This window comes from Cnephaeus nilssonii (genome assembly GCF_951640355.1).
Source record: "Cnephaeus nilssonii genome assembly, chromosome: 20".
In the NCBI taxonomy this organism is placed as follows: Eukaryota; Metazoa; Chordata; class Mammalia; order Chiroptera; family Vespertilionidae; genus Cnephaeus; species Cnephaeus nilssonii.
In genome coordinates this window covers 33,608,908-33,712,373 of record NC_137091.1, presented here as the reverse complement: position 1 = coordinate 33,712,373, position 103,466 = coordinate 33,608,908, and the positions used below count along the sequence as shown (strand labels likewise).

The 103,466-nt window shown below is 44.5% G+C and overlaps 2 protein-coding genes and 1 pseudogene across 4 annotated transcripts; 1 reads left to right on the top strand and 2 right to left on the bottom strand.

The window, feature by feature from the left end:
• Positions 1-8,339: 8,339 nt before the first annotated feature.
• On the bottom strand, positions 8,340-45,452 carry WDR88 (WD repeat domain 88; the record flags this gene model as incomplete). Its single annotated transcript, XM_079759766.1, has 11 exons — positions 8,340-8,519; positions 10,547-10,639; positions 18,718-18,786; positions 20,773-20,855; positions 22,584-22,771; positions 26,235-26,364; positions 27,873-28,011; positions 29,990-30,053; positions 30,686-30,774; positions 31,905-32,015; positions 45,108-45,452. The coding sequence occupies 11 exons, from the start codon at positions 45,450-45,452 to the stop codon at positions 8,340-8,342; spliced, it is 1,491 nt and encodes a 496-aa protein (XP_079615892.1).
• Positions 45,453-46,473: 1,021 nt separating this feature from the next.
• On the bottom strand, positions 46,474-96,775 carry GPATCH1 (G-patch domain containing 1). 2 transcript variants are annotated; one of them, XM_079799577.1, is made up of 20 exons: positions 96,665-96,775; positions 87,291-87,425; positions 82,657-82,742; positions 80,246-80,406; positions 79,595-79,692; positions 78,620-78,678; positions 77,574-77,816; positions 76,425-76,572; positions 72,181-72,260; positions 68,760-68,964; positions 66,306-66,602; positions 65,166-65,344; positions 62,976-63,103; positions 60,675-60,811; positions 60,186-60,349; positions 54,026-54,230; positions 52,388-52,495; positions 49,277-49,374; positions 48,022-48,167; positions 46,474-46,699 (listed from the first exon to the last, which is right to left on the bottom strand). In XM_079799577.1, the coding sequence occupies exons 1-20, from the start codon at positions 96,735-96,737 to the stop codon at positions 46,669-46,671; spliced, it is 2,781 nt and encodes a 926-aa protein (XP_079655703.1). In that variant the 5' UTR covers positions 96,738-96,775; the 3' UTR covers positions 46,474-46,668. The 2 variants fall into 2 exon arrangements, 1 of the variants encoding a protein (XP_079655703.1); XR_013815165.1 differs by lacking the exons at positions 46,474-46,699; positions 48,022-48,167 and having other exon boundaries at positions 54,022-54,230; positions 96,665-96,751.
• Positions 64,589-64,991, top strand: LOC307116005 (phosphatidylinositol N-acetylglucosaminyltransferase subunit P-like; annotated as a pseudogene). The gene has a single exon. The product of its transcript is annotated as a phosphatidylinositol N-acetylglucosaminyltransferase subunit P-like (transcript).
• Positions 96,776-103,466: the final 6,691 nt, after the last annotated feature.

Genomic DNA, 103,466 nt, shown 5'->3' with positions numbered 1-103,466 from the left:
ATCTTCGTTGTAGGTTCTTGCTGTTCATTACTTTGACTATTTCTTGCCACTCCCGTCTGACCTGCATAGTTTCTGTTGAGAAATCAGCTGACAATCGTATGGGTGCTCCCTTGTAGGTAATTAACTGTTTTTCTCTTGCTGCTTTTAATATTCTCTCTTTGTCTTCTGCTCTTGGCATTTTAATTATGATGTGTCTTGGTGTGGTCCTCTTTGGATTCCTTTTGTTTGGGGTTCTGTGCGCTTCCTGGACTTGTAAGTCTATTTCTTTCACCAGGTGGGGGAAGTTTTCTGTCATTATTTCTTCAAATAGGTTTTCAGTATCTTGCTCTCTCTCTTCTTCTGGCACCCCCATAATTCGGATGTTGGTATGCTTGAAGTTGTCCCAGAGGATCCTTACACTATCTTCAAATTTATGGATTCTTTTTTTTTTTTTTTTTTTTTTTTGCTTTTCCGGTTGAGTGTTTTTTGCTTTGTATTTGTATTTCAAATCTTTGACTTGATTCTTGCGGTCCTCTAGTCTGCTGTTGGATCTCTGTATAATATTTTTTATTTTAGTCAGTGTATGTTTAATTTCTAGTTGGTCCTTTTTCATATCCTTGAGGGTCTCACTAAATTTATCGGCCTTTTCTAGAAAATTCTTGATAAACCTTATAACCGTGGTTTTGAACTCTATATCCAGTCATTTGCTTTCCTCCATTTCTTTCATTTGTGATCTGTTTCTTTGTCTCCACATTTTCGCTGCTTCCCTGAGTTGATAGAGTGGCTTTGTGTGGTAGGTGTCCTATATTGCCCAGTGGCTCAGCCTCCCCAGTTACCTGAGGTGGACATTCTTGGTGCACCCCTTTGTGGGCTGTGTGCACAGTCTTGTTGAAGTTAAGTCTTGATTGTTGTTGGTATCACTGGGAGGAATTGACCTCCAGGCCAATTGGCTGTGAGGATCAGCTGTGTCTACACTGGGAGAATGTTTGTGCTGCAGACACCCTTATGAGACAAGAGTTACAAAAGCCTCTGTGCTCAGCTTGAATGGGGCGGAGCCTCAGGGCGGAGCAGACAGCCTTTGCTGCCCTATGAGTCTCAATGTGCTTTCCTCTTTCCTTCTAGTTGTAGAATTTCCACTCAGCCAGCTTTCCTGTGGTTCTGGATGGTGTTTGTTTTGTCTTTTAATTGTAGTTTTGAAGTTGTTGTGCAAGGCAGCAGTTTAGGTGTTTACCTATGCTGCCATCTTGGTTTCTCTCTACAGCCACTTTATCTGTCAAAATCCTTTGGCCTCTTTGTCAAGGACTGGTCCCTGAATTCACATGTTCTGTTCCATTATGTTGCATGTTTTAGTGATTGAAGTAGTTTTAAAGAATTATATTATTTTAAAAATTGTTACAAAAATTATAGATTAAAAGATGCAATAATAGCCTGGCTGGTGTGGCTAAGCGGTAGAGCATCAGTCCAGGAACCAAGAGGTCACCAGTTCAACTCCTGGTCAGGGCACATGCCCAGGTTCAATCCCCAGTGGGAGGCGTGCAGGAGGCAGCCAATCAATGATGATGTTTCTATCTCTCTATCCTTCTCTCTCTCTCTCTCGCTTTCTCTCTCTCTCTTTCTCTAAAATCAATAAAAACATATTTCTTTAAAATATGCAATAATAAATTATACATGACATATTTCTGTGGCTGGATACAAAATCCAGCATTATATCAATATTATTGGGATAAATTGCACATGCTTATATAGCTAATAGAATACTACATGCTAATTACAAATTTGTTCATTTTAGAACTATAATAATAATAATTGCAGATTCCTTCATTTGTCTACCTCCAATCTCATTTTGAAATGCTGAGATCTAGAATAATTCTTAGCTCAATACTGATTTTTAAAAAATATTTTATTGTTCTTTAGAGAGAGAGGAAGGAAGAGGAAGAAAGAGAAACATTGATGTGAGAGGGAAACATCAATCAGCTGCCTCCTGCACGCCCCCACCCTGGGGATCGAGCCCACTACCTGGGCATGTGCCCTGACCAGGTATCAAACCCAAAACCTTTTGGTGCCCAGGACGATGCCCAACCAACTGAGCAATACCAGCCAGGGAAATACTGGTATTTTATAAATTTAGAAAATGTGGTCTAGGAATATTTGTTTGGTGAAATGGATTTATAATTTTTCTAGGGAGGGTGAGGCTGAATCCTGGGTCTGGGCGAGGCCGTGCGCCCCTGGGTCCGGGTGAGGCTGAATCCTGGGTCTGGGCGAGGCCGTACGCCCCTGGATCAGGGTGAGCCCTGGGCCCCGGGTCCGGGCGAGCCCGCGGGCCCCTGGAGCCGGGTGAGCCCTGGGCCCCGGGTCCGGGCGAGGCCGCGGGCCCCTGGAGCCGGGTGAGCCCTGGGCCCCGGGTCCGGGCGAGGCCGCGGGCCCCTGGAGCCGGGTGAGCCCTGGGCCCCGGGTCCGGGCGAGGCCGCGGGCCCCTGGAGCCGGGTGAGCCCTGGGCCCCGGGTCCGGGCGAGGCCGCGGGCCCCTGGAGCCGGGTGAGCCCTGGGCCCCGGGTCCGGGCGAGGCCGCGGGCCCCTGGAGCCGGGTGAGCCCTGGGCCCCGGGTCCGGGCGAGGCCGCGGGCCCCTGGAGCCGGGTGAGCCTGGGCCCCGGGTCCAGGTGAGGCCGTGGGCCCCTGGATCCGGGTGAAGCAGTGCCCCTGGGTCCAGCCGAGACCAAACCAGAGGGAGTCGGACCTGCATTACCACCATTTGTCCACCATCCAGAGCTGAGGGGTCAGTGCCGACATGTACTCATAGGGAACCGGTGGTCATTGATATTGGGTCTCAAAAGAACTGTTGGTCCAGAAAGAAACTCACTACAGACTGATTCATTTGCCTGTCAGCATAACTATTATTGCTCATCGCACATTCAATTCTTATAAGTATATCTATAGTGACACATGATTTCGCTCATCTAGGGGAAATGATGAACAACATAGACTGATGAACAAGAACAGAACCAGAAACAAGGAGGCATCGATCGGACTATCGGGCCTCAGAGGGAGGATAGGGGAGGGTGGGGGGAGGGGGGAGAGATCAACCAAAGGTCTTGTGTGCATGCATATGAGCCTAACCAATGCTTAAGTTCAACAGAGGGTTGGGGCATCCAAGGGGAGGGGTGTGGGATGGGAATGGGGGGATGAGGACAAATATGTGACACCTTAATCAATAAAGAAATTTAAAAATAAAAAAAAAATAAAAAAAAATAATAATAATAATTTTTCTAGGGGCCCAGTGCACAAATTCGTGTACCTTGAAAGGAACTGTGGGCTGCGAGGCTGCAGTGGGCACAGGAACGGGTCTCGGCCCATCCTCCATGCCCCCGCCCAGCCGCTCCCACCACAGCCCCTGGTCCCCTGTCTGCCAATAGCCCCACTCCTGCTGCCTCCACTCCTACAAACTGACAGCACCAGCCCCGCTCGCACCCACTGACGGGCATGGAGCAATTGGGGCCAGCTCCAGCAGCGGGTGTGAGCAGAGGCTGCTGCCCTGATCGCCCCTCAGGAGCAGGGGGAGGGGCAATAGGGGCCGGCAGCCGCCACTCACACTCACTGATGGTGCCGGGCGCTGGCAGCAGGTATGAGCGGTGGCTCCAGCACCAACAGAGGGTGTGCATGGGGCTGGTACTGGCAGCAGGTGCAAGCGCCAGGCGGGACTGTGGTACACAGGAGCAAAAAATTTTCAGTAACCACCAGAGGCTCGCCCTGATAACAGCGACTGGCACCTGGCGCGCCCCCGCCCTCGTCCCCCCTCCCCGCTCACCTGCTCCACCACCCCACCACAGCTGACGCCCACCATGTTCCGTGTGCGCCCCCTGGTGGTCAGGGCACATCAGAGCAACCAGTTGTTCGGTTGTTACACTGTTCGCTCTATTTGCATATTAGCCTTCTATTATATGAGATTCCTGTACTGTAAGTATGGATATTGGAACAAAATTATATTATTATCATGCATGAAAAAGAAGTTGGGAAACACTGAAAGAGGGAAATCAGGGGTGCAGGTCTCACCATGAATCTGATTAGCCTGGCCATCTCCAGGGCTTGACTGTCACAGGTGTGGCTTTACTGAAAGTCATTGGCTTAGCGGTCCGACCCCACCTGCGAGGTCACCCTTAGCTGTTGTCCTCATAGGCCTGGCCCACCAACGTTTCACCAGCAGACACACCTCCAGAATCTCCTTACTGCAAGGTCCCCAAGCTTCTTTATGTAACTCAGTCCCAGCTACACACAAGTACACTAGGTAATCTGTCTCGTGTAGCAGAGCCAGCACAACTAGTGACTGACGTGGCACCATTTTATTTTCCAAGATAACTGATTTCAACAGCCTTCTAAGGAGCCAATCTCAGTTCAGAAGGAAGTAATAGGGTATCTCAGGGGCAAGGAGCCATGAGGAGCCCAAACAGGAAGCCTGGAAACCAGTCCGAACTAATTTCTACACCTGACCTTGGCTCCCCATCGTAATGTCCGACCAGCCTGATTTTCCCCCCTCCCCGCACCCAAGACCTTCTAACCTGTTTTTACAGCCTCCAGAGCATGTAGTAAATCATCCTACACCCGGTAGACACTCTACATTTGCTGAATTTAAGTTAAACTTGGATGAGTTTTTGTGTTAAAATATAATCTAATTTTTAAAATTAAAATATGGTGTGAAATGTTTTGTTTCTACATTCACCTATTAAATATTTATAACATTTTATAAATATCATTTGTGCAAACACATTCAACATTATCTTTTGATTTATAAGAATAACCACACAGCCCGGGCTGATTTGCCTCGGTGGCTCGCGGGTCTGATTCTGGTCAAGGGCGTGTACCTTGGCTGCAGACTCGATTCCTTGGCCAGGTCAGGGTGGACACAGGAGGCAGCAAGTCAATGTGTCTCTCTCACATCGATGTTTCTCTCTGTGTGTCTCTCCCCCTCCCTTTCAGGGGCGCAGACCCGTGAGGAATAAAAAAAAAAAAAATCAATGGAAAATATCCTCGGTGAGGATTAACAAAAATAAAATAAAATAAAAGCAACCACACAAATGAGCAGAATGAGGTATATCCATGACTGATTTCTGTCTCCTCCAACGGAGAGCCCAGCACAGCGGAGACCTCACTCCTTGCCCTTACCTGGCAGCACGGCGGAGCTCTTCCTGAGAGGCTGTCCAAGGAGCCTTCCCCAAGGCTGAGGTCATTCTCCAGAGGATCATCAAATGTGAGGCTTCCCAGGGAGCCGCTGACAGGGTGTGTACATCTCCGCTCAGTGGCTGAGCATCCACCTATGAACCAGGAGGTCATGGTTGGATTCCCTATCAGGGCACATGCCCAGGTTGAGGGCTCTGTCCACAGTGTGGCGCGTGCAGGAGGCATCTGATGGATGATTCTCTCTCATCGTTGATGTTTCTATCTCTCTCCTCTCCCTTTTTCTCTGAAATCAATAAAAACGTATTTTTTAAAAAAACACACACACACACAATTCCGTTTACAATAACATCAAACAGAAGAACATACTTAGGATTAAATTTTACCCAAAAATGTGCAAAATTTATGCTCTCAAAACTAAAAAAAGAAAAAAAGGTTTTGAATGAAATTAAACATCTCCCCTTGGCCACATAACAGGCACATGCTCAAAACTGACTGATATCCCTCAGGCTAGCAGTAAAGAGGTCAGAAAAATATCCGCCTCACAATGACTCAAGCCCTGTGACCAATAAACTCATCTCTGATGTTCCTATCAGAACTGCAAAGCCTCAAAGTATCCTTAAAAGTTTTTCTTTGCAACGTCAAACAAAAACAACCAAGCTACAGAGGGCAAGTAATTGACCTCAAAGCAAAACGTAAAAGACAGATGATAAACCTAGACCCATGGGAGCAAAAAGAGAGAAGAGCCGCTTCTGGGGCAGATGAATGAGCATTGGGGACACAGACTGATGCCAGAACTGCAATTTCTGCAGCTCGTTGAAACTGTCCTGTTGCCATTGACATGGATTTTGTTGTTTGACCAGAGAAATCCTGGGTTACTTTTTTTTTTATTATCCCAATCCGACCGTGGATTTTTACCCAGCCCGGGCTTTAGGGCGCAGCCTCACTCCTGGCCCCCTGGAAGAGCTGCCCCCAAACTCGGGGTACTGTTTGATCCGTTCCCTCCCTAGTTTTCATACTTTGAATACCCTGGTCACGATGGCCGGATTCAATCCTCCGGTGGACTCCAGGGGGTGGCTAGCGCCCCATCCCGCCGCATGCAGGACAGTCTGAAATGACTTCTCAGAATCACCCTCTCACCCCCGAAATGGGGAGGAGGAGGGTAGGGGTGCAGAGCAAAATTGGAAGTGGGCAAAAAGATACCGAGACGCTGAGTGCAGGCACCGCTGGGATTCGAACCCAGGATCTCCTGTTTACTAGACAGGCGCTTTAACCAACTAAGCCACGGCGCCGCCCGCACGGGTACCGCGAGAATCTATTCCCCATTACTAGATACTCCAGCGGTGCACGCATGCGCACGAGTTTTTTTGCCGGCGGCGGACGCATGCGCTGTGTATACAAATGCTGCTGAGCGGAGCGGAGACGCACCGCGATCCCCGAGTCCCGCGCGCAGTGGCTGGGACCCGCGCAGCGTTCCCTTCGCTGTCTCTGTAGTGTCCGCGTCCGGGTGTGGAGCCAAGCGGCTTCCCTCTTTGGGGGATGCTAGCGCAACACCCAGGCCTTCTGCCCTGGCGCCCGAACTCCACCAGGCTGTCCCGCGAGGCCGAGTCCCCTTCCGCTCAGAAGGTCCCCGCCCCGCTCTCGCGGCCGGACAGCAGGCCACCCCTGCGCTGGGTCTGGGCGCACACCCCGAGGTGGGCCCGCCGGGACCACGCACCGGACCCATCGCACTGTCGCCCTCCTCGGTGGCCCGCCTTAGCCGCCCTCTGACCATTGGTGTCGCTGGCCCTGTTATCCTGGCGGCTCGTCTGCACGCCTGTCGAGGCCAGACCCGTGGCTTCAATGGAGCCGCTTCTCTGGGGACCCGGAGCGAGGAATAGTCCGGGGACACAGGGATGGAGAACTTCAAGGGAGCCAGGCTACTGGCCCTGGAGCACCAACACCATTCATGGGTGCCACCCAGGCTTCTTACTTGCCCAGTCTGGGTCTCCGTACTGGGAGACATCAGCCACTTTGCCCCGGCCTTTGAGCAACAACAAAACCATAGGCTGCTAATCCATGCGCCCAGCAATTCAGGTGGGAAAGTCCTGTCCACAGAAATGTAAGTTTCTGCAAAAATACATGCAACAAGAGGGTTCACTCCGGTATTATTAGTAATAGCAAAGGAACGAGAAACAACCCACGTGCCCATCACTGAGGACAGTGTTGGTGTACGTCGTGCACCCATCCTCCGCAGCAGAAAGAATACATCTACGCATGTCTGTTTGTGTCAGAAAACGGAGACTACTAGCAATAGGACTTCTCTTCAAAGGAGAGCCGAATTGCTGAGAGACTGTGAATTTTGACATGTGTAAATAAATGGGTGACTGCTGACCAGCCACCAGGGTTGAGCAGCCACCGGGGTTGTGACTGAGGAGGGCATCACTAAGCACAGAGAATGACCATCAGGTTATGGTGCTCCTGAGCAGAATTATAGGATGCCAGACAATGGGCACTAAATAAGTTGAGTGCCGCAATTACGTTTTTTAATGGCCAAGGAGCATCCGAATGATATTTGACATGTGAGCCTACCTAATGGGAAAGGGAGCCCTTTAGTCATTACGTTGTGGATATTCTGTGGAAGCAGAAGGCATGCTGGGAATTGAAAAGCCTGGGTTGGAGAGTAAGAAGCATTCTGTGATAGAAATGCCCACCACCTGCCTGCCTAACTAGACTACCTCTGCTCTGGGCCATCTGGGAGCTTTAGACAGGGAGCCACCCACAGTCTCCTCCACAGAGCAGGCCCCACACATCTTCCTCTTCATTTCACAAGCCCTTCCTCAGGGGTTGCTAGTCCCAGCCCCCAAGGTCTGCCTTACAGGGCAACTCCAGAGCCCAGAATGGGAATCCAAATGTGTCTGGATGAGCACCAGGAACATAAAGCTCATAAACAGCAAGAATGCTCCTGAAATTCACATGCACACTCGTTTTCCAAAAGGACCTAGGTTTATTCTGCCTGAAAACTAAAAGTATCCGATCCTGTTCGATAGGGTGTGTGTAGCTGAGGTGGAACAGCGGTGGGAGCCCAGCGAGGGCATGGCTCCTGCCCCAGTGTGACAGGCCCCCCCCCCCCCCCCCCCCAGCCAGGGAAGGGCCCAGAGAAAGGTCCTTGCAGCCCTGGAACCTACATGAGCGCTGGCCCGTGCTCAGGTCACTCAAAGGGCCCAGTGGTTATCGCCCAAGCTGCACTCCCTTGTGGGTGAGTCCTTCTTTTCGGATGATGATGAGGCCTCTGCTGACAAACTTGCATCCATCCGGCAGAACACACATTTGGTGACTGTTCCAGAAAAGACGTCACTGTCGTAGGTGGAGAAAGGCTTTTCACATGCTTCACACTGACATGAAATGTTTAAAAAGAATAGGAAAGAGGTGCTAGTCAGAAGGGACCAAGGCGTGCAGTTAGAAGTCTCTCACCTAGACCAACCCCCTTGGGTTAGGTTAAGGAGAGAGCTGCCTCTCCTCTCGGGTTTCTATCTATGCAAGGGTGGAAATTGCAGGCTACTGAGGGAGATTGAGCATAGGCTTCTCCCTCTCTCCCCCCCCAAAAAGCTGTGCAAGTGTTGCCAGGGGTCCTGGGGGCAGGATGGCAAGCCATTTGGCAGTGGAGACGACAGGGCAGAGGGTTCTAACCCCATCCTCTGCTCTGTGCAAAGAACCATGGGTGCCAAGAGGATATCCTAATTCAGGGGTCCTCAAACTTTTTAAACGGGGGGCCAGTTCACTGTCCCTCAGACCGCTGGAGGGCCGGACTATAGTTTTAAAAAAAACTATGAACACATTCCTATGCACACTGCACATATCTTATTTTGAAGTAAAAAAAAAAAAAAACGGCAAAAACACCCGCATGTGGCCCGCGGGCCATAGTGTGAGGACGCCTGTAATTCCTTAACATCAATTAAGGAATTGCGAATAAGCACAATTTCTGAACAAAGCAGGAATTTTTGCTAGAGGATGAAGTTGCTGAGCATCCTCCTCCATCCCAGAGCCCGTTTCTGGCCAGAGCACACAGAGAACAGTCGATAGGGCAACCCGGCTCACTCACTACATCTGCTTCCCACAAACCCGTGAGCAACACCGTGGGGCAGGGGGGCTCTCGGGAGTTCCCATCACAACGCAGCCCCTTGAGACAAGCCTGCAAGGTGGCATGCCCCTGCCCTAGCACCCCAAGCTCCTGAGCTTTGCCACCCTGGCCTCTTTCAGGATATAAAGCCTGCAGGAGGACAGACCAAGCCCTGTATGGGGCAGGCCCTCTGAGAACTCTGGCCTCTGAGAAAACCCAGCCTTTTTTAAAAAATTAAATCTCCTTTATTCCACAGTATAATTTCTCATGGCCCAGCCCCAGAATGACAGGGCTCAGAGGAGGCGGCTCCTGCTGGCGAGTGGAGGACATGGGCCAGCACCGCTCTGTAGCTAGTCAGCTTCCAGGGCCTCGGGGCCAACATGGCCACAGTGGCTACGAGAACCTGCTGGCCACAGAAACGAGGTTCATGTGGGTCCCACCCCCCACGTCCCCACCCCGCAGTGCTGGTCCTAAATGAGTCATTCCAGAAGCGGTGGCTCCCAGCCAGACCTTCTGAAAGGTGCCAAGCCTCGGTGACTGTGGGATTGCAAGGGAAGGAAGACGCAGGAGGGCCCAGGCTAGACTCCTCAGCCCCTGAAGGTGGCAGCCAGGTGTCCGCTCCACGGTCCTAGTAGGGACAGGCCTGCACGCCCAGGGAGAACCTCGGTGGTCAGCCCTGGCTGCACCTGGCGAAGCAGAGGATGTGCCCGCCCTCCCATCGAGATCTTTCACTAAACAAACAGGCACCGGAGCCCTTGCCGTGGGCAGTGGGGCACCGAGAGCCTGACCAGAGGGTCTGCGGCCAGAGTGTAGGCGGCTCCGGCAGGATCCAGCTGTGTGCCCAGTGCTCCCTCAGGCTCATTGCCCAGTCGCCTCCCTCACTCCACTTCTCAAATACGTACCAGACGCGGCCTCAGAGTCTCCACACTGGCTGTTCCCTCTGTTGGGAAGTTCTTCCCCTGAACACTTGCACATCTCACTCGCTCGCCATCTTCAAGTCTTTGAACAAAGGTCACCTTCTCGAGGAGACCTATCCTGTCTACGCTTTGAGCAGCCTCCAGCACTCCCATTCCCCTTCCCTATGTTATTTTTCTCCCAATTACTCAGCGCCGTGGGACTCACTAAATACCTTCTCATTTCTTTGTTTTTCTCCCCTTTTACAATTTAAGCTCCTTCAGGGCAAGGATTGCAATCTGTTCATGGTTTCATCCCCAGTTACTGAAGGTTCGTTCAAAGAATAAATTGATTTGTAGTGGTAACTAATGAAAGCCTTCACTTGGCTTAATTTGATCCAATACCAACCTGTTTCACCTTTAAGCCCATGGCCTTTTTGCACTTGATTACCAAAGGAATTTGGTCAATTTCTTCAATATTCCATAGTCTCATGGTCCTATCCTAAAAAAAAGTTAAACAGCAAACCAGCGTCACAACAGGGGCTCTGTGGGCTGGGGGCGGGGCAGGGCGGGGAGTGGGGTGGGGGGGAGGCCCAGGCCGGTGCATCTCCTCAGGTTAAACGTGTGGAGAACCTTGACCTGCAGAGGAGCAGAGTTCGGGGACCGACTGTCGGTTTCTCCAGCACCGTTCCAGCTTTTTTTTTTTTTCCAAAAAAGACATTTTGCTCTGCAAGCCCCATGTCCCATTTTTCAGCCATGGGTGTGGAAGTTCATAATAGGAGCTGAAAGCAAAATATCTTAATGCCAAATGGATATGCATAGATGATTCACCTTCCACAGGTCAATACTGTTTTCCACAATTTGCAGTTCACAATAATAGATCATCCATCACTGTGATTCACTCCCCAGTGATGCGACTTAAATATTCAGCTTAACTGCATTGTAACTCTGAGTTTTAACAGTTTGCCTTTGATTCTACCTATGGATTAACTGTTGAGCTTTCAAGGTAGTGCTGGTAGAATTTTTAACACTGTGCCTATTGTGATCTGTTTTTGTAAGAATTAGGATAATGAGAATGAGAACAATTACAAGACCAATGCCAGCATGACCCATACGTCACCAGAGAAGGAAGCTACACAGTTGTGTTTAATGACAGTTAGACACGTAAAACTAGATTAGGGGCCCTGAACATCCTCCAGTATACCAAAAGGCTGTAGGTTTGACACCAAAAGGTTGCGAGTTTGATTCCTGATCAGGGCACATACCTAGGATGCAGGTTCAATCCCTGGTCAGGGCATATACAAGAAGCAACCGATCCAAATTTCTCTCTTCCCCCCCCCCCCCACCCCCTTTTCTCTCTATTTAATTAAAAACCAACTTTAAAAAATCAATTAGCCCTGGCTTTTTTTTTTTGCTCAATGGCTAGACCATTAGCCCAAAAACTGAAGAGTTGAGGGTTTGATTCCCGATCAAGGGCATGTACCTCAGTTGCAAGTTCAATCCCTGGCCCCAGTCTGGGCATGTACAGGAGGCAACCAATCTCTCTCTCTCCTTCTCTAACTCTCTCTATCTCCCTCTCTCTCTTCCTTCTCATCCCTCCCTCCCTCTTTCACTCTCTTAAAAAAAATCAATGGAAAAAATATCCTTGGGTGAGAATTAAAAGAAAAAAGAAAACTGTCTTTTAACAAAACACCTAGACTAGAGAGTAAATAACCAGAACAAAGCATACTGCACGGTATGCAGAAAATAACTGGGGGTTAGGTTTGGTGGAGAAGAAAATGTGAAAAGCACATATGGTAACTGAATGTGGGATGAGATAGACAAGTTCTAAATTATTCAAAAGTTTTTCATCTTCCACCAAAATACTAATGTGGGAAAAAAAGAAATATAAGGCATCCAATTAGAAAAGAAGTAAAATTATCTTATTTGAAGATTATATGACCTTGTATATAGTAAATCCTAAGGAATCTACTAAAAAGCTATTAGAACTAATAAACAAGCTTAGTAGGAGTGCAGGATATAAAATCAATACACAAAAATCAATTGTATTTTTATTCACTTGCAGTGAACAATCTTGCAATTGGACAATTCCATTTAGCATCAAAAGGAATAAAATGCTTAGGAATAAATTTAACAAAAGAAGTGCAAAACTCACAGACCAATATCTAAAAAATATTGTTAAAACTAAAGAAGACATAAATAAATTGAAAGACATCCCACATTCAATGAATCAGAAAACTTAATATTGGTAAGATGGCAATAGCCCCCAAAATGATCTCCAGATTCAACACAATCCCTATGAAAACCGCAGCTGACTCCTCTGCAGTTATTCACTAAATATGATCCTAAAATCCATATGGAAATTCAAGGGACCTAGAATAGCCAAAACAATCTAGAACAAGAAGAACTTTGGGGGACTCAAAACTTACTACAAAACTCCAGTTATCAAGACAGGGTAGCTCAGGCACAAGAAATAGAAACATAGGTCCATGGAATAGAATTGAGGGCCCAAAATAAACCCCCACATTTATTGTCAATTATTTTTGACCAGGGTTCCAAAACCTAAAACTAGAAAACTAGAAGACTTAGAAGTAAACATAGGAGTAAAATTTTGTAACACTGGATTAGGCAGTGGTTTCTTAGATTTGCACCAAAACACAAGCAACAAAATACAAAATAGGTAAGCTGGACTTCATCAAAATTTAAAACTTCTGTGCCTCTCTCTCTTTTTTTTTTTTTTTTTTTTTTTTTTGTTAATACTTTTGACTACATGATTACATTCTACAATTTCCACTATTCACTATTTTGTATAAAGCCAGTTACAGTAGGCACAATATTTCAAATGCAACAATATGTGTCAAACTACATAGGTCTGCAAAGTTTACACGCCATTATGAAGCTTTATCTTAAAAATACCTTCAGGAAAATAATTCAGATACGGCACCAAAAGCACAAGAAACAAAAGCAAAAATAAATAACTGGGTCTATATCAAACTAAAAAGCTTCTGCATAGCAGAAGAAATAGCCTACCCTGGCTGGTGTGCTCAGGGGGTGGAGCACTGGCCTGCGCGCCAAAGGGTCTCGGGTTCAAGTCCAGTAAAGGGCATGTACCTTAGTTCGCTCTCCACCCTCCCCGGTTGGGCTCCTGTGGACGGCAACCAATCAATGTGTCTCTGACCTCTCTCTCTCTCTCTCTCTCTCTCTCTCTCTCTCTCTCTTTCTCTTTCTCTTCCTCATTCTTTCTCTTTTTCTCTCTCTCCCTCCCTCCCCCACTTCCTCCCTCCTTTCCACTCTATCTGAAAAGCAATGGGAAAAAAAATCCTCATGTGAGGATTAACAAAACAGAACAAAAAAAGAAACAATAAAATGAAAAGGAGGCCTGTGGACTGGGAGAAAATAATTGCAAATCATATATCTGATAAGGGGTTAATATCCAAAATATATAAACAACTCATACAAGTCAATAACAGAAAAACAAAAATTCCAGTGAAAAAATGGGTAGAGGAACTGAATAGACATTTCTCCAAAGAAGACATACAAACGGCCAACAGGTACATGAAAAGGAAAGGGCTATCTCCAAAATGACAAGAGATAAGGTCTATGAGGATGTGGAGAAAAGGGAACCCTTGTGCACTATTGGTGAAAATGTAAATTGATACAGTCACCTTGGAAAACAATATGGAAGTTCCTCAAAAAATAAAAAATAGAACCACCATATTACCCAGCAATCCCTTTTCTGGGTATATTCCCAAAGGAAATGAAAACAAGATCCCAAAGAGATACCTGCACTTCCATGTTCATTACCGCATCATTCACAATAGGCATGATACGGAAACATATCTTGGCTATTGTGTTTGTCACCAGATGAATGGGTAAAGAAGAGGCATGTAGATACAATGGAATATTGTTCAGCCATGAGAAAGAAGAAAATTCTGCCATTTGCGACAACATAACAGACCTTGAGAGTATAATGCTAAGTGACATAAGTCAGACTGAGAAAGACAAATTCCTAGAAACAGAGAGTAGTGTTTACCAGGAGTTGGGGATAGAAGATATGTTGGGCCCTAGCCAACTTGGCTCCATGGATAGAGCGTTGGCCTGTGGACTGAAAAATCCCGGGTTCGATTCCTGATCAGTGCACATGCCTGGGTTATGGGCTCGACCCCCAGTGGGGGGCATGCAGGAGGCAGCCGATTCTCTCTCATCATTGATGTTTCTATTCTCTCTACTTCTCCATTCTTCTCTGAAATCAATAAAAATATATTAAAAACAAAAAAGAAGAAGAAATAGGAGATGTTGGTCAAAGGGTACTAACTTCCAGTTATAAATTGAATAATGCTGGGTATCTAATATACAGCTTGGTGATTATAGTTAATAATACTGTATTATATACTTGAAACTTGATAAGAGTATAGATCAGGCGTCCTCAAACTACGGCCTGCGGGCCACATGCAGGTGTTTTTGCCGTTTTGTTTTTTAACTTCAAAATAAGATATGTGCAGTGTGCATAGGAATTTGTTCATAGTTTTTTTTAAACTATAGTCCAGCCCTCCAACCATCTGAGGGACAGTGAACTGGCCACCTGTTTAAAAAGTTTGAGGACCCCTGGTATAGATCATAAATGTTCTCACCATAAAAAAGAAATGGTAATTATGTAACATGAAGGAGGTGTTAGTTAAGGCTATGGTGGTTATTATCTACCTAATAAAAGAGTAACATGCTAATTGACCGTACCTTCGTGGTGCCCACCAGCCAATCAGGAGTGATTATGCAAATTAACCCAACAAAGATGCCGGGTTAATTTGCATATGCAGGCGCTGAGCGGCCATGGCGATGACACAGTTGTTCCATACCACCTCAGCTGCTCCGGGCCTCTGGGCAGTGTGGGAAGGCGGAAAGGCGGCTCTGGGCCGGAGCGAAGGCAGTGCCAACAGCCAGGGGAAGGAAGGCCCATTCTTGCACAAATCTTCTTGCATCGGGCCTCTAGTTTAACAATATATAAGTGTATATAAATCAACAGATTGTACACCATAACCTTATACAATGTTATATATCAACTAGAGGCCCAGTGCATGAAAATTCATGCACTGGAGGAGGGGTCCCTCAGCCCGGCCTGCCCCCTCTCACAGTCTGGGAGCCCTCAGGGGCAGGAGGCAACCCGGCGATCAGGAGAAGGCAACGCCCCCATCATACCTCTGCTGTGGCCCTGGTTACCTGAGCCTCGGGCGGCCCTAGGCAGCTAGGTAGCCACCATCCAAGGCTTGCCTGCACCTCGGGCCAGCCCTGGGCGGCTGGGGGGCTAAGGGAACTAGGGGACTCTGGAAGCAGGTGGGCCTGGCCTTGCCACGCGCCTGCCACCCCAGCAGGGCTGAGGGGACTGGGCTCCACCATTTTGTGGCTGTGGGTGCTTCCATCTTTGAGGGTGGGGCAGTAATCAGCCTACTCCTTTCTTATTGGCTGTGGGCGTTGCCATCTTTGTAATGACGTGAGGGTCAATTAGCATATTCCCCTCTTTATTAGATAGGATTATATCTCAATAAAGCTAAAATAAATAAATATAAGTAATAGTTAATTAATCAATCCTATTCTATTTATACTAGAAGCCCGATGCATGAAGATTCATGCAGAATGGGCCTTCCTTCCCCTGGTTGCCGGCACTGCCTTTGCTCTGGCCTGGAGCCGCCTTTCCGCCTTCCCACACTGCCCAGAGGTCTGGAGCGCCTAGGGTGGTGTGGAACGCCCCCGGCCGCTCGGTGCCTGCATATGCAAATTAACCTGCCAGCTTTGTTGGGTTAATTTGCATACTCACTCCTGATTGGCTGGTGGGCGTCGCGAAGGTAAGGTCAATTAGCATGTTACTCTTTTATTTAGGTAGATTCTCTTTTTTATAAAGTCTTACATAAATGTATCTTAAGAATATACAGCCTGGCCGATATGGAAACAGGAGGTCACAGTTCCATTCCAGGTCAGGGCACATGCCTAGGTTGCAGGCTCGATCCCCAATAAGGGACATGCAGGAGGCAGCCAATTGATGATTCTCTCTCATCATTGATGTTTCTATCTCTTCTTCTCCCTTACTCTCTGAAATCAATAAAAATATATTTTTTAAAAATAAGAATATGCACTGAGCCCTGGCTGGTGTAGCTTAGTTTGTTGAGCATCATCCTGGTCAGGTCACATTTTGTCCCTGGATCATGTGTATAGGAGGCAACCAATCAATTTCTCTATCTATCTATCTATCTATCTATCTATCTATCTATCTATCTCCAATAAAGACTTTTTGAAAATCTAAATAAATTGTTGTATCAGAGGACAGAAAGGAACATTATAAAATGTTTTATATTTTTCTTAAACATATTTGTTTAATTAGTCCTACTATTAATTACTACTAATTATTGCTGTTAACTAGTCCTATTGTTGCTTTGTTTAAATATCAGCATTTATGTAACAGAAAAGTAAAACATAAAGAATAAAACATAATTTCAAATAAACACTCATTTTTCATATTTTGTTTTAATTTTTACTTTTTCCACTTTACTGAGTTATAACTGACAATCATTTTTCATGGTTTTCTTTGTTTCTTTCTTTGTCCTTTTAATCCTCAGCCAAGGATATTTTTCTTTTATAGCAATTTTTAAAATATGTTATTATTGATTTCAGAGAGAGGAAGGGAGAGGGAGAGAAAGATAGAAACATTAAGGATGAGAGAGAATCATTGATCGGCTGCCTCCTGCATGCCCTTCTGGGAATCGAACCCACAACCTGTGCCCTGACTGGGAATTAAACCATGGCCTCCTGGTTCCTGGGTCAACACTCAACCACTGAGCAACACCAGCCAGGCTCCATTATTTTTTTAAAAGAGAGTGAAAGGGAAGGAGGGGGGAGAGAGAAAAAAAGAAACTTCAATGTGAGAGAGACAACACATTGATTGGTTGCCCCCTGAATGACCCCTGACCAGGGCTCAGTTTGAACCTGCAACCCAGGTAGGTGCCCTTGACTGGAAATCAAACCAATCCCTCAACCCTTTGGTGTGTGGACTGACACTCTAACCACTGAGAAACACAGGCAAGGGCATTTTTCATGGTTTTATCCTATATAATAAAAGCTTAATATGCTAAGTGTTCTGTCGTCTGGTCGGCCATTCAACCAATCAAAGCATAATATGCTAATGATATGCTAAGGCTGCTCAACCACTCGCTATGATGTGCACTGACCACCAGGGGGCAGACGCTCTGACCAGCAGGTTAGCTTGCTGCTGGGGTCCAGCTGGTCCAGGACTGAGCAAGATGGGCCAGACATGCCCTGGAGCCCTCCCACGGTCCTTCCCCGGCTGGCCAACTTCCCGTATCCCTCCTTGGCCCTGATCGTGCACCAGTGGTGGGGTCTCTTGGCCTGGCCTGCACCCTCTGACAACCCGGGACCCCTCGGGGGATGTTGAAGAGCCAGTTTTGGCCTGGTCCTGCAGGCCAGGCCGGGGACCCCACCACCGGTGCACAAATTTGTGCACCAGGCCTCTAGTATTAAAATAATAACACATAGCCCTGGTGTGGCTGGTGTGGCTCAGTTGGTTGGCCGTCGGGACATGCACCAAAAGGTAGCTGGTTTGATTCCCAGTAGGACACATGCCTGGGTTGGGGGTGCAATCCCCGGTAGTGGGTGTGTTTTCTCACATCGATATATCTCTCTCTAAAATGAATTTATAAAAAATCTTTAAAAAATAAAATTATAAAATGAGCCCTAACCCGTTTGGCTCAGTGGATAGAGCATCGGCCTGTGGACTGAAGGGTCCCAGGTTCAATTCCGGTCAAGGGCATGTACCTTGGTTGCAGGCACATCCCCAATAGGGAGTGTGCAGGAGGCAGCTGATTAATGTTGTTCTCTCTCATCAATGTTTCTAACTCTCTCTCCCTCTCCCTTCCTCTCTGTAAAAAAATCAATAAAATATATATATTTTTAAAAATGACACATATGGTTTTTCTGTCAGGTGTGGCAGTATCCTGGGTTGGCTCCCAAATAAGTTAGTAATGGTAGGCAGAGTCTTGTCCACAGTCTCATGGACCTACAAACTCTCAGCTTAGAGAATGACATGTCTCTAATAACGGTGGGGGGCAAGGTGACTCCCCACTTCTCTGGTCCTCACACCTGGAGGACAGCCCTCAGGATATCCTGGGCTAGTCACTATGTGCCACTGAAATGGGAATCCCAGGCTGTAGTGAGGTAGGGAGGGAAGACCCACCTGGGACCTCAGGGTGATCTCTGCTCCTTGTCTACAGCTGATGCCTTCCCCTCCAAGGCCTCTTGTTGGCTTTACCACTCACCAGTCTGGCCAGGCCCTTGTTCCAATAAGACTCAGATGCCAGTGGTGCAGACACAGAAATACCTGGCAACTCCCCACATGAGGGGACAGAGGGCCCTCCTTTCCCTGTACACGCGGCTCCCTGGAGGGGGGCAGCCTGGCCAGGTGTGGCCCTCAAACTGAGCCTGCCCAACAGTTTTACTTGACAACAGCGCTTCTGTTAATCACCAATTCTCACAAATGCAATGGAGACGTGAAGTCACTCAAAGGTTGGCCACTTTTACCTTTGAAGCAGACAGGATCCATTTCTTGTTGTTGCTAATGGCAACATCCATCACCCAGTCATTATGGCCCTGAGGAAAACAGAATTTTAACAAGGATCCAGAGGAAAGGTTTTGTAGAACAACAAAAACAAACCAAACAAACAAACAAACAAAAGTGAAGAACCCAAATGTTGCTTACATGTAAGAGTAACTAATAGTAATTGTGCTTCCCTGGTTTCGCCAAGGACATTTAAGGTGGAATACAGAATGTAAAGGCTTGTGGTACACATGTGTGTCTTTTTTATTTTCTTTATTTTTAGAGGGAGAAGAAGGGAGAGAGATAGAGATAGACACATCGATGAGAGAGGATCATCATCGATTGGCTGCCTCCTTCACACCCCCTACTGGGGACTGAGCCCAAAACAGAGGCAAGTTCTCTGACCAGAAATGGAATCTATGACCTGTTGGTGCATGGGTTGACGCTCACCCGCTGAGCCACACAGGCTGGGCCTTTATGTGTTTTTGAAAAACAGGAGGACAGGAAAAGAATTATTGTATTCCCAGCTGGTGCCAGAGCACCTCTTGCAGGCTTTTGCTTTCTTTGTTCTAGGGCCGTGGTCGGCAAACGGCGGCTCGCGAGCCACATGCGGCTCTTTGGCCCCTTGAGTGTGGCTCTTCCACAAAATACCACGTGCGGCTGCGCACGTACAGTGCAATTGAAACTTCGTGGCCCATGCGCAGAAGTCGGTTTTCGGCCTGGGCGAGTCTATTTTGAAGTGGCATTAGAACACTCAAGGGGCCAAAGAGCCGCATGTGGCTTGCGAGCCGCCGTTTGCCAACCACTGTTCTAGAGAATACTACTCACAGGTCCAATTGGTGAGAGGGCTTTTGGCTTTAAGTGACTACAAACTTAAGCAAATGGGGGGTAGTTTTCCTCAGATACAAAGGAGCTCAGCGGAGATGGATACCATTGCTGGCCAGACATTTGATGACGTCAGGGCTCTGTGTTAGCATCCTTATCCCTCTTTGGCCTTTCTCTTATGCAAAGAGGTGGACAGTGAGGCAACATGGTTTGGTAGGAGGACAGGAAACCAGAGAGAAGGTTAAACTGATGTGCATAACAAAAGGGCAAGAATTTGAGGGTGGAAGGAGAGAGAGAGAGAGAGAGAGAGAGAGAGAGAGAGAGAAGAAGAAAAGTGAGTAGAACAAATGAACAGGAGGACAAAAGGACTTAATTTTAAGCACAGGGCAGTTGAACATTCAGTTTTAAGCCATTTATTTGCTGTGATGTAAACTCCTTTTGCCCCTCCAAATGCTCGGAGAAGAAAGCTCAGACGGACCAGCCTTGGGAGGCTGAATGTTGTGATGATCAAGGGGACATCGTCTACATTTGGTCACAGGGAACAGATAGACCAAGACTCATGGATGCAAGCATTCCCAGCCAAATGTGCCATGAAATCATAGGATCAGGGAGTGTGCAGACATTTTAGGGTGGAGCAGCAGCAGTGAAGGGGCCGGTCCTGGGACCACCTGACCTCTGGATTCTGGCCGTGTTGGATAATCCATGCCCTTATTATAGAGCTACTTGGAGTGGAGTCTTCTCCAACTTGCAGCCAAAAGCACCCAATTGACGCCCTCCGTTTTGGAGCCAACAGCTCTCTGTGCGCGCCTCACTGTGGCATTCAGCCTTCTGCACAGTAATTTCTCTTGTTCTTAAATGCTTTCCCATCTCTGAGTTTCTGCAGTTGCTTTTCCATCTGCCTGAAATCCCCTCCCTCAAGAGCCTCACTCATCCAGTCCTTCCTTGCCATCTGATTCTCAGCTCAAAGGCCACCTTCTCCATGAGGCCCTCCCTTCCCACCCACCACGGACTTGTCCCTGCCGTCCGTTTCTATCACATGGCCCGTTGTGGTCTCTCCGTTTCACTCACACTGTTGATGATCTGCTTGTCCTTCCCCACAGGGGTATCAGCTCCACAGGTGACATCTAGGCCTGCTTCCCCCCAGCACCCACCACCCCGCATGGAATGACTAAGGAACAAAGCTCAGAGGCTCTATCTGATGCTGGCATTGGTACCTTCAAGGAGAGCTTCTGGTAGCCTTCTCCTACATCCCAAATAGCCACAGTCTTGTCGAACCCTCCAGACACGAGAAAAGATGCTGCAACACAAAATGAGAGTCTCAGGGGGTCATCTTCCCCAGCCATCTGCTTCCTCCTGTGGGAGGTCCCGGCGGGCCTGAGGCTGCGTCAGTGAGGCGCCTCATGGCTCACTCTGACGACACTCTGACCCCTTCCTGACGGTTCAACCCCAGTTACAGCTGATTCTCATTACTAATGGTAGCTACATTCTGTCAAGTCATGGCAAACACTGAATTAGCAAATACTGCACCATTGCTCTTAAGGAAAATACAGGGTTAGGTTCCTGTGAGCCTCTGGTCACATTTCCTTAACCGGTCAATACATAACCTTGTTTTATGTCGGTTTCTGTTTAAAGACACCTTATTTGATATATGTTATTTATTCATTAGAACTGAATTCATGGCCATCAATTCTGTAACTCTTGCCTGAACAAAGCTTCTGTAACATGTGTTTTCCCCGTAAAGCGTATCAGAGCCTTGCCTCACTTAGGAACACTGGACAGCACTGCAACACTGTACTAGGGGTCCGGCTTCAACAGCAACTCACCAACTAAAAGCTCCAATTGTGAGACGTGGCACTAAATAGACCACAAAAAGTACACGTTATGATAAGAGAGATGAAACAATAAAGGCAGTGAGTCACTTTGCTCAGCTTCAGTGGGAATGCATTCACAGGCTAACTCAAGCTCCCGGCTGCAATTCACATATCCACGGGTGACCACAAAAGTGCCGTGAGTATTGACTTTAGGGTTACAAATTAATTTTAGCCTGCAATTGACAAAGATGGAATCTGCAAATAGCAGCGATTGACTGTGCATCCCTGAACCCAATAAAGCCAAGGACAGGCACTGGCAGGCACCTCAGAGTGGGGTCTGACTTACGCAGAGGCTGCTTCTGAATAGGAAAAGTTATTCAGAAAAACCCTTGCATTTCTCAAGTCATACTGTGATTGTGTGGGTACTGCCTGGGTGCTTCCCACACACACTCCATGAGGATGGAGGAGTTGAACCTTTGGCCCCTGGGTATCAGGAGCAGTCACTCCCACACTGGGGTTCACTGCCATGGCAGCTTATTGTCATTGCCCTTCATCTGGAAATAGCTTCCCAATTTCCCTCACCTATTACCAGTCCCTCTGCTTCAGAGTGCACTGACCTTAACCTCTAACTCTGGAGATAGACAAGTCACTCAGACCAGGCCAATCAGTACCTTTCATCCCCTGCTAAAGTGATTGGTTCAGAGATGGGCATGTGGCCCATGCTGAGCCAATGGGAGTCTTCCATGGGACTTGTGCTGGGACCATCAGAGGGAGCTTCTCTCTCCAGGAGTGCCAGCAGCCAGAACCGCTGTTGGCTTGAACCACCAGGGGCCACTTTGCCTATTTGGGGAAAATATCAATACAAGAAAGAAGCTGTTCTAAGTAGAAGAGTTGGCTCCCCGGCAACATAGTCTGAGTATCTGGACCCAGCCACTTCTCAAGTGAGACCTGGCCCTGGAACTTGCCCATTGCAGGAGTTAATTTCTTTTGCTAGTTACACCACATTGAACTGAGTTTCTGTCACTTACAAACTATGTCTATGAATCTCTCTCTTGCCTTTTTCTTGTTTGTTCTTGTGGAAAAGAAATCCACCCTCACTGCCAGCAGCACTGAAAGTCAGCTCTGTGCTGAGGAAAGTTCATGTGAATGAAACATGAGGGACTCTGCCCAGCATTCCCACGGGTGCAGAATCCTCCTAACTGTGGATTACTCACTGTCTCTGGCAAAGTGGCAGGAACTCACAGAACCTTCATGGCCATGCATCAGAGTCGCACAGGCTCCACGGTTCCGAAACTCCCCTGTATGGACGTTCCATATTTTTAAGGTTTTATCCCAAGAACTTGTACACAGGAAATGGCCGCTGAAGGTAAAACAGCAGCTTGAGATTGCATTGGTATGTGCCCTGGAACAGATGGAAGGGTGCACATGTTAGCACTTGGCTCCTACAAAATCTGATGACCCACCTACATGGGGGAGGGTGAAGGGAGAGGGCACTGGAGCTGATGCCCTGGGACCTATGGACTTCATTCCTGCCTACTGTGGTCCAGACAGTAATTGCTCTATGTCTCACTGTCCAAGGATTTCTCAATCATGGCAATTCTGACGTTTTGTACTGAATAACTCATTGTGATAGGGAACTGATTTGCACATGTGATATGTTGGGTGTCATCCCTGGGCTCCACCCACTCGATGCCAGTAGCCCTCACACCCAGTTGTGACAACCAACACTGTCTGCAGACACTGCCAAGTGTCCACTGGGGTGCAAACTGCCCCTGCAGAGAACGGCTGCACCATTCAGAGCTGCTTGAGGCTTGAGGAAAGAGAGCAGCTGGAACAGCTGTCCGGGTGGTTAATGGACTCACAGCCCTTCAGGCCTGGGCGCTGGATCGCATGCCTCTCCTGCTCAGTCTCCGGCTCCTCTCTCTCCAGGACATGGAGCTTGGCTAGTCTCCCCAGCCCCCCTGCCCCCTCCTCTTTACCTCAACTGCTCACTCTCTTTCTCCCTCTCTCTTTGTCTGTCTTCAGTGTTATTAAAGCATATTTTAATGTTGTACTTTTATTTACTATAGTTTTGGGTTATCCATTCTCAATTTTTAAATGTTTTCTTGTTTTGGAAAAAAAATCTATGAGCATTTTGCTACTTCTTTTTGTTGTTTGTCATCCTCAAAGTATTTTCCCTATGATTCTCATCTCCTGTTATAGACAGAGTTTTCAAGCAAATCTATGAACATAAATGAGCATCTCTTAGTTGCCCAGATCATAAAATCAATCCTTTTACCCGAGGAAAGGGTTGGACAAAACTGTTTTCTAGTGCTCAGGTCAGAGTTTTGGACTCTGTCTCAGTTCTTTGAAATGCACAAACTGAGCAAGATCAATGTGAGGGGTCGGGGGAGCGGGGGGGGGGGGGGGGAAGAAGGGGTAGGCGTCAACTTCCCAGGGGCGTCCAGGGTAAAACTTTCCAAATTCCTGTGCCTATTGGGCTGAGAACCATCTCAGCATCCAGACACTCTCATTGGGGTTTAAACCTGGAGATGGAAAATAAAGGCCTCCCCAGAATCTGGACACTGTCATTGGGGTTCAGACCAGGGCTATCTCTCTTTTCCAGGATAGGTTCTCATTTCAAACAAATTCCACTTCTCATAAAAGACCATTTTTCTTAGTACCAATGTTTGGGGGGAGTGCTTGTGTTGCACGTGCACGTCTGGACAAGATGGAGTCAATGAACTTCTCTCTGTTCCTCCCGCACAGTACAGATAACAGCCCTGGGCATTCACAGAGCAAACAGAAGACTATGAAGGGTGGAGAAAAGAAGGCCGACAAGCCAGGACTCTTGGGACCAAAGGAGGGCGTGCTGTGAGGGCATGCTGTGAGGCCCTCGGGTTTGCTTTTTGCTTCATATGTCCTGGACTGGGTACTGGAAAACCTTGTAACAACCACAACAAGGCAAGGGGGAACGAAAGAAAAGGCCTCCAAATGAACTCCTTCTCCCTAGCCAAAGGAAGAACCTAAGAAAACAGAACACCTTTGGACGATAGCCACCCTACTCCAGCCAAATATCCTGGGGGAAACTGCAGTCCCACCCCTATCTCTTTTAAGTAGCCATGCTTTGATGGGCCATGGCTGGGTGGCTCAGTTGGTTGTTGTCCCATGCACCAAAAGGTTGTGGGTTCAATTTCTGATCGGGGCACATACCTAGGTTTTGGGTTTGGTTGAGGCACATACAGAGACAACCAACTGATGTTTTTCTCTCACCTCTCTCTCTCTCTCTCTCTCTCTCTCTCCTTTCCCCTCTCTCTAAAAATCAATTAGCCTAGCCAGGTGGTTAGAACATCAGCCCACAGACTGAAGGGTCATGGGTTTGAATCCAGTCAAAGGTATGTACCTTGGTCGCAGGCTCGATTCCCGGCCTCAATTGGGGCATGTGCAGGAGGCAACCAATCAATGTGTCTCTCTCACATCAATGTTTCTCTCTCTCTGTTTCTTCCCCTCCCTTCCACTCTCTCTAAAAATCAATGGGGCGGGGGGGGGGGGCGATATCCTCAGATGAAGATAAACAAAAAATAAAAATCAATTAGAAAAAAATCCTCTGGTGAAGATTAAATTTTTTAAAAATGCTTTGATGGGTAATTACAATCATGCTTGAAACAAACAAAAAGATAGAAATCCTCAGCCAAAAAAAAAAAATAGAAGATATAAAGACTGATCAAATGGAAATTTCAGAACTGAAAAATACAGTAACCAAAATTAAAAACTCAATGGGGAGGACAGAGGAGAGCATGGTGACTATGAAGGCAGACAGTATAAATTAACCCATCAAAAAAAATGAGGGGGGAACAGAACCTCAGGAACTTGTGGGATTATAACAAAAATATCTAAGCATTTGTTTCACCAGGGTTCCAGAAGGAAAGGAGAAAGAGGGTAGGGCTGACAAAGTAATCAGAAAAATTACATCTAAAATGTTACCAAATTTGGCAAAACATATAATTCTATAGATTCAAAAATATATAATTCCAAATAGAATAAACTCAAAGAAATCTACACCCAGACACATCATAATTAAACTTCTGAAAAGTGAAGACAGAGAAAAAATCTTGAAAGCAGCAAGAGAGAAATGACACCTCACCTAAAAGGGGGAAACAATTTGAATGACAGTGGATTTCTCATCAGAAACCATGGAAGCCAGAGAAAGTGGCATGACAGTTTTTACATGCTGAAAGAAAAAGAACTTGTCAACCCAGATTTATATATCCAGCAAAAATAGTCTTTGGGAATGAAGAGGAAATCAAGACATTTTCAGATTAAAGAAAACTAAGAGAATTTATGGCCCTCCAACTTACCCTAAAAGAATGGCTAAAGGAAGTTTTTCTAAACAGAAAGAAAGCAGTAAAATTATGAAAGAAACTTGGAACATCAGAAAGGAAGACAGAACATAGCAAGCAAAATATGGGTAGATATAGTAGACTTTCCTTCTCCTCTTGAGTTTTCTAAATTATGTTTCTCAGTTGAAGCAAATGTGTGTGTGTGTGTGTGTGTGTGTGTGTGTGTGTGTGTGTGTGTGTGTAACAAAATATTTATGTTTACTACTTGAAAACGTTAAAACCAGTTAAGATTATGTTGGCTCACATTGAGACAAATGCACCCGAAGCCTGTCCCATCCCACAGGCCACAGTTGGTGGTTTCCCCGGCCTTCCCTTTCCCCCTCTGCAGCCTCTTCATAGCACCCGCGACCAAGTTGGAGATGCCCAGCATGGATGCTGGCTAACAAGCTGAAGGTATGCAGGCCAAATCCAGGAGGGCATGAAAGGGGACCCTCCTCCCCTCTCTTGCTGCAGGATGCTGCCTGGCTTCCTGGGGCCCCTCCTCACTTGTTGATGGTGAGCAGGGTGGCCTGGGACGTAATATCCCAGATCTTGATGCTCTTGTCCAATGAGACGGAAGCCACCTTCTGGCTATCAGGGTCGAAGCAGCAGCCTGTGACTGATCTTTTGTGATGATCTGTGGCACAGGGAAAGGTCGCATTATCCATGTTCCACATCCTGAGCTACTTGCTTCTCATGGCCCAGAGGCTCATATACTACTCCCCAACAGGGACAACGGTCCAGAAACACCATTCCAGTTCCCACACGTTCCCCAGTGCCTACCACGCGTGCCAGGCTTTGAACAGGAGCACAGCCGAGCTGCTCCCTGTCCCGGCAGAGCTCCCAGTCTGATGGGGTTTCACCCTTGAGTGGGCGATGCCCCACAGCATGCCAGGGGCCATGAGAGGAGGGAGAGGTACCTCACACACAGCTCCTGGCCAGCGGAAGTCTGGCCCAGCCTGGGACAGCCCTGAGAGGTCGAGGAAGGGCCCAGAAGTTATCAAGGGAAGCAGGACAGGAAGAGTGCTCCAGGCAGAAGGAACAGTAATCTTTAATTATGTGGCTCATACTATTACAGTTTCACCAAAAGCTTAGAGGTGGGACAGGGCATAGAGAAGCATGGTGAGCAGCTAGAAGCCGGAGAGTGAGGAGAGGTAGAGTAGGAAGTGATACATTAAGGGAAACATACAAGCTGTGGAGAACTGCACATATCATGGGTCCACACTGATAAAAACAGACATAAAGCACATATGGGAAATAACACTGCCTGTGTGCGCGCGCGCGCGCACACACACACACACACACACACACACACACACACACAGTTCAGGAAGGCCACCCAGCAACATATTGTTTAGAATAGGCATCTCTAGGGAGGAGACAGAATAGGTACAACAGTCTTTAACTTTTGGCTTTACACACCAAAATTTTATTACAAAGATTATGTATTTTTTAATTATTTATTTTGCTATAACTGCCAACTGACATGCAGTTATAAGGATAATGTGAAGAGATCCTGTATGCCCAGTTCTCCCCAATGGCCGCACCTTGCATAATGATATTATCACCACCCGGAAATTGACACAGAATAATTATTATTTTAATATTTAGAAAATAGAGCAAAACATTAAGAAGGCTAGCCCTGGCCGGTTTGGCTCAGTGGATAGAGCGTCGGCCTGCGGACTGAAGGGTCCCAGGTTCGATTCTGGTCAAGGGCATGTACCTTGGTTGCGGACACATCCCCAGTGGGGGGTGTGCAGGAGGCGGCTGATGGATGTTTCTCTCTGATCGATGTTTCTAACTATCTATCGCTCTCCCTTCCTCTCTGTAAAAAATCAATAAAATATTTTTTTTTAAAAAAAAAGAAGAAGGCTGAGCTTCCATTCAACAGGAGATTGGGCTTTAAATGTTCACATGATGTTGGAACAGAACATTGTTTCATTTATTACAAGCACAAACTGAACGGATGAGGGCTAGTCTTGGCATTAACAGCCAGTGTTTTTAGCCATCCGTGTCCCATCTTTAATTATGTGGTTCATACTATTACAGTTTCACCAAATAAAGCAACTGAAAGTCAGTCAGTCAAGTGACAAGCAGCTGTTACCATGGCCGGCAGAACAGAGCAGGGAACCCATGCAAACTCACCTTTGATGTGTGACACAGTCGTGGCGTTTCTTGCATCTGTTATACAGATTCCATGATCCACATCCAAGCCCGAGACCACATATTTACCGTCAGGAGAAAAGTTACAGGAGGTTATGAAGCCTTCATGTCTGATCTTCCACTGAAATACGGCAAGGATTAAAAGGTTGTTTTCTCTCTAGCCCAGCTGCTCAGTAGAGCTTTCTGTGGTGATAAAAATGTTCCATCTAGATGCTGTCCAATATCCTCGCCACTGGCCACATGTGGCATTGAGCACTCATAGTGGGCAAGTGCAAATACGAAACTGAATTTTTAAGTTCATTTGGTTTTAATTAGTAAGTGTAATTGATTAATTAATCTATGTCCAGGATTGATGAACAAGGGCAGGGAGAGCACCCAGCAGAACGGGCAGCGAGGTTCTAGTAATGGCCAACTTTATCCCTGTTCATTTTGGCACAGAAATGAAAGAAAGCATCCAAAATAGAAAACCTGCCTGGAGGCAAGAACGGGAAATTTACTACTACAAGAGAAGAAGTAAGCATCTGGTTAAATGCTTAAAGGTCAATGGTAGTCTCATTTTCACCTACAAAATTGGTTAAATTTTTTTAAATTATGATAACTGGTATGTGAGGGTGGGAGACAGTGGGCTCTCCTCCAGTGCCTAGGGTATGAATTGGCACAGATTTCTGGAGAACAATTTTAAAAGCACCAAGTTTCTATACCAAATTAGTAATAAAATCCAGCTCTACATCCAAAAAAACATTGCTGCTCATGTATAAAAATTATATGGAAACTTTCCTCGTTGTATCATTGTTTATGCCAGAGTGAAAGCAGCCGAGTGCCCTGTACCAGGGACTGGTGGAGCACAGCATGATCTATTTGTCCCATGGAATCCACACACCCATTAAAAAGCATGATGCTGATGTGTACTGAATGATACAATGTTGTTAACAGAAATACTTGTCTGTGTTCCTATGTAAACATATGTAAACATAGGAAAAGAGACAGAAAGATGTTATCTATAATCTCTGGAGATTTTAAGGTTTTTAATTTTGGGTGTTTTTTTAATCTTGACTTGTCATTCTAAAAAAAGTTTACAATGAATATACACTGATCTTTGCACTAAGAGAAAGATGTTTTTGGTGTTTTTTTTAATCCTCACCTGAGTATCTTTTTCCATTGCTTTTCAGAGAGAGTGAGAAGAAGGGGAGGAAGAAGAGGAGGAGGAGCAGCAGGAGGAGGAGGAAGAGCAGGAGGAGGAGGAGGAGGAGGAGGAGGAGGAGGAGGAGGAGGAGGAGAAGAAGAAGAAGAAGAAGAAGAAGAAGAAGAAGAAGAAGAAGAAGAAGAAGAAGAAAGAGAGAGAGAGAGAGAGAGAGAGAGAGAGAGAGAGAAACATTGATGTGAGAGAGACACAGGAATTGGTTGCCTTCCCTATGCGCTCTAACCAGGGCCAGAGATGGCTCATGCAACCCAGGTATGTGACCTTGACTGGGAATCAAGCCCAGGCCCCTTCGGTGTGAGGGCTGACATTCTAATCACTGAGCAACACCGGCCATGGTGAAAGGTTGTTTTTTCAAGGGGAGAAAAGAGGAGGAAGGGAGAGGAGACACGATGAGGAGCTGCTGGGAGAAGGGCACTGGGAATGGGACAGGAGACCCTGACGAGATGCCTGAGCAGGGCTGGGCTGCTGGGGACTGAGCAGGAGAGAGGGGGGTCTCAGGACAGTTTGGATGGATGGGTGGTGGCCCCTTCAAGATAGAGAACAGATTGGAAAAGGCCCAGAACCCTTATGCTTTGGCCAAGGGGCCTTTTCCTCTGGCCTCTGTGCTACTTCCTGCCTCATCAAATCCAGACACCTCACAGAGGAGGGTCTCTTTCCCTCAGCCTGAAATGCCATGACCCATCCCACTTGTATTGCTCCTTCAAGCAGAAGCCCTCCTCCCGCCTGCTCCAGCAAGCTCTCCTTCCCCGACGCCCACCCTCCACCATCTTGGGCCCCTGAGAAAATTCTCCTTTGCTGGAAGACTGGCTTCTCTTCCCACCCCCTGCCCCGCCCAAGGCTCCCTGAGGCCCAGCGAGACCCCGGGCACCGACATCTCCACTGGGCAGGGCCGGCTTACCAGCAGCTTGCCTGTTTCAAGGTCCCAGGTCCTCAGAGTTTTGTCGTAGGCCGCCGCAGTAATTCTGGAAATAACATGACGAGCAGAGGGTCTTTATGACAGAGACAGTTATGCATATGGATTCCTCATAGAAAATATTGATCATTTAGGACCAAGATTGCAAATACTAACACTGTAATCTCTCTAACGATGCCCCATGAGCCTCCCCCGCCCCCCGCCCCCCGGAGAGCGGTGGGTTCTCACTGAACACAGAGAGAACCTAACACAGAGCACACCCGCGCCACCCTCTTCCTTCCTTACTCCCTCAGCCGCCCACATCTGTTCTTTTGTGTTTAGGGCGTGAAAGGCATCATCTCTCCTGTTGATAACTGACCATCTTCTTCTAAGGCGATATCTACAACTCACAAGGATCAATTACTTCTGCTCACATGTCTAATTTTTAACAGAAAAAAAAACACGTTGATAGCTCATTCGTTCTAAAATGTTTTATTGTACATTTAGTAAAATAATAAAAAAATGTACCTTTGCCTCATTATATTTCATGTTCCAAGGCAATCGTTGTCCACTACATAAGATAAATTTCCACGAAAATTAAATTCCCATATTGTTTTTACTCAACTGTCCCTGGTGTGCTGTCCACTGGCCTGCCTCCTCACTCTCGCTGTTCCTGACCCGTGTGAAGGAAGCAAAGGTCACCTTCTGCTGTCAGCCGTGACACTGCACTCCAAAATAGGAGCCTTGGGCCCGTCGTCAAAATCCCGGATAATAGATCCCTCCATCGCATCCTCAAATCAACAGGAGAAGAGGGACAGAGAGCGAGAGGTCACTGAGGCACTGACTGACATTGTGGACTGAGTTCCACATGGGCCCCGAGCTTGTCTGTGACAGCAAAGTATGAGAACCACCTGCTCTATGACTCTCATCCAGCTCAAAAGGGTGAAAGGACATCATCCAGGGTCACACAGGTAGTGGGTCCCAAATGTGGGGCCTGAACCACGTGGGCAGTTCCCAAACCCTCCTGCCTAGTCTGCCCAGCCTTGGTACCCACCAATGACAGAAAAGATGCTCCTCCCAGCTATCCTCTACCCCGTTACCTGAACCAGAACCCAGGAACCCCACGCCCAGCCCAAGGCTCAGGAACCATCCTTGACTCATTCCACCCTGTCCCTCTCCTGCCCCTGAAGGTAGAGGAGAGGATAAGTCTCAGAGCTGACTGTCCTGCACCATGTGCCCAGCTCCAGCCACACGGTCATCTGTGAGCATTGCCACCCCAGCCCTGCTCCTGATTGAACAGCAAGGCCCCTAAACAGACCTGCCAGGCTCTGCTGGCTGTGCCCAGAAGGCTTCAGAAGAGTTCTTGGTGGCCACCTCTCTGCAACCTTGTCTGATCATGACACACACCCCTGTTCCTTGTTCCCCTGTTTCCTGCACCTTGGACACTGATCTCAGGTCTGCCTCTCCCACCCTCCCATCATAAACATGTCCCAAGCCTGGCCACTTTCCTGTCCTCTGTGACCAGCAAGGCCTGGCCATACCATCTCTGTGGATAGGACTCAGTTTTCCAAATAAGCAACCCAAAGAGATGACACAGCGCAGACCCCCCAGGTAGGCCCTAGACACACTGGGACTCTCCAACAAGAGGCGAGGAGCTCCCTGTCCAGTGGTCTCTATCCCTTGCTCCCACTGTTTCCAAACCAACAGTCTAACTGCTGCTACACTAACCTCATCTCTCTCCAGTGGCTTGATACTAATGTGAGCCCTCATTTTTGTTTCTCCTTTCTGCACTTTGCTCAAACAGGCCTCCCCAAATCCTCGTGATCCTTGAGAACCAGGACTTCAGTACTGGGAAACTCTCTACAAGAGGCAATGTAAGTAGACAGGATGTTTTGATTCCACCTATCATGGGACCACCTACCCACAGCTTCACGGTGCAGTCAAAGGAGCTGCTGAGGAGCTTTGTGTCATCCACACAGAAATGACAAGAACTCACAAGGTGCTGGTGTCCAGTCAGAATTTGAAATGGAATCTGGAAAAAAAAAAAAATAGACTGAATGATTTCAGGAGATTGCAGAATACAAGCTCAATATTTTAAAAATCAATCGTTCCGGGTGAGCCTGGCCCCGGGTCCGGGTGGGGCCGTGGGCCCCTGGATCCGGGTGAGCCTGGCCCCGGGTCCGGGTGAGGCCGTGGGTCCCTGGATCCGGGTGAGCCTGGCCCCGGGTCCGGGTGAGGCCGTGGGCCCCTGGATCCGGGTGAATCAGTGCCCCTGGGTCCGGCCGAGACCAAACCAGAGGGAGTCGGACCTGCATTACCACCATTTGTCCACCATCCAGAGCTGAGGGGTCAGTGCCGACATGTACTCATAGGGAACTGGTGGACATTGATATTGGGTCTCAAAAGAACTGTTAGTCCAGAAAGAAACTCACTACAGACTGATTCATTTGCCTGTCAGCATAACTATTATTGCTCGTCGCACATTCAATTCTTATAAGTATATCTCTAGTGACACATGATTTCGCTCATCTAGGGGAAATGATGAACAACATAGACTGATGAACAAGAACAGAACCAGAAACAAGGAGGCATCGATCGGACTATCGGGCCTCAGAGGGAGGATAGGGGAGGGTGGGGGGAGGGGGGAGAGATCAACCAAAGGTCTTGTGTGCATGCATATGAGCCTAACCAATGCTTAAGTTCAACAGAGGGTTGGGGCATCCAAGGGGAGGGGTGTGGGATGGGAATGGGGGGATGAGGACAAATATGTGACACCTTAATCAATAAAGAAATTTAAAAAAAAAAATAAATAAAAATAAATAAATAAATAAAAATCAATCGTATTTCTGTACATTTGCAGAGAACAACCTAGGAAATAATTAAGAAAAAATCCATTTATAAAAGCATCAAAATAGGAATAAATTTAACAAAAATATATGACTTATACTCTGAAAATTGCAAAACATTATTGAAAGAAATTTTTAAAAAGACTTAAATAAGTGGGAAAACATCCTATGTTCATGGATTAGCAGAATTACTATTGTTAAGATGAAAATGCCCTTAAAAACTATTTACAAATTCAACAATAACCCATCAAAATCCTAGCTGAAATTGACAAGCTGATCCTAAAATGTATATGGAAATTTAAAAGAAGCAGAATAGTCAAAACAATCTTGAAAAAGAACAAAGGTGTCCCTGGCTGGGTAGCTCAGTTATTTGGAGCATTGTCCTGATACGCCAAGGTTGCGGATTTGATTCCTGGTCAGAGCACATACAAGAGTCAACCAATGAGTGCATGAATAGCTAGAACAACAAATCAGTGTTTTCTCTCTCTCTCTCTCTCCCTCCCTCCCTCTCCCTTCCCCTCTCCCCCTCCTTCCCTTTCTCCCTCCCTCCTTCCCTCTTCCTCTAGAATCAATGAATGAAAGAAATTTGTTTTTTAATAAAAGGTGGAGGGCTCACAATTCCCAATTTTAAAACTTACTACATAAAAGTTACAAAAATTGAGACAGTGTAGGACTGGCATAAGATAAACACATAGATTGATAAAATAGAATTGAGAATCCAAAAATAACCCCTCATGTTTTTTGGTCAGTTGATTTTGATAAGGATGCCAAGATAATTACAGATGGAGAGAGAATAGTCTTTTCAACAAATGGTACTGGGACAAGGAAATATCCCACATGCAAAAAGAATGAAGTTGGACCTTTACCTGACACCATATACAAAATTAACTCAAAATGGATCAAAGACCTACATAGGAGAGCTAAAACTACAAGATTCTTAGAAGAAAATATAGGTGTAAATCTCTATGAACTTGGCTTAGGCAATGGTTTCCTAGACTAAAAGCACAAGCAGCAACAACAATGATAAAACTGGACATTACATTAATTTAAAAAAATTAAAAACTTTTGTGCTTCAAAACACAACATCAAGAAAGTAAAAAAATTAACGGAATGGAAGAAAAATTTTGAAAATCAGACATTAGATAAGGAACTTATTTTAGAATACATAAAGAACTCTTAACACTCAACAATAAAGTACCCACACCACCCAGGAGATGGTACAGTGTTAAGTGGTGCAGTGTTATTTGAAACTGGATTGGGTTAACTGTAAATATATATTGCAAACTCAAGGCAACCACTAATAATCCTATCTAATAAAAGAGAAACATGCAAATTGACCATACCTCTGCCATGCCCACCGGCCAATCAGGAGCGAGTATGCAAATTAACCCAACCAAGATGGCAGTTAATTTGCATATCCAGGCGCAGCGCAAAGACTGAAGACAGCGTAGAAGGAAGCCAAGCTCTGCAGAAGGGAACGAAGCTACGGAGAAGCAAGCAAGCAGGGCGGCAGAGAAGGGAGGGAAGCAGGAGGGGTGGGGGAGAAGGGAAGGAAGCAGGCAGGGTGGGGTAGAATGGAGGGAAGTAGGAGAGGCGGGGGAGAAGGGAGGGAAGCAGGCGGGGTGGGGGAGTCCTCCGCAGGAAGCCTTATTGCAGGAATCTTCCTGCAATAGGCCTCTAGTAATAATAATAATAAAGTAGGGAGAAACCAATATGGCGACCTAGGTAAGCACCTAAACTGCTGCCTTGCACAACAATTTCAAAACAACAACTAAAAGACAGAACGGACATCATCTAAAACCACAGGAAAGCTGGCTGAGTGGAAATTCTACAACTAGAAGGAAAGAGGAAAGCACACGGAGAATCAGAGGAGCTGCAAAGCGCTGAGGTACAGAGACGCGCACGCAGAGAGGAAGGGCGGCCGAGTGCTTGGCTGGCGGGAGGGGAAAGGAAGCCCCCGACTGCACTGAACCCCAGTTCCGACTGCACTGAACCCCAACTCCGGCCGAAACCCCGTGGACCCAGGCTCATATGGGTGGAGTCTGGACTGTAGAGAAAGGCACATGGAGACTCGGAGACTCAGAGACTCAGGGGATCCTCAGCGGGCAGGGGTCTGGAGGCGCGCGTGCGCAGGAGTGCACGCAGAGAGGTCTGACTGCGGAGGTTGCTGCAGGCTTTCCATAGAGGAAGGAGTCGGAAGCTCCTGACTGCACTGAACTCCAGTTCCGGGCGAGCCCCTAGGGGACCCACGCTCTTACAGGGGGAATCTGGACTGTCAGGCAGAAACTCAGGGGATCCGTGGAAGGCAGAGGTCTGGAGGCACGTGCGCAAGGGCAGGGCTGACGGGAAAACAATGCTGTCTGCTCCACCCTGAGACTCTGCCCAATCTAAGCTGAGCACAGAGGCTTTTGCAATTTTGCAAGTTTGGTCCTATAAGGCTGTCTCCAATACAGAAGGTCTCCCGGCATAGACACAGCTGATACTCACAGCCAATTGGCCTGGAGGTCAATTCCTCCCAGTGATACCAACAACAATCAAGACTTAACTACAACAAGGCTGTACACACAGCCCACAAAGGGGAGCACCAAGAGTGTCCACCTTAGGTAACTGGGGAGGCTGACCCACCAGGCCATATAGGAAACCTAGCACACAAATCTACCCTACCAACTCAGGGAAGCAGCGAAAATGCAGAGTCAAAGAAACAGACCACAAATGAAAGAAATGGAGGAGAACAAACAACTAGATATAGAATTCAAAACCACGGTTATAAGGTTTTTCAAGAATTTCCTAGAAAAGGCCGATAAATTTAATGACACCCTTGAGGATTTGAAAAAGGAACAACTAGAAATTAAACATACACTGACTGAAATAAAAAATATTATACAGAGACCCAACAGCAGACTAGAAGAACGCAAGAATCAAGTCAAAGATTTGAAATACAAAGAAGCAAAAAACACTCGACCAGAAAAGCAAAAAGAAAAAAGAATCCAAAAAGTTGAAGATAGTGTAAGAAGCCTCTGGGACAACTTCAAGCATACCAACATCAGAATTATGGGGGTGCCAGAAGAAGAGAGAGAGCAAGATACTGAAAACCTATTTGAAGAAATAATGACAGAAAACTTCCCCCACCTGGTGAAAGATATAGACTTACAAGTACAGGAAGCACACAGAACCCCAAACAAAAGGAATCCAAAGAGGACCACACCAAGACACATCATAATTAAAATGCCAAGAGCAAAAGACAAAGAGAGAATCTTAAAAGCAGCAACAGAAAAACAGTTAGTTACCTACAAGGGAGCACCCATACGATTATGAGCTGATTTCTCAACAGAAACTATGCAGGCCAGAAGGGAGTGGCAAGAAATATTCAAAGTGATGAATAGCAAGAACCTACAACCAAGATTACTCTACCCAGCAAAGTTATCATTCAGAATGGAAAGTCAGATAAAGTGCTTCACAGATAAGAAAAAGCTAAAGGAGTTCATCACCACCAAACCAGTATTATATGAAATGCTGAAAGGTATTCTTTAAGAAGAGGAAGAAGAAAAAAGTAAAGATAAAAATTATGAACAACAAATACATATCTATCAACAAGTGAACCTAAAAATCAAGTGAATTAAAAATCTGAGGAACAGAATAAACTGGTGAATATAATAGAATCAGGGGCAAAGAAAGGGAGTGGATTGATAATTATCATGGGGAAAGGGGTGTGGGGGTGCAGGAAGAGACTGGACAAAAATCGTACACCTATGGATGAGGACAATTGGGGGGAGGTAAGGGCAGAGGGTGGGGTGGGAACCAGGTGGAGGGGAGCTATGCGGGGGCAAAAGGAGAAATAATTGTAATAATCTGAACAATAAAGATTTATTAAATTTAAAAAAAGTAAAACAAAGGAAACAAAAAAAAACAATCCCACTACATCTGATATGCTAAGAAAGGAGAGAAAATGGAATCACATGCAATGCTCTATTAAAACCAGAAAAGAAAAAAAAACAAACAAAAAACAGAGAAGAGTGGAAGGAAAAATAAGAATAAAAAACAAGAGTAATAAATAGAAAACATTTTTTTAAAAAAGGAGAGAGTATATGTTAATCTAACTATATCAGTAATCACTTTGAATAGTCTAAATCCACAAATTAAAAGACAGAGACTGCCTGCCCAGCCTGTGTAGCTCAGTGGTTGTGTTGACCTGTGAACCAGGAAATCGCAGTTGGATTCCCAGTCAGGGCACATGCCCACATTGCAATAGGGGTCGTGCATGAGGCAGCCAATCAATGATTCCCTCTCATCATCAATGTTCCTAACTCTTTATCTCTCTCCTTTCCTCTCTGAAATCAATAAAATATATTTAAAAGACAGATTATCAAGATGGATCAAAAAAACAAGATCTAACAATATGTTGTCTACACAAAACCCATTTTAAATATGAAGACACATATAGATTAAAAATAAATGGATGGAGGCCCCAGCTTCATGGCTCAGTTGCACCAAAAAGGTTGTGAGTTTGATCCCCAGTCAGGGCACTTATGGGAGGCAACCAATTGATGGTTTCTCTGACATCGATGTTTCTTTCTCTATTCCCACAAATTTCATAGCTTGAAATGCAATTGGCTAAATTCAAATTTGAAATGAAATAGACTAATTCCTTGAAAGATACAATTTGCTAAAACTTACATGAGAAAAAATAGATAACTTGAATAGGCTTTTTTCTATTAAAGAAGTTGAATCACTAATTAATAAGTTTTCAGAACAGAAAAAACCAGGCCAAGATGGGTTCACTGGTGAATTCTACCAAATATTTAAGGAAGAAATTATACCAGGTTTCTACAATCTCTTTCAGATGATAGAAGTAGAGGGAATATTTCCTAACTTATTTTGTAAGGCTGTCTAGCATTACCCAAATATGAAAACCAAACAATGATATTACAAAAAAAAGTATACAGACCATTATCTCTCATGAGCAAAAATCCTCACCAAATATTAGCAAATAAAATTCAACAATGTATAGAAAGAATTATACATCATGACCCAGTGGGATTTATCTCAGGTATGCAAGACTGGTTCAATATTCAAAAATAAATTAATGTGATCACATCAATAGGATAAAAAAGAAAATAATGTGATCTTATCAATAGGTGCAGAAAAAGCATTTGACAAAATTCAACACCCATTCATTATAAAAAAAATTTCTCAGCAAACTAGAGGGGAACTTCTCAACTTGACAAATAAATATCTACAAGAATCCTTCAAGTAACATAATATTTAATGGTAAGAAACTTGAAGCTTTCCCACTGAGATCAGGTATGATGCAAAAGTGTTCCCTCTTACCACTCCTTTTCAACATTGTACTAGAATTTCTAACTCATGCAATCCTATCTAATAATAGAGTAATATGCAAAGTAGGCGTCACTCCATGACAAAAATGGCGGCCTCCATACCCACAAGATGGCGGCGCCCAGTCCCTTCAGCCCCGCTGCTGGAGTGTCTGGCCTGTCCCACCAGCAAACAGAGCACTGAGAGCAGGGCATGGCGGCTTCCTTAGTGCTGCAGCAGTGGGAAGCCGCCAGGCCCTGCGCGCACGGAGCCGGCGGAGGAGCAGGGCCTGGGGTCTTCCCGATGGTCGCCACGGCAATCGGGAGGACGCCAGGCTCTGCGCACACTGAGACAGCGGAGGAGCAGGGCCTGGGGTCTTCTCGTTGGTCGCCGTGGCGACCGGGAGGATGCCAGGCCCTGCGCACACAGAGCCAGTGGAGGAGCGGGGCCTGGGGTCTTCCCGATGGTCGCCGCGGCGATCAGGAGGACGCCAGGCCCTGCGCACACAGAGCCGGTGGAGGAGCGGGGCCTGGGGTCTTCCCGATGGTCACCGTGGCGATCAGGAGGACGCCAGGACCTGCGCACACGTGCACACGGAGCCGGCAGAGGAGCAGGGCCTGGGGTCTTCCCGATGGTCGCCACGGCGATCGGGAGGACGCCAGGCCCTGCGCACACAGAGCCGGTGGGCGATAGGGAAGACTCCAGAGCCAGCAGAGCAGGACATGGCGGCTTCCTGATCTCTGTAACCGGGAAGCCGCCAGGCCCTGCATGCCAGGCATGGCGGATTCCTTAGTGGGGCAGTGGCAGGGAAGTCCCCAGACATGGCAGACAGAGCCCAGACAGCAGGGCTTGGGGGCTTCCTTAGTGGGCAGTGGCGGTAGGAACACCCCCAGGCCCCGCAGACAGAGCCTGGACAACAGGGCATGGGGGCTTCCTTAGTGTGTCCGTGTCTGGGAAGCCCCCAGGCCTGGCAGACAGAGCACACTGCAGGGCATTGGAGCTTCCTTCACATGGCACATGGCGGCAGCAGGCAGAGAGCGACAGCAGGGCATGGGAGCTTCATCTCCATGGCTGCAGGGAAACCTCCAGGCCCCACAGAGAGCAGAGAACCATGGGAGTGGGCTTAAGCCATCAGTAGGATATCCTCTGAGAGCTCCTGGATTGTAGAGGGTGCAGGTTGGGCTGAGGGACCCCCATGCACGAATTTCGTGCACCGGGCCGCTAGTAAGACAATAAAAGGAAATAAAAGGTATAACATTGGGAAAGAAGAAATAAAACTGTCTTAGTTCACAGATGACATTATCACCTATATACAAAATCCAAAATAATCAACAAAACACTTCTGGAACTAATAGTGATAATAGAAAGGTTGTAGATTACAAGGCTAATATGCAGAAGGTTAACCACTTTCCTATATACTAGTACTAGCAATGAACAAGTGGAATTTTAACTTTAAAACACAGTATCGTTTACATTAGCACCAAAAAATTAAATACTTCAGTTTATATCTAACAATATATGTCGAAGATCTATATAAGGAAAACTACAAAATTCTGATGAATAAAATCAAAGAACTAAATAAATGGAAAGATAGTCCATGTTCATGGATAGGAAAACTCAATATTGTCAAGATGTCAGTTTTTCCCAACCTGACCTATGGATTCAGTGCAATCCCAATCAAAATCTCATCAAGTTATTTTGTGGATATTGACAAACAGATTCTAAAATTTGGAGAGGCAAAATATCCAGAACATCTATTGAAGGAGAACAAAGTTGAAGTGACGACATGATCTGACCTCAAGATTTACTGTAAAGCAACAGAAATTAAGACACCATGGTGTTGGTGAGAGAATAGACAAATAGATCAATGGACAGAATAGAGGGCCCAGAAATAGACCCACAGAAGTAAAATTAACTGTTCTTGGACAAAGGAGAAAAGTCAATACAATGGAGAAATGACAGTGTTTCAACAAATGGTGCTGGAACAACTTGGGCATCCACGTGCAAAAAAATAAAATAAAAATCTAGATACAGACCTTAAACCCTTCATAAAAATTAACTCAAAATGGATCACACACCTAAATGTAAAGTGAAAATTTATAAAGTTCCTAGAGAATAACACAGGAGAAAATCTGGACATTCTTGGTTGGGTATGGCAATGACTTTGTAGATATGACACCAAAGGGACAATCCTTGAAAAAACAATTGACAAGCCAGACTTAAAAAAAAAATTTTAAACTTCTGCTCTGTGAAAGACCATGTCAAGAGAATGGAAAGACAAGCCATTAAACTGGGAGAAAATATTTGCAAAAGACACCTCTGATAAAGGACTGTTATCCAAAATTGAGTTGGCCTTGATATACTCAGGTTTCCCATCTGCTGATTCAACCAAACATGTATCAAAAAAATCAGGAAAAGAAGTTACATCAGTGCAGATGTGAACTACATTATGTAGTTAGGCCTATAATGATGGTTGAGTCTGTACTAAACATATAGACTTTTTTTCTTGTTATTATTCCTAAACAATACAGTATAAGTATTTTTATATCATTTATATTGTACTAGAGGCCTGGTGCACGAAATTCGTGCACGGAGGAGGGGGAGTCCCCTCAGCCCAGCCTGCACCCTCTCCAATCAGGGACCCCTCGCGGGATGTCTGACTGCCAGTTTAGGCCCGATGCCGGGGATCGGGCCTAAATTGGCAGTCAGACATCCCTCTCACAATCCTGGACCACTGGCTCCTAACCGCTCACTTGCCTGCCTGCCTGGTCACTCCCCACTGCTGGCCTGGTCACCCCTAACTGCCCCCTCCTGCCGGCCTGGTTGCCCCTCACTGTCCCCCTGCCAGCTTAATTGCCCCCAACTGCACCCCCCCCCCCCCCCCGCCGGCCTGGTCACCTCTTACTGCCCCCCTGCTGGTATGGTTACCCCCAAATGCCCCCCTCTGCCAACCTGGTCACCCCCAAATGCCCCCCTCTGCCAACCTGGTCACCCCCAACTGCCCCCCCGTGCCAGCCTGGTCACTCCTCATGGCCCCCCCACTGGCCTGATTGCCCCACGCAGCCTGCTTGTTCAGTCATTTGGTCATCCCTCACTTACCCCCTTGCTGGCCTGGTTGCCCCACGCAGCCTACTTGTTCAGTCGCTTGGTCGTCCCTCACTAACCCCCCTGCTGGCCTGGTCACAGGCAACCATCTTGTGAGGGCGTGATGGTCAATTTGCATATTACCTCTTTATTATATAGGATTAGGCATTATAAGTAATTTAGCAATGATTTAAAGTAGGCGTGGCTTAGTGGTTGAGCATCAACCTATGAACCAGGAGGTCATGGTTCAATACCTGGTCAGGGCACATGCCTGGGTTACAGGCTCTATCCCCAGTGTGGGACATGCAAGAGGCAGCCAATCAATGATTCTCTCACATCACTGATGTTTCTCTCTCTCTCCCTCTCCCTTCCTCTCTGAAATCAATAAAGAAAATATTTTTTTTAAGTATATGAGAAGATTACTTAGGTTATATGCAAATCCTACACCTTTTTACATAGGGACTTCAACACCTGTGGATTTCGGTATCTTGGGCATGGGGGAAGGGTCCTAGAACCAATTCCCCAAGGATACCAAGGCACAACTGTATATAAAGAACTTTCAAAGCTCAACAATAAGAAAATAAACAACACAAGTAAAAAAACAGGCCAACGATCTAAATAGACACAATATAAGATATACAGATAGCAAATAAGCAGGTGAAAAGATATTCCTGACATGTCATCAGGAATTTGAAAACTAAAACAACAATAATAATATTTGAATGGCCAAAATCCAGAACACTGACAACACTGTATGTTGACAAGGATGTGAAGCAATAGGAACTCTCATTCATTGCTGGTGGGGATGCAAAATGGTACAGATATCTTGGAAGACAGTTTGGCAGTTTCTTGCAAAACTAAACATATTCTTTTTGTTGTTGTTTTGTTAATCCTCACCCAAGTATATTTTTTCCATTGATTTTTAGAGAGAATGGTCAGCAAAGGGAGAGACAGAGAGAAATATCGTGAAAGAGACACATTGATTGATTGCCTCCTGCCGGGGCACACACCAGAGCCGGGGAACCTACCTACAACCAAGGTACATGCCTTTAAACGGAATTGAACCTGGGACCCTTCAGTCCACAGGCCAACGCTCTATCCACTGAGCCAAACCGGCTAGGGCAGTGGTCGGCAAACTCATTAGTCAACAGAGCCAAATTTCAACAGTAAAACGATTGAAATTTCTTTTAAGAGCCAATTTTTTTTTAACTTAAACTTATTCTAACGCCACTTCTTCAAAATAGACTCGCCCAGGCCGTGGTATTTTGTGGAAGAGCCACACTCAAGGGGCCAAAGAGCCTCATGTGGCTCACTAGCCGCAGTTTGCCGACCACTGGGCTAGGGCAAGCTAAACATACTCTTAACATATAATTCCGCAATCACATGCCTTTGTTCAGAGTTTTATAGAACTTCCCAACTTCTGTCAATCGGATGGATTATAAAAACCTCAGGCAAAAAAAATCATAAGCCACCTGAGTGTGCATCCACAAGAAACTGGTTAAATCCATCAGAGGACAGCTAGCCAATGGGATACTTACTACTGTATTCATAAAAAGGAACAAGGACGTTCTTTTTCTTTCTTTTTCTGTGTGTGTGTGTGTGTGTGCGTGTGTGAGTGTGCGCGCGCGCGCGCGCGCGCGCGCGCGCGCAGGCCTTAAATTTACTTTATTCCAAAATATATTTTATCTAATTTTAAATTTACATAAAGTCTGTGTGAATTTAAAATACTCCTTAGGGTTGGTTTTATAAGGTGGGGGAGGTTTCATAAATTAAACTTCATGGAGGACAACAGTAAACTGCCCCCCCACCCCCCAGCTGGGGTCCAATACTAGGGTCTGTGATTTTGATCCCCTGGGAGCCAGGAGCAGCTACACGGGCAGAGAGAGAAAGTAGAAGGGCCTTGGGTCCAGATCCTACAAGAACTCAGGGTCTGTCAGCTTTGTTGTGGTTGACACCTCGGAAAGCAGCTCAGCTCAGCTTCCACTGGCACGCAGGTGGCAGCCACACAGTATCCCAGGGCAGGGGCCTCCTGGCCTGGCCAGGCGCTGGCACCAGGTCGGCCAGGCTGGGCAGGGTGGAGATCAATCCAAGGAAGCTATTTCTTCATTGATGTGGGAAGATCCCTAAAATATACTCATTAAAAAATTTGTTTTAGCCTGGCCGGAGTGTCTCAGTTGATTGCGTGTCGTCCCATGCACTGAAAGATTGACAACTGGATTCCCGATCAGGGCACCTACCTGGATTGCTGGTTCAATCCGGGTCAGGGCGTGTGTGGAAGGCAAGCGATGGATGTTTCTCTCACATCAATGTCTCTCTCTCTCCCTCCCTCCTTTTTTTTCTCTCCCTGCCTCTCTTTCTCTAAGCATGCCCTTAGGTGAGGATTTAAAAAAAAATTTAAGGTGCAAAAGGGGTCTATAAAGTTTGCCTCAATTTATGTATGTACTGGTAAATTCATAAAACACCTCTGTAAGGATACAAAAGAAACTAAAAACATATGTTGCCCCTCTAGAGAGAAATAGGGAAGTTGGAGGGCAAGGGTGCTAACTTTTGTTGTTGTTTTAAGCTTTTATATCTATTTGAATTTGAATCTTGAGAATGTTCTGTTGAGAATATAAAATATAATCCCTGTGCTCGCCTTTAACTTTACTGTTAAAAAAAATCAGAATAAATAGCATAACTCAAAGCAGAGCAAAGCATTTTGCTTTCTTTTCAAACAACTTCCCCATGGAGACCCCAGTGCAGGGTGGAGGGTCAGCCAGTGACAATCTGCTCTGAGGACAGCTGGGGAAGCCTAGATCTCAGTCTGACCCAGGTTTTCCAGCTGTGTGCAGGACAGCCTTGCTCCTATCCCTGCGATGAATGCAGGCATTCGCCAGGCATGGGTTCTATTTCTTCCCAGTCTTTCACTGAGCTTGACCATCTTTTCCGTGAGCGCACTTCAGTCTTTCTTCAGCCCAGGGAGATTTTCTTGTTTTCCTCCTGTGTTTCTCTCCTCCTCCATCTCCCCTCCCTCTCCTGCACCTCTCACAGGCACATGGGCTCTTCTGGATCTCTCCTGTGTTGTTTGCTGACCTTCTGGTTCAGCTCTCCCCTCCGATGTTAAAGCCTTCATGGAGGATTTGGCTTGAAAATCCTCTTTTTCACCTCTGAGAATTTTCTCTGTTCACAGATTATTTCCTCTTTCCAGCTGCAGTCTTTTTTTTTTTTTTTTTTTTTTTTTTTTTTTTTTTGTATCAATACATCTCTCCAACATCACTGAGAATACAAAGTAGTGCCCTGGCAAGAGTGGCTCAGTTGGTTGAGCGTTGCCCCATGCACCAGGGGGTCCCGGGTTGGATTCCCAGTCAGGGCACATGCCCAGGTGGTGGGCTCTGTCCCCAGTAGAAGGCAGCCGATCGATGGTTCTCTCTTATTGATGTTTCTTTCTCCCTCTCCCTTCCTCTCTCTAAATTCAGTAAAAAGATCTATTTTAAAAAGAATACAAAGTAGTGTTGTTAGGTTTTTATGTTTTTATTGTTGCTATTCTAAGTTTTCTGTTGTTGCTAGGGCTGTTTAGTGGATAGAGAGGGCTCCTTCATGACTTAGGAATGTCACCATGGGGATATTGAGAGGCTCAGCCGGAGACCCCGGAGTCTGGGTTGGGTCAGGGTAGCTGCTTTAAAACACTGTCCCCACCACCTACCCCCTTCCCAGGACAAACCTGTTTCCCCAGCGACTTCCAGTGGGAAGCCCCGAGCCTGCAGCCACTTCTAAGCCTTTGTCCACTGGGTGCGCCTCAAGCAGGGGCCTGGGCGCAGAGCTTCACCGGAAGCCAGGAGTCTGTCCCGGCCGCTCTCGCGTGTGCTCTTACCCCCCACCCCCTCCCCTAGGGCAGTTCTAACCTTGGAGAGGGGCTCCTGGTCGCCCCAGAACGTCTTTTCAGGCATTGAGCGCTTCTCGGGCATTTTCGGTTGTTCCGTGGCCAGGGGGTTGAGGGAGGGCAGTATGTGACCCCGCCGGACCTCCGAGGCCAGCCTCTTGAAGCGAACCATGGCCTTGACCAGGGTCACCAAAGGCAGCCTTCTGCGTCCCGGGGCGCCATCCGCGGCTGGGACCAAGGGCGGCTGCACACTCATTTCCCGGGGCGCTTTCTTCCCACCCTTGTCCAGGTATATTGGGGAGCATGTCTTCCAATCCTTGTCCCGGTATTTGAGGGAGCAGGAAGGGCGCGGTGGCCGGGAGGCCATCGTGGAGCAGTGCCCGCCAGTGGCCAGCCCCGGGCCTGGCTGCAAACGGTGGCCTCGCGTGCCCCGCGCCCCGCACCCGCGCCCCGCCACACCGCCCATCCCCCAGAGGCCCGGCAATCTCGCTGCTTCCTCTCCTGGGAGAACAGGGGCTTCGAATTCTGGACACAAAAGCACCCAGGCCACGAGTGTGTAACCTGCGGCCCCATCCTCAAGATCTTGCTTGTCTTCCTGGCTCCCTCTCCCAGGACAATCTGTGTGTCCTCTGCCTCTGTAGGGGCTCTCATCAACCCACTTTAGGTCAACAACAGAGAAATGGTCATTCAGTTAGAGAGCAGGCTCTGGATGAAGGGCGATGTAGTTATTAGGGGCGGGTACACACAGGATGTAGAGCCTGAGGGAAATATCTGCCACAGTGCCAATGGAAATAACAGAACAAAATGTCAGTGCCACTCGGGTAGTAGTCCTACCATTAGAAAAAGGCCGTATGGATATTACAAAATACCCAGGGTTGTCATCTCGGGGTGGGTAGAAGTGCTTTTCTTTCTCCTTTAAAAATTGTTCTGATTTTTCTATGACATTATTTTTATAATAGAAAACTCTGTAATTTACTTTTATCAAAGGTCTCATCAGTGCAGAGGAGGCAGCCGCAGAGAAGGGGCCGGAGGGTAGGCGCATACTTTCTGGCTCTTGGTCTTGGTGCCTCGGATACATTGGTGACTTCTACCCTGAGAGGCTGAGGGCACCTGCCAGGATCCTGGCACTGTTCCACCCATGGGACTCCTGGCTGCCATCAACCACCAGAGGGAGGAGCCAGACAGGAGGGAAACACTGCAGGAGGGGGAAGGAACCCACCACCTCCCTCTACCCAAGCCCTTAGATAAATTCAACTGTCCTCGTCTGGCCTTGGCTTTCTTCATAACAAAACAAGAGAATAGTCTTTACTTTTCATTCCTTTTTAGAGTTTCAAGAAATAAAAAATCAAGAAGGAAATAGAAAAATCCATTTTAATTAAACTGTACATCTGAATTTTTTCCTGATACTAACTGAAGTTAAAAATAGAAACCAATTTCTGTGATCTTCCAAGGCAGCCTTTGAAATGTCAAGGTTTTTAAAAATGTACATATAAATACAATCTGTACAATGTATTAACTGAGCAATCAATGGACTTCCATCACGGAGGAGATCTAGTTTCGGAACAGGCCAGGGCAGAGTTCAACTACTGCCTCCGTAGGGGAAGATGTTTTAACCTAGAAACAGAAGTAAAAGAGAGAAGGAAAGTTAGATATGAACTGAAAGACCAAACAGCTCAATTTTATTAATGCTTCACTATGCCATGACACTTGGATGCAGGGGTTCTTTTTCATCACTGCTAATTTACTCACCCTGACTAATACTGGCTATACATTTGGAAAAAGTTAGATGGTTACACTATTCTGTATGAAATAAAAAATAAAAACTACAAAAGCCTGAAAACAGTTTACATATATATAAAATCGAGTTAGGGAAGGCCTTTAAAAGTGAAAAACATACCAAAAATGAAAAACATACCAAAAAAAAATTGGTTAAATGAGTGCATCAAAAATTAAAGCTTCTGTACAACAAAGATAGTTAAAATTATATGACAGGCAATACACTTACACACCAAGGATTAATATCCAAAATTATTATTTATTTAATCACTAAAAACCAGTGAAACCATCTCACAGGAAACAGAACACTGTGCAGGTACACGAGCAAGCTATTCACAAAAGAGCACACGGCAAAGGCCGAGACACACAGGAAAGGATGCTCAACCTCGTTAGGAATCCAGGAAAAGAAAATTAAAATGAGATGCCATTCTTTGCTCGTCATTCTGGCAAACATTTCTGTACCACTTATATTTGAGGTAATAACAAGGTGCTTTTATAATCTAAACTCATACAGCCACTTTGGGAAACAATCAGGCAGTATTTATTCATTCTAAATGTTCACACTCCATGCTACATAAAATTACATTATTTATGTTAAAGATGCAGCCCTAGCTGGTTTGGCTCAGTGGATAGAGCATCAGCCTGTGGACTGAAGGGTCCCAGGTTTGATTCCAGTTAAGGGCACATGCCGGGTTGTTGGCTGCATCCCCAGTGGGAGGTGTGCAGGAGGCAGCCTATCAATGATTCTCTCTCATCATAGACGTTTCTATCTCTCTCTCCCTCTCCTTTTCTCTCTGAATCAATAAAAACATATATATATTTTTAAAAACAAAACATAATAAAATGCATATGTACACATTACCAGTGTATAGTTAAGCAAAAAATTCTTATAAGTTACATGTGAAACTAACAGCAAAAGTTACTATGGAAAGAGAAGTTTGGGGAATTGGTCAAGGGACACTTTAAGTTTTATCTGTAAGGTATGAATTTTCACAATGATATCATATTCACATATTACATATGTAATTAAAAATTAATTTTTTAACAAGCCTATTTAATATGCAAGTTTATCATTTCTGACGTTTGCCTCTAAGCAAATACACCAAGATTTTAATGAGCCTTTGAAAGGTTCCTGAAAACCACTGCCTTCCATTGCCTACCGTCTTAGCAGTTCCTGGGGTGACATGTCTGCGGTATCTTCTTCACTCTGGCTGTCACTGCTGTCAGCACTCTCAGAACTACTACTTTTCTCTGACTTTTTATTCTTTTGCTTGCCTTTGTGTTTGTGCTTCCGATGTTTCTTTTTCTTAAAAAAGAAAAAAAAGTTGTTGGAATACATAAGCACACACACTAACACAGGTGTTTCCCTTCCTAATTCAGTACAATGACAAGCTAATGAGGTATTTGATTGCTGTAGTCATTCAAAAACAATAGCAAGCCCTAATTGGTTTGGCTCAGTGGATAGAGCATCGGCCTGTGGACTGAAGGGTCCCAGGTTCGATTCCGGTCAAGGGCATGTACCTTGGTTGCAGGCACATCCCTAGTAGGTGGTATGCAGGAGGCAGCTGATCGATGTTTCTCTCTGATCGATGTTTCTAACTATTCCTCTCCCTTCCTCTCTGTAAAAAATCAATAAAATATATTTTTAAAAATGTATAAAAACAAAACAAAACAATAGCAAAACCTCATTTGGGATGAACTTTAGCCTAGTGTGAAACAGGCCAGGAACACAGAGCTCTGCACACTGTCCACAGTGCCCCCACTCACAGAACTGATCCTCTAGCAATAGGCACAGCAGAACCAAGCAGATGAAGGCAGGATACTGCCTTGACACTTAGTGCCCCTCTTATCCAAGGTGACCCCTGCCTCTTCCCATAAACCTGACTGGCCCATTTTGTTAGGTGTGTGTGATAACTACACATCAGGATGGCGGACACCTAGAAATGCACAAAGAAGAAGTTGGTAGAAAGTCAGAGAACAGCAGATACACTGGTAAGAAACCAATGAATTTGGTTTATGACCAACATTTCTATGTAATGAGAAATGTACAAAATAACACCTTCATTTAATACTGAATGAATGATCAAATAAAATTTTTGTTATTTAATACTCAACAATTACTCTAAGATACTTAAATGTCCTTTTTTCTAATTTTTAATGATCACAAATAAAAACTTTTTTAAGTACAACTGAACAAATTAAAATATTCCATTTGAAAGAAAAACAAAGTTTCTGAAAATCGAAGGTTTACAAAGAATGTCTAGTCCACACTCTGTCAAGGTGTTGAAAAATCCATGTGCCCCCATCTTGGCCACAAGACACTCTTCAACGGGCTTCCTGGGGGCTTGTCTGAATGACAGAAGCAGGAGTGACAAACCCCACACGCTGAGCCCAGGGCACCCAGAAGTCACTCACCTTCTCTTTCTTCCGTCTGTGCTCTTTCTTGGTCTTGTGCTTTTCTTTGTTCTTTTTATGTTTCTCTTTTTGTGGAGCCTCAAGTTTCTGGCGAGCATCTGAAACACAAATGCAATAAACACATGAACTACAGGGGGAAATAAAGCTAAATTCTTGAATTAGGACTATGCCTTAGATGGGATGATTAACATTAAAGCAGAACTCCTGCCCTGCCTCACTGGTATACAAATAGATGAGCATATCCCGTGTTAGCTCTATTTAGGGAGTTCCAAAAACATGTATACACACACTTTGAATAATTATAAAGGCAGCGTTTATTAAAATACATTTCATTTTCAAAACTGAGCTATCAGCTGTTACAGTGTGTATACATTTTTGAGGGACACCCTGCATTTAAAAACTGCCAGAAACATCAACATAAGACCTGTGTGATCCAATAAGCATCTTGCCAGATGAAGATAAAGTCAGACTAGAATACCCATAAGCCTTTGTAATTTAACATCCTAGAATAAGCTCAGAGTCTGAACCTCAGCTGTGTCGCCAGCTCTGTGATCGATCTTGGGCATCTTGCTTAACCTCTGCAAGTCTCAGTTTCCCCTTCCATAAAACAGGGATAAGAAGAATCCCTATCTCCTTAGGGACACAGAGAGGATTAGATGGGACTTCAAACATGAATCCCATAGCCTGGAATCTGGCATATAAGCTCCTCTCACATCACCCTCCCTTTACAAAAGCACATTCAACATGCATTTGTCTTATAAGTAGAAACTCTAAAACACTAGCATCAGAGCAACACAATAAATCATTAAAATTACAAGTTGCAGGCACTTAAATTCTCCACCTCCAAATTCTGATCGAAATGTTTTCATAGGTCATTAATTTCCTGGTACCCAAACCTGCAAAAATCCATAATAGCAGAAGCAGTTTAAATGATTAAATCATCTTTTTCCACCTAAAGAAAGTTCCAAGTGTTTCAGGTATGGATATTTTCCAAACCCAGTTAACAGGTGTCTGCAATTTTCTATTCCTATAGTTTGGTCAGGTTTTTCAAAAACTGACCTCCCCAACCTTTTTTTTTTTTTTTTTAATTAAAAATTATTTTTATTGTTGACAGTATTACAGATGCTCCCCCCACCCTTCCCCCTGCTTTGCCCCATCCACTCAGCCCCTCCCACTCCCTAGCCCTTCACCACTCTATTGTCTGTGTCCATGGGCTATGCATATAAGTACATGAATTCTTTGGTTTATCTGTTCTCATTCCCCACTACCATCCAAGATATGTAAGTTTGTTCCATGCCTCCACACCTTGGGACTTATTTTGTTGACTGATTTATTTTATTCATAAGATTTCACATATTAAGAGATCATGTATAGTTGTCTTTCTCTGACTGGCTTATTTTGCTTAGCATAATACTCTTCAGCTCAGCCAGTGTGGTTCAGTGGTTAAGAACCAACCCATGAACCAGGAGGTCACAGTTCAATTCCCCGTCAAGGCACATGCCAGGGTTGCAGGCTCAATCCCCAGGTGGGGGCATGCAAGAGGCAGCCAATCATGATTCTCTCTCATCATTGATGTTGCCATCTCTCTCTCCCTCTCCCTTCCTCTCTCTGAAATCAATAAAAACATTAAAAAAAAAAAAAGGGTAAGAGATCCTTCTTTTTTACAGCTGCATAGTATTCCATCATGTACATGTACCACAGTTTTTTAATTCATTCATCTACTGATGGGCATTTGGGCTGTTCCCAAATCTTAGCTATTGTAAATAATGCTGCTATGAACATAGGAGTGCATATATCCTTTCTGATTGGTGTTTAGGGGTTTTAGGATATATTCCCAGAAGTAGGATTGCTGGGTCAAATGGCAGTTCCATTTTTAATTTTTTGAGGAAACTCCATATTGTTTTTCAAGTGGCTGCACCATCTGCATTCTCACCAGCAGTGTACGAGGGTTCCTTTTTCTCTACATCCTTGCCAGCATTTATTGTTTGTGAGGTGATATGTCATTGTTGTTGTTGTTTTTCTTAAATATATTTTTATTGATTTCAGAGAGGAAGGGAGAGGAAGAGATAGAAACATCAATGAGAGAGACACACACTGATTGGCTGCCTCCTTCATGCCCCCTACTGAGGATCAAGCCCAAAACACGGACATGTGACTTGACCGTGAGTCGAGCCCAGGACCTCTTGGTCCATGGGGCTATGCTCAATCCACTGAATCACACCAGTACAGCTCACTGTGGTTTTAATAACCTTCTTTTTAAATGCTATTTTTTGAAAAACCATTTTCCCTCAATAACCCACAGACCAAATTAAGTTATTAACTATTCTAAGGATATCAAGGACGATCTGAGAAATGTGTTATTTTAACAACTAACACACTTTAAGCTAAAGATCTGAATAACTGAAGCAAATAATACATTCACTGCAACTTTTCAAAACTTCACTTTTTACTTCTCTCTGCTTCTTATCGTCTCTTTGAGGGCTGGATTAATTAACTAAAACAATATTTATATGTGAGTGCTACAGGAAACTATAGAGTAGATAACAATTATTTATTATTCATGTACCTGGGGCACGTTATTAGAGGTTTTTTAACCCAGTCTTCAGAGAAATGATAAACCAGTCTAAACATTTAAATACAAGAGGTCAATTTAAGATGGCCCTGAACAGAAGACGTTAACAGCTACTGGAGGAGGAAGATGGGCTGTATTTACTTCTGAAAGAATTAATTTTATTTTATTTGCTACATTTGCCAAAGTATAAAAAAGCCTCAGAATACCCTACTCCCTGCAATTTCCTTCTCATCTTTGTGTCCTAGATTTTTACTTTTTTATTTCTATAAATGACAACATTTGAAATATCTGAAAGTTAAAAAAGAAAAGAAAAGCTTAAAGGACTCTGAGGCTGTAAAGCAACAACTATCATTAAGGTACTAGGTGGAGTAATGGGTTTCAAAATGTGGCTGAGAACAGATATACCAGCAACAAATGTATATATTTGGTTGGCCTCACGTTGGATTAGATGGGTGGATATAACACCGTTAGAGCTGTCACATGTCAGGGGACACTCTGGTGCCAGTGCAAACAGATGAACCAAGGAGCTCTGGACTCACTGGGGCAGAAGACAGGAGGCAGCCGAGGGCCGAACTCTTCTCTTTCGTCTATCTGCGTCTTCTGTATCACGAAGGAAGGTGCGGGCTCCCGGGGGGCCGGCTCACTAGCTGAAAAACAACAGGGTATTAACTTTATGTATTTGCCAAATATTGATGTATTTGAGTCTTTAACTAATGTCTGTTGCCACCAGATAACATGTGCCTTCCTTCACCACTTGGCTCAACTAGCTCACACCAGGTGCTGAGGACACAGGTGTGGTAAACCATGGACCTGACCTCCAACCTCATGGGCTTTAGAGCTGGGAAGTCAGTCACACAAGGGCACAGGCAACCAAATGCACCAGTGTCTGTAACACAGGGGTATGTATGGCATCCTGATCACCTACTGCAAACGTAAGGGTTGAAAGATGTCCTCGAAGAAGGGTCATCTGAGAAAAATAAAATTTACAAACAGGGATGTAAGACTATGCCCCAACTCAGAAAGTTTAATTTCACTCAAAATGAATTATCAAACAGGAGAAAAACGGAATATAAACAAATTATTATGTTCACATAAATAATCTCATTTTTAAAAACAGATGACTATGTTTTCAAATAGGAGAGATAAAAATAAAAAAAGTCTAGAAACATAAGCATCAAAAGTGTTCGGGATGGTTATCTCTGGGAACTTAAGCTTTCTATATATTTATACTTTTAAAATTCAAATATATATGACTTTGTAATAAAAATGTAAGTTGAGTTTTTTCTGTAGAAATAAAATAGAGGCTGACATTTGCAATCACCTAAGAATAAACAATATTTTATACTGCTATGTAAGTTTTTGGTTAAAGGCCCTCAAAAATTATACCCACGTCCACCACAGGCTATCAGGGCAGGCACCCACCCACCCCCAAGCATCTGAAACGTCTTCTACCCTTGCAAGCGCAAGACGGCCTCCTTTCCTGTGCCAACACTCCTGGGTAGGTTACACAGAACAAGCAGGGCAAGCTACTGACCAAGTGTTAGAGTGATGAGGACAGACCACATCTGCCAAGGCTGGTTGATCCAGAGCATACAATGTGCCCTGCAGAGGAAAGCTGGAAGAGCCCTGTATTCATGACTAAATGTCACCCAGCAATCCTAGCACCTCCTTCTCAACACGGTTTTAAAAACAAGCTCAGATGGTTAGAGCATTGTCACGCTACACCAAGGTTGCAGGTTCAATCCCCGGTCAGTGCAGGGCACATACAAGAATCAACCAATGAATGCATAAATAAATGGAACAATAAATCGGTGTTTCTCTCTCCCCACCCCTTCCTTTCGCTCTAAAATCCATACATAAGTACAGCTATTTTTAAACAAAATATTTACTACTCTTAAATCTTCTCAACTAGGATAGGTAGGAAAATCAACATTATCAAACACAGCTATCCTAAAAATATACCAGAGGTTTATACCATACAAACAAAACAGAACTCTGGTCTACTCCAGTTAAAAATGTAAAAGACACCATTGATTGCTATTTAAACACCATTCCTATTAAAACACCATTGAGTGCTATTGTCCTGGTTTAAAATTGCACACTAAACAAAGCAGCAGCTTCTCTAGAGACATCGCTGTTTTCTCCTTTAAATCCCAAAGTCTGAAATACTCACGTACTGTGTGCCACAGACGACAGTTCCTCCTGGGAACTTTTAAAGTCAGCCTCCCCGGCACCCTCCTGATCATCCTCGCTGTCGCCCTGCTCATCCTCAGAAGACGAGGACTTCTCTTCAGAGGAGCTGGCAAAGATGGCCTTGAATAAGTCCATGGATGGGCGGCTATCTCCTCCTTCAGTCTGTGAATCCACACCTTTGTTTACCAGCTGTATTAACAGTGAAATAAGAGTCAGAAATGAAGGAAGAGTGAAAGGAGCCAAATGTTCTAGAACACACACACACACACACATGCACACACACATCATTGTTTGTTTGTGTACATGGGTCTCCACACTCACATACTGCAGAACTAAACAATCATCACCACAATATTTATTTTTGTGGTGTTTCTGATTCAACAACTGCAGGATGTGCTGAATGGTAGAAGCAGCTGAAATTTCTCATGGAGACAGGTCGTTAATCAGAATTGCAGAGATATGTGCAGTAGGTAGTAGCACAGTGCCTCTGTCCTATTTTCAAGAGTCTATCTGAGCCTTCAGAGGCCCATATTAAAGGTGCTGAAGAGTCTACTCATAAGAAAATGCTGGAGAGAAAACTAGGCCCTCCACACAATGGGGAGGAAGCCAGAAACACGTTAATAAAATGGCCACAAAACTTCTCTTTGCAACTACACATCACTCCTCCTAAAAGAAGCCTAGATACGGACATTCATACCAACCAAATAAAGAGCCAGTAACTCTGTATACACTCAGTTCAATCAGCAAATAGCAAAGCTGAGAAGAAGACACACCCTCCAAATGCATATCACCAGCCGGACCTGGGCAAACTAACGTGCTAAGCGATACGAGAGAACCCCAGGACTGGCCCAGATCACAATCCACTTCTGTCCTTCCATCTTTCCACTGGAGAACCTGGCTCAGGTATGAGAGGCCCAATAGCTGGATCTGGACTCTACTACCCAGCTCTCCTCTCTCGGCCAGTGGTCACTCCTCCATACCACATCACCTCCAATTTCTAGAACAAAGTTACAAATACCCACATGAGGAAAAATGGTACAAGGCAGTGGCATTTGTGGTTTTAAAATAAGCTCTTTTCACAGAAATAAAAATCAAAGAAAAAAAGTATACCATTCCCCACTAAAAATAGCCAGGCACCCTGGAGACTGATTCTACAGCTGGAACTGAGAAAAATAAAAAGAGGAGTCCAGAAAATCTTACTGAGCTTCATGCTCGGAGAGCAGGAGGGATATATCGCAAGGACACAAAACCTACCTGAAGGGGCTCCAACTAGCCAACCAGTACAATCTGAGTGTGTAAATAAATATTGATAGTACCACACTTATCCCTTTGGGTAAAACAGGAAACAAAGAAATAGTTTGATGAGAAACAGGGTATGTATATTTCAACACTTCTAAATACTTATTTAAAATAATTAAGTAAAAATTAATAAGAAATGAAAAAAAGTATTTGTTAATTAGAAAGGGGGAAAGACAAACTTTACAGTGAAAAACCCTGGAAGGCACCACATTACTCAAGTAGGGTGTCTCCAGCACAGAAGTTCTCCCAGTGTAGACACAGCTGATCCTCACAGCCAATTGGCCTGGATGTCAATTCCTCCCAGTGATACCAACAACAATCAAGGCTTAACTACAACAAGACTGTGCACACAGCCCACAAAGAGGTGCACCAAGAGTGTCCACCTCAGATAACTGGGGTGGCTGAGCCACTGGGCCCTATAGGACACATAGCACACAAAGCCACTCTATCAACTCAGGGAAGCATCCAAAATGCGGAGACAAAGAAACAGGTCACAAAAGAAAGAAATGGAGGAAAGCAAACGACTGGATATAGAGTTCAAAACCACAGTTATAAGGTTTTTCAAGAATTTTCTAGAAAAGGCCGATAAATTTAGTGAGACCCTCGAGGATTTGAAAAAGGAACAACTAGAAATTAAGCATACACTGACTGAAATAAAGAATAATATACAGAGATCCAACAGCAGATGAGAGAAACGCAAGAATCAAGTCAAAGATTTGAAATACAAAGAAGCAAAAAAACACTCAACCAGAAAAGCAAAAGGAAAAAAGAATCCAAAAATATGAAGACAGTGTAAGGAGACTCTGGGACAACTTCAAGCGTACCAACATCCGAATTATGGGGATGCCAGAAGAAGAGAGAGAGCAAGATACTGAAAACCTATTTGAAGAAATAATGACAGAAAACTTCCCCCACCTGGTGAAAGAAATAGACTTACAAGTCCAGGAAGCGCACAGAACCCCAAACAAAAGGAATCCAAAGAGGACCACACCAAGACACATCATTATTAAAATGCCAAGAGCAAAAGACAAAGAGAGAATCTTAAAAGCAGCAACAGAAAAACAGTTAGTTACCTACAAGGGAGCACCCATACGACTGTCAGCTGATTTCTCAACAGAAACTATGCAGACCAGACGGGAGTGGCAAGAAATATTCAAAGTGATGAATAGCAAGAACCTACAACCAAGACTACTCTACCCAGCAAAGCTATCATTCAGAAATTAAGATCAGATAAAGAGCTTCACAGATAAGAAAAAGCTAAAGGAGTTCATCACCACCAAACTAGTATTATATGAAATGCTGAAAGGTATTCTTTAAGAAGTGGAAAAAGAAAAAAAGTAAAGATAAAAATTATGAACAACAAATACGTATCTATCAACAGGTGAATCTAAAAATCAAGTGAATATCAATGATGAGAGGGAATCATGGATTGGCTGCCTCCTGCACTCCCCCTATTGGGGATCGAGCCTGCAACCCAGGCATGTGCCCTGACTGGGAATCAAACCGTGACCTCCTGGTTCCTAGGTCGACACTCAACCACTGAGCTATGCCACCCGGGCACTTGTGTGCATGCATATGAGCCTAACCAGTGGTCACGGACAACGGGGGGGCGGGGGGGGGGGGCATGCATGGGAAGGGGTTTGAAATGGGAATGGGGGGATGAGGACAAATATGTGATACCTTAATCAATAAAGAAATTTTTAAAAAATCTAAAAAAAATCAAGTGAATAAAAAATCTGATGAACAGAATAAATTGGTGAATATAATAGAATCAGGGGCATAGAAAGGGAGTGGACTGACAATTCTCGGGGGGAAAGGGGTGTGGAGGGTGCGGGAAGAGATTGGACAAAAATCGTACACCTATGGATGAGGACAGTCAGGGGGGGTAAGGGCAGAGGGTGGGGTGGGAATCAGGTGGAGGGGAGCTATGGGGGGAAAAAAGAGGAGCAATTGTAATAATCTGAACAATAAAGATTTATTTAAAAAAAAGAGTGAACAAACCAACAAACTATGGTACACCCATACAACAAAATAGTATCCTATATAATAAAAGCCTAATATGCAAATTGTCCCCTCAACTGGGAGTTCGACCACTCGCTATGACATGCGCTGACCACCAGGGGGGCGGCATGGAACATGGCAGGTGTCAGCGCTGCAACCTCCTGTAGCCACCGAGGCGGCAGGGGGGAGGGGTGATGGGGACAGAGGTGCAGTGAAATGTGTGTGTACACCAAGCTCACTCTCACTCCCCCTACTGCCCTTCCTGGGATGTCAGGCTCATGTGCCAGAGAAGCCCCCACACTCAGGTGCTGGGCACCCACAGGGAGCCTGCCCCGCATCCGCGCAGTATCTTCCGAGTAAGCCGGGCTGCAGCAGCCGGGACCACAGGGAACGAGGTCAGCCGGATAGAACAGGCTGCCCGCCCAGCTTCCATGCGGAGCCGCTGGGCAGCCCAGAGGCCCACACTGCACCCCGGCCCACGGCGTCCAGCCGCGCTCACCGCCATCTCTGTGCAGGGACTCAGGTACCATGAATCAGGCGGAGGGGGGCGCGTGGCGGCCCGGGGGCCCAGGTGCTTCCCAGAGCCCTGAGGTCAGCTGGGACCCACCTTCCCATGCCAGATGCTTGCGCTTCGATTGCCAGCCAGGCCAACGGACCACACCCATGCCACTGGGCCTCTAGTTCAGCAATAAGAAGGAATGAGTTATTGCTGCATGCAAAAATACTGATAAATCTCAAAGGTATGATGCTGAAAGAAGCCAGTCTCAAAAGGCTATATATTGTCTGATTCCATTTATATAACATTCTATAACAAAACTATAAAGACAAAGAAGAGATCAATGGTTGACTGGGTTCTGGGATGAAGAGAGGGGAAACTATAAAGGAACAGCATGAGGAATCTTCTTGTGATGATGGTACCATTATGTATCCTGATTGTGGTAGTGATTATATGAATCTATATGTGTAAAAACTCACTGAACTGTACATTTAAAAAGTCAAGTTGTTGTTGCTGTTAATCCTCACCCGAGGATATTTTTCCATTGATTTTTTTAGAGAGTGGAAGGGAGGAGGAGCAACATCGATGTGAGAGAAACACATCATTGGTTGCCTCCTGCACGTGTCCCTGGGTCGGGGATCGAGCCTGCAACTGAGGTACGTGCCTTTGACCAGAATCAAACCCAGGACCCTTCAGTCCACAGGCTAATGCTCCATCCAGTGAGCCAAACTGACCAGGGCTTAAGAAGTCAGTTTTAATGTAGGTTAATTTAAAAAATAGAGTAAATCCTGCCCAGGTGGCTCAGTTGGTTGTGGATTTGATCCCCAGTCGGGGTGCAACGGGAGGCAGCCAATTGATGTTTCTCTCTCATAGTGATGTTTCTCTTCCTCTCCCTTCCTCTGTCTCTAAAATCAACAGGGTGAGGATTAAAACTAATAATAATAAATTACAAAAAATTTTTTTAAATGTAATGACACTATTATACATAAAAGCAACTTTTTTTCCTTATGTGCCTCAGGCATGAAATAGCTCTGGCCACCGACACAGGCATCAAGCTAGGATGAACTAAGGACTGTACAACTGCTTTGCCCTTGATTGATATAAGAGCAAAACCACCAATCAGGTGTCTCCTTGCCCATTGCCAAGGGGTGATAAAAGCAACTTTTTATGAAGTTCAACTGTTAACTATTAAAAGCAGTAATTTTTTTAAAAAACAATGGATATTCTCTCTATATTCTCCACAAAAGAGAATACCTGTTACTTGGAAAATTATATTTTCTAATACAAATACATTGAATTTTGTTTCAATGGTTAATGCTAAGTGAAAGCCATTCTAGGCAGAATTTATAACCTCTCCTCAAATGATTTAAGCTGTGACTCAAATTGTTGGACAGTGGAGCAGCTGTTGGCAAACTACAGCCCATGGGCCAAATCCAACCTACTGTCTGTTTTTATAAATAAGTTTTACTGGAACACTAGAGGCCCAGTGCACAAAATTCGTGCACGGGGTCGGCGGGTGTCCCTCAGCCCAGCCTGCGCCCTCTCACAATCTGGGACCCCTCAGGTAGGGCCCCTAGGCCTGTCCGGCGATCAGGGCCTATTGGTGCTTTCCTTCCCCTGGCTGCCGGCAGCTGGCCCTGCCCCCACGGCTGCCACTGCTTGCCATCTCTCCGGCACTGCTCACCCTCTCCCCATCACTGGTCACCTCCCTCTGCAGGCAACAGGTGTGGGGTGCGATCGATCACAGGGCCCCCAGATTGATCACCATGCAGAGGGAGGCCTCGACTACCCGGCCAGGGCTCTGTGATCGATCACCACGCAGAGGGTGGCCTGGGCCTTCTTCTTTGGGGCAATCACGGGGCCCCCCTGTCCCTCTAATCGATCGCCCAGCCAGCCGGGGGCCTGGGTCTCCCTCTTTGGGGTGATCGATCACAGAGCCCCCTAAATCACCCCGCAGAGGGTGGCCTGGGCCTCCCTCTGCAGGGCAATTGTGGAGCGATGGCGGGGCCCCCCGACCAATCACATCGCACCCACCTTGGCTAGCTTGGCACCAGTGCATGTCATAGCGTGGTCGTCCAGAAGGTCATCCGGACAGTCATTCTGCTGTTTGGTCGATTTGCATATTACGCTTTTATTATTATAGAAGATAGAAGTACCCAGTTGTTTTCACATTGCCTGTGGTTCCTTTCACACTCAACAGCAGGGTTGGATAGTTGCAATAGAGACTATGGCCCACAAAGCTTTCAATATTTAATATCTAGCCCATCACAGAGTGTGCTGAGCCCTGCTCACTATAGAGAAAGGTAAAGGCCACAGCTAGCCTGGCAAAGAACCAGAAGCCCAAATACCTTATCTGAGAGTGATTCCTTCGTATGCACTTCCTCTTTGTTTACTAATGGACTGGACTCTTGTTCAAGTGGACCAACTTTTGATCTAGCCAAACTTAAGAATTCACTAATGGAATCTTCTTTCTTTTCTTGTTTAGATGTATCCCATCTGGATTTTCTTGATTCTGAAAAGTAGGACATAGACATAACATCAGAATTAGCAAGCAAAAAACGAGTTTTTCATTATAGCTCATCCAAGAACATCAGTGACCCTACTACAGGCCGGGCACTGTGCAAAGTGTTGGGCATGTGGCAGATGCTGAGGCAGAGTACCAACCCCAAACAGGACACATCTGGACCATTACAACATGAGCTAAGGTATCCATATGAGCAATTATGTTTATGGGAGGAGAGTTTGCACTATGTGTATCCTTAGGATTAGATGACCCTTTATTTCTGTCTTCCCAACAGACCGTGGTCAGCACATGGACCTGAGGAAGCCCTACTCACTGTCAGGCCCTCGGTGCTGCGGTACTTTTTCACTTGAGACTTGAGTTGTAGGCAAGGAAGCTGTCTCTGGGAGTGTCAGAAAGTTGAAGACTGAGTATTTGTCACGTTTCACTCTTGGTAAGCCAACTAAAGTTGAACTGGGGGTTGAAAAGAAAAAAATAAAATATAGATGTAATTTTAATAACAACTGAGAATAAAATCTAATTCCTAGAAAGCTTATCATCTCGTGTGTTTCACCTGTAGCTCTTCTACTTGGCTATAAAGGTCCCCTAAGATGTTTTCACTTGTCAAAGCAATTTAAGAACTTATAATGGGTGACTTTAGTAACCATTAGTTTTTTCCTGAGTATAGTAAGAGCTAGAATTTAACTTTGAAGATGGATTTCCATTAAGGAAAAGTTCCACTGCTAAAAATATAGCACAGGTTTGAACTGCGCAGGTCACTTATACGCAGATTTTTTCAATAGATACCGCAAATGTATTTTCCTTATGACTTTCTTAACATTTTATTTTCTCTAACTTACTTTATTGTAAGAATACAATATGTAATACATATACCATACAAAATAACATGTCGACTGCTTATGTTACCTGTAAGGCTTCTGGTCAAAAGTACTGTTAGTAGTTAAGTTTTTGGGAAGTCAAAAGTAATACGTGAGCCCAGCTGGTGTTACTCAGTGGTTGAACATCAGCCCATGAACTAAGAGGTCACGGTTCAATTCCCAGTCAGGGCACATGCTCGGGTTGCAGGCTTGATCCCCAGTAGGGGGCATGCATGAGGTAACCAATCGATGTTTCTTTCTCATTGATATTTCTATATCTCTATCCCTCTCTCTTCCTCTCTCTAAAATAAAATAAAATAGCCGAAACCGGTTTGGCTCAGTGGATAGAGCATCGGCCTGTGGACTGAAGGGTCCCAGGTTCGATTCCGGTCAAGGGCATGTACCTTGGTTGCGGGCACATCCCCAGTGGGGGGTGTGCAAGAGGCAGCTGATGGATGTTTCTCTCTCATCAATGTTTCTAACTCTCTATCCCTCTCTCTTCCTCTCTGTAAAAAATCAATAAAATATATTTAAAAAATAAATAAATAAATACATAAAATAAAAATAAAATAAAAAACCTTTGTAATGAGAATTCATTGGACCTTTAAAAAAAAGAAGTTATAGCTCTAGCCGGTTTGGCTCAGTAGATAGAGCACTTGGCCTGTGGACCGAAGCGTCCCGGGTTCCATTCTGGTCAAGGGCACGTAACTCAATTGCAGGCTCCTGGTCAGGGCTTGTGCAGGAGGCAACCAACTGATGTTTTTCTCTCACATCGATGTTTCTCTCTATCTTTCCCTCTCTCTTCCACTCTCTCTAAAAAATCAATGGAAAAATATCCTCGGGTGAGGATTTAAAAATAAATAAATAAATAAATAAAAATAAATAAAGTGTAATTTGTTTAAAAAAGTTATACATGGACTTTTTACTGGGGATGGAGGTATGGGGGAATGGTGTCAGAGCCTCTAACTGCTTCATTGTTCAAGGGTCAACTGCGTACCTAAATCTTCTAACAAAGTCTCTGATTCAACTGTATATGCTTTCTTGGGGTGTTTATATTCAAATAAGAAGTACTAAGTTCTTATAAAAAATTATAAAACTTAAATAACATTTTAAATGTAAACTGTATATAATTACTAGAGGCCCAGTGCATGAATTATTAGAGGCCCAGTGCACGAAAATCATGCCCTGGAGGTGGGGGCATCCCTCAGCCCAACCTGTACCCTCTCGCAGTCTGGGAGCCCTCGGGGGATGTCCGACTGATGGCTTAGGACATCCTTAGCGCTGCCACAGAGGCAAGAGATGCTCTCGCCACCACCATTGCGCTCGCCAGCCATGAGCCCGGCTTCTGGCTGAGCAACACTCCCCCTGTGGGAGTGCACTGACCACCAGGGAGCAGCTCCTGTATTGAGCGTCTGCCCCCCTGGTGGTCAGTGCGTGTCATAGCGACCAGTCGTTCCGCCGTTCAGTAGATTTGAATATTAGTCTTTTATTATATAGCATAGGATTGAAAAATGTGGCAAATTAGATAAGCATTAAGTTTTATTACTTGACATATCTGAGTTTTATATCTTCAATATGGAATAAGTTTGCTATCTGGATGTTTATTTTCTCAGTAACAAATTAATAGAAGTTAAATCTGCACAATTTGCAACTCAAGTAAGTTAATCTAGAAAAAGGGAATTTATATGAGCATATAAGAAGAAAAACAGCTTTAATATAGGGAATAAGTACTGATGGAAGGGGAGTTTTATCCAACTTACTCTGGATAAGGGTCAGGGACATTAAACCTCTTACATAGAAGCTTGTCAGGATGCCATTCAAATGTGTCTCGGGTGAGCTTCCCAAACATCTTCATCTTCACAGCCGACTGCTTGTCATTGACATCATTCTGGGAAAAGGCATGCACTCTGTGTCATCAGATAGTCACACAATTGACCTGACTGCTCTTCTGTTTAAAAGTTTCCAAGCAATTTTTCACAATTACACAACCAGTCATGCTACATTTTTGCTAAAGTACACTGGAAGCTAAAAACATAAACGTAATTTATAATTTTACAATGCCATGTATATTTTGATCTTTTCACTGGGGGAATTTAAATATTTAGCTATGCAGTGTTTTGTGTGTATTTTTTTAGTTTTTTAAAAATCTTTATTGTTGAAAGTATTACATATGCCCCTTTTTTTTCCCCATTGACTCCCCCTCCAGCCCACCTCCGCCCCTTACCCCAGGCCCTCCATCCCACTATCTGTGTCCATGGGTTATGCATATATGCATACAAGTCTTCAGTTGATTACTTCCCACCCACCTACCCTCCCCCACTTTCCCTCCAAGATTCCACACTGTTCCATGCTTCCATGTCTCTGGATCCACTCTGTTCATCAGTTTATTTTGTTAATTAGATTTTACATATGAGTGAGTCAATGTGATACTTGTCTTTCTCTAACTGACTTATTTCACTCAGAAGCTATGCAATGTTTTAATTTTAAAATGCACCCAGTAGGCCCTGGCCAGGTAGCTCAGTTGGTTAGAGCATTGTCCCAATACGCCAAGGTTCCAGGTTCAATCTTGGTCAGGGCACTTATAAGAATCAACCAATGAGCCCTAGCCAGTTTGGCTCAATGGATAGAGCGTCAGCCTGTGGACTGAAGGGTCCCAGGTTTGATTCTGGTCAAGAGCACATGCCTAGGTTGTGGGCTTGTTCCCCAGTGGGTGGTGTGCAGGAGGCAGCCGATCAATGACTCTCTCTCATCATTGATGTTTTTCTATCTCTCTCTCCCCCTCTCCCTTCTCTGAAATCAATAAAAATATTTTTTTAAAAAAAATAAGAATCAACCAATGAATGTATAAACAAGTGAAACAACAAATTGATGTTTCTCTCTCTCTCCCTCCCCTTCCTCTCTCTCAAATCAATGAATAAAAAAAAATTTTTTAATGTACCAGGAGTGAGAAGGGGGCAGGAGTGGGGAGGAGAGGGTCAATGGAAGGGAGTGTCTATAATACTTTCAACAATAAATATAATTTTTTTTAAATGCACCAGGCGCCCTGGCTGGAGTGGCTCAGTTGGTTGAGCGTCGCTCTGTGCATCAAAAGGTCACCGGTTCTATCCCTGGTCAGGATGTATATGAGAGGCAACTGATTGATGTTTCTCTTTCACGCGAGTGCGCTCTCTCTCTCTCTCTCTGTGTCCCTTCCTCTCTCTCAAAAAAAATCAATAAAAAAAATTTTTTTTAAATACACCAGGTAGGGGCGTCTGCGCAGGCACTTGCGCAGGAAACTCCTCGCTGAGAGGCTGAGCTGTTGGGAGGGGCCCAAGTGGGCGCTTGAAGGAGTCAAGGTCAAGAACCACCTTGACTTCATTGTCTCAAAGGGAAAATGGTGGAAAAGTCACCGTCGCCATTGCCAGAAAGAGCGATTTATGGCTTTTTCTTTTCTTAACTCCCAATTTGGCTTCATCCTGTATCTCGTATGGGCTTTTGTTCCCGAGTCTTGGCTGAACGCCTTAAGCTTGACCTATTGGCCTCAAAAGTACTGGGCAGTCGCAATGCCCGTCTACCTCCTAATTACCATAGCAATCGGGTATGTCCTCTTATATGGAGTAAACATGATGAGCACCTCGACACTCAACTCCATTCATACAGTCACAGATAACTATGCTAAAAATCAGCAGCAGAAGAAATACCAGGAAGAAGCCATCCCAGTGTTAAGAGATATTCCTATTAGCGAAGTAAATCAGATTTTCTTTCTGACTGCCAAAGAATCTTACACCAAAAACTGAGTTGTATATACAGTACCATCAAACATTTATTGCAAGTTTTGGCATAATAATTTTGACCATAATTATCTCTCTTATTAATACCCAGTATTAAAATATTTTTTAAAATGTAAAAAAAAAAAAATAATAATAATAATAAAAATAAATACACCAGGAAGGGACATAATGGTAACAGACCTCTTGGTCTCGAGGAACTTCTACTTGATCTGAATCGTCGTCCTCCTTGGCATGAGTGAACCTGGAGGACAAGGTCGAATGGGAAGATGCATACAGCAGGGCTGCCCGAGCAAATTCCTCCCGCTCTCGGCCTCGCTCCCACTCTGTCATACTGGGATCCAGACAATGTTCCAGAGCATCTACGGTAGAGAACAAGAAACCCCTTCACTCTTAGGAAAAACATGGGGCTTAAAGGGGGACACCTGGTGGCACCACTGGGTCCCTACAGATTTCACCAGAGACAAGTCCTCACGCTGGTTTTTAAGAGCATGGTGGGGAGGTACTTGACAGGTCATATTGCTCACTCTCTCAAAATGATGCTTCTTTTGAATTCTACTGCATACATCAGAGAAAAAAAATTGGGAACTAATGCTTGATTACATCTTCGAAACAAGGAACCTGTTACCATTCCCAGACAATAAGTTCATCCCAATTACATTCCTAAGTTTTGGCAGAAAAACATTCCTTTCTCTAACTTTCTTTATTTTTCTAACTTTTTTTTAATTTACCAAATAAACATTTGGGGTCTGGATTCTTAAGAGGGTGTTCAAGCACAGTACACAAAGATCTGCTTTGGAAAATCAAACCCTTTAAATTTGCTACCTCTCACAAGGACTGCTGGGTATAACAGTCAGCCCTCTCCCATCTTGCCATATTTATTTACTTCATAGATCAGTGTGATTTTTTTACCCTGTGTGGTGGTTCAACAGCCAACTCTCCTCTATAAGTCAAATTTTAAACTATGATTAGGACTGGGTGGGTACGACCTAAAGATAAGTGGAAGATGACCTTGTTCTCTTGTGTGAAATACAACACTTTCAGAGATCAAGCATTTGCAAACAGTAAATGGTCTGTAATTTAGCATTAGCCACCACCACGGCATGTTCTCTAATTAAACAGCTAGCTTCGGGACCTGAGATCAACAGAAACACAAGCCAACTGTCCTTCCTTCCTAAGGGCAAAAGCCAGGGCCTGAAATCTCTGCACTGTTTCCGGCAGAACGAAGCACACTGGCAGAGCAGGGTGCTTCAACTTTAAATCTCAGCATACCAAGAGCACTGCCGCTGGCTGAGACATGGGAGACCTAGGGCTAGCACCCACCTTTCTGACCCCGTTTCATATTTGCTAAAAACTTTTCATATCGTTTTTGCTTTTCTGGATCTTTGGCAAAAGGTTTGAAGTTGCTGGCTTTTGTGGTGCCTGTCCCACCACTCAATGCCGTGTGCCAAGAGCCGTGTCCGACGTCTGGAGAGGGCGGCTGGGTTCTGCTGCTTGCGGCATTCTGGGCCAGACTCAGGGCCCTGAGTTGAGCTGCTTTAAGGTCAGTTGCCTGCTTCATTTCTTTGAATCTCTCTTTATCTTTTTGGGACAGAAATTCTAACACTGAAGTAGCTGAACCTAAATAAAAACAATAATAGGAAAAGATGAAAAGTAGGACAAATTTACTTACATTTTTCTGTACATACACTTTCAATATCACAAATTCATGTAATTAGTGTATTTTACATTTAGTATTTCATCTGTATTCAAATTACCCCTGTAATCTAGACAGTAATAAAATCTAAGCCCATTTTACAGTTGGTAAAAATGGAGGTTACTACTTGGATGCTTATCAGGCCAGTGAGTGGTCCCTGAATGAGGAAGCTGACATCTCAAACTCCAGACCTCCAGTCCCTGGTGGCCTCCATTTCCACAGTCCTGCTCAGCACAAGCTCCAGTTCAGAGTAGAGTTACCCATCACGAACCCACTCATGTCACAAACGCTCACTGAGCACTCACTCCATGCCACATACTGACCTGGAGCTGGAGGACAATGCAGACAAGGTCCTGCTCTCACAAATGAGGCAGAAGGACATTAAAGAAGCCAAAAACCAACACCAGAGGAATGCTATGAGAGCAGTACTGTGGGGAAAAATAGGGCGATGTGATTGAGGGTGGCTTAAGTGAGAGGGCTAGCTGTGGGGATGGAGGGAGAGATAACTAGCTTATATGGTGGGCGGGGAAAGCCTGGAAGGTCCCTCTAAAGCAGGCGTCCTCAAACTACGGCCCGCGGGCCACATGCGGGTGTTTTTGCCGTTTTGTTTTTTTACTTCAAAATAAGGTATGTGCAGTGTGTATAGGAATTTGTTCATAGTTTTTTTAAAACTATAGTCCGGCCCTCCAACGGTCTGAGGGACAGTGAACTGGCCCCCTGTTTAAAAAGTTTGAGGACCCCTGCTCTAAAGAGATAATATTTGAGGTAACCTCTAAATAAAAAGAAGAAGCCAAAATATAAGGGAAGGCCCAGCTGGTATGGCTCAGTGGTTGAGCGTCAGCCTATGAACGACAAGTTCAGGGTTCGATTCCCAGTCAGGACACATGCCCAGGTTGCAGACTCGATCCAAGTGTGGGACATGCAGGAGACAGCTGATTAATGATTCTCTCTCATCACTGATGTTTCTATCTCTCTCTCCCTCACCCTTCCTCTCTTAAATCAATAAAAATATATTTTTAAAAAGGAAGAAGTACTGGTGGCCCTGGCCAGGTAGCTCAGTTGGTTAGAGAGTCATCTCAATATGCCAAGGTTGTGGTTCAATCTGGTCAGGGCACATACAAGAATCAACCAATGAATTCATAAACAAGTGGAACAAAAAATCAATGTCTCTCTCTCAAATCGATAAATAAAAATAAACCAAAAAAAAAAAAAAAAGAAGAAGAAGTACTAGATCATTTTAAGGGGAATAGTGATATAATTTGGTTCACCTAGCTACTGTTGAGGGGGATGGACTGAAGAGGACAAATTAAGTCCAATCAGGAAGCTACTGCAATAGTCCAGGTGAGAGTAGATGGGCACTCAGACCACGGGGAAGCAGCAGAAATGCAGAAAAGTACATGGGGTAGAAATGAGAGGACTTGCTGTGGATAGTGTCAGCGGAGGGAAGGAAGAAGAGGAGCTAAGAACTAGAATTCCTACATTCTGATCTGAGCAGTGGGTCACATTTACTGAGAAGGAGAAGACTGGAGAAAAAGCAAGTTTGGGGAAAGAAGTGGGAACCAAGACTTCTGTTTGGGTCTATTATATTTGAGATACCTGTTAGGCTCCCAAAGGGCAAGTACAAGTTCATCTTGCTTAGTGGGTCTTTCTGCTCCAACATACAGGGGATTCTCCACATCTGCCCACACTTTCACATGCATTCATTCCGTTCAGGCTTTCAGGGAAGTGCTGCAGAACCCTTTCCCCTGAGGAAAACATCCTATTCCCAGGCTGTGCAAAGAAAGTGAAGGTACACATGTCCCTAGACTTCGCAACATTGCTGAACAATTATTAAAATCTGAAAACTGCTGAGCTTAAGATAAGGGTTGTAATTTCAATGACATAACTAAAACTGATGGTGGGAAACAAGTCTTAAGAAGTAAAGGATGTACATTTACGTTTATGTACAATAAACAATTTTATTCCCAGTTTGGGAATACAAAATCATGGGAAGTTTCAATGGGAAAACATCTTTCCATTTTGATTTTGATCACTCAGATTATTATCAATTTAATGACTTTAATCTTCTTCATGACACATACCTTGAATAGGTGTTTCTCCTAGCAACTCTCCCCGCTTGGAGGCATTCAGTTGGTGTCTACTCTGTGTCCCTGGGTCATGTATTGACTTTCCAGCTGATTCTGATAACACTTGAAGTAAGTGGGAGTTCTCTGAGGTTGCAGCTACCACAGGTCTGAAATAATGCACTGGTCGATAGTCTCTTGGCAATTCAGGTGGTGGATAAATCTTTAAAAAAAAACACAGAGAACAAAATTCTGAAAATACAGGCTGCAAGATGATGGTGTTTGATTTAACCAAGAAAACCTGTTACCTCTGAGCGTTATCAACCCCAGCCTTTCCCAGGTTAACGTTCAGAAGGTGGGTAGGCAGCAGTGGGAACAGATTGTCCCAGTGCCCAGCCAACATCCATTCTGGATGGGGAGGGTCACCAGAACCACACTGTTCTAACAACCAGACATTTTTAATATCACCCCTGACCACTCTACACAGAGATGCTAATATGCATGTTTCATATAAGAACAAGAACGATGACAACAATAACATGATGTACAGGCCCACGAGCAGAACTGGCCCACTGTATATCAGAAATTTTAGAAAAGTATGGTTCAAGGTACAGAAAAAATATCTTTAAATAAGTTACTTTTAAATTCAGAAATATTTTTCTGGTTGTTTCAATTCCAAATTGGAACTTTAGGCCTTAGTTTTTTTTATCTGAGGTATTTTTTAATGTATTTTTTATTGATTTCAGAGAGGAAGGGAGAGGGAGAGAGAGAGAAAAAAACATCAGTGATGAGAGTGAATCATAGAGCGGCTGCCTCCTGCACGCCCCCTACTGGGGATCAAGCCTGCAATCCGGGCATCTGCCCTTGACTGGAATCAAACCCAGGACCCTTCAGTCTGCAGGCTGATGCTCTATCCACTGAGCCAAACCAGCCAGAGCTATCTATTTTTCATTCAAAAGCTGACTAAGCCCTGGCTGGTGTGGCTTGGTTGGTTGGGCATTGGCTCATGCACAGAAAGGCTGCTGGTTCGATTCCTGATCAGGGCACAATCCTGAGTTGTGGGCTCAATCCCCAGCAGGAAGCAGCCGATCAATGTTTCACTCTCACATAGATATTTCTATGTTTCTATGTTTTTGTCTCTCTCCCACTCCCTCTCAAAAAATATCAATTTAAAAAACAGCTGACTGAACTGAAATTGAAATATAGTATTTGGGAAACTCAGGCATTAATGATAGCAGACCATATAAGTTAAAAATAAAGTATTTAAAGAAGCATTTGAGATCTTGCTTCCTGGCATAGGTCGTTAGTTTTGGCTCAAATAAACTCTTTATTTAAAAAAACTTTTTTTTTGTAAGTATTAGACATTTTTAAATGGTCTCTCTTGCTCAGTTGGTGTGGCTCAATCGTTGAGCAACGACCTATGAACCAAGTCACGATTCGATTCCTGGTCAGGGCATATGCCCAGGTTTCGGGCTCAGTTCCCCAGTAGCCAATTGATGATGATGTTTCTCTCTCCTCGATGTTCTGTCTCTCTCTCCTTTTCCCTTTCTCTCTCTGAAATCAATAAAAACATACTTTTTAAATAAGTAAATGGTCCCTCTTGCACTTGGTCTCTCTTGCATTATGGACAGTCCTATGTAAGCTGTGTTCTAGATTTTTCAGCTACCTGAAACCCTGAGCCTGTAACCAGTGACGCACTGAATGCCCGCTCGCAGTAGTCTCAGCCCCAGCTGCACACTGGGTTCACCTGAGGCTTTTAAGAGTAATGATGCCTGCGACCCACCCCACAAAGTCAGCAACAAATGGAGTTTCCCAAGTTTCCCAGATGGTTGTAAGGTTCCCAGGTGGTTCCCTGTGGGGGAGCACCTGGCATGATGAAAATCTATAGAAGAGTGGTATTATCACTGTTAGGAAAGACATTTTTCACCATCTTAACCTGACCACCTCCTCTGAAAAACAGACTCCCCAATCAGCCAGCAAACAAAAATGTTACCAAGACACAAAAATCCAGCAGAACATGGCAGAAAAGGGGTGCGTACACACACGTCTTCATATCCTCCATCAGAGTCAAAGCATTTTAGAGGTGGGTTTTTAGCCACATATTTAGAAAACTTGCCTGTGAAAAAGTAGGGGAACATAGCACTCTTCTGAATCACTCACGCTCCAAGTGAGGAGCACCTCGGGAACCCCAGAGCCCATCTGTCCACTTACAGCACTCTACCCTTCAGTGAACTTGTCTGTCTTGCACCCTCACTGAATAAGAGCTATTCGGCGGTCAGGACTTTGTCCTATTTATCCTTGAACCCTGAGTCAAATGAGTATTTCTCAAGCATTTTTATGCTCCCCTTTCATAAATGTAAAAAACTCGCATTCTCCTTTGACATTTCTGTTAGTAATAACAGCTTAGTATGCACCCAACACTGTTTTAAATATATTCTGCTCATTATTACAATACATTAACTATTGCGACTAAACCAATGGCAGCCGCTGTAATGCCAAATGCAGTTTCTCAGGCTGCACTGCTCCTGGACAACCCAGTTCTGGAGAACCACAGGCCAAGACAAATGTTTGCTGAATGAAAAACAAGAAGCCCATTACGCCAACAAAATAAATGCCAGGAGCCTCTCCTGAGCTATTAGCACCCACTAACTAGGGATGTCCACCTAGGAACAGGTGACTCTGAGGGGTGTTAAAGAGCACCACTTGGCCCTAACAGTCTGGCTCAGTGGATAGAGCATCGGCCTTCGGACTGAAAGGTCCCAGGTTTGATTCCGGTCAAGGGCATGTACCTTGGCTGTGGACACATCCCCAGTAGGAGGCGTGCAGGAGGCAGCTGATCGATGTTTCTCTCTCATCAATGTTTCTACCCTCTCTCTTCATCTCTGTAAAAAATCAATAAAATATATATATTTTAAAAGAGCACCACTTGGCTAAGCTGTAACAAAATCTCATAAAAACAGGACTATCTGGAAAAAACGCACAGTTCTCCCCAGACTTGACCTGCATGTACGTGGCTTCTCTCCCTCCTGCTTGCCCAGCAAGGAGCCCAGGGAACCTCGTCCACATTAATGCCTCAAGCGTTGAGAAGGATTCAGGGCTGTGGGTCATTACAGCTTTTTTAAAGTTTTCTAATTTTCCTTAAATTACATTGTCCCTAGAATTTTATCAATTCCATTCTCCCACCAGTTTCTAATGTAATTTTTTTAATGGAAAAAAACTACTCACTCTAAGTCTGGATTTAAAAGATCAGCAATTAGCTGTTTTAATACAATGTGGCTACTGACTGCCATTTCTAATACAGGATATGTTTTCCTCAATCGTTAGTAACTATGCTGGTGCTTTTGAAAACAGAATTTACTTATCATTCCAGTTGTTGATATAACTCAGCAAATATTTTAAGTACTAAAACCAGTAAAAAGTAAAAAATAAAAAATCTTACTTTCTTAGAAGACAAAGCTTTAGAAGCCAAGGAAAATCCATCCAATATTTTGCCAATGTATCGAAGATCTTTTTCTGATTCTACAAAATGATATCATTGATTAAATTCAGAAGTATAGATAAGAATAAGACAAAGACGTCAGCTTTTAATCTCTAAGCACACAAATGCTACAAGTCACCCGTGATATCACACGGAGATAGCAGTAAAGGAGGAAATACCTCTGTTGACTCTGGCAGCCAGGCCCACTCCACCCACAGTGCTCAGGCTGCCCAGGACCAAAGGCTATAGCCTCCAGAAGAGGTGCTTGAAGTCCTAAGCTAAGGGGCACCAAAACGTATACTCTGTGGAGTAAAAGATCTCAAGAAAAACCATAAAGAGAACAAGGACAGATGAAAGTAAAAATCCTAACTGTGAGAGGGTCATTTCTAAAACCAGGTGAAGAACCAGGAGACTACCTCCCAATTTTCTTAGCAACCATCCAAATAGGATACAAAAGGCAATGCAACCAGGTCAGCCGGTAACCTAATCTTAGTACAAATTAAAAGGCACTTTTGTCTTTTTCTCAAGTGAAATTCTAATAAGAGATAAAGATCACTAATTCGGGAAACAAAGTGACAAATGCCCTCTGACTTAAAGCCAGGGGTCCTCCACTGGTCGCAGAGACAACCCCATCGGCAAAGGTTCTTTGATTACCAAGGATTTCCTGCGCACAGTGGCTCTGTCAAAACTCAGCATGCACAGACTGCATTTTCTGTAGCCACAGGCCGCGCCCACGACCACCAGACCACCACGAGCACTGACACAGCAGGTGTCAGTCCTCAAGCTGGGTTCAGCCCGCAGTGCAGGTGGGCCTGAGGCTTTCCGCCGCCGCCGCCGCCGGCACCGCGGCAAGGCCAGGCAACTACCCTCCCCCACAAAATCACTCCGAACTTCAACTCCTGTTGAACTTCTGTACCAGCTTCCGGAAGTTCTTAAGATTCTGTAAGGTGATTTGTGATTAAATGTCACATTCTTGTCATTTTGTATTCTTTTAAACCCCTACAGTTTTACTTTTATGAATTATACATACAGCAAATGTGCATAAAGAGCCATGAGGATATTTATTATAGCCCTATGGATCAAAGACAAAAATAAGAACCATTTGACTGGCTAACTAGAAATTTACTCAGTGAAAAACCATAAGGTCACCCTGGTCAGGTGGCTCAGTTGATTGGAGCATTGTCCTATCCATCAAAAAGTTGCGGGTTCGCCCTAATGGGTTTGGCTCAGTGGATAGAGCTTCGGCCTTCGGACTCAAGGGTCCCAGGTTCGATTCCGGTCAAGGGCATGTACCTTGGTTGTGGGCACATCCCCAGTGGGGGGTGTGCAGGAGGCAGCTAACGGATGTTTCTCTCTCATCGATGTTTCTAACTCTCTATCCCTCTCCCATCCTCTCTGTAAAAAAATCAAGAAAATATATATTTTTTAAAAAGTTGCAGGTTCGACTTCCGGTCTGGGTCAATGAAAGGAAGAAAAATCATAAGGTCAAAGCTGTAGAGATCATGTAGCCCTAGGGGTGGGAGAGAAGAGGCAGCCAGCTACGGGAGAGAGAAGGAGGGGGCGACAGCCTCTGGGATAAAGGGAGCTGGGGAGCTCAGGGAGAGACACCTACCCAAGCTCGATGCGGGAAGGGGGGGGATGAATCAGTCGGGCAAAAGTGTTCTATAAAGGAAAAGCCCTGGCCTGTGTTGCTCAGTGCTTAGAGCATCAGTCCTTGCCCCAAAGGGTAGAGGACCAACCAAAGTGTTGAGGATTTGATTCCTAGTCAAGGGCAGGAAACTGGGTTGTAGGTTCAATCCCAGGCCTTGGTCTGGGCAGATGCAGGAGGCAACCAATTGATGTGTCTCTCTCTCATTGATGTTTCTCTCTCTGTCTATCCCCCTGCCTTCCACGTTCTCTAAAAATCAATGGAAAAATGTCCTCAGGTGAGGATTAACAACAACAAAAATATCTTTGGGTGAGGATTAACAATAAATAAATATATATATATATATTTATTATAGTTTAGTAATTATTATACAACATGTTATGTTAATAACATCACATTATGTTCATATATTGATATAATTAATAGAATTAACAATTAGCATTTAATAGAACCTATATTAACATATTATAACATTAATATATATTATATAACTTCTTGTACGTTATAAAGATACGTTAGTAGAAAATTTTGAAAAGATAAAGCAAAAAATAGAAAAGAATGCAAAAGGGAGAAAATAAAAGTAGTCTATCACCCAGAGGTAATTCCAACTAACATTTGGGAGCACACCCTTCCAGCATCTTCTGTGGCAAAGATGGCAGGCCGCTCACTTACAGAGTGCTGGCTGTGTGCCAGGCAAGGTCAAGCCCTTTACGTACATTACAACCTCCATGGGACACTTACGCCATTGTCATGCCCACTGTCCAGGCAAGGATGCCGAGGCACAAAGAAGTTAAGTAGCTTGTACTGAAACCCAGGCAAGCAGTCTTCAGAGTTTGTGTTCACAACCATTAAGCAAACTACCTCCTAAAAACTGTTTTACACCTGCCTTTTCTCTTCTAGAAATGTAAAATGGCATCATTTTGGGGAGTGATGCTTAGAGTATTTCAACAGTATGGTTTTATATGTATTCTACAAGAGTTAGATCAAATTTTATCTGACTATAGCTACATATGTCTGAATAGATTGTTTTTCATCTCAGCTCTTGCCTCCTGACTTTATTTGGGTGATTATTATTGTAACTGAAGAATAAATAGTAGGTGCCATTTAATCAGCCTTTGAGGCAGGAGCCAAACACAGTTATGCCATTTAATCCTCATACTACTTGAGAGTGGATTTTAAATATGTTTTTATTGATTTTTAGAGAGAGAGGATTGGGAGAGGGAGAGACAGAATTATCAATGAGAGAGAAGCATTGACCAGCTGCCTCCTGCATGCCCCCTACTGGGAATTGAGCTCAAAACCCGGACATGTGCCCTAACCAGGAATTGAACTGGTAACCTCTTGGTTCTTGGGTCAATGCTCAATCACTGAGCCACACCAGCTAGGCCAGAGAGAGGATTTTATCCGCACATTACAAATGATGCCCAGAGAGGTTTCAAGCCTTGCCCAGGGCCACACAGCTGGGCAGGAAAAAGCAGGGATCCAAATTCAGGTCTGATTGGTTCCAAATCTTATGCTACAAATACCTATGTAGCCCTGCCTCCTCCCTACACCTTTTCTGGATTGAAAATTTAAAATACTTCCGGCCCTGGCCAGGTAGCTCAGTTGGTTAGAGTGTCCTCCCAATACACCAAGGTTGCAGGTTCCATCCCTGGGCCAGGGCACATGCAAGACTCAACCAATGTATGAATAAATAAGTGGAAAAACAAATCGATGTTTCTCTGTCTCTACCCCTCCCTCTCTCTCTCAAAAAATCAATCAATCAATAAGTAATTGAAATACTACCTAGATTCTGAATCACTATAGACTCTGACGTGAAATTCAAGTTGTGTTGACAGATGTCTACCTCTTTGCCCAATAAGAGCCCCCTAAGAGCCAGGGACACAGTAGAAGACAGGCTGGCTGCCAAGCTCCATCTTCCTATGGGCTCTTCAGTATTCCTACCACCCGGTCACCACATCTGGCCTTCACACCTACTGCTGGAGTTGGCCTCCTTTGACCACCTGCCTTGTTCCTGGAGCTGGAAGTGCCTCCCTCTGACCACACACTTGCTCCTTCCCTGATTCCAGACCTCTTCTTCCTCCCCTCCGTGGCCCTGCCTTGCTAACTGGTTTTGGCTTTGACCCATTTTTTTTTTTTTAATAGGAGTGAATTAATCTTTTCTTTTTTTATGTGTGGTTTTTTGTTTGTTTTTCTTTTTTTTCATTTCTTGTTTGTTTGTTTTTATTTTAGAGAGAGAGGAAGGGAGAGGAAGAGAGAAACACCAGCTACCTCCTGCATGCCCCCTACTGGGAATCAAACCGGTGACCTCTTGGTGCATGGGTTGATGCTCAACCACTAAGCCACACTGGCCTGGCAGCTGTGACCCATTCTAAATCCTGCCACTGTCTTACTTTCCACATTGGGCGTCTCTTCTTCTAACTTTGTTTCTCAATCTGCATCTTTGACCAAAAACTCCCTACTCCTTGGAGGCTGACACTGCAGTATCAAGCTTGCCATCCCTTCTTCCTGATAACTCACACTGATCCTACCATCAGTTGTGGGTCTATGGAATCACCTTTCTGACTTTGATATTGCTTGGGCGCTGTCCAGCCATAGAGTCCATCTCCAGGCTCCTCGTCCTTCAAAATGGTGTCATACTTGGATAGAGTTTCTGTTGCATAGATATCATCATCTTCCTCTTCCAGGGCACCAACACCAAAAGCCTTCAAAACAAGGTTTCAAACAGCAATACAGGTTTAGATATGTCTGCACTGAAGGATAAAGCTACTTTAACAATGTAATTGAACAGCCCACGTTAGCACGATAAGATCACCAAGAGAGAAGCAAATGGGAGGCCCAGATTAATACACAGACCCCAGTCCTGTAGATGTGAATGCCACGTGCCCAGCAGCAGCTATGGGTCCGGGTCCTAGCACAGGCAGAGGAATGGAGAATGCATGCAAGCAGCAGTGCAGGAGGAGAAATGGGGCCTCTAATGGAGAAAGGAAGAGTGTTCATCTGCTGTTCAGTATGGCCTGGGACAGAGTTGGTGACCAGGGTCTGGAGACCACCACTACTGTAACAGCCACTGTAAGAACTCCTAATCTTTGCGGGAAATGACCTCCAAGTATCCCTTTCTGTTAAAAGAACTGGAAAAAACATTAATGACATTTTCTAAATGTAGCTTAGAAAGAAAAGATAATAATGACATTTCCTAAATGTAATTTAGGAAAGAACCTCTGAATCAATTTGAGAGGACAGGCAGTCAGGAAAAGCTCTCCATCTCCTCAAAGGTACAAAGCAAGTCTCCCATATGAAACTTACACCTACACTGCCAACTTAGAGCTGGCGGCACTAGGAAATAGTCCAGGAGGTAGTCAAACTTGGACCTGAACTTGGAGAGGTAGACTGAAATTCAACTATTAACTAAACCAAAAGGGTAAGTGTGGTTTTCTGCTCAGCCCCACAAGAGTGTGAAACAGTAGTCCTCACTCCTGGGAACACACAAACTCCACCAAGAACATAGGTTACAGGATCTCAGCAGTAAATATTAAAATCACGTAGGTATACTTTACCTATCTTCAGAACAAATCCCAAGGAAAATATGACCTCTTTGAGGTCTTCATGTAGTCAACCAATAATGAGTGCCCTACTATGGGGCAAGTATAATAAGGAGTATTCTCATTTGTCAATAGCTCCATGTTTATAAATCAGAAACACTTACCTGGCCTGAAATTCCCAATTTTCTCCCTTTATTCACTCCAATATCTCCAAGAAGATTGCTGGTTCCCTCGGGTCTCCCACTGAAAAGATTAAGATGTTCTCCTGAAGCTCCAAACAGCGCTTGGTGGGGATCCAGACCCTTGTAAGCCAGTCCATGTACATTATCTTTAGGTGTGAAATCCACAGGCATGACATCCTTGGGTGCAAAGGTCACATTTTCTAGCAGGTAGTCATCATCTTCATCCTATTTAAAAAGTGGAATGAAGGTGAGTCACTTGCTGCCGCAAAGTAAGCCTATAAAATACTAATTTCAAATGCAGTGATTCATTCCAAACAGAACATTTACCAAATTTTAATTTCCACTATTACAAATCACTAACTACATCAAGTCCCTGATCAAATGATACCAACACAAGCAATTCCATTTTAAGAATCTAAACAGACTTGGGCTATCTATGGTGATGGCAGGCATATTGCTGAACACATTATCTGACATTATGAGGATAGTTTCAGGGTATGGCTATTTCACTGCAATGGGATATGATTCATTTCAAAAATGGTTTCTGGCTTGGCAGGTGTGACTCAGTGGTTGAGCATCAACCCATGAACCGGAGGTCACCAGTTCAATTCCCGGTCAGAGCACATGCCCGGGGTTGCCAGCTTGATTCCTCAGTAGGGGGCATGCAGGAGGCAGCTAGTCGATGTTTCTATCTCTCCCTCTCCCTAAAAAATCAATTATATATATATATTTTTTTTTTAATATATTTTATTGACTTTTTACAGAGAGGAAGGGAGAGGGATAGAGAGCCAGAAACATCGATGAGAGAGAAACATCGACCAGCCGCCCCCTGCACACCCCCTACCGGGGATGTGCCCGCAACCAACATACATGCCCTTGACCGGAATCGAACCTGGGACCCTTCAGTCCACAGACTGACCCTCCATCCACTGAGCCAAACCGGTTTCGGCTATATATATATATTTTAAATCAATTTGTAAAATATCACCTTCATGAAGTAACAATGCTACAGTCATCCCATATAATACCTCAGATCCTTCCGAGCCTCCCGGAGGTAATGCACAGCCATAGATTTTCACTCCAGGATCTGTACAAGAGATTTCAAATGCATCAATCATGAGCAACTGAAAATATAGAAATCTGAGCTGCTGAAACTCTTTAGAGGTACATGGCTGCCCTTGTAAAAGGTGCTACAGCTTTAGGGTTGGAGATTGATCACTCAGAAGTTGTTTTCCCCCAGCCCTTGCCCCATCTGCACTCTGGCAACAATGTGATAAATGAGTAACCACTACTCCTCTAGCACTAGGGAGAACCTAAAATAATTATTGCTGCTTGTAAGAGTTCATAGTCTGGCTGGGGAGACCAAGGGCAAGAAATAGAAAATAATCCCATTAAATTGTGACACAGTTTTGGCAGAAGTAGGAAACAGTCTCCTTATGGGAAAGTAAATGAGTTCAATTCTTCCAGAAAGCTATTTCACACTACACACAAAAACCCTTAAAATACCTGCATACTACCCAGCAATTTCATTTCTAGAAACATGTAGCCATTACAAAGTATTAGGGCCAGGCAGGTGTGGCTCAGTGGTTGAGCACTGACCCAGAAACCAAGAGGTCACCAGTTCGATGCCTGGTCAGGACACATGTCTGGGTTTCGGGCTGGATCTCCAATACGGGGACATGCAGGAGGCAGCCGATTAATGATGTTTCTCTCTCATTGATGTTTCTATTTCTCTATCCCTCTCCCTTGCTCTCTCTCTAAAAATCAATAAAAACATTAAAAAAAAAAAGTATTAGGGCCCTGGCTGGGTAGCTCAGTTCGTTAGAGCATCATGTCCCAATACCCCAAGGTTGTGGGTTCGATCCCTAATCAGGGCACACATAGCATCAACCAATGAATGCATAAATAAGTGGAACAACAAATCAATGTTTCTCTCTCTCAATAAACCAATGAATTTTTTAAAAAGTATTAGGATTAGGGTTAATGACAATCAATATACATACCAGGTTTTTGTCGGCGTGGTCTTCTCTTTACTCGGGGACCAATCCCTTGTCCTTCCTTCCAACCCATTTTTCTCAGCAATTCAAAACCAACAGATAATCTAGGATATCAAGGCATTGGAAATGAACTTCTTTTTATAACGCTAGAGAACAGCAGGAAGTAAGCAGCCTTTTGAGTTCCTGCCCAGCTCAAAATCTTGTCCTACCTGAACCTTTACCCCCATTCATGTTAGAACTGCATGGCCTTGCCATTCTGGACATGCTCTGGATGACTGGACTTGGTGTGGATGTCTGACCTGGGAAGCTGATCAGATGCCTTTTCCCCTGGGCCCAGAACAGGCACATAGGGACTCCACACGGTCCTTGTCAAGCATGGGGCCTGGGAAACCATGACAGTCTAAGGCTGCCATATCAGGCCACGTGCCCAGGAGCAGAACAAGGAGGTATGCAGAATGAGCGGGTAGAATGAGGCTGGAGATCTAGAGCACTCCGTGCACTAACAATGCAAGACCCTTTTGGGAAAACCCCCCTCTGCACTCGTTAGGCTAAGAAGGCTTGTCCTACTTGCAAGCAAGCTTTCCCTAAGTAAGATCATCATATATATGCAAAGCAGTAATTTCAAGATCAGAAAAGTCAAAATTAAATTCTTCTCACGTTGCTGGCGTTATGAAGTCATCAAGCAGAGTGGCTCCAGGAATAGGGGCAGTAGCAGCTGCTAACTGCCTGGCCTTTTCTCGTATTCTATCTTTGGTTTTGGAAGCAAAATCATCTGTTGTAACAATTGCTTTAGGTGCTATCCCAAATTCACTAAGATCCTTTAAAAAAAAAAAATCAAACAAAATTACTTCATTATTTGGGAAGTGATTAAACATGATGCATCACGTAGCTTTAGTTCTTTAAAAAGTTAACCCCTGGACAATGTTCCTCAGTGGTTGGAGTGTTGGGCCGTTCTCGGGTTCAATTCCCAGTCAAGGACATGTACCTGGGTTGCAGGTTCGATCCTTGGCCCTGGTCGGGGCGCATGCAAAAAACAACCAATGGATGTGTCTCTCTCACATCAATATTTCTCTCTCCTTTCCTCCCTCCCTTCCACCCTATCTAAAAAATCCTCAGGTGAGGATTAACAAAAAAAAAACAAAACTGAGTTTGGGATCAGGTGAGCGGCTGACTTTACACACTGACTTGGTACCCTCACATAAGGCCAGTGGCCAAGTGAAAAGGGAAATGGGGGTGCTTGCAACCTAGTTCAGAATCTGGTTAAAACTGTAGTCTTACTTCCCCACTCTGACTGAACATGGGCAGAGCTGCAGAGCCTAACCCCAAGGCCCCGCCACAGCTGACTTGAGCGGAGCTGCGGGGACCCTCAGGGACCCGCCACAGGAGGAGATATATAGGTCAGAGCCTCCCCACGAGTTCAGTTCAGGCTTTGGATCCGGAATTCCCCTGGACTAGCAGATCTGCGAAATAAAGGTTAAACTTTCCTCCCTCCTCCCTCCCTCCCTCCCTCTCCCTTACCCTCTGAAATCAATAAAAATATATTTTTTTAAAAAGAAGAGAGCCTGGGGCCTCACTGGCATTTAGACTTCTTGTTACATGAGATATGTTTCCTTAAGGATTATGCTAGTGAGACAGGAAGGAGACTTCCCCTTACCTTTTACCTGCAGCCTAAAACATGCTGATATAAGTATTTTATTGCACCTTTATCACAAATGAATCCATGACTAGGTTTTAAGTTAAGAGGAGTTTAATTTTAAAACAAAATGGAGCGCACCCTACAAGGTTGGCCAGACCACTTTAGAACCCTCCATCAGCCCCCTTATCTAAGAAGTTTACAGTCTTAACAATTTACGTTTTAACAATGTGCCCAGCACTAGCCAGTTTGGCTCAGTGGATAGAGCATCGGCCTGCGGACTGAAAGGTCCAAGTTCGATTCTGGTCAAGGGCACTGCCCGAGTTGCTGGTTCGATCCCCAGTAGCGGGTGTGCAGGAGGCAGCCGATCAATGATTCTCTCTCATCATTGATGTTTCTAGCTCTCTCTCCCTTTCCCTTCCTCTCTGAAATCAATAAAAACAAACACACACAAAAACAATGGGCCCAGGTGCCTACACAAGGCTTCCTTTCACTCTTTTCTCTTGCACTCACTGCTCAAAGCGCAGTGTGCGTGAGTTACTGTGAAAGGCTGTAGACTTGTCTCAATGAAGACTTCACTTTTGAGGTAACAGGCTTTTTCAAATAAATTTTCCAGGCATTCCTTGTTTTGTTGCACTTCACTTTACTGTCCTTTGCAGATATTTCATTTTTTACAAATTGAAAGTTTGTGGCAACCTTACATTGAGCAAGTCTAGTGGTGCCATTTTTCCAACAGCCTCAGATGATGGTTAACATTTTTTAGCAATAAAGTATTTTTTGATTAAGGTATGTAATTTTTTAAAAGAAATAATGCTATTGCACATTTATAGACTATAGTAGAGTAAAAACATAACTTTTATATGTACTGGAAAACCAAAAATTTCACATGACTTGCTTTATTCCAGAATTCGTTTTATTGCAGTGGAATGGAACCTGCAACCTTGGTGTAACAGGATGAAGCTCCAACCAACTGAGCTACCCAGGAAGGGCTCTCCTACACACTTTTTTTAAAATATATTTTTATTGATTTCAGAGAGGAAGGGAGAGGGAGAGAGAGATGGAAACATCAATGATGAGAGAGAATCATTGATCGGCTGTCTCCTGCATGCCCCATACTGAGGATTGAACCGGCCACCCGGGCATGTGCCCTGACCAGGAATCGAGCTGTGACCTCCTGGTTCATCGGTTGATGCTCAACCACTGAGCCATGCCGGCCCAGCATTGCCTACACTCTTGTCTTTAGAAACTACCCCCATCATAAGATGCTGCTCTAATGAATGAGAATCCAGTGATACACAGGGCACTATAACCCAAATACTTAAAAGATAAAACCTTACACACAAAGAGGAAATCAGACACTGAACTTTCTGAGAAAGGTGAAGATGCTACAATAACCAATTACAAATTAACTGAAATTCAAGTTCTGTGCACCCACCTCTTCATCCATAAAATCTTCCGGACCAAGAACAGATTTGTCTGCTCTGTTCTGTCGTGAAGACACAAAGGAAGAGGGTGTCCATCCTTCAAAGAAAAGAGTTTAGAACATTACAATCCTAGGTAGCATTTTGCCTTATGACTAAATAATTAAATAACATGTATGGACTTGAAAGCCCCAATAACTACAAACTCCTGGCCACTTCCCATCTCACTGCTTATACAGACCTAATTATTCTACACAAACTTATTAACCCCCATCTCCCCTGTTGTCAGAACTTATTGTATACAGTGAGGCTTCCCCATAAAAAATTGGCACCAAGTAAAATCAAACTACACATGGATAGTTAACCTGAAAAGAACACAAATAGATCTGAGGTCCCCTTAAAAGGCAGGACCACTCGGAGACCAGCAGAACAGCAACCAACACTAACAAATTAGCATATCAAATTAACAATATGTCTGGTGAACACAAAACACAATATACAGATGATGTATGATGATGTATTATAGAATTGTACACCTGAAACCTACACAATTTTATTAATCAATGTCACCCCAACACATTCAATAAAAAAATTAAAATTTTAGCCCTAGCCAGTTTAGCTCAGTGTATAGAGCATCAGCCTGCGGACTCAAGGGTCCTGGGTTCACGCCGAAACCGGTTTGGCTCAGTGGATAGAGCGTCGTTCTGCGGACTGAAGGGTCCCAGGTTCGATTCCGGTCAAGGGCATGTACATTGGTTGCGGGCACATCCCCGGTGGGGGGTGTGCAGGAGGCAGCTGGTCGATGTTTCTCTCTCATCGATGTTTCTAGCTCTCTATCCCTCTCCCTTCCTCTCTGTAAAAAATCAATAAAATATATTTTTTTAAAAAAAGGGGTCCCGGGTTCTATTCTGGTGAAGGGTACATGCCCGGGTTGCGGGTTCAGTCCCCAGCAGGGGGCGTGCAGGAGGCAGCCAATCAATGATTCCCTCTTATCATTGATGTTTCTATCTCTCTCTTCCTTTCCCTTCCTCTCTGAAATTAATAAAAATATATTTTTTTAATTAAAATTTTAGGCCCAGCCAGTGTGGCTCAGTGGTTGAGCATCGACTTAGGAACCAAGAGGTCACGGTTCAATGGGCACATGCCCAGGTTGCAGGCTGGACTCCCAGTAGGGGGTGTACAGGAGGTAGTTGATCAATGTTGATGCTTCTCATTGATGTTTCTATTTCTCTCTCTCTAAAAATCAATAAAAACATATTTGGTAATTAAAATTGTAACCCTAGCCAGTTGCTCAGTGGTTAGAGTGTCAACCTATGGACTGAAGGGTTGCAGGTTCGATTCCAGTCAAGGGCACATACCTCAGTTGCAGGCTCGATCCTGGCCCCAGTCAGGACGCCTGCGGGAGGCAATCAGTTGACGTGTCTATCTCACATCCATGTTTCTCTCTGTCTCTCTCCCTTCCATTCTCTCTAAAAAAATCAATAGAGCCCTAGCTGGTTTGGCTCAGTGGATAGAGCACTAGCTTATGGTTTAAAGGGTCCCGAGTTTGATTCCAGTCAAGAGCACATGCCGGAGTTGCAGGCTCGATCCCCAGTAGGGGGCATGCAGGAGGTAGCCAATCCACGATTCACTCTCATCATTGATGTTTCTCTCTCTCTCTCCCTTCCTCTCTGAAATCAGTAAAAATATATATTTTTTAAAAGTCAATGAAAAAAATATCCTCAGGTGAGGATTAACAAAACAAAAATAAGCAAGAAAAAATTTAAATTTAAAGATTAAAAAAATAAAAAACAATATGTCAAAAGAAATAAAAAATTTAAGAATTTAAAAATTAAAAGAAGAAGATAAAAAGAAACAATATGTCAAGGTACAGTCAGCCAAGAAAGAATGGCAAAAGAGAGAGTTACAAAAGCAATGCAAATAACATTCAGGGTGCCTAACCCAAGGACTTTGGTCTAAGGGCAGGCAATGGCCATAGCAGGTCCCCAATTCCATCAAACACCTGAGTCCTATAACTAACCCTCTTGTTCCCCATCCACAGTCACTAAGCATGTGCCCTGACTAAAGAGAGAGAATACTCTGGCCATCAAATGGATCTGTAACCCTCTGCAGATAAGCTTCTTTAGATTTCTCTAAGAGTGACAGATTTCTCTACTTTCTGATATCCTACAAGTCTTGCTGAGGAGTGTGGGGTAGATCTACTATTGGCAGATGGGTGGAGCAGGTTTCTGGGTCAGCCTGGGAGATTGATTCCCCAGGAGAGTAAGAATCTGCTCTCTTGGGCAATACTGTGGGCCCAGCACCTTCCTCCACTTTCGATTTCTGTAGTCTTTGCCCTATTTCTTCATAGTCCTTGAATCTGTCACTCCTAATGGTAAAGAGATATTTCAGTATATTAACATATTACCGTCTACTTGAGTAATCATTTGAACTGGTCTTACTTTTTAATTATAATATGCAGCACAGCCATAATTATTTATTTCTTCATGATTGGAAGATACAATTTAATTTTATTATTTTTTTAATCTTTATTGTTGCAAGTATTACATATGTCCCCTTTTTTCCCCCATCGACCCCCTCGAACCCACTTCCACCCCCTACCCCTCCCCAGGCCCTCACCACCCTATTTATTGTCTGTGTCCCTGGGGTATGCATACATGCATACAATGTCATTGATTGATCACCTCCCACCCACCCGAGATTCTGCTCTGTTCCATGCCTCCATGTCTCTGGATCCACTCTGTTCATCAATGTATTTTGTTACTTAGATACCACATATGATTGCGATCATGTGATAATTGTCTTTCTCTGACTGACTTATTTCACTTAGCATGATGCTCTCCAGGTCCCTCCATGCTGTCTCAAAGGGTAAGAGATCCTTCTTTTTTACTGCTGCATAGTATTCCATGGTGTAAATGTACCACAGCTTTTTTATCCACTCATCTACTGATGGACACATGGGTTGTTTTCCAGATCTTAGCTATTGTAAATTGCAACACAGCCATAATTATAATAATCAGCAATGTATTAGTGTGCTTCTTTCTTCATAAACCCTACTGCCATTTTAAACATTGTAATAATGTGCTATTTTCATAGTGTCTTAATTTGTTTAGTTATCTTAATTTGATTTTTTATTAATAAGGCTAAATATTCCATATAGTATTCTATCTCATCTGAAGTACTAGTAAACTGTTCAGATACTTTGATCATTTGCCTACTGAACTGATCTTTACACATTCTGAATACTGAGCTTTAACATCTTATTTATACCAACCATTTTTTTTACATGGTTCTTTTTTTTTTTCTTTCCTGCATTACTTTTCATCTTTATTTTACCACTAGAGGCATGGTGCACAAAATTTGTGCACGGGGCAGGGGTGTCCCTCAGCTCAGCCTGCACCCTCTCCAATCTGGGACCCCTCGGGGGATGTCCGACTGCCGGTTTAGGCCCAAAACTGGCAGTCGACATCCCTCTCACTATCTGGGACTGCTGGCTCCTAACCACTCGCCTGCCTACCTGCCTGATCGCCCCTAACCGCCTCTGCCTGCCTGCCTGATTGCCCCTAACCGCTCCCCTGCTGGCCTGATCACCCCCAACTGCCCTCCCCTGCCATCCTGATCGCCAACTGCCCTCCCCTGTCAGCCTGATCGCCCCCAACTGCCCTCCCCTGCTGGCCTGATCAGCCCTAACCGCCTCTGCCTTGGCCCCCGCCACCGTGGCTTTGTCTGGAAGAATGTCAGACGTTCGGAAGATGTCCAGTCGACCAGGTCTAATTAGCATATTACCCTTTTATTAGTATAGATTGTTGTTGTATACAAGTTATTTTTTTAATTAATTTACTTTCCAATTATTTGACATACAATATTACATTAGTTTCAGGTGTATAGCATAGTAGTTAGACATTTATATAATTTATGAAGTAATCCCCTGATAATCTAGTATCCATCTAATACCATACATAGTTATTATAGTATTACTGACTATATTAAAACTTATTTTTTAATAAAAAATAAATATATAAAAGATCTATCCTATCTTGTTCTTAATTCCTACATGAGTAATCAGTCCATCTTCTATTCATATCTGAGATATATAAGCCATTTTCCCTCCAGTTTCTATGTTAAAACATTTAAAAAACATACATTACTTTAATGGATACAGAATATATTATATTGCACTATGTGAAAAATTTAACAGATTTTCTCTAGGTTGAGAGCATGTTCTAACAAGTGAAGGCTTGGTCCCATGTCAGGATAGAGGAGTCTGATCCTCGACTTCATCTACAAAACATCTGTGACACCTGCCCTCCTTAGTCACTGAGCCATGTGAGACAATGATTAACTGAGTGGATCTGTATGAGAGTACTTGGTGCATGGCAAGATGCAATGTAAAACGGAAGTCATTATCATCATTTTATCATCCAGTAATAGTTTATATTAGTGAAAAAAACTCTTTCATCTTCAGGTTGCAATCAATCAGACTTGAGTCTGGAAACATTCCAAATGTTCAGAGAAGACAAAAGTGTACAATTTATGTACTAAAATGTTACAAGAATTTTTTTAAAAAGAGAGGTAGGGAGACGAGAATCTTGTGACATTTCAATCATTTGCTTAAGCAATAACATAGCTACAAGTAGAAAAATCATACCTTCTTTTGAGCCAACAGTGTTGAAGTATCCAGCAGAAAACCCTCCACTAAAGGCTCCATGAAACCGCTTATACCTTCCTTTTTCATCTCTGACAGTCTGATCCTGAAGAGGAGTTGGTTTCTTTGGTCTCTCGCCTAAAAATATATATATATTTTGAATGAGAAAGAGGAAAGGGGATGGTGGATTAGGAAAAACATTAAGAAAGATGTCATTTCTTAAATATAATTAATTGTTCACTTCCAATAACATCAAATATAATTTTAATTACATTCCTATTCCTAGACTTCTCTAGCTTATATAGCTTAGGAAGTATTAATTTTACCAAGTTTCTTTATAGTCTAAAGCAATTATAGATATCTCTTATTTATATTAGAAATATATTTTAGCAAAAATGGCCTGCTTTTCCCACTAACTTCCATTATGAAAACTGAATTATATTGGACAGGGAGGAGAGTTCAAATAGATGGAAATAAATCTGCTGGCAGTGAAGGAGGCAAATGCTGGTGTGGCACATGGCAAGCAGAAGTCTGCACAGAAAAAAATACTTCTGTGTCTCTTCTAGAACTTCATATCATTCCCAACTCCAGAATTTTTCCTTTAGTATTGCCCATTTTCTCCAAATCGTAAGAGTTTTTTTATTTCTGGGAATCTTCTGATTCTATAGTTTCTATTCTTTTTTTAAATATATTTTTATTTATTTTAGAGAGGAAGGGAAAGGGAGAGATGGAAACATTAATGATGAGAGAGAATCATGGATCAGCTGCCTCCTGCATGCCCTCTACTGAGGATAGAGCCCACAACCTGGGCATGTGCCCTTGACTGGAATCAAACCTGGGACCCTTCAGTCCGCAGTCCGACGCTCTATCCACTAAGCAAACCAGTTAAGGCAGTGGTCGGCAAACTCATTAGTCAACAGAGCCAAATATCAACAGCACAACGACTGAAATTTCTTTTGAGAGCCAAATTTTTTAAACTTAAACTATATAGGTAGGTACATTGTTATTAACTTAATTAGGGTACTCCTAAGCTGGCCTTTGCTAAAAACTCAAGGGGCCAAAGAGCCGCATGTGTTTCGCGAGCTGCGGTTTGCCGACCACTGAGCTAGGGCTATAGTTACTACTCTTTAAACTCATTCCTTTTCCTATTTTGCTGAAAAGGGTTGGCTTGCTATGTCACACAAGCAGAAAGAAACTTAATGTTTTATCAACTCCAATTCAAAATTCTGAATCTATCTAAAATAAAAGTAACCATCAAATTAGTTTCAAACATTCAATACAGAAAACAAGTTATACAGTAGTTAGGCACAGGGTTGAGAGTCACAGCTCTCTGGAATTCCATGTTTACTAGCACTGGGACTTGAGACATCTTAAACTCTCTGTGCCTCAATTTCCTCATCTGTAAAATGGGGATGAGCCCAGCAGGTGTGGCTCTGAGGTTGAGTGTCAACCCATGAACCAAGAAGTTCGTTTGATTCCCATCAGGGCACTTGCCCGAGTTACAGGCTCAATCCCCAGTAGGGGGCGTGTGGGAGACAGCCGATAGATGTTTCTATCTCTCCCTCTCCCTTCTTCTCTCTCTAAAAATCAATAAAAACATATTTTAAATAAATTTGAAAAATAAAATGGGGATGACACTAATAGTAATAACTATTTCATAGAATTGTTATGCAAATTAAATAAGATAATGCCTGTGAAGTGCTTAGCAAGAAGAGGGACATGCAATAAATACTTTTAAAGTACGAGGTAATACTATTATTATTATTACCACTAGAGGCCCGGTGCACAAAATTCATGCACAGGCGGGGGTTGGGGGTCCCCTCAGTCCAGCCTGCACCCTCTCCAATCCGGGAACCCTCGGGGGATGTCCGGCTGCTGGTTTAGGGGCTCGGGCCTAAACCTGCAGTCAGACATCCCTCTCACAATCTGGAACCACTGGATCCTAACTACTCACCTGCATGCCTGCCTGATCACTCCTAACTGCCTCTGCCTGCTGGCCTGATCACCCCTAACTGTCCCTCTAACAGCCTGGTCGCCCCATGCAGCCTGCTGTTCAGTTGTTTGGTCATCCCTCACTAACCCCCCTGCCAGCCTGGTTGCTCCACGCAGCTTGCTGTTCAGTCATTTGGTCGTCCCTCACTAACCCCCCTGCTGGCCTTGTCGCGCCATGCAGCCTGCCATGGTTGTCCATGCGGTTGTTTTAGTCGTGATGGCCCCTGGTTTTTTATATATTAGGATCATCATTATTATTATTATTATTATTATTATTCACATGTCCTAAAGTTCATGTGTATTTGTTACTTCAATAATTAAGCCAGTGTCCTAACCGGTTTGGCTCAGTGGATAGAGAGTCAGCCTGTGGACTGAAAGGTTCCAGGTTCGATTCTGGTCAAGGGCATGTACCTTGGTTGCGGGCACATCCCCAGTAGGTGGTGTGCAGGAGGCAGCTAACCGATATTTCTCTCTCACTGATGTTTCTAACTCTCTATCCCTCTCCCTTCCTCTCTGTAAAAAATCAATAAAATATATATTTTAAAAAATATAATTAAGCCAGTTACTACTTCTGGAAGATGGAACAAAAAGTAAAGGAACTTGCCTGGCTGGCATGGCTCAGTGGTTGAGCATCTACCTATGAACCAGGAGGTCAGGGTTTGATTCCCGGTCAGGGCACATGCCCAGGTTGCAGGCTCTATCCCCAGTGGGGGTCATGCAGAAGGCAGCTAATCAATGATTCTCTCTCATCATTGATGTTTCTATCTCTCTCTCTCTCCCCCTTCCTCTCTGGAATCAATAAAAATACATTTAAAAAAAATAAAGGAACTTCCAGTCTCATTGTCTTAAATTCTTGCTTGTAGCTTATGAGGTCTCTAGGTCATTTCTGGAGTATAATCCACAGTAGGGTAGTCAAGAGTAATCCACAGAATTTGAAGACCAGCAGATCTGGGCTCAAATCCCCTTACTTGCTAGCTCTGTAAACTTGGGCAAGTTACTTGATCTCCATAAACCTTAGCTTCCAAAACTACAAAATAAAGGCACTAACAAAGCCTATCTTGTAGACTGGAGCTGAGGATTAAATACCACATTCAGAGATCTATACACAGTGTCTGATCTTAGCAAAGCTCAGGTAATATCAGCTATCATTACATTTCATTCTAAAGAACTTACAACTTAGGACCCACAATCCAAGATTTTCACCATATCTTAGAAATGCAGTAAACACACTCTATTAGCACATGTGCACTTGGCATGATTCTTAGCAAAGGCAGAGTTTCTCAATGTTAGCACCTATTGCCAGTTTGTTGAGGGGAACAGTCATCGGATTAGGGTGAGAGAGGGCAGGTCCTCCCAATGCTGGGTGCTGGTCTAGCTCTGTTCTCCAGATGCTTCTGATCTGAAAGGGGAGGTAAGATCTGCAGATAACTGCTCAGGACCCATGGCAGTAGATGATGAGGGCCAACCACAGGACTCCTGAGGAGGCGCCACCTTTAACTACAGCATGGAAAACTCCAGGGACAAGGTGGCATTTTAGCCAGGCCTTGTTATAATTATTGCTACTAATAATAACTAACCCCTTCTTGTCACACATATTATTTCATTCATCATACCCTGATAAGGATGCTTTGATTAAGTATCTTCCCTGAGGTCCACAGCTAATAGTACAAAGCTGAAATCAGATCTCAACTCTGCTTCCAGGCCAGGGATGCCACCCATACTCTCCTTCACTCATCCCTGACCAAAAGTTTACTGAGGGCCTTCCATGGAAGCAGCCCTGTTCTAGATCCCAGGTATGGAATACTAAATTCAACTCCATCCCTGCTCCCAGGGTGCCCAGAGCCTGGCAGAGGAGACCTGCATGTATAGGAACTCCTCTGACAATGTGTAAGGAGCACAACTTCACCGTCACTCTAAGCAGGAACAGAATTTGATCGCTGCAAATATGAACACAATTCCAAACAGAGGCCTGAAAGGGTAATGTCAGATGTTTTGAGAAAGTAGTCTAGTCTGACTGAATGGCAGGGAAGAAATTTAACATGAAACCCAAAGGGAGGATCATGAAGAGGGCTTTGAACATGGTGCTGCAGGGTCTGTGATATGTCTTATGGGTGATGGGAGCCACAGATAGTTGTTTTTTTATTGATTTCAGAGAAGAGGGGAGAGGGAGAGAGAGATAGAAACATCAATGATGAGAGAGAATCACTGATAGACTGCCTCCTGCACAACGCCCACTGGGGATCGATCCCACAACCCGGGCACGTGCCCTGACCAGGAATCGAACCGTGACCTCCTGGTTCATAGGTCAATGATCAACCACTGAGCCACACCGGCTGCACCAGATCGTTTTAAGTGAGAAAGTCACAGCATCAAGGAGGAGGAAAATGGTCCTAAAACTAATTTGTGTTCAGGATTGAGGCAGGATAGTAAGCTAGGGAAAGTCCTTGACAAGTGGAATAAGGGAAACTGAGACAAAATAATTAGACAAGGCCAAATAATTTGAGCAATTTACAGCCAGCTAATAAATCACAGGCTTTATCTTCCCTAACCAAGGACACTTAGGAGCAAATGGTTTACACATTCCAGACTCTCCCTGGGCAGACCAGTCTAGGTCCCAGTCCCTCCTCAATGCATTCTTTACAAATAAAACTAACCAGAAAATAACATGACCTGTCTGTGTGCACTTTTCAATGAATCAACATATTGAAGGACACACCTGCAAAGCTAATGAATAGATTTCCCTCCTCTTAGATTTCCCCTAGGATTCCAGCCAGCCAAGAAAAGATTTTAAAAGCCTTAAGACAAAGGATCCACAGTGTGCTCTCACACCCAAGCCTTGTATCTTTGCTCTTTTTCTCCTAAACTCTAAGGGCCCCACAAGACTTGCAATCAGGGGAGCAGTGGGTAGCAGCATCTCGACCCAGGCTTACCCCCTGAACCTGTCTCCAAGGCCCCCTTTTCTCTGACTTTCTCCTCTTGTTTCTTCTACCTTAAGCCCTTCCTTTATTTCACTGTCCCCACCTTTAATAAGCATACTTCAAAATCACCCGGACGCATGTTGTGAAATCTTGCCTACAGGAAGTCAAGAATCTACGTACTACCAGTGAGCCCTAGGAGACCCACCTGGGGCCCAAACCCCTCTGGTAACAGGATGAGCTGGAGGTGACAATTCTAGAGCCACGTGAAAGTGTCTAAGGAAAGAGTAGGTAAGTACTGGTGCCCCCTTCCTTCCAGGCCAGAGGGCCTATGATGTCTCTGGGTCTGTGTGTGACAGTGCAGCCAATAAACCTTTCTATCAGGGACAGCAACTTTAATTAAGTAGTGGAGTCTTTCCTCTAACAATGTTGGTCTAACCTGTCACTAAGACTTCAAAGCAGGAAGCAAAAATGATTATGGGTCTAGTATGTTATAATGTAAAATTTACTCAGGGTGCATTTAAACTTCAAAGTGCTTGGGAAACAATAAATCAAATCTCAGAAACTTCTGGCTGGGCAGCTCAGTTGGTCAGAGCGTTATCCCTATATACTAAGGCTGTAGGTTCGATCCCGAGTCAGAGCGCATACAAGAATCAACTAATGAATGCATAAGTAAGTGGAACAACAAACTGATTTATTCTCTCTCTTTCTCCTTTCCTCCCTCTCTCTAAAATCAATAAAATAATAGTTAAAATATATGTATATTTTTAAAAACTTCTAATAGTGAGAATTTAAAGGATGATGTCAGGCCAGGAAAAAAAAAAATCTATAAATCAAATGTCCTTTCCTCCCACTTCCAAAGCAAGGTTAGACCATTAGGCTTCATTTCAGATTTCATGTAACATCAAAACAGGAAGATTTAGAAAAATATAGGTCAAGTAGTTGAATTTACGTCACTACGTCAATACGTCACTTCACGAGGAAACAACTATGAGATCAGAAATATAATATAGATATGAACAGCTGCCTAAGGTGGTTATAAAAAGCACCACCATGCATTTTAACCCTTGCCCTGCATAGCTAAATTCAAACCAGTTTTCAAAGGATCCCATGCTGCCTTCTCAAGTTTTCCTGTTAGTTTGCATAGGTTATTATTTCCTGTCTACCGTCACATACTTTTGCACTTGTGAACTTTGTACTTTTGTTCTGTGGATGAAAAGGGGGTTCTACAATAAATCTTACAAGACCAGTGACCTCATAGGGTGATCTGAACATAAATTCTTAACAGGCATATCATGGTGAGTAGTCACACCCAAAGCATGTAACTTTTCTAGAAAGATTTATCTTTGCCTTAAGCAAGCCCTGTCCATTATTCTTCTGTATCTAGGTTAACACATCTTTGAAATGCCAAAGAAATCCTCTTTTCAGTCCCCTCAGAGATGTAACCACCCTCAAGGGAGCACATATTCTTGTTAACTGTAATCTAATCCCCACCTTGCTTTCTCTCAATTTCATTTAATCTTCCTTAGGTCCCCTCCTTAACTCCAAATGCCTTTTTATTTATTTTATTTTTTTATGTTTTTATTGATTTTAGAGAGAGAAGAAAGGAGAGGGAGAGAAATACCCATCTAAAAGAAATGTTGATTGGTTGCCTCCCTCATCCACCCAGACTGGGATTGATCCCACAATCTGGGCTTGTGCCCTGATGAGGAATCGAACTGGCAACCTTTTGGTGATGGGAAGATGCTCAACCAACTAAGCCACATGGACCAGGGCCAAATGCTTTTTTAAAAATATGTTTTTTAGTGATTTCAGAGAGAGGAAAAGAGAGAGGTGGGGGGGAAGAGAGTAGAAACATCAATGATGAGAGAGAATCATTGACTGGCTGCCGACTGCACACCCCCTCCAACCCTTGTGGGATGGAGCCCACAAGGCATGTGTCCTGACTGGGATTCAAACGGTGATTTGGTTCATGGGTTGACGCTCAACCACTGAGCAACACCAAGCAGATCAAATGCATTAAAAATAATAGTAAGCCCTAACCGGTTTGGCTCAGTGGATAGAGCATCGGCCTTCGGACTCAAGGGTCCCAGGCTCGATTCCGGTCAAGGGCATGTACCCTGGTTTTGGGTACATCTCCAGTAGGGAATGTGCAGGAGGCAGCTGATCGATGTTTCTCTCTCATCGGTGTTTCTAACTCTCTATCCCTCTCCCTTCCTCTCTGTAAAAAATCAATAAAATATATTTTTAAAATAATAAAAAAAATAAAAACATCTGTAAATGATCATTTTGGTAAACTATCATTTTGGGAGGCATTTTTCTTAGTCTGTGGAGATCTTGCATCCAGGCATATCCTGTTTGGTTCAAAGAAACTCAAACTCTTCTGACAATTATCTACAGGCTTGAATGTTTCTTAACAAGTTGACAGCTCTTAACTAGATTTGAAACTCTTTAAATAAAGGATCTTTGTCAACAAATTCTTTGAGATCATGGGGTGATGTATTTGCCAATGAAGCTAATGTAATCTTAGACTGTATTAAAGAAATTCAGTCTAGAATGAAAGACACAGTAGTGATGGCCCTGTTCTACCCACACTCTGGTACCATACTTGGAGAAAGGCTTTAACAAACCAGGGTAAAGGACTTTGTTTTTTGTTTTGTTTTGTTTTGTTTTGTTTTTTCAACCCTCCCTCAGGACTCGTCCGGTACTCGGGGAGACCCGGACGTTCCCGCCACAGTAAGACTGTGGGGTTCACGTTCCCACGTTCAAGGCACACCAGGTTTCTGGCCTTTGACTCTGGCTCTCTTGTACAGCTGCGTCCTTGCTCACCAGGTCTCACACACGGTTTAAATCGCACAAGTCGTCACAGAAGGAGACCGCCAGGTTCCAGGCGACAAGTGCTGTCAGCGCGATGGGTAGGCCCCACAGGAGAACGGGGTCTTCCTGGGGAGGGATCTGCGCTTCCTCGTGTTCCCCCAGGCAATGCCAGGGCACTCTACAGCAAAAGCCCCCGGAGTAAGGCTGAGGGAGGGGGTAGAGGACTTTGAATGAATGTATCAGAGAGCTAAGGATGTTAAGCGTGGTACAGAGATGCCTTAAAAGAAATTCAAAGGCTGTCTTCAAACACATAAAGAGCTTTCAGCAGACTAGCCTTTCTCTGTCTTTCGTAAGCAGAGGATGGAAGCAGGGCCAGTATGTGGCAGAAGTTTCTAATGATTAGAACTGTTCCTAGGTAATAAAAGGGCCAGTGGAAATGTCCCAGAAGTACCACCAACTAGCAAGCAGGATGTGGTCAGGGTAGGGAAGAGATCTCACCAACAGGAGGTCTGCAAGGAACTCCCAGCCCACCATGCTTCCTTGGTCTTTCCCACAGGAAAGAACAGCCATCAGTCCTTACTGGGCATTCATTACATACCTTGCTGAACAAATCAAGCCGTTAAGAGGACCAGGCCAGAACATGGGAGGGAAGCTTGCTTGTCTTGCCCTCCCCTACATTCCACCAGCCAGTCTTGTCAACTCTGCTTTCAAAGTATATCTCGACCCAGGACACTACTTATCACCGCCACCGCTGACACTCCAGCCCAAGCCATCATTATCTCCAGACCTCTTTTTGCTGATCTCCCTGCTTCGCTCTTGCCCACCCCCAACCCGACGCCTATTCTCAAAATAACTAGAATAGCCGAGACCGGTTTGGCTCAGTGGATAGAGCGTCGGCCTGCGGACTGAAGGGTCCCAGGTTCGATTCCGGTCAGGGGCATGTACCTTGGTTGCGGGCACATCCCCAGTAGGGGGTGTGCAAGAGACTGAAGGGTCCCAGGTTCGATTCCGGTCAGGGGCATGTACCTTGGTTGCGGGCACATCCCCAGTAGGGGGTGTGCAAGAGGCAGCTGATCGATGTTTCTCTCTCATCGATGTTTCTAACTCTCTATCCCTCTCTCTTCCTCTCTGTAAAAAATCAATAAAATATATTTTTTTAAAAATAGGTAGAATAATCTTTAAAAGATACATCTCTCCCCTGTGTAAACTCCCCCAATGAACTCTCCTACACTCCTAAACTCTCTGCTCTACCGGCACCAGTCCTGCCCGCCCCTCAGTCTGCAAAACTGGCTCCGACTTCAGAGCCTTTGCATCGGCCGCGCTACCTGAAACGCTCTTCCCCCCAGATCTTCGTACGGCTGGCTCCTTCCTCTGTTTCAAATCTGACCTCAAACACGCTCTCCTAGTAAAGACACGCCTGACCGCCCCAAACCCCACTCTCACAGGAGCTTGTCTCGTCCATCTTGCTGTTTCCCATCCCTCTGAGTCTCTCGTCCGTCCCTCCGGAACGTGAGCACCCCGAAAGCTGGGCGCACGCCTCCCTCATCGCTGTTCCCAGCGCCCGCGGTTAGGAGTCTTGGCCCGGAGCCAGCCCAGGCCCGGCAAAGTGTTAGGCGTCTCTCCCCGAATCCCGGACCCCGAACAGACTCGCACCTTCTTCCAGGGGCTCCAAGCCTGTCCCATAGCTGACCAAGTCCTCGTCGCTGTCACTGTCCAGCGCCGCCATCCTGCTGCCTCCCGGGCCCCGCCCCCTCGCTACGGAGGCCCCGACGGGCCAAAAGCCTTCCGCTCTTTCCGCTCCTCAAACCTGTAAGTCTCCGGCCTCCGGTCTGCGCCTAGGAGTTCTCAAGCTCGTCTGCAGGAGGCGGACCTACAAGGCGTTGCCTCGGAGACTAGGGGAGGCACCACAGCCCACCCTAGGAGACGCCTGAGAGGAGCGGGAAACCACCCGACTGTCCGGCCACAGGGCGGGCTCCTCTTGCCTTTTGCCCTGACTGCCAGCAGATACCCCTCCGCACCACCCCGGCACCTGCTGGGAAAGTCCCTGTGCTCCCAGGTCCATCTTGCATAAGTGGAGTCCCTTTCCAGACCTCTGGAGGGATGCACAGACGTGGAAACCCCGTTGCTCATGGTGAAGGAAGCCCCAGACAACACTCGATCAAAAGAGAAAAACAAAAGAGAGCATAAAAAGAAAAGGGTACGGAGGAGGCTGGGGGAGAAGTAGAGAGAGAGAGAAAAGGAAAAATCTGAAAAGAGAAAGAAAACCAGAAAGGGGGAAGAAAAAGCAAGCAGACAAGGAAAAGGTTGCTGTGAGGTGGGTGGGGGATGCTGAGGGCTCCCTTACTGAACCTAAAGAAACAAAACATCTGTCAAAGTGGGTGCTGTTATCCTACCCCAAAATTATGTTTACATCAGAGGAAAATGAAGCTCAGCTAGTAAGGGATAAGGCTGAGCTGAAAACCAGACCTAGACGCCCAAGTTTTCAAAATGAGGGTCAGAAGGCTGTGAGTCAATCACTAGGCTGTTGTTAAAATGTCCCCACCCCACCCCCACCACCCATCCCCAGACTTCCTGAATCAGAATCTCTGGGCGTGGGGCTGTTTCTTAAATACTCCAAGCACATTTGACCTCAAAGCCTTTGCAGTCTCTGTTCCCTCTGCTTAGAATGTTCTTCTCCCAGATACCACATGACTCATTGCCTCACTTTCTTCAAGTCTCTGCTCAAAGGCTGCTTTCTCAGTGAAGCCTTCTCTGACCCTATATTTTTAACACACTATATATTTGATTTACTTTATTATATCTATTGTCTTTCTCTATTGAGATGTAAGCTCCACAAGAACATAGGGGTTTTTTTCTTTGCTGTATCCTCAGAGCTTAGAATAATGATTAGCAGGTGGTAAACATTCAATAAATAATTTTGAAAATAAGAATGAGGCCCTGGCAGGGTGGCTCAGTTGGTTGGAGCATCGTTCCCATGCACATACTACATAGGTTGCAGGTTCAATCCCTGGTCGCAGGCGCGTGCAGGAGGCAAACAATAGATATTGCTCACATTGATGTTTCCCTTTCATGCGAGCTCTATCTCTTTCTCCCTTCCTTTCTCTAAAATAAAATAAAATAATAAATAAAATAAAATAAAATAAAAGGATTAAAAATAAATAAATACATACCCACAAAAGTTACCCAATATAAAAATTAAAAAAAAAAACAACTCACGGGTTCTAAAATTGTTTCCCATCAAGAAGTGGAGTGTAGCCTCACCAGTGTGGCTCACTGGTTGAGCGTCAACCTATGAATCAGGTCATGGTTCAATTCCCAGTCAGGGCACATACCCCAATTGCGAGCTCAGTCCCCAGTGGGGGGTGTGCAGGAGGCAGCCGATCAATGATTCCCATCATTGATGTCTCCCTCTCCCTCTCTCTTCCTCTCTGAAATCAATAAAAATATATTTAAAAAAAGAAAAGAAATGAAGTCTATATGCTCTCTTTTTTAATCTAGGCTCCATAGACTAAAAGAATATAGTAAAAGAAAAGGGGGGTTGAGGGAGGTAGAGAAGGGATAAATGGTGATGGAAGGTGATGTGACTTGGGGTGGTGAACACACAATACAATATACAGATGATGTATTATAGAAGTACACCTGAAACCTATGTAATTTTATTAACCAATGCTACCCCAATAAATTCAATTTTTAAAAGAATTTAAGCCCTAGTGAGTTCGCTCAGTGGTTAGAACATCAGTCCCTGGACTGAAGGGTCTTGGGTTCAAATCCAGTCATACCTCAGTTACAGGCTTGATTCCTACCCCAGTCAGGATGTGTGTTGGAGACAACCAATCCATGTGTTTCTATCACATAGATGTTTCTCTCTGTGCATCTCTCCCCTTCCCTTCTACTCTCTAAAAATCAATGGAACAGCCGAAACTGGTTTGGCTCAGTGGATAGAGCGTCGGCCTGCGGACTGAAGGGTCCCAGGTTCGATTCCGGTCAAGGGCATGTACCTTGGTTGCGGGCACATTCCCAGTAGGGGTTGTGCAGGAGGCAGCTGATCGATGTTCATCGATGTTTCTAACTCTCTATCCCTCTCTCTTCCTCTCTGTAAAAAATCAATAAAATATATATTAAAAAAATATTTTTAAAAAAAAGACTAATGATCCTTCTAAAAAAAAAAATCAATGGAACAAATATCCTCAGGGGAGGGTTAACAACAACAACAAAAAAGAATATAGTGAAAGCAACAATAAAACAATTCCCACATCCAACTTTTAAGAGACTGGCAGATTCCACTTTTTCTTGGGATGCTGGCCCTTGGAACCCAACCTCCTTAATTCCCAAAAGATAAAAGAAACTGCAAAACTCATTCTCTGGAGCATTTGAGATTTTGCTTCCCAGCAATTGTCATCAGTTTAACTCAAATAAAATCTAATAAAAATTATATACAGGTATGCCCTGGCCGGTGTGGCTCAGTTGGTTGAGCATTGTCCCATGCACCCAAAGGTTGCCAGTTTGATTCCCAGTCAGGGCACACGTCTGGGCTTTGGGCTCCATCCCCAGTAGGAGTTGTGTAGGAGGCAGCTGATGGGTGTTTCACTCTCACATTGATGTCTCTCTCTCTCTCTCTCTCTCTCTCTCTCTCTCTCTCTCTCTTCGCCCCACCCTTTCCCTAACTCTAAAAATCAATCCTATATAATAAAAGCCTAATATGCTAAGTGTCCGACCGGACCGTTCTTTTGACCACCAGGGGGCAGACACTCTGACTGGTAGGTTAACTTGCTGCTGGGGTCCAGCCAATTGGGACTGGGAGAGACGGGCCGGACACACCCTGGACGAATCTGTGCACCTAGCCTCTAGTAAAAATATATTTTTTTAATTATATACAGGTATGGACATTCTGATATTTACACAACTTAAACACCAAGTACCCCTCCTTTCTTATTCAGATATGCAAGAAAGCACAAATCTCAGAATCTTCTCAGGAAACTGCAGATAAGAAGATGGGTTGACTTACTTGGGTAGGGAGTAATTTCATCCACATGGTCCACACATCAGTGCTGACAGTAGGATGGTTACTCATGACATACAAATAAATTGTTCTATAAGCTTTAGAATCAATGTCACTTTTTCCCCCATGTATTTCCTTATTGAAATACTAGAGGTCCGGTGCATGGATTCGTGCACTGATGGGGTCCTTCCGTCTGGCCTGTGCCCTCTCAAAATGCGGGACCCCTCGGGGGATGTCGGACTGTTGGTTTTGGCCCAATCCCCACAGGCCAGGCTGAGGGACCCCACTAGTGCATGAATTCGTGCACCGGGCCTCTAGTATGCATATAAGATCTTTGGTTAATCTCTTTCCGCCTTCCCCTCGACCCCCTTCCCTCTGAGATTCATCAGTCTGTCCCATGTTTCCATGCCTGTGCATTGAGTGTCTGCCCCCTGGTGGTCAGTGCGCATCGTAGCTACCAGTCGAATGGTCAAATGGTCAAAGATTGGATGGTCGCCCTAACAGGTTTGGCTCAGTGGATAGAGCATCGGCCTGCGGACTGAAGGGTCCTGGGTTCGATTCCGGTCAAGGGCATGTACCTTGGTTGCGGGCGCATCCCCAGTGGGGGGCATGCAGGAGGCAGCTGATTGATGTTTCTCTCTCATCGATGTTTCTAACTCTCTCTCCCTCTCCCTTCCTCTCTGTAAAAAAAAAAAAAGATTGGATGATCACTTAGGCTTTTATGTATATAGATAACATGTGTGAACCCTGGCTGGTAGCTCATTTGATTAGAGTGTCATCCCAGTACCCCAAGTTTGCAGGTTTGATTCCCCCATCAGGGCACAGGGCACATATAAGAATCAAACAATGAATGCATAAATCTTTGGGACAAATAGATCTCTCTCTCTCTCTCTCTCTCTCTCTCTCTCTCTCTCTCATCAGTAAATAAACAAAAATTTAATAAATATAGCATATGTACAGAACAGTGCACAAATCATAAGCACACAGTCCTAGGCATTTTCACAAAGTGAATAAACCCATGTAAAAACAAGCAAATCACAAAATAGAAAATTTCCAGAATCCCAGGAGCAATAATACCTATGTGGATGAAAAGGGGCCACATGCTAACCTGACTAGCTCAGGGAAGGCCTGCATGGCAGCCTTGTAAAATCAGAGACCTAAAGTAACAAATAAAATAAATAAATAAAATTAAATAATTAAGTAACCACAAAGGATGGTCTGTAATTAAAACTTTGTTGTCGTTAATCCTCACCAGAGGATCATCGGAGGATATTTTTCCATTGATTTTTATTTTTTATCATTTTAAAAAATATTTTTTTTATTAATTTCAGAGAGAGGAAGAGAGAGAGAGAGAGAAACATCAATGATGAGAGAGAATCATTGATTGGCTGCCTCCTGCATGCCTCCTACTAGGGATGGAGCCCACAACCCAGGCATATGCCTTTGACTGGAATCAAACCTGGGATCCTTCAGTCTGCAGGCTGATGCTCTATCCATTGAGCCAAACCAGCTAGGGCCCATTGATTTTTAGAGAGAGTGGAAGGGAGAGGGAGAGACACATCGATTTATTGCCTCCTGCACTCACCTTGACCAGAATTGAACCCGGGACCCTATAGTCCGAGGACTGACACTCTCTCTATCCATTGAGCCAAACCAGTTAGGGCTGTAATTTAAAACTTTTTAAACTAAAAAGCAGTTTATGGTGGGTAGTCATGTCCTAGGCTGGTATTTCCCCTGACAAAGGTCAATCTTTACCTTAACTGAACCTATTGTCTTTTTGCATCTACAATAACATATCACTGAAATCTCAAAGTAACTTTCCTTTTTCCAGGCCTCTCAAAGCACAGGCACTGCTCTGCAGAGACCACAAATCCTTCATTGTTATTGAGTTAACTGTTGACTATCCTGAACCCACCTAAGTAAAATAAGTGTGTATATCATTTTACTTTTTATCCAATCCCAGAGGTTTCCCCACTTGCTTTCTCCTGCCTACCTCCATCACCAGTGGATTCCATTTAACCCACTTACATCTCTTCCTTTGATTGTAATGTAGAAAACTGGGTGCAAAACTGCCATTCTCTGGAGAGCATTATCTCAACTCGTTGAAATTCTACTTCCTGGCATTTGTTGACAGTTTGGCTCAAATAAACTCACAAAAATTCTTCACAGGATTGAATGCTTCTTACCTTGATATTACTATTAATTACAACGTTACTAGCTAATTACAATGTTATCAGAGCCATGAGAATGTCTAGTCCTACATGCCCCAAGGAGTGATACCCATGTGGCTCACATAGCCAGGAAATGCCTGCTGGGACTCAGAGATTTCCTCCAAAGATGCTCAGGAGCTAGTCCTAGAGTAGGCTGGTATGTCTTTAACATCATGCTTCCTTCTCTTGCTGTTCCTTTTTAATCAAAGAATCAGTTTAAAAAGGCAATGATGTTGGGCTAGATTAAATACCAGATTTTTGTTTTCACTCTGTTAACTTTTATCTCCCTATTTGGCAAAATGCTGCTGGTTTTCTCCTTATAACTTAAGTTGTTTTTTTAAAATAATGTTTGTTTAAATAAAGTGAGTAAATTTAAATACTATTAAATCAATAATAGTAGAAGTGAAAGGTACGTATATGAGACAAATCGAAAAGTGACTGGAGCTTCAAGGTGGTAGAAATCTGGTGATAGTGAATGCTAGAGTCTGCAGGCCTGAACTAAAACTGATCTCAGACACAGAGGAGTGTGCCATTGGCCACTTCAGTCCTCTGAGCCTTTGTCTTACCAAATGGAGGTTATTTAATCCATTTATTTGCAGAAGGGTCATGGGAATGAAACATAACAGCTATAAATTTTCTGGCTAGAGTTGAGGTCCTATTATTGATAACTTTATTATCATAGAAGCAGTAGTAACAGGAGTAGTATTACAAATGTTAGTGACCCACCACCCCCAGGATCCCAGAAACCAAAGCAGCTGTTTTTAACTCCCAACCCCGGGGGTGATCCTTTTTGTATATGTGTGCTTTTGGAAAAAATGTTCTTTTATTTTTAATTTATTTTTTATTGTTGATAGTATTATAGATGTCCCATTCCCCACCCCCCTTGATCCCCTGCTCCAGTCCCCAACCCACCCCTTCACGAATTATTAGTCTGTGTCCATGGACTATGCATATATTCATATCTGTTCTTTGGCCCGACTGGTATGGTTCAGTGGTTGAGCATTGACCTATGAACTAGGAGGTCATGGTTGGCCACACTGCAGGGCTCCATCCCAATTGGGGGGCATGCAGGAGGCAGCCCATCCATGATCCTCTCATCAATGTTTCTGTTTCTCCCTCTCCCTTCCTCTCTGAAATCAATAGAAATATTTTTAAAAATAGTTCTTTGGTTAATTCCCCTCCCCCCCCCCATACACACTCACACACACCCGGGGTGGTACTTTTGCAGGGCAATGGGTCATAGGAT

Excerpts from the sequence above, each read along its gene's own strand:
- GPATCH1 (XM_079799577.1), bottom strand. The coding sequence starts at position 96,737 with ATGGCGGCGCTGGACAGTGACAGCGACGAGGACTTGGTCAGCTATGGG. Across the intron at positions 82,743-87,290 it reads CACTGTTGGCTCAAAAGAAG|GATGGACACCCTCTTCCTTT; the intron begins GTATGATTTTTC and ends TTTTCTTTGAAG. Across the intron at positions 46,700-48,021 it reads CCCCAGGAACTGCTAAGACG|GTTAAAACATCTTCCCCTAC; the intron begins GTAGGCAATGGA and ends TTCTGTTTCTAG.